Raw genomic sequence first — 144,179 nt, forward strand, 5'->3', positions numbered from 1 at the left:
GATAATATACTATTACATAATACATAATCAGTCCTGATGTAGAGGTTGCTGAAAATTTGAGTAAGAGTGTATTTTTATTATTGCAGTCTTTTCCAATCCTGTTCCTGAGGACTCATGCTCCTGTTTTTTTTCTTCCACCTGAACACTGAGTTAGATTATTGAACCCTTAATAGACCTAACAGTTGGTTTTATTTTAACATTAAAATTGTGTTCAATTGCTCAACCTGTTGAAAGCTGCTTTTTAACTATTGCATTTATTAAGTGAACATTTCCAACCCCTGTAGAAAGAAAAAAACACTTGTGACAATTAAGGGTTTAATTAAGGTTTCATTCAGCTAACATTAACTAAAGAGCTCAGCTTCAATGAAAAGCTGTGTGTGCAGGACCAGGTTTGGGAACCAGTGTACTATTACACCAATTTCTAATGTGTAAATGGAAGAACATTTTGTAGTATCTGCAAGTGTCTGCTTTGCAAAAGCACATTTTTCTTTGCAACAGCTTAGAAGGTACCTGCAAAATTAAATGCTAATTATTTAGGAGAAGAATACATCACAAGGAAGCAATCTTGAATGTGCTAAATCTGTTGAATTTAAGAAGGGTTGTTTACTTACCTTGTATTATAGTAATCAATACCATTCTAGTTTAAAGCAGATTTACTGAAATTAAGATACAGAATAAATTTAAAAAAAAAATAAAAAACAAGTGCCTTTTCTAAACTGAAATACTTATCTTTTGAAAGTTGATGAATAAGAATAAAAGGAGGAATCCTTATGTTGACAAAGGAAGCAGCAGAATGACATAGTAAGCAAGTCTTTTTCACTTTGGGAAAGCTTTCACCATAGCATTTAGAGAGGTCAAATTAATTGCAAAGCTATGATCCATTTTCAAAGTAATATTAAACTGCCCTAGTAATGTATTGTATCTGACAATTTTTAATTGGTTGGATCAACACTTTAGTGCTAGTGCACACAGATAAATGGAATTGATCAGCCAAGTTATGCTAATTAATCAACAACAGACTCAGCAGGAAAACACACATCTTCTTTGGTGAGTTTATGGTGTCTTGATTTATTACTGTAATTTGAATTTTAAAAGAGTGCTCTTCTTTTATTGCAATGAATACTTTTGCAGAACAAATTCAGAACAAACCTTGCTTTAATGCAGCACACATTTTCATATAAGCAAAACATCTATGAGAAAGAAAACGTCCAATAACAGACAGGAAAAAAATAAAAATTGAGATGTTTTTATGAGGTATTTTATGATTACATAGCCATTATATTTCTTATTCCAGTATTTCTTGTTTTGCTGAAGGCTACTGTATTCACCCAGAGGTTATAGGAAGTAATATTTTAGTGTGCATTCTGGCATTTAGAAGATACTTTACTGACAATTGAAGGCTCAATATGGAAAGTTAGCTTAGAATTAGACTGAAGTTTGGTAAAGGGCACAGCTGAGGCATAGTACTACAGAATACTTACAATGAGAAGGAAGTGAAAAGATGAGAAGAAAATAGAGGATAAAAATTTCCACATATCAATGTTTACAACAACTGTTTTGTTTACGATTTTTCAAGGAGCACAAAAATGAAGATGGGTTGTTTTTATTTAAATATCTTTGTGTTCAAATGAAACAGTTTGCTGACGGTTAGTGACTATGTTTGGTGTCCAGGAACTGCCAGTATGGTGTCAGTTAAAGGCAGACAGGCCAATTGCATTTAGGACTTATTGAGATATCTCACAATGGAATTGCTTGGAAATGTCATGTTTGGAATAATACTTTAATTCTTGAGAATTATAATCTGAAAAAAAGACGTTTATACTCAAAAATCTGTTGACCACATGCACTTGATGAGTTAAATTTCTCACTGGTAAGATGAAACTTAGTTAGATTGGTCCATGATCCAACTTGCAGCTGCCCTGTGCCCTGCCTATTATTTTGAAATAATAGGCTGTGCACAGTTTGTCTTCTTAGGGTCTGGCCATAAGGTAGAAAAAGTGAAACTTGTTTCCTACCAGCTATAGTTTTCTTTAGAATATTCCTGGATATGCTGGATGTCGGCAAAAAGTCATACTGTCTTATTTAATAACTGTGTTCATGAACACAGGATTTTTGTGTTCCTCTGGTCTGATCACAAAAAATATATGTAGAATAACTATTATGTTCAATTGTTATGTACTGATTCATTTTACATTTTTCAATGCCTTAATCATTTTACCTGAATTATTTTTACTGAGACTAAAATATTCCTTAACTGTCTCCCATTCTTTGTGTTATAGAAACTCCAGATGTAACACAGTAAGTAAAGGATATCAATGATGGTGGACACGATGGGCAATATCATTCAAATGGACAAATAAGTATTATGGTAATAATGAGTATACACAAATAATAATAATAATAAACTATTGCCATTATTATTATTTGAATATTGTTAATAAATTGTAATAATAAATAGATAATAAATCTTAATTAGAACATATTTGTACAATTCTGGTACACATTACATAAAAAGTGCTACTCAAGAATTATTACAAAGATAACCAACCAGATACATTCTTAGGTTTATTCTAGACAGACAAGTTACTGTACAAAAAATGAACCTTTTTAATCTATCCAAACAAATTGTTGAAGCTGATACCCTGGATTCTTTGAGGAAATTAGTTAATAAAACCTTTTGATCTACTAACTACTATTAAATGGACTAGATGGGCTGTATGGCTCCTATCATTTGTAATGTTCTTTTATGTCCTTATGTTCTTTTTGAACTTCAAAATAAACAGTAAAACAAGAATCAGAGGACAGAATTGGAAACTGTGGAAGTGCATTTAAAACTGATAAGACTTGTGGGAATATAGATTCAGCTATTTAATCATGTCATTGAAGGCAATATCCCAAATTTTATCATGAAATGTTGGGACGATATATTTGGAACAACTATATACTTGCAACCAGACAAGCTAGATTGGCCAAATGGCCTCTTGTCATTCGTATTTGTTCTTCTGTTCTTGTGCTTGAGATATTAGGACAGGTGATTCCAACAACTCCAATAAAATCCACTTCACTTCACTGAATCTATCCAGCTCCATCCCAGAAGGTCGGGAACATTCAATCCATCCTCCTGAAATTGGTCACATTCCACCAAAACACAATCACCGCAGAAATAATAGTTTCCTTTCTGCTGCATGAAATATTGCAGCCAATAAGGATTTCAACTAAAGTGTGTTCATGGGATATTTGGGATTTACTTCAACTTTGCTTATGCTGCATGAAGCATGAAATCAATGTTGTAGACAATAAGAATTTCAATTACAATTTGTTTATGAGGTGATTGTTGTTGTGAAGTGATTGCGTTGCAGTGCACGTTTGCTTAATAGTTTTTTTTAATGTTTAAAGCAGATAGTTTACTGGGTGAAATTTAGAAAAAAAAGAAATCAAAGAGCTTTTTGAATATAATCTGGAATTTTATATAGAAGCAGGAGAAAAGGGACAAGTTAACATGTTAATGGCTGTTGTTAACTAATAATTCACTAACAGAGAAGTTTCAATATTCAACACAATAATTATTTTTAGAATTATGAAAAGGTTTATAAAGTGTTGCAATGCCACCAATGGTGAAGGTACAGGTTATTGACAGTACTTATTTAATTTAAATCTATTTTTGTTCAAATAAACAAAGATATACAAAATTAAGGTACTATTGCAATAAAACTGCTGCATTCTGTTTTTGATAAGAAAATAGTTTTGATTTGTTAATGTAACAGTGTGGGTCTTTTGTATTGCCTTTTCACAGACTGGAGGGTCGATATCTTGAGAAGAATTGTATAGTCGCCCCAATATTTAGGTTCGTCACTCCCAGTCGCTAGGACGAGCAATGAGGCTCGAGAAACATTATAGCATAGTTTTCTAAAGGTCTTAAGAGATGTAAAAATTGCTCCATAGCTTTATAGCCAATGGCATGGTTCAAGGGCGGACCCAGAATTATCGCATGAGAATGTAATATAGGGTTTCTAATTACAGACTCTGGTAGTGCTGATAGAATATTATCACATGATTATTAGGGGATCCTTGGTGGTGTTAGGGGCCCTCTAGTGGTGAACAGGGGGAGATTACTTCCACTGTGTCACATTAAGTGTTGCTTTTAACTGTGAACATTCAAGTTTAAATATTTATTGCAAGTATTTGAAAAAAGAAAACCACATTAAATTTCTTTTAAAAAAAGTTGTGATTTTGGGAGGCAGTTTGCATATTGTATATTACAAAAAGATTTAAGGAAAATGGAAGAATGTTTTTGTTATAATTATGTTCTGTTGATGGTACAGTACATTCAAAGCAACTTATTTTACTCAAAATGACATTCAATAATTAAAAGTTTTAGTTTGAAAATGAAATAAAAAATGTAATACTAAATGTAAAACACAAAAATCAAATATAAAAACTTATGTCAAAAGCCAATAATTACATTACTTGAGCCTTAACATCCAGAACATTTGCTAGAAGAAATTGATGCATCTTAACTAAGGATAAGAAGCTGCACATTACTGTAAAAAGAACTATTCTGCTAGTGCTAGACACAATTCTTGCAATGAGCATATCGAATCACACAAAATCAGAACAGGAATGTCCACACCATTTACAGATCAATTTGGGAAAGTTATAGTATTTGTATGGCTCCCAATACAAACTGTGAGCTTTCCCCAGATATCAGACTTCAGATAACCTCAACTTATCTGGCCACATTGATGTCCAAAACACCTTTTTGTAGTCTACTACTGCCTGAAAATAATTATTTCCTTTTAGAATGTATATTTTTGTTTGGTGTATAGAGAAAATAGTCAAATGCCAAAGAGATCACCAATAATATTATATGTAGTACTCCTACATTAGCATGTTTTATGTAAAGTAGCTGATAGTTGTTGATCATAACAGATGCTGTTTCCAAGGTTATTTGGCAAATGGTAGATGATCTTATACAAAACAGATGGGAATTAACTGAATTCTATGGTGGTGGCAGGCCCTCTCAATATTCTTCAGCTTAACCAACAGTGAAGATAATAGCGATCTCTAGTTGCTTGTAGAGTGAGTTTTGTTGCAAAGAATTTGGATTGTTGTTCTTCTCGTTCTGAAATTTGTCATTCAATCATTATCAGTCCATGTGAGCTGTAATCCCTCCCACCAAGAGCTTTCCCTATCCAAGACTGTTCTGTTAAAAAGTGTTAATTGCAGAAAACTAACCAGAAAATGACACAATGTGACAAATTTTCTAATTAAAATAATGAGACATTTTCTTTACTATCCCAAATTAAATACCAATTTGAATACAGAATCTGTCTACATTTTATTACAGTACAGCAGGAAAACAAGCAAACACACAAGCTGCACGTAATAGGCTATACATACATTACAAAGCCACAAAGCCACTTTTTGTCTATTGGCACAAAACTACCTGTGTTAGTTAGCTTTTAATAAAGTGTATAACTGTCTGGTCCACTACACACTACATTGGCAGCATGCATCTATTTATTGATTTTTCCCTAACAGCACTTACTTTATCTTAAAACAATTTTAGGGATGTTGTATTTTACATTGTCCTCTGCAAAGCAGCACCATTTATTTAAAAGTGTATAAGTTATTTGAAATATGTGTAAGATTTAGCAAGCACACTGATATTTCAAGGGCTTTATATTACTGTGTAGTATATTTCATTCCAACTCTCAAAAAGACATTAACACTAATGGAAGAAATACACTGACTGTGACAGAGGAGCCTGTCACGAGGTACAGATAGCACGGGAAATACATATTCATACACCTTCTGTTCAGCGGTTGCTAGATAAGTTCCTGAGGGTGCACACTCGGAGCTTGACTAGTAACTGCTATTATTTAATTTGATATACATTCACATACTTAAACATAGGTATGAGTGAGTACTGTGGTGTGAATGGAGAGCGCTCTCAAAACGGATGATACTCACTGTTTATTTGGTGTCCGTACTTCTGGGGTGGGTCAGCCTATGGTGGCCTCAGAAGGCCAAACCTAACCCCAGTTCTCATGGCTTATTTAAGGAGATGGGAAAAACCACATGCATTGAATTGAAGAAATGGTTTGTTCCAGAGGGGGAGGGGCTTACAAGCTATTTAAGCTGGCTCCTCAGCCTAAGGAGTTGGTTGTTGGTTGTTGGTTGTTGGTTGTTGGTTGTTGGTTGTTGGTTGTTGGTTGTTGGTTGTTGGTTGTTGGTTGTTGGTTGTTGGTTGTTGGTTGTTGGTTGTTGGTTGTTGGTTGTTGGTTGTTGGTTGTTGGTTGTTGGTTGTTGGTTGTTGGTTGTTGGTTGTTGGTTGTTGGTTGTTGGTTGTTGGTTGTTGGTTGTTGGTTGTTGGTTGTTGGTTGTTGGTTGTTGGTTGTTGGTTGTTGGTTGTTGGTTGTTGGTTGTTGGTTGTTGGTTGTTGGTTGTTGGTTGTTGGTTGTTGGTTGTTGGTTGTTGGTTGTTGGTATATCAGGTAGTGTGACTGAAAACAGAGAGAAAGCCATAAGGAGGATTTAACTTCATTTGAATAATTAGTTTTGTTTCTTTTTGGGTTTTGTTTTCTGGTGTGGGGGACTGCAATGAACATTAAAAACATGTAAATAAACTGCACTTCTTTTACTTGAGTGTTTTTGCGGCAGAACCATTCTGTTATAAAATGGACCTACTTTGGCCTTCCTCGGGCCATTGTGTGATACTGACATATCAGTACTGACTGCAGTCTGCCTTAGATTATTGTTTTATTATTTTTACTGTATGCATTATCCTGCAATTTCTGGTGTTTTAATCAATACAATATTAATTGAAGTGTTTCATTTTGTTTGGTTTGCAAACTTTGAGATATATTAATACAATAGCTGTGTATTTTTTATTCATAGTATTATTTCATATGATTTCACACCTTGAAATACTAAAATGCAATGATGGCCTCAGTAAACATACTGTTTACAATCAAGTCAAGTTCATTTGAATGTAACATGATCACAAGTTCTGAAAAAAGCCAATTAAAAAAATCATTTCCAAACTATCTCAGCATATTTGTACCCAAGACAAGTACTGTATGAACAGCTAGTAGTGTAAGTTGATGCATGGTTTCAAACCAAATATATCTGAAATGAACCAATTGCAAATCCCCAAAGAGATGACACTGACTTTAACATGACAATACTCTAGCTCAAACAAAGGATCATACAAAACAGTTTGGAAAAGAAGCAAAAGTCTTTCAGTTATATTGCTATAATTCCAATGTTAGCTTAAATTATTTATAAACAAGATAAAATATTAACCTTTTAAGTTATTTATTTTACTATAAAAAGTTTAAACTTATTATGGATGTTGATGTCAAAGCCACAGTATTAGTGATCTGATTTGATCTGAACACCTAGGGGTGTTTTTCTAACATAACCTTCTCATGTAACTAGTCAAAGTCGATTTTGTGTCACCAGTGTCAAATCTTCTGAATGCCATGTTTTTAGAATACAATGTAAAAACAGTTTGAAAATGAGAGAAGGTCATTTGGCCCATTTTCCTCTATTGGGTATTTAGTAGCTACTGTAAGTGAATTAAAATGTGAATTTACATGTTTCGTGAATGAGCATGGAGAATTACCATCTGGTGGAGAAGCCTGTTCTTGAAATCTACAATTCTTTCTGTGGTGAAAGTGTTCACTAAATAGATTCCCTTACAGTTTACAATCATGGTTCGGTATCCTTGTGGAAAGATACAATTAGCAAAATTTAATTTAATTTTAACAGTTTGCAATAATCAGGCAAAGCATACGGACAGATCATGACTGTTGAAAATTTTTGTTAATTCCCTTTCTGCATTTCATTGATGCCACAGGGCATGGCCATCACTTTTGAGAGCAAAACATGCCCTCACAGTTGGTTGGGGAAACCTTTTGCTATATTTTTAATCCACTTTCCCTTCTGACGTGCACTCTCCTCTGAAAGTGTTGCTATTTTATTTTCTTACACTCCATTTGAGCTTGACTTTTCTGAACAGTTTGTGAGCCCTCATTTTTCTGACACTTTCAGTATCATCTTATCAGAATCAGAATCTCTTTTTTTCACCATTACGTGTCAAGTACAGGAATTTGCCGTGGTACTTTTGGAACATGCTAAACACAAAACCCACACAGGTCCAAAAGGAGCATTAACATTACTGACATAGTTACATTGGACAATATACAAAAGATGGGGGAGTCACAACACAGTCACTTCTGGGCTCAGTGAATCTTTTGATCTTGTTCTCACCAGAACGTCCCTTTTGGGGAGTAACAGTGGAAAACACTCAAAACAGTTGTTCCCATTTGGCTACACACACTCTACCACCTTCTTTATCTTATTCGTGAGCCAACATGGAAACAACCAAGGTTGCTGCTCATTGTGAGTCTTCCCTGCACTATGATGACTCCTACTAAGTTTAGGAACCTACCTGTTCTGAGATACTGTGCCTCATGGAGTTTAGTGCAATTCTCTCTCTGAACTCTGTCTCCTCCTCCCTCTCTCACTTGGAGCCTCTCCTGCTCCAAGTGTTACACACCTGATTCTCTCATGAACTCGTACTCCTGCAACCTTCTGATCTGCAATTTCTCTCTCCTGATGACAGCTGGCTTACTCACTCTCCACCAGTCAGTCCTTGGAATTAGTGTTCATCTCCAGCCACTGATATTTCCACCTGTGCCACCAGGCTGGATCTAATACTTTCAACATTATTCTTCCATTTCTTCAAGAGCCCTCACTGTCTCATTAATCTCTTATACAAACCTCAGTCTTTCACTCACCTACATGCATTGGTGGTGCCCTCACTTCTGTCATTCGCAAGTTCATTCAACACAAGACTTTCCAAATAACATTTACACCCATTTACGTCTTCCATAGGACTGCTACCTTCCTAGAAGTCACAACAGGTCACCAGAAATTAATAGTCAGATAGGATCCTTTTCTCTCTTCTACACTCTACTGTACTCTACCTTCTCACACTGAAACTGAAACTTTAACTAATATAACTTTCATGCATAAATAATTCTCATGTAAAAAACATTCTCTGGTTTCACTGCCATTTACTACCCCTTCTGGTGGAAGATCTATCACTCTCACAGACAGGTCTGTTCCTTCTCTACCTTAGAACAGGCTGTCTCTTTAATTAAACTGATTTAAACCAAATTTAGTCTCAATCCATTCCCAATCCCCTCCAGGACCGCTGCTGTTTAACATTCTCTTCTAGGGGGTAGAACTACAACCCGTCTCATTTGCTGCTTCTTCTTCTCCAGCTCACACACAGCCTCTAGCCTTCTGTTGTTAACTTTGTATTATAAGCGACTGCTACTCAAACACTGACTCTGCTCGCTCACAGCACACAGCTGCATGCTTTCAGCATAAATCAACTCACTCTCAATATCCAGCCTTCAGCCCACTGATGTAAAAGCAAATGTTGTATTCTGACTCACAGTTTCTCTTTTTTTAACACAGACAACTGCAGATATCATAGATTCAAATCTAAAGCCCACTGCTATCATACAGATAGACAGCACCTTCTTTCTGTCTCTCAGCTTCGGCATGGTCACTCCAACTGCCGTGCATCAGCATGAAGAAAGCAGGGTGTTACACTTGCATACCAGCAGAACATACTATCTGACTCGACTAGCTCTTCTGCCTCATCCCACAGTGTTGGGTCTAATGCTCACTACCATGCTTATACATAGTAGACTCTCAATCTTATTCTCAGTACCAAAACTAGCTCTGGGCTGACAGGCTTGTTTTATTAGTAGCGAAATATCCAACCTGCTCTTATAAAACTGCCCACAGCTGTGTTTCATTAAAACTGACCTCCCACAGCCGCCATTGCATAGTAATACAGGCTTATCTACTCGGCTTTCCCACACTTCAGACAGCATTACACTTTCTATATAACCTGCAACTTTAACTAGTGCGATTATGCAATTATGTAATTATTCAACTTAATGATTTGCATAATATTGATTGCATAATCAGAATGTCTGCCTCATCTCAACCTGTTTGGTGCTGTACGTGAATTAAGGATGGAGTAGGTCCATTTCTGTATATGTTTAGAGCTGTGGGATGGTTAAGGTTGAAAGGCGGAGATATGATTAAGTAATTTTCTCTATTCACATGCAGGTTTTGACTTCACACCTCTCTTCACCTCTCCCCATTTCACACCACCTGAGTAGCCTCTTTGCCTCTTTACACTTGTAAAACCTAGGCGTGTTTGACTTTACAACAAACTCACACCTGAAGAAGGCTCCACGGCCGAAACATTGTTTTCTTTCTTCTCTTTTCAGCATGGAATAAACCTATTACTTGTTCCAATAATATACAATAGCATGCCCACTACATGTTTCACACATACAAATAATAACAAAAACAATTAATAGTTTATGTTCATGCATGAGCTATAATTTCCCATCTATTTTAGCACTAAAATTAAGTGTTTTCTGGACTCAGAGTGGGGTTTGTACTCACATTTCAAATTCATACGGTTTTTATCTGGGTACTCCAGTTCTCTCTCGTAATCTGATTTCAAGCTGTCCAAGTTAATTGGCATGTCCAAATTATCATTTTACACCCTCATCCTACTGAAAATAAATGAACAGATTAAAAAAATATTTACTGAGATTTTTGACATGCTTCTTTACGTCATGCTCCTGGTAATTGGCATTCTTAAATATGTGCTATACATGCTGCCTGCAGATAGAATAAATTATTAAAACTTATTTTCATTTCTCTTTAACGATTCATTGTAGCAGTACAAAGTACAATTCAAAGAGTCTATGCACTGCTATTTTTCAAAGCATGTTGACAGCAGTGACCTTGAAACTGGACAGTAGCTTGCACAATGTGTCTTTCCTTCTTTAGCAGTGCTAATCGTCTCACTTTTAGAAAGAGAGTTTGCCATGTGACTGGAACAAAAGATGGATGACTCAGTTCTACATGGACTATAAATTAAGAGCACAAAATATATCTTATAATATTAGGATTGTCATTATGTAATTCAATAGGAGAAGCAATTTTGCAATGAATCAGTCCAAATAATAGTATGTAATAATTGTACAGGTTGTATGGGGCTTATTTTTAGTTCACATTTAAGCAAAGACATGAGCATGGCCTTCAATAATAAATTAATCTATTTAATGCAATAAAACAACAATGTGGCTTAGAATTAAAAGAACACAGTCTGGTTTTCATTGCTACATTTAAAAAAGTTGTATGTAAAGTAGTGTAAAAGAAGAGAGAAATCCTAATATTAGGATGCTTAATATATAAGGTTGTCTTTAGCCATTTCATTTGTATAAATATAGCATTTATAATGTTAATGAAATCATGATAACTGAAACGATGTGAAGCATATCCTTTGTCTTCACATCAGTATAAGCAGCAAACCAAGAAGCAAAGAGTACTTTATTTAAAATGACCCATAATGAGTAGAAGTTCAAGGTCAGGGTTGTGCAGCACATTCCAAAAGGGCATAAATTAAATCAAGTACATTTCAAATTACCATGAAATATGGTTAAAAATGTTATGTGAGGACAGGAGACTTGAACACATGAGCGACTTATGTATATAATCTCTAAAAGGCATGCTTACTAATGCTCTCTAATAATATTGGTTCTACAGTTATTACTTGCAAAAGGACCAAGAGATTTAAAGTGAAATGTAATGTGAAAAACCTAAATTAATTATCTTCAGTTTATATAATCTCTACATACTATACTGTATGTGTATGTGTATACAAATTGAACCACTACATGTATCCTGAAGCACTGTAGAAACACAATATTTAATACCATTCCTGAATTACATAATTATTCATATTTAATATTATATTACCCTTATTTAGTACATTGTGGGAGGAAAAGTTTTGAAGTGTTAGAGTTGTTGAGTAGTTCGGTGTAAGCCAATTTTCACGAACAGTTCTTTCCGGGCCCTATGCAGACGACTTGATCCAGAATTGTGAAGAAACACTGGGGAATAAGTCATGCAGGAGAGGGTATGGAGACAGGGGGCATATCCAAGGGGTGCAGGTGTCCAGGGAGAGGAGAGTGAATCCGGGGCGAACTATCCCTGAGTAAATCCAAACAGGTCATCCAAGACAGAAGATAGTGCCCAAAGCCAGGGGATCCATCCAGGAAATAAAACCATGAACCGGGTCGGAACTGGCAGGGCGGGGAATCAGGAACCGAAGGTTAAAAGCATAACGGAGTCAGACGCAGCTTCTCACGAAGCGGGATTCAATGAGGAACCAGGAGTAAAATCTGCGTCTGGCTTTTAAGGGGGAATGGAAATAGGGAACAGGTGCAGGTAATGGGAGAAAACACAGAAGAGCTGGAGCGCCCTTAAGAGGAGGGGTTTGCGATCATGACACCAATAAAAGAGAAAACAGTTAAACTTCACCTCTGTCCTGTGCCTCCTTAATAGTGCTGCAAAGAAAAGGATTGGCATTACACTGAAGATCAGAAGTGGGATTTTGAAATGGATGAGGAAATAGTAAATCCAAAGATGGGTGCCCTCTCACTAGACCAATAAATTCAGCACTGAAGTTGGAATATGGCTTAAGGAGCCTGAGCATGGTGGAGACCAAAAGCAGAGCCCAGCAGTGCCCAGTGGATAATGGTGAGCAAAGGAAAAGAAGCGATGAAAAACAAACCGGGAGGACACAGGAAACAGGAATTTGAGAAACTGACGAATTTGGTCCAGTTACATTACATACTGGAAATACAACAGTGTAACAGAGTGGGCAGCCATGGACAACAAGGTAGCCATGTGTTATGTTTGTGATGACGTGGATTGTGCCATAAAGATAAACAAAGAATGAGACTGTGTTCTAAAGTAAAGTAAATTGAAAAGTTTTTCTACTAAGCTTTAAAATTATGTCTTGCTTGTTGAGCCTAACTGAATGTGAAAAAGCCATGTATTTAACTAACTGATTAAGTACTTGAAAATCTTCAGATATAACAGGGATAAAGTGATAATTATGAATTGCTGATTAATCAGTGGGGTCCCAGTGAAAAAGCAGAGCAACTGATGTCAGCACATCAGAGATTGTTGTGGCTTTCTCAAGACACTGGGCTGCAACTTCTGGGGATGAGAACTTGGTGTTGGGATCGAACAGCAGCTTGGCAAATTTGATTTGATGAAAGGCTACATGTTCCTGCTGTAGATGTACTGCACCTCATACAAAGGGTACCAAGACCTGTCACCTGCTGTATGCCATCACCTGGCCAAAGGTTTCATATGTATGAAACAATTTGTGAAGAAAGCAGAATACTTAGAATATGGATTTAAGGAAATATACCATTTTAGTAAAAATGCCAAACTGTCTTAACAGCCGTAGCTAGAAATATTGTATGGAGATGATCCCTTAAATAGTTTCATTAATCCTTATTGTTCTGTCATTGCATCATTACATGTTGTATTCTGCTTTTAATTTGTTCAAGGGGACTTCCTGCTGTTGATATAAATTCTGGATTCTGATCTTGGTGGACAGATGAATTTTGACATGAATATCATGATGAATTCACATTTCAACATTCCTGTGAGCAGCACAGTCAAAATGTAATACCTCTTTTTACTGACTCATGACATCATTGCAGTGAGTTAGTATTTTTGCTCTTGAAATAGAATTGGCAAACACAGACCTTAATTACATACAGTAGATTTGTGTTGAAACCTCAATGGACGTTTCCATAGAAAAGGTTATTACGTGTAGTGTATTATGATTCCTTTAAAGAGATACTATATATTGTACATCAACCCTTTTCTTTGCAATGTTAACAAGGAGGCACAGGACAGATACAAAGTTTAACTATTTTCTCTTGATTGACTCACACTGAGCTATAGCCAGCAACCCCTATTTGCTGTCAAGCTACACTGGGCCTGGAGTTGTGTCATGGCCATCTGGAGGTTGGCCACACATCTTTGCAGGAGCGTGAAGCATGAAGCTCTCGACTTAGCATGAGTAAGGCTGGGGTTTCACGCAGTAGACTCCTGCAGCATAAACCAGCATGGCATCAACACCAGCTAATCTTGATAATGGGTGGAGGTAGTCAGAGTGAGCTGAACTGCCAGGGCACGATTAAAGCTCTCTGCAAGATCATCACTCTGGGGGTGCAGTGGTGTCATTTGTGTCTTCCAAATACCAAGCTGGGAAAACATCTCCATGAACACTTTTGACTCAAAGTTCCAACCTCCATTATGCACCGGCATTGCAATAAGCCAGCTGTAGCATCCTCTTCACCTCTTTTGTCTGGATCCATCCTATATTTCTTCTGGTCCCACTCAGTACAATGCTGGCATTCAGCATGTTCACATGGCCTCTGGGACAAAGAATCAGCATTTAAATGCTTCCCTCCAGTATAAAGCTGGGCCTTCTAATGAAATGCCTGTATCTGTTCAATCTACCATGCCACTTGTCTTTCTGGCTCTTTGAAGGACATCAGCCATTGAAGTGCAGAGTGGTTTGTCCTGATTGTAAAGTGAAGGCCATAGAGGTGATGACAAATATGGTAACAAGGTTCCATTTGTTAATTCACACGTGGAAACCTCTTGGTTGCTTATGAATTCCAGTCTTCAAGGCAAACTGAATGCAGGGACCCTGAATGGCTAGTTAAGGGTAACACCCCGGAAACAGAAACAATATGTAAATAAAAAACTAGACTGGTTTATTAAAAAATGCATTAGTTTGAAACAATTCTCATGAAATTTCCAAGTTGTTTAATTCGAAGAAGTATTGTTTATTGTAGTAGCACATTAATGTACTGAGTGAGGCATTTATATCTAATTGAAATATCCATTTATTTATTTTCTTGGAGCAAAAAGACTACAAGTCATTACATTAAACTTTTTCCTTTCTATTACAGTATAATCTTTATAATACCCCAGAGTACACTGTGCTAAATCTGTTCTATGTGATTCCCATAAACAATACCCAGGCTGTCATGTTCCTCATTAGAGAAAACACAAGTAAAAAATTAAACATCTATATTTAAATCAAAAAGTAAACTGGCTTTGACTTAATCAAAAATTACAACAGGGATGACACAAATAACACTTTAAAAGAAAGGAACTTTTATTCAACTGACAAGACCATTAAGAACCTTCACCTCCAACTCCTGGTGGTTGATTGGAGCACACAAGTCATTCCCTCCTAAGGTCCTTCCCCAGTGACCAATCAGGAAGCTATTTCCAAACTTGGGTCCCTGAACACTCCACAAGGCACATTTATTATCCAGCATAGACCACCTGCTGTTGTTTTGAAAAATTAATACCCTTAATAAACTTGCAATGCAAACTTGGTTTGTTGAAGACAGTCTTTTGTTTAAATAAAGGTTATGCATAAAAGCCAACAATGCAATCAAAGGAAAACAGAAATGAAAAAGGTGATCTCATTATTATTCTCAGCATCTTCATTAATAATCAAGCAGTCAAGACATTAAGCAGCCATGATTTTGCCTCAACTGGGGCTCTTCTTTGCAGTGTGTCCATGGCAGCCTCATACTTCTCTTTTATAGAGACTGCATTAAAGGCTTACTGCACCTAAAAGCAGAACACACTATTAATAGTCCTTTCTATTCAGATTAATGCAGTATAGTACCATTAAAACAATCATGGAATAATGTAAAGCATAGAGTTAAACAAAGATCAATGGAAATCACAGAAATTATGACATCATCTTTTTTGGTAAGTTCATGGATAAAAACTGAGTTGGGTCAAATAATGTCCTCTTTCTCATAATCTTTCTTATGTTCTTAAGTTCTCTCAGTTCTTTTTTACACATTCTTTGTAAGGCAATCCTTGGCTAGCTTTGCTTCAGTACAATAAGGGGCATTATTCTTTTTTTTCCACTAACAAGTTCCATATGGCTGTCACTCACATTATCAATATCAATTTACAAAATAGAACATTCAGAACATAAAGCTACAGTATTTTATTAAGAAATAGGTTTGTGGCAGCAGAGTGATGGACAGAAATGCAATTAAATCTCATTTTTTTGAAAGAAGTAAACTTAGAGATCAGTTATATGCTATTCTAATGTAAAATTGCAAAATGTATGATTAAGGTATAAAATGCTTAATTACTTTTCTTCTTAAAACATATAACATTTTAATTTTTTATCCCCCTCCTGGGATCATGAACTTGTCGTGGTGGAGGAGCTTGAGTGGCTCAGAGTCCCCTTAGAACTATGTTGTAAGGAACTTTGTTCTCCTGTTAGGGTTACCTTTGGCATATTGGTCTACATTAGTCCAGGTAAAGAGTCGAAAGTAGACTCCTATAATGGTTCCATTAAAAACTGTGAGAGGTCTTTCAAAATCAGGGACACTAGGACCCACCCCTCAAGTCATGCCTGAAGGTGGTGCTGGTTGGCGAGTGCCTGGCTGACAGGCAACCAAAGTTATGGCGTTGTGGAGTCGTCATGTAGGTTCACCACCCAGAAGGTGAAAGAAGGTGCAGCAAAAATAATAATAATAATTTCTTACACTTATATAGTGTTTTTTCTAGACACTCCACTCAAAGCTCTTTACAGGCTATGGGGGCTAATCTCCACCACTAATGTCCACTAATATGTAACGTTCACTTGGGTAATGCAACGGCAGCCAACGGCAGTTTGACAGTACGCTCACCACACATCAGGTATGATGAAGTTAATTAATAGTGGTGGTTGGGTGGCCATGATTGGTAAAGGCCAGGAGGGAAATCTGGCCAGGACACCAGAGCAATGCCAGTCGGGTGATGGGTGTGAGCAGGACAGATCTGAACCTTCGTAGCAGACATGGAATGTAATTTCATTGATGGGGAAGGAGCTGGAGTTTTATAAATACTGACTAGCTATAGTTGATCATTCGGAACCAGATGTCTCCATCACGGGTGGTCATTCTCCTACTCTGGAGTTCCCCTGTCCGACCTTGAGGGGGTGGGGAGACTCATGCGTTCAGTTGGAGTTTGTCCCAGTGGGTAAGAGGGTCACCTCGATGCAACTGTGAGGTATAATGAGGAAAATCCTGAGTGTTGTTTGTGTTTATGCACCTAATAGTTTAGATTATTCAGCCTCCTTAGAGAGTGCAGAACTCAATAGGGTGCCGCCTGATGAATTTATGGTCTAGCTAGCGGATTTCAATGCTAATATGGTGAATGAAAGAGAGACCTGAGGGTAATGTGATTGAGATTAACAGCCTCCCTGTACTGAACCAGGGTGGTGAGTTGTTATTGGACTTCTGTGCTTGTCATGGATTGTCTGTAACAAACACCATATTCAAACATGAGAAAGCTCTTAAGTGTACTTGGTGCCATAGCCCTCTTGGCCAAAGGTCGATCATTGACTTTATGGTTGTACCATCAGGCCTAAGGCTATATATACAGTATGTTCCGGACACTAGGTTAAGAGAGGGGCAGAACTAATTTTAACTTGGTGGTAGATTGGTTCAGATGAACGGGGTGTCAACTGGACAGACATGGGAGGTCCAAACTTGTAGTGAGTGTGTTCTGGGAATGCCTGGGAGATGCCTCCAGGAAGTTCAACTCCCACCCCCTCTATCTGGGGGAGGTCAGGGAACATTAAGTCTTATTGGACCTTTTTCCAGGCCACAGTCATTGAGGTGACTGCGAAGGAGATATGGCCAGAAGGTACTCACCAGCAGTGAGGGAACCCAGCAAGTTGAAGAAGGAGACCTTCCGTGCATTCCTGGCAAGGAGTCTCTGGATTTGACTGAAGAGTACTAAAAGGTCAAGAGGGGGTGCAACTGAAGTGAAAGCCTGGGTAGGGGAAGAGTTAAGAGGGGCCACTGAGAATGACTGTAGGATGACTTGAAAGTGTATGGAATAGATTGTATCAATGTAACATAGAGATATTGTTGTAAACTTATAGCTATATGCTACACACTTAAACCTTTTTTTCTGTTGACCTTTCTGTTGATTTTAGGGCAGCAGAAAAATAATACAAGTGGTGGATGTGCTTTATAGAAATATCACATTTTGTTTAAGTGTTTAATTTGATGCAAGGCACACAACAAACAGCAAAGAAAAAATCTATTGTAGTCATACAAGAAAGCAAAATAAGTTTTCAAGACTGATACACATCTTTACACTTTATAATGATTTAATGAATATATTTATGTGTGGCATTTTATTTGTAATTACTGGTATTGTATCCCAGTTCTTCTAATTCAAAAGCTTTGTGACCTCTGAATACAAAGTAAAAAACAAATACTTTATTCTTTTTGGTATTGGTAAGCTGTTTTCTACTAGAGGTACATTCCCTAGAGCTGCAGAGTGCTGCCTATCCCTGAACTGACATTGAATCTCTTTGCATTAACAATGGCAGTATGCCCTGGGAATAATTCCCCTGCGAGCAACAACTTTTTTTTGACAGGCTATGTTTTAATTCAGTCCTCTGCCTGCACACAGTATCTTCTGTCTCAAAAACATTACCTAACGTGGTTTTGCCAATCGTTTCCAGCTTAACAATATTTTAGCTGTTATTTCACACACATTATTTCAGCATGTGTCACAAATGGAAATCAGGCTTTACTGTGGGTTTACTCACTTTCATCATGTCTTATTGAGCTCTGCACTGCTGAGTCACTTTGATGAAGCTTTTCTGAAGGCAGGGATTTTTGATCTTATCTAAAACAGGACATTCAAAAGTAGGTCAGCACCATAGCCTCCATGATTTACCTTGCAAAATGTAGCATCACAGCTACATCAACAGAATAGAATATTTATCTCACAATTGTGTCATAAAAACAGAATATCATGTCAACACTGTCAAAGCAATCTCAAATTGCATAGAACTGTAATGGCAGAAACAGTAAACAATATGAGAATTGCCATACTAGATTCATTCTCAAAAGAGAGACATTTGTCTTACTCGTTGAAAATTATAGTAGGAATTTTATCACTTTCCCCCATCTGTTTGATGGAGTACTTCATCTGAACAAAATTATCTAGTCAATCATAACTGTTAAACATTTGTACATCTGTACAGTTTGGTGAACAGCAACTGTTTCACAGTGTTTTGTAGCACTTGAATTTATTTTGTCTGTAGCAAATTGAGACAGTTGAAAAAAAATGCAGCAACTGTACTAACCTAACAAAATGTACTATATGAATTCATACAGGACAAACATTAACAACAATAAAGTTTTTTTTCCAAAGTAGAAAAAACATTTTATAGCAATTGCCCGATTAACTTATTTCTCTGAAAGTATAACTATTGTTTGTTTTGTGTTTTTATTTTCCAAATTTCAACACAGACATGAACACATATAAAGAGTAGCACCTCAGAAAAAAATGAGGAGAAAATACAGAAACCCTTCCCTTTTGTGTGAGGTGCTACTCTTTAAATTGTATGTGTTTTTTGAAAACACATGGTATCATCAAGTTGAAGTGAGAACTCAGAACTAAAATTTTATAATTGAGTATAACAGTCAGAATTCTTCTTTAATTCTTATATAGAACCTTACTCCGAGATAGAAAGGTAGATAGTCTTTGAGGAAAGAATTTACAGGGGAAAGTACTCAATATTAATTGTATTAATTTACAGTCTGACTAATAGACTGAAGTTTCATATTTGTTAAGTGTGTTGTTACCCATTATGTGCTTTTTAAATTAAAACTCTAATTTATACATTTGAATGATTTTTAACACCTTAAACAATGTCTGACAAAACCATGTGCTGTTTCTTTAGAAACGGCTAGTTCAAGTTTCTACAGAGTGAGGTTGGATCAGACAGCTCTTTCACAATTGTACAAAAAATGTTGGTTCTGAAGGGTGTTCCTGACACTTTTGTAGTGGGTTTTAGATGACTAATGGGACAGCTGGTCTGACATATGGTAGTCACTGCCACAAGGAACACTAATGAAAGCTGACACTAAAATGGAGACCCACACACAATATGATCCCATTTGAGAGAATATAAAATAAAACTGATTCAAAATCATACTAAGTATTAATTATGTTCCATTACTTGAAATTATTTTTTAATTTATAGATGGCTTGTCAAATAAGACTAAATTAAGAGTAGAAAGTGAATTGTCTGTAGACTTGTAGGATATCTAACACACATCTGAAGAGTAATGCTCACTTACTGTATTATTGAAATACACAGTTTTCTTACACTTGGGATCTTTAGTCAAAAAGTCATAAACTTTAAGTTTTAATTTCATTTTAATTAAATCTTCCCTTATATCTAAAGAAGGCTAAACAAACTTGTGTTTTCTTCTTTTCTATGTTTTGATGTGGAATTCATCATGATGTTTCTTTGTAATATGATGATGCAGCTCCACTTGTGGACCTCTTTCATCTTAAAGGTGTTACAGTCAGTATATATTATGCATGTGAGTACCTTGTGAGTGAACTGTTCCTCAGACTGAGATTGATAACTATCCGTTTTTGCAGACTTAACATATTTTGTGAAACCACAGGGTGTGTGCAATTCTAATATGAAATGTCCTAGCTTTTAAACTATGTACCCTGTCAATCGTATCTAAATACAGACTTTAACTTTCACATATTAAATAGTCTAGTTTTTGTGAGATATATAGTATACAGTATGTATTTATTTAAGTTTCATGTAATTTGCAGCGCTATGATAACCTGATGCATTCAAAGTGGTATACAGAATATGGCAGATTTATTTTCATTGAATAGTGGACATAATTCAGATTGCAAAAACTGTATACAAAGAGGTTTCTGATGAATTAGTGTAATGAAAGTGAATTAGTTGAACTTAATAGACTCATTAGAAATGTATTAAAAATAGTTATATATATATAGTAGCAGTGTGTCAAATGGTTATTCTGAATGACATTAATGGGTTAAAATATGCTATGTTTCTATATGAATTTACATTTGTTTAGCTGAATCATGATTTGTAGAGTGGTCTGAGGATGTGTGTTGGAGATGTAAATCAGATAGGTCTTATTTAATATAATATCTATTTGTTTTTTTTATTCATAAATATGGTATACTGTATTTACAATACTGTAATCCAGACTTCACAAAATGATGGGCCAGTGCTGAGCAGAGTTAAATAAACTCTAGTGTCAGCATCACCAGCTGCACATCTTCCTCTGTCTTTCACCACACCAGAAATAAAACAATTCTGTTGCATATGTGAGGATCACAAGGGCATTTTGCTTTGTGAGACAGAGGTATGAGGAATGAACAAAACCATAAATTGCAAGAAACACTATTACCCTAGGGTTCCACTTAAAGCACCTCTGGTGTTTTTGCAAGCTAATTATGAGTAAAGTACCTTAACTATCAAATCATCATTCCCTGAAAATTACGAATTATTTTTATGCTTTTGCCAAGCATTGCCTTTAATCTTTGTTCTATTTGATCCACAAGTTGCACTTTAATAATAAAATAAAAATATTTTTTAAATGAAAGCTTTGGCTGTCATTTTGTGCCAAATTATTTTCCTTTTTAACTGAAAGTGATGTAAAGTGCAAGATGATATCTAAGCAGAAGGTTAAAGTCATTTCTTGTAACCTGAGGACAACAGCAGACACAGAGCCCTTTATTTTCCTCATTAGCCCATCTGTTAAACAGAAAAAGGAAAGAAAGGCAGTCAGGCAAGTCAATGCTTGACCTGCTATTGAGATTTTATTATATTGTTGACTTTGTATTGCCTATCCTTTGGGAGAGCCATGTTAAATCAATCCCTCTTATGGAAGCATAACTAAAATGGTGCTGTACAAGTTTGCATTGATCAGACTCATAAAGCACATTGTGAATATAAAAACGTTATAATAATAATGTGCACATATTACCAAGATACACAATATATAATCAAATAAAAAGCTCTCATAGATGTAAAAGAGGAAAAATACTTTGCATCATTAGCCATCTTTAAACAGTTTTCAATTCCTTGTAGTGACAGAAAGTGGCAATATACAGTACTATAATTGTTCTATATTCCACTTTCTAGTTGAAAAGTATACATTAAGGCATTATCCAAATCCATTTTTCTGATTGCTTTTTTATATCTAAATATAATTAAGACAATTGTCCTGTCGTGTATGTACTGGCTTTTGTAGCGTTCCCCCTGTGTTAATGATTTAAAGCCATGTAAGTCATTTGGATAATTTTATATATTTGAAATATTTTTGTCTGATATTGCCATTTTTCACTGATGGAAAGTCTCTCTGTGAGTAATGTTCCAAATGGTCCACACTTCTACTATACTATCCAGATGATGATGACAGCAACTCCTCCACCTTTTTATAATGGTGTCAGGCCTACCACAAATCTTGATAACATTGATCAGACATGCAAGACGTTCTCTGAATCTGAACAGAATAGAGTACCTTGCAAATATATTCAGGCACACATTTTTCAGATTTTGTTTAAAAGCTTGTAGTCATGGCATTAATAATAATTGCTACTTTGAAGAGGTAATATTTGTTACTGTATATACTGTACTGTACATAAGCTACTCTATATGTCCAATGTAAAAACAAAAAGAGAGAGTTAATAATTCATATAAAAGTAAACTGAAAAGTCATGATTATATAAGTATTCAAACCTTTTGCTGTGGCAAATGTAAATTAGTTTAGGTGCACAAAATTACCTTAATGAGCCACAAAACTGGTTGAGTGGCTTCTGTCTGTGTGCAAAAATAGTGGTTCACATTATTCTAGAATAAAATTATTGGTCTCTGTGAGGTTCCTTGCTCAAGCATTGAATTTCAAGACTAAACAATAAAGAATAAGGAGCTTTCGAAGCAAGTCAGTGATAAAGTCATTGAAAAGCACAGATCAGAAGAAAGGTATACAAATATCATAGTTTATGAATGCTGCTGTGAGCACAGTCTACTCAGTCGTCAATAAATTAAAGTTGCATCATACCACTCAGACATTGCTAAGATCAGACCATTGCTTCAAACTGAGCAGCTGAGTAAGCACAAAACGGGTTAGGGATTGGGAACTGTAGAATTCAATGGCTGAGAAAATAGGGGAAAATGTTCATGAATCAGCAGTATCATATGCTCTCCACAAAGAAGGCTTGTAAAGCAGAGTGGCAAACCGAAATCCTGCATGAAGTTAGCAATAAAGTATTTGAAAATACAAACATTTGGCAAAACCGGTTGCTCTAAATGAAAAGCAATATATCTGGTACAAACTCATTACACTGTCTCATCCAGTCAACGCCATTCCCTACTTGAAATTACTTGACCAAGATTTTCTCAGCTCCCAGCAACACAGCAATCACTGTGGTTTCCTGGATAATTGTAGAATTGCAGTGCTGTTGGTGAGGGATACACCTCTCCTCCAGCTGGCATTAAACCTCGCTGTGTTTGTAGTCATGAATTGAGACATTAAAAAGACAAATAATGACAATTCCAAATTGAGCAGATACATAACAAGAAAAAAACTGGCAATTCTATTTTTTTTTTAGAAAAGAAGGTGAGTCCCGATCTCATTTCAAATGTATTATCATGTAGTTTCTGCTTGTGTCTTCTGGTATGTTTTTCACTATTGAATCTGAAGAAGTCTACTGAGTTGACTAGAATCATTAGGGTTATAACATTGAAATAGCATCTTCTGATTTAAATTCAGTGTTTTCAATTATTCTATGATTTGCCTCTGCTTTCTGTCCATTAACCATTAACCATGTACACTGATTACCTTGAATGCATATAGCCTACAATCTGATAAATTAGATTTTATGAAGACAAAGTGTTCTGAAAATAAAAATATAATGATATACATATATTAGACACATAATGTAATACTGTATATTGATTTACATCTATTACACTAGTCACCTCAAAGACAGACTGACCTGCCACATTACCAAATTAAATGCTCTAATTTTGTCCATTATTATTATAGTTAATATAGATCTTTGGCCTTCAGCAGACTATTATTTATTTCTTCCTTGGTAGTTTTCTAAATCAAGTTTTAACAAATAGTGTTATTAATTTTTATAAACATAAACATACATGTTAATTTAGATTTTCTAAAGGCATTTTTTAAATAAAGAACTGATTGACATAATCTTTGGATCAGTAGTTTATATAAGTTTTGCATATTCATTCTCCTTAATTAATATTCCAAAATTTAAATTAGGTTCAGCTTTTTGAGAAATGCTGTTTAAGCTTTTTTACATAGAACATTATTAGTTTTAATTATTGAAGAATTGCATAACTGCGAAAGCACTGAGAACCATCCTGTCAGGTGTTACTATAAATATAACTATGATTCTCCCTGCTAGGAAAATTACATAACAAATGTTGTTCGAACATTATATAACACATTTTTACCACTTTGAAAGAAAAACTCTCTCAAGTTAAATAAGAATTTGAATATATCTTAATTTGATGAAGGTAGTGTTTGCCTAAATAAATGTCAGTGGTTAATGTTTGTCTTGTGTGTAGGTTAAAGTTTTAAGTGAATGTGTTTTATCTTTATCTTTCTTTGTTCAGTCAGCAGTAAACATGACATTGTGCCTGAGCAGAGTTTTCTATCACCCATGTATTTTAATTTTATGTTTTCATTAATATAAAACAAAAATAGATTCAATATTCCTGAGTAAAAGGCTTCAATGACATCTTGATGTAGTGCAGCTTTTGTCACACAACTGTTTTGTGTGTAACAATTCCACACTGATTCACATCCATCATAATGTCCAGACCCTGCAAACAATAATTAATGAAAAGGCATCACATTGTTTATGTAATACAATTTGTCATTAACACATTGTTTTTGTTTTCAAGCTAAAGCATGACTTAAAATGACTTTAATCTGATGTCTTTTTAAAAATAAATACTGTATATGTTCTCCGTTTTTAATAAAAACATAAATAACAGAGCTTTGACTGGTTGAAAATATTATAAAATATATAACTTTGATGCATGATCCCTTAAATACTGTAGGTTGTATTTTGAATTCTAAGGTCTATTTACTTTCCTGCATACAGTATATAAGCCCTTTGACACTTTTTGCTGTAAGAGGCTGAAGTCCTTTAATATCAAAGTCTATAGATAAAATCATCTCATAATTTCCCAGGTTTATATATACAAATAGGAAAACATTTGTCCCATGGGATGACTGAGATTCTATTGTTTGTAATGACTGGAAGCAAAAGACCTGAGACACTTCACCTCACCATGAGGCAACCTGACAAACTGCCAACTTAGTCACTAATAATGAGACTGACATCAGGAAGAAGCTCTAATGAGTTCCTGCTTTAACCTCCCATGGATATTACAACAGCTGTTAAGCACCCTGTACTAAGGACATGCTAGGAAGAGGTGTGTCTTAAAGCCACAGCCTTCGTGTTTTCTGAAGGGTAATTAAAGGTTTGTGTAGTCTGAAGTGCACATGTATAATCTTTCGTCTTTTCTTGATTCAGCTAGCCTAAGAACTGAAATCCTGCCTGAGCACTGAGAAGGACTTGCACAGCTGTGGGTATTTCTGACAGCTCTTGCCTCCCATCCTTGCCCTTTCCTCCAGTGGGGAACTAGCTATTTTAATTATATGTTGTGAGTTGCTTTGCCACAGTTTGGGGCTTTCTGGCAGGCATTCTTTGGTATAATAAAAACTGATAACCTATGGTTTTACAGCCAAGATTTTAAAAAAGTAATGGTAAATCATAGATCCAATATTAAAGTCAAAACCATAAAAGAACCAGTAACTTCTGTCTTACAAAAACACTGAGTGTTATTAAGCTTATAATTCTCCTACAAATCATAGCTTTACAAGTGATTTGCTGTAAACAATTTTATGGAATGATTGGACAGTCAGCTGTCGTATACTGTACAAATGACATGTATCATTTAATAAAAAGGCCAGTGGCATATGCTTTCTGGCTACACCATCACATTATGGATTCTGTAATTTGTGTATTTGCAGATATACAGAAATTGGTTTTAGATTAAACTGTAAATATATAATTGTGTAATTTCAAACTTGTTTGAGAAATAACAATGATATTATGCAGTGGCGTTATATATTAAAATTTTAAATTAAAAATAACCATAAGTGTATTTGATACATATTTTACTTTCAATTTAATTGATTTATTGGATTTTTCCAAATATTTTCTTTGGGATATAGCAATGCTCTTAGTATTTAATTAACTGTGGTGAAATTAATATTTTAAACTTTAGCTACTGTGTTAATTTCTATAGAGTTATAGAAATACCAAAGATTATGTCATACTGTATTTTGTACAATAGCTTGCCTGTGGTTGAGCAAGATTGTCTTTCCTCAACCTGAAGGTGACTGATCAGACCAGTCTGGGATGTGCACGCACTCTGGTAGTTAGAGCAGATGTTGTCTTGGGAGATATCAGGTTGTGTACTACACAATCTGGTCATGGTAAGTTCTCTTTAATGCTCTCACTTTACTTCCTTATTCTGGTACCTTTGAGTCTTCATGTGCTGGGCTCCCTCCCAAATATTCCTCCTTCATCTGGTTCGGTCAAGGGCCAGAATCTCCTAGGAACTGATCTTGATGCTGCATTTCTTCGTTTGCTTTTGCCATATATTTCAAATGTTACTTCTGTCCTCTTCTGATACTGTTGGTACTGTAAGATGAAAAAAGATAAGATTTGAAGGTGGTTGGAATCAGACATTAACATTAGAACTTACTGTATGGTGGAAGGTCATAGATTTAATGTCTCTGGTGCCCACTTGGGAAAGAACATGGATGTTTGTGCATCTGACATCCCACTTGATATATAAATTCATCAGAAGTAACACAACTCCAGCCCTTTTTACTATGTCCTACATATTGTGAATGATTCAGCCCCATACAGTGAGGTAGGAATGATGTTAAACCATCAGTATTGTTTCAGTTTTGATTGCATGATCTTCAGAAAACCATTACTTCCAGCAACCAGATAAATAATGATAACCATAGAAGACGGATAATACCCCGGGTCATCAAACTGTATTACATTCATCATATACTCCTTTTTAATTTTAAATCAAGCTTGCTCAGGCATGAGCATTTACAGATTTCTAGTGGAAAACTTTGGTCTTCTGATTTTATATTGTAAGTCCCATTTTCTCATATGCCTCAGTGATATCTTAACAATTGACTGGAGGTCTTTTTCTGCCAATGAACATACAGCAGCATTATCATCATACTGGAGTTTAATAACAGTTAGTTTTAGTTTTGGACCAGAACCTTTGTAGATAGAATGATTTATTACTCATTTACCCAAGTCAGATGCACTCCATCATGGATCCTGTCTATTTATTATCAAACAGATAAAAGATGTCTATTATTAAATGGAAAGTGGCACTCGCAAGGCTTAAAATAGAGATGAGCAAATGACATACCCCTATTTAGACTTTAAAGGGTCCAGGTTTTGTAATTGGATTGATTACAAACCCTTAATTTAATAAATAAAGCCTATATGTTTAAGTAGCCCCCTTTCCATTTTTGCTTCCTTTTTTGGACTTCTTGTGCTTTGTTGTTTCTTTTACAACAATTTTTTAAAACAAAAAATTAAAAAAATAATATTGACAAGATAATTTTGTCAGTAAACCAAGATTTTGATTGCAAAAATAACTAATAAGAATACACCAATAGTCAGCTATTAAAAATATAGGAGATTAAAAAGCTAGGCTACGCTAATGTACATAAAGTTATCTTTATCTAACTGATAATATGCAGGAGAGGCACTGACCAAATGGATTTAGCCTTTTTTATGCTGTGGAGGATGATCATCAGATATGAATTACCCTGAAATAAACAGTAAAGAAGTAAATAGCATATCAATGAGGACAAGGCTGTTACAGACCAGAATCCTCTAATGGGCATGGTTGATTTATAACCATTTTCTACTTTAATGGTCATCTGTGTTTTCAGGAAGTATAATGGGCTATTATTGTTTTAATGTCAAACAGGTTAGGGACATATGTAGGATATTGATGTTAAAAATCCTAAACTTACTGACATCATGGCATATGTTTATCTCTATATTTCTAGGGAAATAATGAGCAGATGGGCAAATGGCATTTTTTTTCATTGCTAATGAACTTCCCTACTGAGGAGTTCAAGGAATACTTATCTTTTACCTTAGAATGTCAATAGCAGTATTAATGTACTACTGGAAAATGACAGTCATTTTCCATCTAAGCAGTGACTCTGCTGATAGCTATATTGAGAAATATATAACTATGAATAACCTTTAATCCTGTAAACAATGGAATTTAGTCATAAGATATCAGTATTCTACATCATGTCCATACAGTAACAAATACAACAGAATCACCAAAGCATCTCCTGATTCTTTCAGTACAGGTTGACATTTTAAACATAAACAGAATATCACATCTTCATTATTTTTACTAAATTATATCCTACATGTGTGGTGGCTTTATTTGCACTGTAGGTATATATTTCTTAACCACATCTGTCTGTTGGTAATAATTGTTTTCTTGATATAGTAAAATTATTTTGCAGATGATTATTTTGTGATGTCCTCTTTCTTAAAACCATTCTTTTGATTAGAAGCTCTCATTTAAACACTGTCAAAATGTCTCAGTTTAATTATTTTAGTGTTTCCTATAAAATGTAGATTTTGTAAAAAATGTAAAAAATCTTTCAGATTTTTTAAAAAAATGTTTAGTCTTTTAATGTAATAAATTCTGAAAGACTGTTTTGCTTTCTTGGTGATTGAGATTTTGCTTTCTTTAATCCAGTTAAAAAACAATTTATTTTTCACCCTGAACAAGATACTGTTTTCTGATGCATAAGAAAAGGCACAGACAGACATGTTTATCCACTTGCTAAACTGATTTTCTTCTGTGGGTCCAGTTCTCTCAGTGATCTTAGACTCAAATCCAAATAGTTGAGTTAGCCCAATTATTTCCATAATGCTGTTGGTTTTTAGTATGTCTTAAGTTATCAGAGCTGGCATGATTTGTAGCATTTCTACATTAAATGGGAGTCAGTGCATAAGTCAGTCTTGCACTAGATTGCATTGTGAGTTCATTGCATCTCTTCCTGAACACCTCTTTCCCCCATGGCATAAGCCTGGTTTCTGTAATTGCCTTTCTACAGCTGAAACCCATGTAAGGAGACAGATCCAAATGATTTTTGATAAGAGTGGTAGTGCACAAATCAAAACTCTTCCACTGAGATTTTAGGAAATCCATCAATACTGTATATTGATTTTATCATTTTAGTATGTATTTTCACCTTTGAATGCCTTGACCGAGTTCTATTGTTTTACAGTATTTGAAAATACTCCAGATAAATCAATTAACCTGGTTCTGCTTAATGTTGTTCAAGGAATATGGTGACTCAGCCTTCTAATAGCTATCTTTTCTGGTGAACTGGAACAGTTTCACTTTCTTCCATGGGTTTGGTATCCTGTTTAGAACAGGTTGAATGTGTTGAACACAAGCATTCCTTGTCTTCACCTAATAATTCAACCTGTGGAACTGATAATTGTCAGCTTTATATGGGAATAAACTATATACTGTACTTCCCTTACTATCATTTATATTATATAATATGCTTACACCAAAATACAATCATTTTTTGTCCCAAAATAGACCAGATAACAAATGACAATAGCATATCCGTCTTGCAGAATTAGAAGGAAAATTAAATACTTCCAGCTCCTTTAGGAACTAGAGCTGTAGGAACAATACAGCTTCTCTTTCTGAATTGAATTAGTCCTTCAGGGAATAATACCTGATAGGCTTTTGTTCTTCAATGATTGAACAAAATCTGAGTCAAATACCTGATAATCTTCTGTTCATCAATGATTCCTTTTTCAGGAGTCAGCAACCTATGGCACACATATCAATGCTGGCACCCATAAGGGATCTTTAACAGTTCGTACAATGAAAAAGGCATGCACAATAAAAGTCTACTAAACCACAAAGAAAATAAGTTTTAAAAATATAAAAACTATGCTTGGCTGTTCTGTTCTGTAATTCTCTACAACATGCTAACCAATGAATGTTTTTTGGCTTAGAAAAAAGCACTTCACTTGGTGTTTAACAGTTACGTACTGTTTTCACAGGAAAGCTCACATTCTGTGCTGCTTTTAACATTTTTTTCAAGTGCTTCTGATTATATTTTTGTGAGGTCAAACATTTTAGACAAAATGGCAGTTGCTACGAAAGCAAAAGGCTGAGTCTATCAAACAAGCCATAGAGAGGAAATGCAAGCATACCAATTCTTTACTAATTTCTGTGTAAGTAAAAGTCAAGCCACAAAAGCAAAATCGCACAATGTTTTACAAAACATGGAAAGACATTTACACAAAGGGAATATATAAAAAATAGGCTTTTCTTAGTTGCTTGAATGTTGCATTAAACGGTTTACCCAAAAAAGACACAAGCACCTCTAGAACTCAGGACTTACTGTACCTGTATCTGCTAAATCGATGGAGTACCACATAAATGAAATAGATGAAAATGTTCACAATCAACAGGTATGGGTATTAAAAGTGTGTAGTGTTGTGTTTGAGGAGTGGTGGATATAAACAACCTACTGCAAGTAGCTATTCTTGTGAGATACTGTGATTCAGATGGAATTCTTGAAGAACCATTCTGCCTAAAACCGTGCATGGTAAACAACAAGAGAAGATATAGCTGGTATGTTTATTAATGTATTGCACAGCTACAGGGGAAGATATAGCTATGATGTTTATTAATCATTTTGAAAAAAGAGGAATTGACATCAAGAAAATGCTTTCTCTGATGACTGATGGTGCCACTGCTATGGTTGGAAAACAGAAAGAATTTGTAAAGACCATTGCAGATCACATTGGCTCCCCCATTGTAAATTTCCCTTGTATTATTGATCAGGGAAATATTGATGGAAAACTGAAGTGGAAACACCTGGGTGCTTATACAGTAAGTCACTCAAAGAAGCTGGCTCCCTTACCAGAAATGAGTAGCCGGATGAGCTAAATTTAAGGTTACAAGACTGCAAACAATAGGAGGCCATTCAGCTCATCTAGTTCATTTGGTAGTTCATAGTTAATTTTTAAAAGGTTTCTTGAAGGAAGTCAGTGTCTTGACTTCAACAACATGGCTGATAGCTTGTTCCATACTCCCATCAGGTAAAGAAGTGCCCCCTATTCTTGAGTGCCAATGACATTTAAGAGGTAATGGAGCATGGACACCCACAATGCAGTATTCACATGGGGCTGTGGATTCTCTCCCACCATGGAGGATTAGGCAATGTCAAAGGCCTTCTGCATGGCTTAACTGTCAGACTATGATTGCAACCTGGCTGGCTCTTCAAGCCCCTGGGGATGGCCATGCTACCTGGTCATGAGGAATACTAGGAAAGTCTACAGCTCACGATAGAACTCTGGTCAAGTGACTTTAAATTCTTATATTTTGGGAAGCATTGGAAAATTGTTGGACCATCCTCTCTCTCTTCTATTAGTGTTAATTCATAGTAATATTCATTCACATTCTCACACCTTTCTGGAAAAGTAATCAGCTGCACTTGTTTCTTGATGAAGTCTAGTAAAAAGATCTTTGCTTTTCAATTCTGTGTTGGCTAAATGTTGGCTATTTAAGACAATGCCATTCTTAAAATTATTTTTCTGAAAGTCTGTTTCTCACAATGATTTACATAAACTTACCAGTGACACATTCAAGACTGAATGGTCTATAGTTTTCTAGCCTCCAATTTTAAAAACCTTCTATAACATTTTTCAGTTCTCAGTCAGTGTGTACAGCTCTCATCCTTATTGAGAATTCAAATATTCTACCTAAAGTTTTGTGAATAATATACCTGATTTCTTTAAGTACAATGAGGAAAATATTATCAGGCTCTGATAATATATTAGTTTCATGCAATACTAGCCCCTGTAGAACCTTAGTGTCATTTACTTTATATTAAAATGACTACTGACAGAGTTATATGTACAGTATAACATAGTAAACATTAATGACATATTTTATAAAAACCAAGTGAAAATATATTTAACATATTTGTTTTTCCTTTTCAACTTCTATTATTAACCCAGCCCTATTCCATAAAATATTTTCTTCTGGTTTTATAGTGATTTTACTGGGATTGTACTGAAAAAGTGGTTTTCATGATATCTTGCCTCCACTGCAGTTTTTCATCAGTGTCTCTTGGCTATTTTAATGTTTTATTAGTTTTGTGACTTGTTATATGTTTTCCGTGTGTCTGTTTATGTGGTAAATTTCTCTTATCTGCATTAAACCATTTAACCTATGTTTTCCTATACCTGGGCCTTACTTTTAGGGATCAATTTATTTTAAACATTTAAGGTTACAATATGTCATTAAAACTTAGCTATCCTTCTATTATTGACTATCTGTTCCCAGTTCACCACTTGTAAACTCTACCCAGTTCTTTCCTGGTCTGTTTTTCTGTAATTATAAACCATAATTTTAGACTGAAACTTTAGAACTTTAAAGATCACATCAATATTTACCATATTATGGTCACCATTACCTAGTGGTTCTATCACATCTGTTCCCTTGATATATCCTGGTGGTTTGAAAAGACTTAATTCAATAAGATCATTTACTGTAGTAGATGCCTTACAAAGAAATCACTAACCATTTCTTGTTCCATATCCCCCATCACAGTAACCCAGTTTGTGTGTGAAACATTGAGATATCTCAGTATTACAACATCCTCTTTACTTCATACCTGGCTGATATTCTAAAATAAGCCACCTAAACTCATGTCTGCATTTAGATAGTCTGTATCTTTAAGTTGTTATTATTAAGCCTTAGAATTTCTGTTTTCCAGTTTAATCCATATAGATTCTTAGCAGCCTCTACCGTCTTGCTTCAGTTCTAGCTTTCAAGTAATTTTTATGCATTCCTGCCCTACTACCCCTTATGTTCAGACTTTTTAAAAATTATGTACAGTAACTATGAATATAATATTAATGACTCTTATCTCCTCCTATTCCTGTTTCAATTATTCTTATTATGTCATACTTATCGCTTAATGCAGTAGCCTCAGGGTTTGTTTTTTTATTGCTTCTAGGTTGCATGAGTGTAAAATAATCAAGCTAACTAACTTAGCGAAGCTGATATCATGGCTTCTTAAAGAAAGTATGGATTATGTCCTCTGATCGTTTAGCTACAGTACTAATAAACAATGCCCTCTAATGGAACTAATAAATTATTCTCTTATGTTTTCTGTTGCAGAATGATGCAATTCTTGATTCAAAGAAATTATTTCAAGTTTGAATTGAAAAAGATTGTGTTTTTTAAATTGATTCCACCTCGGGAGGGTTACGCAATGATTTTTTAAATTTCCAGCAGTATACTGTGTATTCGAGTCAATTCAAAGTAGATAGGTATGCTATAATACTATGTGACTGACTGAGAGGCTTACATTTCTACCTGTTTCACCAAGTGGAAAAAGGGCTGTTGGTGTTCTCACACAGCAGTGTTCTAGGACGATACTCCGGAAACTTCAGGAGTTGAAGAGGAAAAAACACCAAAGAAGGCTAAGGGCTTCCACTGGTGACCAGTTAAAGAAACGGACACTGATGCGAAACTAGAGATCTGAAACACACTGCGTGAAATGCTAACTGCAAAAAACAATTTGCTTTATGACCAGACATGCTATGAATGCTACGTTGAGAAAGAAAGTGTGCTTCCGGATATCTCTGAAGATGACATACTGAAGTTGCTAGTTAAGGTATGTGGATGGGTCTAATTCTCAAATTATGAAAACAGACTGATATTTTGATGTTTTGTAATTAAACCAAAAATATAAAAATCAATGGCTATATCCATAGTATTTCCACTATCCTCCAAATCCAACCATTAAAATTGTTTTCACAGCAGTGAAAGAATTTTCTAAAAAATCAAAACAAGCACCTCAAAATTATATCACAAGAAACAAGAGAACCCCTCCTTCAAAATAGTGTACTTCAAATTACAATCCAGCAACACAATATATTTTTGTAAGACAAATTTCCTGATGATGTAGCAATAAAAGATGTCCTATATTAATATAACAAAAACTGCTAATCTGCCATTTTTACAGTAAAGATATAATATTACAAAAGCAAAAACTTGCTAAATTGCAAAATACCAAAAACCCGACATCCTTACTATGAAACTGCAGATACATTTTCTACATTCCTGGAGATAAACCCAAATTCAATATACAGCAAAAATCTAAGGCTGGTGGAATGGGTCCTGATGCTGAATTCAAAAAAGTGCTGATTTTGCTATTCTGATTGGTGAAACTAGCTGTCACTCTGTGAAATCTGACCATTTAGAGATTTATTGGATATTTATAGGTGTCCAAAGCAAATACCAGTCTTATATGTTTACCTTTGTTTATCTGCCTGTTTATGGATTGAAGATCACACAGCCTGTCATCTGGGGCCCTCTACAAGCCCTGGAAAATAATGGGTGTCTACGGGTGATAAACTTGAAAAACTAACTTTTGAAAAAAAACAAAGAAGTTTGTACTGATATATAAAAAATTGTGGTTAAATTGAATTCAACCCGTCAACCCCGCCTCTACTGTCTATACTTTCAAAGATAATGCAAGATGTCCTCGAGGCAGACATAGTGTCTCGAGGCTGGAATTGGAAAATCCAACATTTTTAATTAAGAAATAATTATTTGTGTTATATTAAGTTCCTTTTAATGAAACCATCATTCCTAGAGACATACAACTGAGAAAATGCTTATGCTCCAGGGCTCCACACCATATGTATTGTTTAATGTTATATTATTACTTAATGGGCGGTGTGGTGGCTCTGTGGTTCAGGATCTGCACCTGTGGCTGGAAAATTGCCGGTTCATATCCTGCGGCTGGCAGAGACATCCTACTCTGTTGGGTCCCTGAGCAAGGCCCTTAACCCCAACTGCTCCAGTGGTGCCGTATAAATGGCTGACCCTGCGCTCTGACCCCCAGCTTCTCTCCCTGTCTGTGTGTCTCATGGAGAGCAAGTTGAGGTATGCAAAAAGACAACTTCCTAATACAAGAAATTGTATATGGCCAATAAAGTGATCTTATCTCTCTCACATACATCCATGCTTTATTTTTCTTTATTCCAGTTAAAATAGTACTACATAAGATGTGGCACAGCAGTGAAACCAATTATATTATCACAAATGATGCGGTGGTTAGCATTGCAGTGATGGGACTCTGAATTCAATTCAGGACCTGGGGTGCTATCTGTGTAGAGTTTTTATGCTCTTGTCATGTCCACATTGGTTTCCTCTGACTGCTCTAGTTTCTTCCCACAGTCAAAATACATAATGGTAGGTTAACGGGGTTCTAATAAAGCTGGCCCTGACGTGAGTGTCTGTGTGTGCCCTGTGATGGACTATCCAGTGTGAATCCTACCTTGTGCCCCTAGTTTGCTAGGATAGACTCTGGCTTCCCTGCAGCGTTGTACTGGATGAAACAAGTATGAAAATGGATGAATGGATGTTTTTGTAATATTCATCATCAACAACAACAACATAAAAAAATAAATAAAAGCACACTGAATTTTGAAAAAAAAATCGAAATTCAAAGTTTTCAGATAGTAAGTTAAATTATATTGACAGAATATCCATCTATCTCCTGCTCATGAAAATAGAAGATACTCAAATAATGTTGCAAATTCTTACAACCTGCCAAGATTAATGTGAATGATATATACTCATCTCCAGGCTAAAATGCCAGTAAAACTATGAGGTCTGACAGCTGAGAATGAACAGAGTGAGTCATCCAAAATCTGAAGATCTTTTTTTTTGCCTGTGTACTTGCTGTTTGTGTTGCTGTGAGCTTCAAGCAGGCTTTCCACTTAAAGGTCATTAAACAGAAAATAGAGATGGAAAAAGTCTGTGCTTTATCCCTGTATCCCATGGTTTTCAATTAATTCAAATGAGAGTTTTATGAGAAGTACATACTTCTCCAGACCCTGTTGTCAAATGAATGGATTTGTGTTCCTATAAAATCCACGAAAAGTAAACCTGTTTAGCTATAAATTGCAAACATACTAAATTCATAAAATAAAATCTTACAAAAAATGTAAAATTATTTGATCTGTGTTACATTGTCTTTGCATCATGTTTTTTTATGTTTTGGACAATCCATGAAGAAAGAAGCTTCATTGTACTTTGTAAAAGAATAAGTGGCAGAGAGTAAAACAAATTCAATAACTGTTTCTTTTTTCTCAAAGAAGCGTGGTTATTTTTAAGCAGAAAGAAACTGATATGGTAATTTCATTACTAGTTAGCAAATGCAGTTTTTATATGTGCCACTGTTTTAATTTTTGATGTACAGTACTCCATGTAATCAATGCATAATTGGCCCGGAGGAATAATGGTTGTTGAGGTCATCATTAATAACTAGCAATAATTACAATACTTTCTCATAAAAAGACTGTTCACCCATTTAATATACTTTTTTACATCTGTAAAGAAAGAGCTATAAGCTAACACAATGGATATCTTCACAGCACTAACTTGGCTTTACAGTATGTTTCAACTTATTAATGTAATTAATAATTAATGTAGTTCCATTTTGCCTAATTATCCTACTGTAGCTCTCCGGTCCTCATACTTCTACATGTTCATCGATATGTATCAAACTACTGATTCTTATGGTGATACTACCATTACATTTCAATTTTCTTCTTAGTTTAACTTCAAACAATGCCCTGGGAGGTAAAGGGCTCAAAGGCAAGTGAAGCACTGTAACACAATACCTTATTGTTCTTTTCATCTTTGAACAGAAAATAGATCCTGAACGACTCACTTGAATTTGAGACATCTGCTGGGCTTGATATTTCCCAAACATCGCTGTTTCTTGGTTCCAAGGTTCTGAGGATTAGGGCTATGATGATTACATATTAGTTTGAAACTCAAAACAAGATAGGTAAATTGAAAAATGTGATTATACAGCTTACTTTTGTGAACAGTAGCAGCAGCCTGGTTTATTAGTCAAAACTCTGGACCAGAATGTTTGATGCTGCTCCTGTACTTTTTAGAGAGGTGTTTTTCTCATTGTTTCAATAAATGGCTTCCTGTATAAAGGGTCTCCATTCTTAAGAAAAGTATGGGAATTTGCACACAGCTAGAAGAAAAAAACTAACTATAAATGCAAAATGTGAAACACTGAGATAGTCTGCTTGTGAAAAACAAGAAACTAACAGTAGATTAAGGCTCCACAGCCAAAACATTGTTTTTCTTTTCCTCTCTTTTCAGCATGGAATAAACTTTTACTTAATTCTTTATGTTTACTATGACAGGGCAGCAGTAATTAGGCTTGTAGTTTCAGCTGACCTGCCAATGTGGGGTGGTCAGGTTTCTAATACATGTAAATAGGTTTACATGTGATGAAGTACAGTAGGTGATCAATTATGGTATTTACAGCAATAGTTTATTTTGGATCAGTACAGTAGGTGTTTCTTTTGTGTATTTTAAAGAAGTTTGTTAAATTAAATCTCCTTGTGTCTTGTGCAGTATTTTTCTGTCCATCATGAGTTTTTGTGCTCAGGCCTCAAAAGCCACCTCAGAGGTAGGTAGTATTGACTCATGATTGTACATCTTCTAGACAATGTGGGGAACCAAGAAATCCAAGATGGTCGTATGGATATACAGTCATTTTATACAAAACAGATGATATTCCATTTTTTTAAATCAATGGATGTTATGTTAAAATTGTGTGAAAATGGATGTTATGTTAAAATTATGGCCTCATGTAGAAAAATGTGTATAATTGGTCACCATGCTATAGAAAACACATTGCTGCTCTAGAAACACCCCAGCGTAAAACAACCCAATTTATCATACGACTTAAAGGAATATCCAATATTAACATACTGAAAAAAACTTAACATTTTCTAGTCCTGAACAGAAAAGACTATGAGGGACCTGATAAAAGTATTTGAAATACCGCAATACACTGAGTAAGTCAACCCAGTGGTTCTCAAATCAAACACGAACCACAGGACACAAGTGGAAACCATGTGGAAGTGCATTTAAGATGGAGAACAGGAGGCACTTGTTTACCCAAAGGGTTGTGGGAATAAGAAGCAAGCATCCCTGTCATGCTGTTGATACCACGGCTTCTTTCGAGAAACAGCTGGCTAAAATCTTTGAATCAATAAGCCACTGACTCTTAAGAGGCCAAGATGCACCAAATGGCCTTCTCTGGTTTGTAACCATTTTTATGCTCTTATAAATTTATTAAAAAAATAAGTGTCCTGGAAAAGACATACAGTCCTGTTTCAAGAGAACAATGGGTTTAAATTTAATACCTTTGGAAATCACAGCAGTGAAGAATGAGATGCTGTACAAAAGGATTAATAGGGGGCTAGAAGAATAACCTTGAGATCACAATGTCAGGAAACACTACAGCTTAAGCATCTCTTGTCTAAAAACAGAAGAAGATACTATTACAAAAGATGTATTTTCTACATGCCCCTGCCAGTCAGAAGGAATGCTCAGGCCTGCAAACACAAATTAAACCTCCAACGTTACATCAATAGGACAGTCAAAAGATTTTTGTTTTCAATAGCTACCAACATATCCCCTCTCATAATGTTATAATCGTAAATTTAATATGTGCTGCACAGCATTTATTGTTAATACACTGCAAACCACAAAGGAGTACAGAAGAGCTGTGAAAGGGAATAAAGTAAAATAAATCCCTGATTTAAGGAAAATATTTTGTAACTGTCCAAATAAAACGACACAAAAAATCAGAAAGAGATTTCCATTCTTCTATATTTCATAATCCCCTTAATAGAAATTCCCATTACTCTTTCAAAACTGCAGTGACAAAAGAATTCAGATTAACATTTTATTGACGATGATCTTCACTTCTTTCAGGACTTGCGATCACAATAGAATCTTCCTGGCTTCTTTCTGTACTTATGAGTCGTTGTGTGTGCTTGTGGCATCTCCTGAGGGCAAAGCTGTGTACACAACCAGTGCATAATTGGTGTGTATTCACTGGAAAACAGCAGGACAAAGAGATTGGTTGCCTTTGTTTACATTTTTGTATTGCAGGCATCATACAAACATTTAGCAACAATTACATTTTGGAATGGGGACTTGAATTTTGCAGATGAGGCCATCTCTTGGGACTATGCAAATTTTGGCTCCAAAATAATTCACTTAAAATTCCTTCACTGTCTGTATCTAACTCCTTGTAGACAGTATCATACACATTTAGTTCCTAGTCTCCTGTCGAGGGGTGCTGGGGGCACATTCTTACACATTCTGTGTGAGTCCAAAGGTGTTTAATTTCTGGAGATATTCATGTGTGAGGGTGTGAGGTGGGACAACTATATTGTTGTTTTGTTGCAGTTTGTCAGAATGAAATTAAAAAAATGTTCATAATAAATTAATATTCAGAGTGGTGAAATTGTTGGGTAATTCAAACACAATCAATTGTTTTTGTACTACCCAGATGATTTAAGAAAGAAAAAATGTGTCGGCAACATATTTTCCACTGCCTACAACTTACTGGGGAAACTCCTAATTATATTTATATAGTATTTATTTACTTCAACAACCAACATTGCAAAAGGAAATTAATTGGAAATTCTATATAAAGTAGGAATAGGAACAAAAATATCATAAAACAGAATGAGTATTGGATTGGGTAATGTGTCTCATTAAACATTTAAATAATATTAACTACAATAGCATTCTGCAGAGTCTTATTTACTTAAATGATTAATCAAATTCCAGAAAACAAGGCAGTCAAAATTTTTCACACCTCCAAGTATTTGACAAAAACATACCTTCAGTTACAATTGAGCCCTCCAGAGCTATATAAATACCTCTAAAGGTTTTGTTTCCCTGGGAGGAAATACAGTAAATGGAAAACGTTCAGTGATAGCATGCATCTTCGTGTTTAAGCTGAATCTACTACTGTAGATATGGTGTTCTATTATCAAGACATTTGAGGATAGTGGTATAGTAAGCCACTCTGACAAGAAGAGGATGAAAGTTGTAGCCACACCACCACTTGTCACAGGCTTGGTTACCATAACAACAGTGTTTTTCACCATGCCCGGCCGGGAACTAACAGCTTTGTAGCTACCTAACTTTCCTGTATTCAGCTCCAGCTAACGTCAGCTGTTTTTTTTTCAACTGTCAAGCTGTTATGCTACTCTTCAGAAGACTGCATTCAGATATCATTACCCATCTTCCCCAGAGCTCACTCTAGAACTCGACACCCAGCCTTCGGTAAGACCTTGAGCTTCATTGGGTCACACTGCGAGTATGTTTTGTATCTAACCATGCATACAACATTGACAGAGAACCTAGTAGAAGTCCCCTTCAGGAATACTTTTTTATTTTCCTCTTACAAGAAAAACTCCTAGGAACTTACTGAAGTCTGTTTCCCCAGGCAACCTATATATGGAGTGCTCCAGTTCTACCACCTCATGCAACCGTAGGACTTATCAACTCCAGAAATCTTGACACCGATGTCTGTGAAACAAAAGTTTTACGAAGCAACTGTAAATCCAAAGGCTACTGTTGAAAATGTTCAATGCACACTTGTATCATCAGTATACAAAGTGTTCAAACTACTATTCTAAGTCATGAATGTGTTATTTATAGCAAGGTTGCAAGGAAGGATCCTGCTCTGAGAGTGAATCATAAAGACAGAAGACTTAAACTTGGCAAAAATTAATTGAAAGACAATGTCATTTTTAGAAAATGTCTTATGATCAGATGAAATCCAAACTGAAAAACATTTTGGGCATGGTCACCATCATTGTATATGACGTAAAAGATGAAGTTCCTACTAGAAAACACTCATATTAATACCATTAAAAATTTTAGGGGGTTCTTATTAGGTTTAGGGGTTGTTTTGCATCCTCTATCCTGGAGCCCTTGGAAATGCAAAATCATGACCTATAAATTGGCATAGAAGATTTTGCTCAAATGCCTGGTTCACCCTGTCAAAAAGCTGAAACTTTTCCAGAAATAGTTTGAAGAACAATTCTATGTGGAGGAGTGTTAAAAAAATTTGCCAGCTGAAAAGCCATAACCACACACTTAAAGAGGCATCTAGTGAGTATGTTTCTATCCAGAGAAAGATTTACAAAATCCTGACTATAGATGTGTTAATAAATGTGACCTTCATGTTTTCTGTACATACACTATGACAAAAGTGACTGCTCTGGGGTGGTGCAGTGGTTAGCACTACTGCCTTAGAGTACTTGGGCCCTGGGTTCAATTCCTGGGGAGTTAACATTGTGGAGTTTGTACAGTATGTTCTCCCCAGTTTATGTGGGTTTTGTCCAGATGCTCCAATTTCCTCCAACAGTTCAAAAACATACTGGTATGTTTACTGGCTTCTGAGAAAATTAGAAAATCAGTGTGTCCTGCCTTGCCTTGCCTTGCTTGAAGGGATAGGCTCTGGCTCATTCACGATCCTGAATTGGATAAAACAGTTAGAAAATGGATGGATGGATGACCGCTCTGTTCAATGCTGTCAGGGTTACTGTATAAGCTGGGTGAGGGTGGGGTTCTGAAAGCATTTTTGACTGCAACCTTATGGATAGGTTGTTGTTCTATTCAGTTAGATAAGTTACCCCAAGAAAGCTCACTTTTCAAATCACACATCTGTCTCCCTTAATTTCGGATTGACTATTGAATTATTATTTGGTCACCTACTGCTCCCAACTTTCATTTTTTGACATTTGAAGAGTGTTCAAAACGTTAGTAAATCAGAAACAGAAACAAGATTCCCTACCTCTATTTCTCAGTTTAAATACTAGAGGAGTGCCAGGAAAACAATATCTGTACACTATATTCATAAATGGCATCTGTGTCCGTATTTGTTATAAAACCGGCTATGGCTTTTTATTAAATTTTCTTGAAAATAATTAAAGTATGTCTTTGATAAAGGTTGAGTTTTTTTTTCTGGAAAGTATGGAAATACTGAGAATGACAATCTTCTGGTTTAACATTCCAAAAAACTACATTTTATCATTCTGGGATGCATAATAGGTTTTTGACACCCTGGCATTATATTGTAACAATGGTAAGTAAGTTTATTTAGCGTTTTTCACAAAACTTGAGCAATGTAGAAATTACAATCGTAAGCCCCTCCTCTTAAGGGCACTCCAGCCCTTTCTTGTTTGTATTGATTTTCCTGCTCCTGGTCCTGTTCCAGCCCTTCCCTTTAAAAGCCAGACACTCCCACCATTCCAGGCTCAGCTTTGGAAGATGAATGCCCGGAAGCCCACCTCCCAGTGAGTCCAGGAGAGGCTCGACGGCATAGGCTTCACAACGGCGACCTGACCATCTGGATCGGGGGCTTGGAATGCCTGGCCCCATTACCCCTTTTTATTTCCACTACCCTTCACCAGATTCCATTCCAATTTTAACTCCTGTTTTGTTTGTCATGGATGGATTACCCGGCTCTGGACTTTTGCTCACCCATGGATTTTCTTATGGACTCCCTTCAGACTTATTTGCCTTCCCCCCCCCCCGAGCACCAGTGCACCTTCGACATGCCCCCCTGGTCTTCTTTCACCCCTGATCCTAGTCTTCTCTCCCTGTGTTTGCTTCACTCCCTTCTGGATTCTGCTGTCTGCATAGGGTCCTGAAAAACGCTTCATGACACTTAATGTATATGTAGGATTGGATTAAGTTTTAAGGGTTACTTATTAGACTGGAGTTATGCTATACATTGGGTCATGGTCTAGTTTAGTAACCAGTACAGATACAATTAGAGAATAAAGATATATTACATTGTGAAAGAGCAGTCTTTTAGCAAGGTGAAAATAGATGTAAATTACTATATTCTAATCCCATCATTTATAAATAGTGATGCATGAGATCACACACACATGTTTACTGAGGAATAAATCTGACAAATGCAGCAATGTAGTCTGCAGGCTCAGCAGTGCTTGCTCATCAACATTACTGCTGCCTCTTCAGAAATGTACTCTGACTTTCACACAAACCTACTATATGATGTGAAATCACTGCTGAATTCCCAGAGGTGAGATGGAGATCAATTTCTGATATAATTATTTTAAAGTTCTGATATCATTAGACTGCATGTTTTGGGATAAAGAAAATAAATAGAATTGTTTTCATTACAAATTAAATAACTCCATCCTTATAGAATAAGAAAGCAAAATGAAAAAGAGTAACAAATTAATGAATGATTTGGACTAAAAAATTGAAAATAATATCTCACATTTCATAAATGAGAAAAATGGTTGGTAATCTTTGGGGAATTTGGTGGTAAAAAATTTACCAATTAGGAAAACAAGCATTTCAGTTAAGTAAATAGATAGCAGAAGATACAAGAACTGCAATGTTCAAACTCTTGGGTATCAGAAATTGCCAAACAGAATTAAATATAAATAAATTTGACAGTATATGTCAGTAATCCCTTGAAAATGTCTCTAGGTGTCTGATAAATATGGTAGTTCTAATTAAGAAGGAGACATTTCCACTTTGAAAAGACTAGGAAGGTAGTGAAATATACTGTAACTGATTTAACCAGTATGTTGTATTATGCACAAGTAGTATACTGTTATTAATGCTGAAAAGAGAAGAAAGAAAACACAACGTTTCAGCCGTGAAGCCTTCTTCAGGTGTGAGTTGTGAGTTGTGAGTTGTGAGCTCAATTAATGCTTTATATATCACATCTGAATTTTAATCACACTAAATGTTCTCGCTTTCTTAATATTTCTGTTTTTCTCTTAATTTTCCTAAAGTCCACTAAGAGTTAAACTAATCATTGTGAAACCACTGACATTATAACAATGAAAACTGTTAAATTATTTTATTTTAGCTTGAGAAGTTTTGAGACATGGCCTTAATTAAATTGGATTATACTGTAACTCATCTAACCTATTTTTCATAACCAGGGCAGTAAAAGTCAAACATTAAAACCTACAGCTAATGAATATTCTATGCATCAATTTCCAGTTGAACATTACTGCACTTAAATAATGGTTACTGCAGCAGTAAATACCAAGAATAAAATAATTTGCTTCTGCATCCATAGTCATCTCAACTGAAAAAATGTTGTTCATTTGTTACTGTGCTGGTTTTGTATGTGGCACAGTGTCTTCACCTCTTTCTTATTCTCATGTTTATCAAGAGCACTTCTTGCCTGCTCTGTCCCAGATACAGATTTGAACTATCTGTTTTACTAGACTGTGCTGTTCTACATGCTTTTTAAATCTCATTTTCATTCAGCCTCTTTTCTCAACTCATCTCCTGTGAAAAATGTCATGGCAGAAAATGTCCAACATCAATAACTAGTGCTACAGTTTCAGGCACTGACCTGCATTTGCAGCTCTTTTTCTGTACAGTTTGAGCTCAGACAAATTCTAAATAGGGTAGAAAAGTAGCTTTTCAGAAATCAGTTGAAAAACAGCACCTCCACGCATATGTTGATCACATTAGAACAAAAACCTAGTTTATTTTCATCACGATGATTTCAAGAGATAATTGGAAGTTTTTAGACACATTCACGTTTGTTCAATTTATGTGTAAGAGTCAGTATTTTGTTTCATGTTCCTCTGAGATGATAACTAAATTAGGTTGGCAACTCATTGAGCTCACCAGATTCTTTGTGTAATCATTTGAGATGCTTAGGTGCAGTCACATTGAATTCTTATCTATTGTTGGGGTATTATGACTAGGATTTATTCTTCAATTCATAATACACTTACTTGATTAGATTAAATACGGAGTCTGATTTTCTAGTGTTTTTTCTTGATGAATTCCTTGATTGAAAAATCAAGAAGTGATATTAGCAGCAGCCTGCAACTCACAACTGGCAACCCACTGAAGCTAAGCAGGTGTGAGCCTGGTCAGTACCTGGATGGGAGACCTCCTGGGGAAAACTAAGGTTGCTGCTGGAAGAGGTGTTAGTGGGGCCAGCAGGGGGCGCTCACCCCGTGGTCCATGTGGGTCCTAATGCCCCAGTATAGCGACGGGGACGCTATAGTGTAAACAGGCGCCGTCCTTTGGATGAGACGTAAAACCGAGGTCCTGACTCTCTGTGGTCATTAAAAATCCCAGGGGGTTTGTCAAAAAGAGTAGGGGTGTAACTGGCCAAATTTCCCATTGGCCCTTACCAATCATGGCCTCCTAATAATCCCCCTCTATGAATTGGCTACATTACTCTGCTCTCCTCCCCACTGATACCTGATGTGTGGTGAGCGTTCTGGTGCACTATGGAACGCCGTTGCATCATCTAGGTGGATGCTGCACATTGGTGGTGGTGGAGGGGAGTTCCCACTACCTGTAAAGTGCTTTGAGTGGAGTGTCCAGAAAAGCGCTATATAAGTGTAAGCAATTATTATTATTATTATAATATGTCATGTTTCGAATCTTTGTTATGCCCAATGCATATGGGAAAAATTTCTTCCACATAAACAGCAAAATATTTCTGGAAAATTCAGAATTAATTCTGCTGCTGCCATTATCAGTTATATTGTGAACAAAGATGTGCATCAGTTTCAGAGACAGACATGCATGCCCAGACCATAAAATTACCTCTGTGCTTCAGAATGTTCTGGGTTGTACAAAGATAAGCTAATTTGGAACAAAGTTTTATGGATAGTTGATACCAAGTTTAACCTTTATCAATGTGTTGGAAGGGTTAAAATGTGGAGAAAGAAAGGAACTGTAGACATTCCAAAGAACACCAGCTTATCATGAAGCATGGGCTTGTTTTGAGTAGACAGTTCAGAAAAGAATACCACATTGGTCTGATAATGTGCTAAAGTGAAGAACTACCAATGAGAAAGCCAAAAAAATGATCATTCTCTTTCATATTATAGAGTATGTAGAGTGGCTTGACTGTGCTATTTCTTATGTTTTCAAGGCTTTATTTTGCATCCATTGTTTGGTTGCTTCCAAATCTTGCATCTACTTGAAGAAAGTTAAGATCAATAGAATCTCAGTTACCAATGCCTGCATCAGCAGAGAAATTGCGAACAGATACCAAACTTACAACCTAAACACGAACAAAGAAGAGAGGACAACACAAACAAAATAATTTGTTTCCAAGCTGAAGTCTGTGTAGGGATGACAAATTTGAATCAAGAATCCAGTGAAAATTCCATTCTCTCTGGTAAACATTATTTCATAGTGAACTTCCAGCTCAACCAACACACATTCCAGACCTTCAGCATTGGTGTTTTAGTATTTGGTGGCTATTTTTGTTCTCATTGTTCATCCAAGACAAAGTTCAGTTGTAACATTATTACTGAATAATTGATATCCTTGTCTGTTACAGCATTCTGAGGGCTCACCACCTTCATTTCAGTTTATACACGTATGAGCTGCATTTTCTTTTCCTTTGGGTGATTCAGTAGAGTGACTATCTGATCCCATTCAGGAGATTTAAAGTCTAATTTGATGAATAAGTGGAACAAGTCACTAAAACATCAGAACCATAAATTACATAAAAACAGATTCTAGGATAACAAAACTAATTAAGAGGGGCGAATTCAGCCCTGCATACCTGTCACATGACTTTTTCCATAGTACAGTGAATTTCTAATTAATGCAACATAGGGAAGAGAAGAACATAATAAATTTAACTTGGCATAGTTGGCCTGGCTGAAGGAATGGCAGTGTTCTGGTGAGGACTAGACTGACAGTCTCTTCATGAGGAATGAGCCAGGAAGCTGCTGCAAGGGTGAAGATTAGTTGAAGGGGGGAGTTTGAGGAAGAAGGATATGTATCTATATGCCATTTATTTATATTGAGGAGAGAGGACGATGGCAAGATTAGAATTTGTCCTCCTCCTGTTTACAAACACCAGTAATCACTTTCATTTTCTGCAAACGTACAATCCTTGATGAACTACAGCATGTGAATATAATTTAATTGTTCAGCTAATGATGGCATCTTTTAACAAATTTGTTTAAAAAAATTACTTGCTCTCTTTTCTCCATTTTGCTCTACACCTCTGTACACTCTTTAATTTTAATTAAATTGTTTTAATTTATATTTTGAAATTCTAAAAAGAATTCTTCTTAACAAATTTAACATAGTTTCTAAAGATTCTAAACTGCATTTTTCCCCACAAGCAAAACACAACAAATACACTCCACAGACATTAATGAAAGAAGCCAAAGCAAAGTATTGTAATATGTAGAAGAAAAAAAATATTTTTTGTAAACTGTTGCCAGAGCAATTTTAAATGGGAAAACACAGTGTATAATTTAAGCCAAGGGCACTTATCTATCTGACAAATGGCCTTGCTAGAAAATAGGTCTAGATTTCTCAACCACTTAGAAATGGTAGAAGCTTATCAGATGTCACAGAGAAAAATGAAGCCCATTTTCGAGAATATGTGGTCTATATTAGGGTTGAAAAATGAAAACACCAATCCTTATTTTATACGCAGGCTTCGTTCTCTTACTTCTTTTGAACAGAAACACCTGCAGCTGCTCTTTTGTTTTGGGCATAGAATACAGTTGCACTGAATGCTAAAGAATATTTAAAATACAGTACAGAAAGAAAAATGATTGCTATCTTGTTGGATTATGTAAAATTATAAATAATCATTTCAAAATAGATACCCTTTCTATACCACCTGCTTGCTTTTTTTTACAATATAGTGAGCCATTAAAATAAGGGCCAAACAAACGCCATGCAATTTTATCAACCCATTGCTCTATCATGAGTAGCAGTATCCAAAATATCTGTTGTTAAATGTTGGCAAAAGTAGTAGGAACAATATAAATATGGCATTTATTTTTGTTACAAAAGTAATAATTTAAATGCACTGTACTCTACTTCTGTATGTGAATGAATCTTCAGTGTATATTGTGCTTTAGAACTAGGAATAAATTAAACAAACTGCATATTGTCTATATATAATATATACGTTTTATATATAAACCTAACATTAAAATAACATATATAAATATCTGCAACTTTTTGCTTTTTACATTCAGTTTAGTTAGTTGGTGTTTCATAAAGGTTTTAGATTTGCTAGTTTTCAAACCGCAAAATGTAGGCTACATGTTAAGCTTCAATTTTTATCATATTAACAGCTTTCAACTTTTTTTCTACAGATAAGTGTTTTTGTCCTGATTGTCTGGCACTACTGTTCTCGCAGCACACTATGCACATTTTGAAGCTCTAAGTGGATTAATTGCCTGTAGAATGTGTAAAAGTTTTTTTCTTATCATAGACATAAAATTTAAGCTCCCTTACTTCGAAAACTCAAGAGCATGACGTGGCTGAGGAAGTGACAGCCAATTTCCTCAAAAACATGAATAAAATACTCCCAGCAAAGACAAAAAAGAATCAATAACAAACTGGTAGTGAGGTATGTTTGGGAAGATCATTCGATGAGATAATAGAAACTGGTTACTGTTATCATGCTGGTCCTGATAATGCCATTACCTTGCTGCAGAATCTTATCAAATATTCCAAAGTAGACTGCAGTAATTTGCAACCTATCATTCTCAAACGTGTAAGAAACTGGTCACAGAGCCTTTACATTGGATATATACAGAAAGATGTTTACAAGAAAATCATTTAAATCTTTGTACAGTAACTGTGTATTATATTGTTACAAGTGGGGGATTACAGAAATGGTTAAAATTAGGAATTGACCAAGCAGTTTAGTCAAATAAATCAAATAAATATTCATAACCCCTAACTTGTAAGTGATTTCTCCAGAATATACTTGAGCAATTGGTATTATTAGAGTTGGTATAATTTTTTATTCTCTGGCACAACGTTGGTGAAAAGAGTAATCACCCAGGCACACTTGGTTAAAGGCCACATAAGAGATACACTGCCTTGTAAATAAATACAATACAACCTGCAGTTAAATCTCTCTCTGCAAACCCAGATGCCACAAAATGAATGGGAGCCTAACTTCCAGGAAATTTCTTGCCTTCTTAAAGCTGTAAATGTCTGTGCGACTTTCTTAAGTTACTTAAGAAATCAACTCCAGAAAAGAAAAAAACACTAAAATCATCTTTGGAAACATGTTGAAATAGTCTTTATACTATGCTAGAATTACTATATTCCCCCCAAATCAATACCGCAAAGCTAGAGAGGGGAAGTGAAAACCAGCTCAATAATTTTATAATTTTGGTATCTTTTAATCTTTTAATTTTTGAGGGGGCTTTTCTGAACCTTAAACTTACAGCCAAGGCTGTCATTTTCTCAGCCAGGCAAATGGATGTCAAACATTAAAATATTGAAAATTGGCTGAAGTACTGAAATTAGGTCAAGAGAAGGTGAAATAGTAATCTTGCGCTTCTGCTCTTTTTTACATAAATGTTACCACCTGAGCATCTTTTTTCAAACGAACGCTCCTTCCATTCCATGTTCACCTGTGCAGCAGCATCCCTAGCTCATTCTTTGCAACTGGGGGAGGTTTTGTCGTTCTAGTCAAGGTTGTCATTCCTCTCCTAGGCATGTTAACGTCAATCATCAAAATATTAAGCACACTATGTCTTTATTCATCAGGTCATTGAATTAATTAGCATTTCACCAAACTAATGAAATACCAAATATGTATTCAATTCTGTTAGCTAGATTGTTAATAATCTTACTCATTGTATTACACTATGATAGTTCTCCAGAAGTACAAAGTACTGCCAAACTTAATACTTTAGAGCCAGAGTTGATATTATTTAAGAAACTGGGAACATTCTGAAAATATTTTAAGAACATTGTTAAATTAATGTTTATTTTACAATCAATCTAATATATTTTACAATAAAATCCAATAAACTTGAAATATTTACACATTTAGCATAATAAAAATATTATTTTAAAATATTAAAATAAATATTTATCCCAGGTTGTTATGGATAGTTTAACTGAAATGAGAATGTAGGGCAAAGTGATGAATGCTTTTGCTGCTGTGGTAAGACTTGCTCTTTAATTATGTGTGTTCTAACATTCTTCTAATCCAAACGTATACATCTACTGGTGGCCATATTGCAAGCAATTGCATGGTATTCCCTTTTTAACTGGCATAACGTGTACATACACGTTATGAGATGTATGTACAGGAATGTACAAATTTCACTTATATGCAGTGATTTACTTTAATTTACTTTCACTTTGATTTAACTTTACTTTAACTTATTAGAGAATATAAAAAGTATTGCTTTTTCCAACATGAAGCATTAAGGCAGATTTTTTCAAGTGCTAGTGCTATCTGTTCAGCCTTAAACATGTAATAAAAAACAGCAATATTTTAAAAGGATTTTATTCCAGTACATTTTATTTAATTTATCTGTATTAGAAAAAAAACAATATTCACAGCTCTGTGCCTTTGAACAGTCAAGCTATGTCTGGTTAATTGTATACAATATTTACTGAAACGTGTTTCCTTGTATTTGGAATGATGAGACGCAAAATGATTTTGATCGAGTCCGTGACATCTTCAAATATGAAGTGTGCCAATAAAGACACCTGCTTCAGAGTTCTGTTATTGTTACCATGGTGCCACCTTCCATCACCTATTTTTAATGGTTTAAACAACAAGATCAAGGCTGTCCCAGCTGTTACTGTCACTGTTGCTAGGCAACCTGAGAATCAGAGTTCAAGGAGACAAAGAATAAAGCTTGAAAAATTTCCTCAGCCTCAGCCTTTTCAAAATCTGTGCTACTTTTTCTTAGGTCATAACAAGGGAAGAAAAAAAACATTTTTTTTAAAGTGTGACAATTTAAAATTAACTTCTTCTGTATTGTAATGCTTAATATAACAGTGTAGTTTGTGATACTGTGTAATAAAGGGGCATGCAAAGTGTGGTTAAGGTCTTCCACACACAATCCTAAATAGAGGGTGAGGAGATCATTTCCTATGGACAGAAATAGCACAGAAGACTCAAACTGCATATTAAAGTTTCTTTAGCCTCAGTCATCACAGCACTTTTCCCATATGGGACACCGTTTAGAAAACAGAGGCTGGATTAATTAGATTACCGCTGAAGGATACCCATCAATACGCATACACACTTATTGGTCAATCAAAGAGGTGAGAGTATAAAAATAAATAAATAGGTATGCTTCAAAGCATAGCTCATTGAAGTCAAATGGGAGCAGATGTGTTTCCTAAGAATACTGTTTACTTTTAAATATCAATTTTTACAGATCCACATTTTAAAAAGATGAAATTGAATAGATAACTGTGTCCTTAAAGGCATCCCTCCACTTTCTATATATATATACTATATAAAGGGTTTGGTTACACACTCAAGGACTAATTTTATTACTGTGTAAAGTGTGCCCCCTAGCAGGAAAAACATAAATGTTGTGTTTCTAATATTGTTTTGTGTTCGTTATTTCTATCATTTTTTTGTCTTTAAAAACTATTATGTTACTAAACATATGACTTATAATTGCTATATGTTACATATTTACATATTAAAATTTTATATAAAATATTAAAATATTGAATATTTAATTCAGTTTAAGAAGATGATTATGTATTTATAATTAGGCAATACAGTATAATACAAATTTATCCACAGGTACATTTTCCTGTTATTTATTCTTTACTTGTATATACTAGGACATGAGTATAATATCACAGTAATTTATTAAATTCAAATTAACTCATATTTTCTTTTTGTTACAGTTATTAATTTGAATTATAATTACTTTACATTGAGAAACTATTAACCAAATGCTGTATCTAATTCTGTACAATGAATCATCAGGACTCACAAGTGTTCTTAGAGTAACTGGAGCAGAAACTGGAACAGAAAGCTTCCTCATTTCTGGATAACAACAGTATGGATTGCATAACTTTATTGTTATATAGACGTCTTGTAGCTGAAGGAATGTCTGACAATTATCAGCCACTGGTCTTGTTACACAGGAATGTGAGTCAAAAATTGCTTTTGTCTGACTAGTACCAAAAAAAGGCTTTTTTCAATAACAGATTTAAAGGGATTAATGTATTATTCTGGTACCTGGTGTAAACCTCTTATTCAGTTCCTCAGGAATTTTAAGTCAAGCAAGGAGCTGACAAAGAATTGTAGCCGCTGGTCCCCAATGCTAATTTACTTCACACTTTTTTCTTGCAGCTATTTAATCGAGGATCCAACTGAGCAGTTTTTTTTTTTCGTTTTTCTCTGGGCATGTCCTGATTTTATTTTAGCATAATCATTAACTAATCACAAATCCCCTAGTTAAAACCCCAATTATAATAGCATATTTTACTTTGATAAGGATATGAAGATGAATGAGAAACCAGCCAACCCTCAAAACATTGCGACCCTTATACACATGAAGAGATTATAATTAATAAAATTAAACAGAATATATTTCTATACCATTTTCATCAAAATGTAACTGGAAATAGCATAGTACACTTTCTTCATCTAACTTTCATCTTAGAGTTTGGAGTGGGGAGCTGCGTCAGTGGTGAGAGGAGCAAGTATAGCTGATTCTATGAAGAAAAATTTTAAAGAACAACTGGTTTTAAAAGAAAAGTGTTACTGATCCAGCCATTCAAAATGCACAGGGATACTGCAGTAGTTTGCAGTTCAGGGTTTTTTTTTAATGGGTTGCACTACTTATTAAAACCACCAGGTGGAGCAGTGAAAGCTTAATGTGGCATTTGGAGCATTTGGGCTGTTGCCAGAAAACCCCTGGTTTTCGAATCCTAATCAATGCTAAGGGACAATCTTTATCCAATTACAGAATTTAAGTTGTATACTGTTTAGATTTTATTAATTTTAAACTGTGTATTACAGGATGTTAAACTAATTAAAAACTAAGTATTTTATAAAAGCAAGATTGCTCAGTTGGATATATAAAAAAATAGTTTATTATTATATGTGATGTGGCTCTTTCAGGTTTACATCCACATACAGAAAATCTAAAGGGAAAATTTGGTAACTGAAAAACAGTAGTGTAACGTAATACATACCTAATGTACACACAGTAGATGGTAGTAGTAGCTAAATAAAGTACACAACAGTGTTTCACTTTCTTCATAAATATTTTATGCATCAAAGTCTTTAACTTGGTGACTTACAGTGAGTTATATTTTTAATGTGCTTGTTCCAACATTATAAAGTTCATATACTGTACTTCATCAAAAGTTATAATGTTTTATCCTTTTCTAAAGATATATAGTAAAAACACCACTTGCTGTTATTGTAAAAAAAATGTACTGATTTAATACCACTTGATAGTAATATTAATATGGAATCATGTAACGTAGAAGATAAAATATCACAAGTGGATGTTTTGGAAACATTTTGAGATTCGTTTTTTTTTTATTTATTGTCCTTATAGTGGTAAGGGGCAATGGACTCTAATGTAGCGCATTGCACTCAGGCGTTTCAAAGCCCGATCAGATAATTACTTTTGGTTTGTTTCTTACAGACCTGAATATATGAAAATTGTCCACTATTAATAGCTTGTTGTGAACGTGGTGTGTCTCTTTCAGGTTTACATAAGAATTATGAACATCTATATTTTGTCTTAATACAAATTTCATTAACCAGAAATTTAACTTTAAGTTTGGATTGGATTGTAGTGGCTTTGAAACCATAGGGCCTCATGCTGCTTGTACAGAATATTTAAACAGTATACAAACTCACTGCTGTTCATTGCAGTGTGTGCTACTGTTTCGGTATATCTGAGGATCTGACTTCATGGGATTTGCGTGTGTGGAAAAGCCGGAGGTGAATCCCGGAGGGGTTATTTTGAATATGCTACGAATGAGTCCCTAAGACATATCGTCCATGTTTTGGAATTATAAAAAATAAACCTTTGATGAGTTTGCACAACATAAAAGGGTACCTTTTCAGAAGTCATGTAATGTGCAAAGTACAGTAGGTGAACTTCACAAATGGCTAATGTTGCTTAAAGAATATTAAAATCTATCTGACCATACTGTAGCCTTCACATAATTGAACAGAAAGCCACCTTCCTCTCACAAGTGACTCTGTTAGAGTTTTTGTTAACACACTGCACCCTTCAGAATGGATTTTTCACCTTTGTCTGCCTGGGGCATAGGGGTGTATCCCTTCCACAGTTTAACATCTGATATGTCCCGAGTAATCCAAGAGACTAAAACCCACTTTCGATAAAACATCTGCCTTTTCTTAAACTGCTCCAAATGTGGGCACAGAGTAAAAAGCTCTAAACTGAAAGCCATGATGGACACCACAATTAACCATAATACAAATATTATCTAACAAAAATAATAAGTAATATTAATAACAACCCCAAGTACAGCATATGTGAACCCAGGAAAAAATATTGGCTCTACAAAACAAATCAAAGATCCTCCAAATATGCTTTATCCCCACTATAGTTATAGCAAGGTGAAAGTAGGAAGCCAGACCCAGGTTTTGTCATCTCATCTACTGTATAAAGGACAATGATGTGAAGAGGTTGCCATGTGTGTGTGTCCCTGACCTAATCCAGTCTCTGGAAGGAGGTTATAGGGTCCAAGTGTATGGCTCCACAGGATACAGATAGCCAGTGGATGAGGCAAGATTACTCTAGAGTTTGAATCCATAACTGATGGGTTTCCCTTTGATGAACCTTTTGAATCCATGACGACCATAGTAAGGGATCATACTTTTATCAACAGAAAGCCATTCACTGAATGGCCAGATCTTGTAGGAATTAAGATCTTTGAAAATTTGATATAATGGGTCATCAGTGGCTTTGGTGTTGTCAACTCAATGAATGGAAGACAAAATCTCATCAAAGCAATTCTTGCGTATGGCATTACATACAGTATGCTTACCACAGCATGTGTCTTTGTGGTAATATGTTGTAACCAGGGGTAAGAAGAACTCCATAAAAGGTAATCAATCAAGGTTTATTTATCAAATGCAAAACAATACAACATACAGCGGTGGCAATGATAAAGCTCATTTATATCCAAATTGAGTGGCTTTCCCTTTTTTGGGACTGAGTACAGGTTTCACATTTCAATAGTACTTTCTCTCAAGGATCAAGGGTAGAGCTTTAGGAAAATATCAACAGGGTCTGGTTTGTCTGTTTCAGACTGTGCAGCTGTCAGCTCATACTGGACATAACTAGGGAGGTTATTGTTCACTGTTCACTGGCATTTTGGATTTCAGAATTCTTCACATTCTGAAGAGCACCTTCCTGTTCTTTGGTTTGCAATGCATCCTTACTACTGCCATTCATAAGAGTAGCTTTTTTTCTTGAGCCTTTGGTCAGTGGGGGCATTGGCTCTTTTTGCTGTGATATTGCTGAATCATCTGTTAGGGCCTCATCATCCTCCACGCCAAACATTACTGCATTTGAATTCAGAATTCTGACTGGCAGGTGAGCTGTGTCACCAGTGCAGCCCATATCAGATGCACCGCTATCGCAGTCACTTTCTAGAGCAGATGTTTCAGACTGGGGAATAACTGCAATATGACAAACAGCTGACTGGGGTTCACTGAGGACAAGAATGTCAAGTACTTGACTCAAGGTCAATCTGACAAAGAGGGGAAAAAAATATTAAAATACTCAATAAGACTACTTTCCCTATATAATACTAGTGATCACAATTGTTTGACCAAATAGCAAAAAACATAAACAATATACAAGCTAAATAATGCTATATTTTATTAAAGAACCCTTTAAAAGTTTAATGGAAATAACAATTGTGAAGAGATTATCAAATAATAAGCACTTACCCTTTTTGTGCAGCTCTGATGCTGACATCTTCTCTTGATTGCGCAGATGTACTACTAACTGAAGGAATGTTGTGGCTTTCACTTACAGCATTGCAATCTCATAAAATGCTGAGCAAGTCAAGTTTCATGCTGTATAGAATAAATTGAGAATTTATTGGCTGGTGTAAACCCACCCAATCCTAGGTTACAATCTTGGTTACAGCTGGCAGATATCATAGCCCAGACTGAAAACATGTATTCATACTGTATGCACTCATATGAGAACCCTTACTAGTTAATCTGCATAGCATAACTTTCTTTTTGCCTTTTTATTGTTTCATCAGGTTGTCTAGAAGATGTTTTTAGAATAAAATTTTGTTTTGTTCTTTTTTAGCATTTCCCATTTTATAGTTATTGTTTATATGTTTGCTGGCAGTATATACAGTAAGTGCATTTACCTGCATGAAATGTCATGGGCCAAATTTGCCCATTCTCGAATTCTATTAGCTCAATTTGAGAATTCACCACTTACCTTCTATCTTCTCAGTAATGTGCAGAGGAAATAAAAAACAAATTGTTCCGACATACTATGTAATTACACGCATAGAACATAAAGCAAATGATGTTGTGCTCAATTTGTGTAACATAGATCTCATTTAGTTTACTGTGTATAATATTGATCAAATATATTTGTGTTCTGGATTCAGTCCAGAAAAGAGTAACATGATACTTTCCTAGGCTTAAAGGAATGTCCTCCTCTCAGGAACTAAACCTTTTTTAGTCTAGTGAAGAAGTAATGAAGAAGGATGATGAGGGCATCTAATTTGAATATTAAAATCCACAAAGGCGATATCAAAGTCCACCGTGTAGGTTTCTTTGGAATCAACACTGAAACATGAAATAGGGGACAGAAGTGGAAACAACAGGGAAGAACATAATTTTGCAACATACAGTAATAACATCTTTATTATGCAACAAGCTACCCAGTCATGTTGTTGATGTTGATACCCTGGAATCTTTAAAGAAAAAGGTGGATGAGATTAATGGATAACTTCTACTGGATAACTACCAAACCAGTGAAATGACTTAATGTTTGTAAATTGTTCTTATTATTTTTAGGCTCCATCACAATATTTATTACTATTTCCTTACTGGTTCCTCTAGAATCTTCTTAAATTTCTATTCTATTTGCTTAAAGTTCAGTAAACTCCATTTCCTGTTCATTTTGAGATTTTTATGCAGCTTTCTTCCTCCTTATATTTTTCCTCTTTGCCCCCTTTCAGCTTTTTTAACTTTTGATATGCTATTTGATTAAATACATTCTGTGAGTCATGGAGGGTATTTTTCATCAGTCACAATCCATTTCTACTGTCTCCTTAGCTATTGTGTTGACCCATATAGATTTTGAGCCCCTTGATTCTTCTAGGCTTCCACTTCCATCTTTTTTTTGTATTCAGTAATGTTGGATAAATCATCATCACTCATTTAACTTAATTGTAGTGATTTTAATTATATCATAATCATGTGCTAATGCAGTAGCAGAGTTTTATTGTATCTTATTCCTAATTTTCCAAGCATTTACATATGGGGAACCTTATTATTTGATCTTCTTGCCTGACCTTATCTTGCTGATCACTGACACACTGTTGCTCTTGGGGTTTAAGATCTGGAGATGGGTTTGTTAACTCTGGATACTTGGCCTCCTGCTATTCAGCATTTACATGTTCCCACTTGGTTGGATATTAGAATTACATCTTCTAATTTATCATTTCTATACCCAAATGATGTCCTGCAATCTCTAAAAACATCCCTGATATAAAAACCTGCCAATTGTAATTCAAAATCTCCTTCACCTAATCTACAACAAAACTGAGGTCATGCTACGCAGCACCTCCCATCACCTAAAGCCAGTGCAGTATCTCTATCTGTGTAAAGCACTGTGCTTGAATTTAGAATTTAAGAAATTAGGGGTGATATTTGATTCTGGATTGACTTTTAACCCTTTTGCAGAATATTGCTTCCTATCAGGTTTCAAGTCGACTTCAAAATCCTCATGCTCACCTATAAGGCTCTACATGGCTTGGCACCTCAGTACCTATCTGACGTATTATCTGTCTACTCCCCACCTTGCAACTTAGTTTGTCTGACTCTGGTCTTCTATATTTGCCCCAAGATCATTTACATTCTGGGCGACTTCTCTCTGGAATTCTATCCCCAAGGATATCAGAGAGTAATCTACCCTGAGTGTATTTAAATCTAGACTTAAAACCATTGTTTTCAATTTTTGTTTAAATTAGTGTTGGTGTCTACCCAACTTTCTAATGACCATAAATCTTTGGCTGCATTTCTAATCGCTTATCTTGTAATTTGTGTAGGCATCCTCTCACAAGGCACCAGTAAATGTAGGGGTTTGTGCATTTACTGGGACAATTATTAATTGTAGCACTAAGTCACAAAATGATTCTTTTGATGGAATTAGAATCAACCTTGCGGGATAACTCAAACAACACACACACACGGGTACTAATACACGATAATACATTTATTAATACATAAAAGGTGCATATAAACATAACAGATCCTATCGTGAGGGTTAGCAGAATACAAAAGGTATATATTCAATCACGAAGAGTTACAAATACCAAGAGGACATACATTCAGTATATCATTCATTTAGACTGTTTCATAAATGAACCTGGATTACAACTTCTACACTAGATACTCAAAAGCAAGTACATCACTCATAGGAATTAAATTGATATCAACTGGGGTGGAGGTAACAATTGAATTCTCGAGCGGTAATGCAGAATGTTGAATACTCATCCAATCTGTGGGGATTCAGATCTCCCGCAGGCACAAAGAAGCAGTGGCAGGCTTGTTGCTGTCCAATCGGCGCTCTCTGGCTTGGTACCAGGCAGTGGTGTTGCGGCTTGCGAGGTGGTGGGAGAGATTCCTGCTGCGATGCTCTAGCAGTGGGCTCTCTGAAGACCGGCTAGTTAGTGTTGGCTGAATCTAGCAAAGTTTGTGCACAGGAGAAAAGTGAATGCAGGTCCCAGAAGGTCAGGAAGAAGACAAGTTCGTTCCTGATGAAGCACTAGTTCTGAATACTTATTCAGCTGTCCACAGTTTCGACTGTAGTTCACTTTGTTGATCAGGTGAGCTTTCGCGGTGGGTTCACGAGGGCTAACCTCGGGTGGATCCTTTGGTTATGTGCTGGCAACTTCAGTTCTCAACTCTTAGTCCTGCACACACTGGCCGTTACGTGGTAGTCCGGGCTGAGTCTGAGGATGTTCAGGAGGAGCTCTGAGTCAGAAATGTCCATCAGGCACGCTGCGAGAATGTCCTGTCCTGCCTGTTTTACCTGGAGGAACTGCAGGTCGCTCATTGGCTGAAAGTTTGTGGGCGTTCAAGACCCATGTGGGGTTAACCTGCCCTACCAGTTCCTGATTGGCTGATGATGAGTAACCATGCCCTCTGACCTTAGAGTTGTAAACGAACTTTGAATTAGACTCTCCCAGAATCTTCCAGACTTTGAGGCGCCAGAGATGACCATTTATTAGGGTGGTTGATGTGTCTCAGCTTTGGGAGTTGTTCCTTATCAGGACACTCTATCAGCTAGAAAAACACCTTAATTGTGAACCAAATGGAATGGCCTCTCCGTATCAAGCACCACTGAGATGAAGGAGAGAGGGACTGGCAAGGGAGCAGAAAACTTAATTGCTGTACTTTAATAAGCCTCACAGCTACATTTGCTTAAAACTATTTTGTTTTATTTTAACAGTATCTTACAACTACTGTAAATCACTTTGAGATGCTACTTTAAAAGGCCCTATATAAATAAAGCTTATTTTTTATTATTGTTGTTTTGTTTTGTTTTTATGTACATTATATTCACTTACGTGCTTGAAGAAAACCTGATGTCTTACCTTTGGTGAGACCTTGATCAAGTCCTGGGGTCTCATTTGATGCCATTCCTGTTGACTTATCTCAATGTGATAACATGCCAGCAAAATAACACGAAACATAATGCCGCTTGTGTAGAAACAGCTTTCTTGTGAGACAAGCAGGTGAAAGTTACACCACGGATGCCAGACCTGAGCACTATGGAACATTTATAGGATGTGCTACGATAGGGTACTCCATCTAGGGCTCTGAGATCAGTGAGCATGCACAAGCTCATCCAGGCACTATTACAGGAATGAAACAGAATTCCACAAGACAGCATCTGCTCAGTTTGAATTGATTCCAAAGGTGGCAACACACATTACTATCCTGTGACTATCATTCAATAGTAAAAGCCAATAGTAATTTAACTGTAGTTGTAGAGACTATTTGATATTAAGATAGATAATTTAGTCTGTAATATTTTGCAATCATTTTTCTACAGTATACAGAAAGGATTTGTATCCCAGAAAAATATTTTGGGAAGTATTAGTTTTATAAGCGAAACTTATAAGATGACTCCTATAACTGAAATAAATTAGAGATTAAAAGGAGTTTTCGTAAATTTTGTTAAATAAACAATAAGCATGAGTCAGTGAATTGTCTGGTATGCAAAGAAGGCACGTGTATTGTAGTTTAGAGGTCAGTTATGACCATATAAGAAGAACCTGCATAAACTTTTTGTAGGAAGAAATAATGCATCAAGACTCCCAAAAACTGTTGAAAGGGTCATTATGTAGACAACTTCTCCAACATTTGCAGTAGAAATTGCAGATATCTAAAGTAGTGTATATTCAAAGGAATGTCTAAAAATACTGCAGTTTATTGCATTCAGAACTCTACACAAATACATTACTAAGACATTAAACCTCTTCCTCTAAGTAACTGTATGTGTATGTTACCTTTTTGCACTCAAAATTTTGTTATGAGTAAAGACTGTCAATAATGTGACATATAGAAGTAGTACAGAAAGAACGTTTAAGTTTACAGCTAGGTTTAGCTTTAGGGTTATATTTTTGCCTGTTGGCTGAAATACAACTCTTAATTTAAGATACACAACATTTCATAAGGATAAAATGTGAATACTGCACCTTAGCCACAGTATCCTTCAAAAACAAATTGAGACAGAATCACCAGCAGATGTCACTGAAACCTTACAACATTCAGATTTGTTGACCTTACTGAAAAGTCTACCTCTTGCTGCAACAACAAATGCATATATTTTATGGTTCTCTCCTTAAAGCAGATCTGCATCACATACTGTATGTAGACTTTTCTCATAAATGAAATGTCACGATGTACAAAAGTCATCATTACCTTCCTTTTGGTTAAGCTGATAAATGCTATGAAGCACGGGGCAAGAAAATCTTTTACATTATATGTCATTTCTGCAGGCCTTGTATGATCTACACACTGAAAGTTTCACCTTTCTGTATGTAATTTATTTCTGTTTTATTATCTTATGGAACTCATAATAGACAATTTCCACGGAAATGACAGCAATCTCAGTCTGGGCTCTGAGGTTGTGACCCTAAGCTGATTGTATGATAGCAAAAAGCATCAGTCCAACACTGAAAATGTAGAATACCTTATTTGTCTTATGTCTTCATACCACTAATAGTCATTCAAACATGTAAATAATATTAAACTAATGTTACATATAGTTCCACATTAATTTTACAAGAAACATAATTTAATTCAGTATGATGTTATCACACATATCATGCTTGTTGTTTTAAGTACTTAAAAGAATAAAATCGGAAAACATTTCAGCAGCAGTAGCATGTACAGTGTATGCTCTTTTTGGACTGTAGCTCTTTCCATGGCATATACTGTATTTAATATTTCATTAACCTTACTTAAAAACTCCTCAAAGGTTGAATGGAAAGTGATTAAGTATGATTTTTTTCTCATTTGAGAACCCATATTGTTCTTAAACAGGAAATTGAAATACAGTATAATTAGTTTTAGAAAACATAAGGTGTGTTTTATCAGGTTTCTGGGCATCAGATTTGCAGTACTTATCTCTAAGTGCAGCCAGCAGCCATATCACCCTGCAACTCACAACTAGCAGCCCACTGAAGCTAAGCAGGTGTGAGCCTGGTCAGTACCTGGATGGGAGACCTCCTGGGAAAAACTAAGGTTGCTGCTGGAAGAAGTGTTAGTGGCGCCAGCAGGGGGCGCTCAACCTGCGGTCCATGTGGGTCTTAATGCCCCAGTATAGTGACGGGGACACTATAGTGTAAACAGGCGCTGTCCTTCGGATGAGACGTAAAACCGAGGTCCTGACTCTCTGTGGTCATTAAAAATCCCAGGATGTTTCTTGTAATGAGAAGGGGTGTAACCCATTGGCCCTTACCAATCACGGCAAGGGCCAATGGGACAATTATTTGTCTTTGTTATTGTTAAGGACTGATTAATGAAATTAGATACGTTTTGTTTTTCAACCTACGGGGTATATAAGAGTGTGATTTTCTTTCTGCATGAGCTTTTTAAATTGGTTTAAGAACTACTACTGTTCCACTGCCAGAAAGGAATCTGCATTGTTCCTCCTGTATATGAGACTCAACTATCAGTCAGGTTTTCACGGGAAGACTTTCTCTGTAGTTGGAACACAACCTCTTGTCCTCCTTTTTAAAAAATGGGGACCACTACCCCAGTTTTTAATCCATAGACATTAGCCCCACCTTCCACACAACATTGATGTTGCTGTCCCATTTAAGGTAATGCTGAATGATAGTTCCTAGAAATTTGTAAGACTCTGCTCTGCTAACCATGAAGCCATGTATTTCGAAGGAAAGGAAAGGAGTGGGTTTCTTCCTGAAATCAATGATCCACAGTTTTTTGTGTATTCAACTCTAGGTTGTTAACTTCATACCATGACACCAGGTGGCTTACTTCCTCCTGGTATATAGATTCGTCATCGTTTGTGATACGACCATCCAGTGGTGTCATTTACAAACTTGAGATGTTTGACAGATTTGCTGTTAGATGTACAGTCACTGGTGTAAAGTGAGCAGAGAATGGGAGAAAGCACACAGCCCTGTGGAGCGCCAGTATTGAGGACGGGGTCCGAAATGTGGTCACCGACCCTGACATACTGTTTCCTGTTGGTTAAGAAATCATGGATCCAGTGGCAGACAGAATAGGGGAACAAAAAAAATACGGACATACAGTAAGTGTGAGAGCTATCCAGGTGCTGCAGGATGTGAAATAATTTAATTAAAACATACTAAAACTTATTGGTTTCAGTGTGATAGGGATACTTTTTGCAAACATTTCTGAAAACTAGCACCTATCCCACTACCCCAGAACAATACCATAGTAGTGAGGTGATTAACACTACTAACCTTTCACTATCCAGCTCCATGTCCAGGATTAAATTCTGTCCAGTCTGTGTGGTATTTCCATGTTTCTTATGTGTATGTGTGTTTTTTTTTATCAAGTGCTCACTCCCAAAAAACATGCAAGTTAGCAGGTTAGAACTCAAGAGGAATTCATTAGTAGGGTCTCTATTCTCTGTTTCACCGTACAATAAGATATGGATGTGAGACTATAGAGAAACAGAACCAGATAACCTTGACGAAATGAATGGATATCCTCTCACATGTGACCTTTTGATGATCTGTTTCTGACACATGTAATGTTTTTGTGAGATTTATTTGCATCATAAATGTGATTTAAAGTATCTCATTATATCTTTGGAACAGTGAACACTTTCTATACCTTCCAGTGAATGATATGTATTTATGAAAGTTGACAAAAGTGTAAAGAGAGAACAGAATCAGTCTTGACAGGGCAGACTAATGAGTCAAAGTGCCCATTTCCCTTCCTCTTGAAACAAGGGATTGAATCCTGTGGCAGACAATTTCAAATCTTTCATGAGTTTGAAAAGTGAGAGATAACCAATGTAGGGGTTTTGTGAATTTACTGAGACAATTTATTAATTGTAGCAGTAAACCACGAGGTGATTCTTTTATGGCTATTAGAAAATCAACTGTCAGGAATAATCAGCGACATGTACACACAGATTCAAGTACACAAGATACTTTTATTAATACATAAATTGTGCATATAAAATATATAACACTCTGCCTGGATACAGAAAGTAGATCCTATTGTGAGGGTTACCAAGATATAGAATATATGTGATCACGAAGAGATACAAAACAAGGAATATGCTTCAGTATACCGTTTAGATATACTGTTTCGTTAATCAGTCTCATGAATATGAATTCTACATTAGCTACTCATAAGTAAATGTGTTACTTATATGAATTCAATTGATATAAATTTTTTAGATACAATTGAATTATCTATCTGCAATGTAGAATATTGGGTTACTTATCTAGATTTGGATTTGTATTTCCCCGGGCACAGACACAAAAGACCAGGTGACAGGCTCTGTTGCAGAGACATCCAATTGGTGTGATGCTGGCACAGTGCCGAACTCAGTCCTGGTTTAGTTCCAAGTTGCAGAAAGGAGGAAGTGGAGAGCGAGTCTGTCTGCGATGCACGGGACAGTCATTGCTCTCCCAGGGACCTTCTAGTAGTCCAGTTGACTAGTAAAAAGTCTCTATACACAGAGGGTGACTGTGGGTCTGAGCAAATCCCTCTTCGGGATGGAAGAAAAGTGGTTTGCTTCCAGAACAGTGCTACTGTTGAATTAAAACTTATTCAAATTGTTGAAAGGGTCCAAACGTATACTTCGATGATCAAGTGAAGCGTCCATGTTGGCTGCTAACATTGGGTAAGAATTCATACGTACGGGCATTTTGCTGAAAAAAGGTTCCAGTCCCTATGCAGACAACACTGGCAGTCACGTGATTGTATCTAAGGGTGTGCGAGGATGGCCAGAGAAGTAAAGTTCTGAGCTCTGCAGTGTCTTTTTATGTATAACAAAAACAAGGGATGATTGTTTGAGAGTTTGGTGGGCATTTGAGATGCACTTGGGGTTACCACACCCTACAGGTTCCTGATTGGTTGGTCACTGCTAGGGGTGATTACCAATGAACTCTAACCCTAGGACTGCAATCCAGATGTTCTTAAGTATCTCATAGACAGATAGGTGCCAGGAATTGCATTGATCATGATCCCCATTCGGGAGCTGCTCCTTATCGGAAAGAAAACACTTTAATCAGAAACTACCTAAATAGCTTCTCTGTGGTGCAGAAGAAGAAAGATGGGGCCTCTTTAGGAAGCACAGCAACACTTAATTCTGTCTTATTAATAAGCATTGCCCCTACACCAGAGTACTCAAAGAAAATCCAGGCAAGCAGTGGGAGAGCGGACAAAGTCCACACTCATAGACACCCAAGGCTGGAATCAAGTTCAGGTTACTGAAGCCGTGAAGAAATATCGCAAACCATACTGCTCTATAAAAATTTGATATTACTAATGCATTTGCAGAAACTGTTTTTTTTTCTGAAGCTGTTTTTTTTTCTTCTACTTCACAGGTTTATAATGTACAGTATATAACATATATATTAAAATTCTACATAATAATATGTCCTATTATGGGACTAATATATATTGATGGAAAAAAGAAATGCAACACCTCCTCTCCCACACTCTGGCTATCCTGTCTGCGTGGAACAGGCTAAAGAGTGACTCATCTGTGAAGAGGACCTGATGCCACTGCTGACGAGTCCATCACAGCCTCTGTCTGGCCCAAACCAGTCGGGTTTGAAGTCTAGAAGGTGTGAGCAGAGGGCCTTTGACAGGTCGCCTTGCCCTAAGGCCAGCAGCATGAAGCCTCACTGTCCTGTCACTGATGTGGATATTGTGTCTGCCGGCAGTTTCAGCAGCAGTATGGGTGGCAGATCAGATCAGTAAAGGTGACCTGATCAGATATTGTTCCACCTGGACCTCGTTTGGTAAAAGTGAACCTAATGAGCTTTCATGTAATTGGCAAGTCACAATTCCTCACTGCACAAGCTGTATTGCTGGTCAGAGGGCTTAAAACAAATTGACAGCTTTTTGTGAAAGTACATAAGCTATAACTATAGTATTATCATTCCAGAAAATGTTCTGTTTAGTTTAGTTGAGCATGTGTTGCAACAGTGGCATGGTTGATACAGTTTAGTTATTAAGGATAATTCTCTTTTGGTTAAATGAGTCCGGGGTTTCCTTTCTCTGTTCTGAAATGGTGGCATACTATATGTGTCAATAAAGGTTATAGCACTAGATGAAGTACAATTCTACCTATTATGATTAGCAGCATCTTTAAGCAAATTTATTTTGTTATTAGGTGTAATTACATTTTTTATTTGGGTAATGAACACTGACTATTCTGAGATATTCTGCACATGCTGTATAGGTGTGTTATTTTAGTGAATTTCTCAAGCTACGTTCCAGCTTTACACTATAGCATTTGAATTTTAGAAATGAACACTTTGTGTTGACTGATCTTAAAGTTAATTTGATGTGTCAACCCAGTCCTTCTTTAATGCTTATATCTTTTTGGTCTTCATGTGCTGCTGAAAAATTGTTCGTTACAACACATCTTTGTGCCATTGCAAAATTGCTAAGCTTGATTATCATATCTGGTCATTTGACAGCTGCCTCAGGCGGAAACAAGGTAAAATTATATAATAAATAATATTATTGTAAATCATATTCTGAAGCAGTGGATTGAATTGCTTAATAAATCAATTAGGAAAAAGTCAGAGAAGAATAGAAGATAAAAAGTAGTTTATAAACTGATAAAGATAGAAACAGGATCCAGTAAAGAATTGAAGAGCTTGCACAAGGATAGAAGCCAAAGGAGTCTAAAGTAAATAAAAATTTAATTCTGCATTATTACAGTATAAGAAATTATGAATATTAGAGGAGGTCATTCAGTCCATGGTATCTGTTTTGCAGTTCAGTAGCTAAGTGAAATTTAAATTTAATCCAGCAGTGCCACATGTTTGGACATTAACCACCTTCTAGGAAGATGTTACAGATACCAAGAACTATGCGTAAAAAGGTGTTTCCTGTCCTCCATACTAAATTAATTCCCCCTTGTGTATCCAACCTCATGTCATTGTTTTGGTACTGAATGTGAACAGTCCCCTGGGTAAACTGTATCTGTATCCCTTAGGATACTGAATCAAATATTCACTCAGTCTTTCTTGTTTTAGACAGAAGGGGTTTATCTTCTTTTACCTGTCTGTATATGACAATCCCATGAGACCAGGAATTATTCTTTCCTTTCTTTCAACTCTTCTAAGTATATAAGTTGTTTTTTTTGGATGGTGACAAATTCTGAACATAATATTCTAAGTGAGGTGCTACTAATGCATTGCAGAACTTCCCTGGACTAAAACACCCAGGATACAGCTTTAAAATTAGCTTCCCTAGTTTTAAATCTCTTGAATTTAAATTTGTTTCAATTGAGCGATTGCATATACTGTATGATGTGCTGAGTTGTATTCTAATATCTTTCACATTTATTCAGATTTTACTGGCATTTAAGTTACTAAGCATTCTGTTTACTTTTTTACTGCTTTTCGACTTTGTTTTGATACAATAGGTAGAATACTTTTGCATAAACCCTCCGAACCCTTTTGTGTATCTTCTTACAGCTCCAGATCATCCACAAAATATGTATAACGTATGTTCCTGCTACCAATGCAAATAATTTTGTTCTTATTAATATTAACTTTAATATCAATTAAATTTGTTTCTTGTTTTCAAAGTCCATGATTTTGAACAAGTCTCTTTGGAATACCTTTTTTGCCACTGTTTCTGTGTTTGTCATGCCCTCTATTTTTGTATCGGATTTTGTAACAGGTTTGCTAACTATGCAGGAATCTAAGTTGTTGATATAGATCAGGAAGAACACTGGGATGCAGATCACTGTGACACACTACTCCTTATATATAATATTTATAGGTTATTAGAATAAGAAGCTCATCTGTGTTCCTTGGCTGCAAAAGAACAAGTAAAAGTTAATTTCACATTAAAAAATTTCAGTTGTTTATCCTTCTGCAGGTGTGAGGAATCAGAACTTATGCCTCTTACGATAACAAACTCTTTCCAGTTTATTAAGCAGATGTCCATTCATGTGCATACATTACCTAGGAGTCCTGTGGCTGTTTATTTGTGAATCATTTCTTTTTTTATGAGAGATGTCATTAAAAGCTTTCTGTCTAAATATAATATATTGTATGTTTCAGTTTTATTTCATATCCTTGTTGCTTTATCAAATTAAACAAGATCTTCCCTTTCCTAAATCCATGATGACTGTCTCTTAAAAAGGTTTTGTTCACTAAATATTTTTTTCTTATTAAGCCCTGTCATTTTGAAAACTTTACTTTTGCAAGAATTAAAATTGATTATTCTAAAATGTTCTGGTTCAGTTAAATCCCCAATTATATAAATTAGTGTTATATCTGTTACAACCATTAGTTACTGCTCCAATTCTAAATGAGAGCTGAAATATCCCAGATACAATCCAGTTTTTATGACTGATAATTTTGGGATTGGAAGGATGTAAGAAATTTGTTTATTTGATTATGCTAAAATCATCTCCTGCATAGAATAAATTAGTACCCAAAGTAAAACTATTATGTGTTACTGTTTTGGTTAGATATTTGGTTAAGTATGATCTTGGTTATGATGTAAGTATTTTGACTAATGAAAACAATTTAGAGAATTTTACAGGTCTGGAAATAGTGTTTTTTTTAAATTACTCAGTTCTTAATGCACCAAATAAAGTCACAACATGTATAATAAAAGAGTGTTCAAAATGATCAGCTTTCATACAAAATGCATATGAAGAATGTGGAACACTAAGGGAAAACACAAAGCATGTATTTTTTATAAGATATGTGTCTTTTAGTTCTCTTCTTTGTATTTGTCTTTTTCTATACAGTACCTGTTATTTTGAGTGCACCACAAAAATTCCTAACAACTTGACTTTTGACTTTGATGTCAAGTGTGAATGCCTAAGGAACATAGCAACCAAGTCTCTCATTAAAGGTCACGAATATTTGGTCATTAAAGATAATTTTCATAGGAGTGTTGACCACAGTATCTTAGTTAAATTTACTTGGTTAAGTTTACTGTATGCAATCTGACTCTCATAATGCCCCGACCTAGGTGCTTTGGGTGGTGTGTGGAAACCACAGCATCTGGTCAAAAGCTCAAACAAATACCTGGAAAACATGCATGCACTTTGAACCCTCAGGCTGTACTCAGTCCCTGGACCCTAGAGCCCTGAAGAAGATGTAGCAATAACCACCAATCCACTGTACCACCCAGGACTTGGATACTGTTTCTAAACACTCCATTTTAATTTTTTAGCTTAAATTAATCAATACCTCAAGTGACAACTATCCTTATCTGGTCTAATAGGGGTAGTTTGATTGTTAGAAGTGTTGACATCTCAGGTTTGATTCTCAAGTCTATTGGAATTTTGCTCCCGGAATATTATTTTATAATGCACACAAGACTTCCCTGCAAAACCTTTACAGTCGTGTCAAAACTGACAAAAGTTGTTGCAATCCTTTGATTGACAATGTCAACCCAGATTCATGCCTGGGAGAACAATTGGATAGTATGAATTGAAGCCTGTAGTGCACATTAATAGTCAAGTACGTCACACTTAGAGTCTAACCGGCTCTTGCACCACTTTGAACCACTCAGCCACCTTGTCACTTCAGTCAGTCAGGTATGGAGGAAAACATGCTTTAGCAGCACATGTTCACTAAAACCGAAACAATTCAGGTGAGACTCACCTCTGTAGACCAACAACAGTTGTACTGTATGTTGGTGAAACCAAGGACAATAAAAAGGTAAGGCAATGGAAAAACACTTTGTGGACACACTTTTGGAGCCTGAAAGTACCCAGTAAAAATGATAAACTGTATACAAGGTACAGTCTTTTAAGGATTTATGGTGTTTTTTTTTTAAGGTCAAGCAGTCACTATGAGTTACGAGTATGAATATAAATTAACTCCAATAACATAATTAACTCTTGCACAACACATTTCTATTTCCAGTGCAGTGTAAGAAAATAAGGAAATAGTTAATTAATATTCAAAACCATAATACTTAAAGTAGATATCCCTGATATTCAGCAATACTAACTTGCTGCTCAGTGAACTGCATTACTGGAAAAAGTGGACTCATGGGATAGACTGTTCAATCGTTTTTAATTCTGTCTCTGGCTTTGCTCACTTATGAGGCTGCTGACTGTGTTCAAGACATGCATTGTAATTTTTACAAGTAAATGTAATGCAGAAGTTCTGATTACAATCTTTTTTACAGATTCTGATACTAGGATCCTTCAGAAACAAAAACACCCAATTTGAGTTCCACGTGCAAGCAGCCCTGAATGTACTCCCATTCTATTTTTATACATTTTAAAACCATGTGTTTTTTCAACTGCATATTTGTGTTACTTTGCCTTCAACATTCTTTAAAGACATTTATAAGAAGAAAATGAATATTAGTTAAGTTGCATTAGTTAAGTACTAGGCGTTCCTTGACTCTAAGAACCTCAAACCTTTGCAGAAATACTGGAGGTAAGCATATACATTTTTTAATGAATTGCAAGTTTTTCCTTCCTATAAAATATGCTGAAATTTTAATAAACTACAATCTCAATGAATACATAGGTCCCCATGTTAGAGTACACAGTTTTCTTATGATTACACAAACAAATAAATAATTATATACTTCATAACATTACTATCTTTTAAATAATTCTAAATCACATTACTTTTGCATACGGTCGTGGTGACAGTGTAAAATTTGGTGATGTGAAAACTGACCGCAAAATGTCCGTAAACCTTAACTATCATGCTGCTTATGACCAGCTTGACTGAAAACATGTGATACAAGTGCAGCAGGTGTTACATGCTTAAGCACTGGCACTGAGAGGATTAACACAACATTTCTATGAGGCATCAATTTACTCAGAAACCTTCACTAAGAGGGTAATCATACCAACTCAAAACAGCCAGTAATTTAAACATTGCTATGTTAAGTGATTATACCAAAAACAACTGGCAATTAAAAAGTAATATTCTGAACTCCCAAGGAACAAGGGAAAAAAATAAGAAGAACACAAGGGGCAGCTTCACTCACATCTCCCTTTTAGTAAAAAAAAAACATTTAGAAGAATCTTAATAACACCTTTGAAACTGCTGTGACTTAAATTGGATATACTCAGCACACTACAATCTACCTCCACATTCAACCATATTTAACCTTTAAAGTCCATGTTGTTATTATTCTAATGAAGTTTTTGTAAGAATTTAAATGATGCACAGCAATTGTATATGCACACTTGATGGAATTCAGGCTATCACTGAATCACTGCTCCTATTTGTTTTTGTAGTTGAAGGTTCATAAGATAAATTGATTTCTTGAATTTAACCATTGTCTGATGCTGTTTCAATGTGTCTGATGCTGCTTTTATTTATATCTGCACCTCCTTCAGCGGACATAACACTTCATTATTTTAAGCATAAAGAAAAGCTTTGTATGTTTTGTTTTGTTGCTTCTTCATTAAAACTAAATATATTAAAATGCATTAACATTATGTATTATAAATGTCAGAAAGATTGCTCTGTTTGCCAGTTTTGTTATTACATTTCAGGGAAACAAACTGACTCACTATTTCTCTTCATGTTGCACGTCATTAAATTTAGGATGGGGTTTTAGATCAAAGCAGATGGGCACAGAACTGCACCCATCAGTTTTCAGCCTTGCAATATTTACAATTTAGTTTATGTAAAATATTAATGAGTACTACTGTATATTTAATTAATTTACATACTGTTCACAGAATAGTTTTTTCTGTATTCTTTACTAAAGAACATATCCAGCCCACATCAATATAACATTTTCCTCTATCTAGTGCAATCTATATTATTAAACACATTAATACAATTATAATATATTGTTGTATGAGCTGTTATAAGCCCAAAATGGCATGGAATCCTGTGGAAACGTCTCCATTGGATATCAGTAGAGATTTCTTCTATAGCATTTTGCAGAAAACCTTTACTGAGCTCCAGACCAGGTCACATTGTTTTTGTTTTTGTCTGGTTTTTAATATCCCACACCATGTGAAAACTCTAGACCTTCAAGGGCAGGTGTTACCAGCCAAATAACATCAGGTATCATCTTTAAGAATGCTCGGGGTAATGTTATCATTAAAATGTAACCAAACACTGGTGCTAGATGGCATGTGCCTTGGGCAAATACATGTTTTTCAGAGACTCCTACAGATTTATTTTTAATTCTTATTTTTCTTTCATCCCAATCCAATAACACATCTGTTACTTAGCCCCTTAGGTTTATTTGACTTGCCAGTGTAACTGCAGAGTTGAAAGTACCCTGATGTACAGTATAGAGAAACAGGGGAAACTTTGTACAGTGTAAGCCAACTTGAACACCAATCCAAATGCCTAACTAAAATTGCCTGTGAAGCTCAATCAATACAACACCTGGGTTGTTAAATACTTGTATAGTTAACAGAGAAAAGAATAGTTAAAATGAAAGATCTTGATGGCAATAAGGGACTTCTAACACTAAACTGCAATATGTACATGTACTGTAGCATGTCAGAAATCTCTAGCATGGAAATAAAGCCTTGATTGAGCCAATGAGGAACATTACAGGCACTGATTAGTGACAAATATTGCAGATGGCTGGGAAAATAGTGAAGACATTTTGTCCATCTAAAATTTTCAACTGTGTCTTTTGGGTGGGTGAGGCTGCAACCACTGACAACAAGCAATCGCATGGTAATGTTATTTTAAAAAAAGTAACAACATATCACATCCAGGTGGACGCTGAACATTGGTGGTGGTGGAGGGGAGTCCCCATTACCTGTAAAGCGCTTTGAGTGGAGTGTCCAGAAAAGCACTATATAAGTGTAAGCAATTATTATTATTATTATTATTATTATACTGTATGAAAGACATGAACCAAACTGGCATGCATATTCTGCTGAAGTGACCCCTTGGATAAGCGTTCCCAGATCTCCTCCTGGGGGTTCCAGTCCTGCAGTGTTTCATCCTAGCACAACTCCTCAAGATTTAATCAAACTAATTGTTGGCTTGAATTTACCAGTTCTTTAGGTGTGACTCTTTAAAGTTTACCTTAATTCATTAAGTTCTGGGTAAATTATTAAGTGTCAATCAACAGTCCAGAAAGACACCATAAATCAGGCAGGTACAGAAGAAGGTAGGAATAGATATTAAAAACAAGGAAAGAGGAAACAAAGAATTAAGAGAAAGAGAAGGAGAGAGCTCCTTGATCAGATCACCTGGCAAGACCAGATTGGAGATAAATATTTGAACCTTTATGCTATTATTGGGTTTTTAACAACTCTAATACCCTGTGGAGAGAATCCACCAGTTAAAATTGGCCTCTCCTGGTTGTGGGTGCATTTTTAGAACAGGTAAATACGTTTTTTGTCATCCAGATTTTCAGATAGAGAGATTTAACTGCAGATCATAGTCTATTTGGTTTAGCAAGGCTGTCGGGCTTAGACATGAGTCTGCACAGCCCTTTGTCACCTGGAATCTTAAGTTTCACGTCTGGAGGAGAGATATAGTTTAGTGTCATAAATAAGTTTCTCTCCCTATCTGTTAGGATTTTAATACTCATTGCTCAAATCCATTTGTGACTCTGTGACTGTCGACATTTTAAATCTGCCTCAAGTCATTTTTTCACTAAAGCTTTTAATGCGTAATTTAGTTTTGCTCTTGGTTATATTGAGTCAATTTTTTGTGCTTCTTTCCCTTTTTTTGGCTAGTTGCATATTATATGAGTGCTATTATATAGTGCTCTGGGTTTGTTGTTTAAAAGTGATCATTAAGTATTTATATTATAATAAAGCAAGTGTAGAATGTGCAGCAAAGCAAAAATAAAATGAGTCACATAGAGGTGAGTAACATGGTGCTGGCACCTTCAAAGTGTATGAATAGAAATAACTATCTACTTAAATCCATTTGTTAAGAGCTATCCATTTAAGTACCTGAGAGATGTTTTGAGCATATCCCACATAAAGTCAGAAACAATGTCTAAAGTATATCACCATGTGGGACCTGTCAGTTCAGGCTGATTGTCTAGATAATAGGTTCCCCTCTTCTAAAAAACCTAGGGAACCAGATTATCCATGTATTTATCTACAGTATACCCTTGACTGGTATCAGAAATGTGGAAACCAGGTATATGACTGAGACATTATGTGCTCAATTTAGATTAAAGCTAATCTCTACTTGTCAAGCTAGACATGTCTCACGGATGTCGGAAGGGACGAACCGTGGAATGGCAGGACAGCGGAAAAAGACCCTATGGCAGCGGCGGGACAGGGGTTAACCCGGGCTCAGCAGTTCAGGAGTCATATAGAAACGAATGCCCTCAGGCAGCGGACGTGGGGCGACCTGGTGCTAGGCGGGTCTCAGGACATCCGAACGTCAATGCTGAGCGAAGGGGAATGAGTGACCCGGACATATATAGCCCCAGAGAGAGAGACACCAGAAGGACAGCAAAGCACAGGAAACTAGGGACAGGACAGAGTCGGAGCGCACTCTGGCTGCAGAGGGCGTGACAACATGAATATGGACACACTGAATTGAATATACAATAATAGTCATTTATTTTGTGAAATTAATCAGAAAATTAGTACTTTTGAAATCACAGAAATCACAATTTTTATAACAATGATGTACTGTAATTGTCTTGATTTTATTTGTGAAGTCATTACAAAATGACGTAATTATAATATAAAATATGATATTTCATAGGGATCTATCTCCATGACATGTGCCTCCATCTGCTTTATCTGTTTCTGCAGAGTTTTAATTTGCTCACAGTTTTAATTGATTTTTTTCTGGATAAACATATTGTTCTGATTATGTGAGTTGTGATTTATTTCTTCTTTGGTATAAATAACACTGACAAATGTTATTACATTTTAATTTACATATTTTAGTAGATGTCCTTCATTAATTTCTCTGTCCAATAAATAATCTTATTATGTATGTTCTTAATCAAGGTGACATGTTGACTTCAGGAAGTATAATCAAGATGTGTGTATGAATGATAATGTTAAAGGCTTTTCCATAGTCACTCTAAACAATTCAAGTTTCATTAGTGATTTTTTTATGTAAGTTTTTAAGATAATGCTTATGGTTTTGTTACATCTGCTAGGGGAAAATCTCACACATTGAAGGGATGATTTTTAAACTTGTTGGACCAGAGCAGAATTTGTATCCCTTACAGTTTTAAGGTACAATTCAAGCATAAAGCAACCTAGGTATGGAAAAAAAGTTAATATATAATTTCAATGTATTTTGCTGTTTTTTTATGGTGATCTTTTATCTGAAGATTGAATAACGTAATTTGCATATTAGCTTTCAGTGTTACCTGTTCCCTGTCCTGTTATCAAAATACAATAATATCTTATATATATACAGTATATCTTTTAGGGAACAAGTAATAGGTTTTTTCCATGCTGAAAAAAAGAAGAGAGAAAAAACACAACGTTTCAGCCGTGGAGCCTTCTTCAGGTGTGAGAGAGACAAGGCAGTAGGCAAAGGTAATGTAGTGGGAGAACAAAGGCTGGGAGGGAGGAGGGGTTAGAGGCGGGAGCAGGGGACAGAAAGAGAGGCCAATCAAGAGGTGTGAAGTCAGGATAGGTGTAGAAAGGTGTGAAATTAAACTTCCAAAGAATGGAGAAAATTTAGTAGAATAGTAGTCTGTCGTTAAGAGAAGGGGGAAGGTGTGATCCTAGCTGCAGGATAAGTTTGGTTTCGGTAGTCTTTCTGATGTATGAGTTCGGAAAACCATCTTTGAGAACACAGACGGAGAGATTAGAGTGGTCGTGGTTGTCAGAGGTGAAATGAGAAACAATGGGCTTGGAGAAATCTTTAATCTTCACAGCCCTGATGTGTTCTCTGAAGTGGTCTCCAAGTCTCCTTCCTGTTTCTCCAATGTAGAGAATATCAAAATATATATTTTAGGGGTCCTTACAATAGTTAAAAAAGAAAGTTTTTAAAATAATACAATTGATGTTTTATCATGGCATTTTTCAAGCACCTAATTTTGAAAGTGTCAAGTCTATTTGATAAACTTTAATATATCATTTAATATACAGTAGTCTAATGGCCATACTGTATCTTTCCTTAAAAAATCAAACTTTTACTTACTTGTATTTCTTGATTACTCAGAAGAGCTTTAGTATTTTTTAAATTACTCCAGTATAGGGATTGTTTTCTGAAAAGCATTTTATAGTAATCTTGTTCATTAGGATACAAAATACCATCAACTGGTTTTTCATTTTGTCTTCCTTAGCCATTGTTTCTACGCATGTGGGAAACAAATGTGGAAATCCTGTTTATAGATAAAAAAAACAACAGGACAGTATACTGTATGTGAAATTTATGCCATATATTTTCACTGAAAAACATTACAAATTCACAAATAATTCCCTCTACAAACCAGCACTGTAAACATAAGAAAAAACACAAATGAGATAAGGCTGTTTTATCCACCGAGTTTGCTTGGTTACAAAGAGCTAATTGATCACAGATTTTTCTCATTCATCCTTTTCCTGAACTGTTTGACAGAATCAGCTTCAACAGCAGGGCTATGCTACTGAATCCAAACACACACAAATATCAATAGAGTCATATGCTATCTGCATAGTTTTAAAATCAATTTTTATTTTATTGCTGACCCTACAGTAATTCTGAAGATTCATTTTGTCATTAGCTTTCAAGATTTTGAATACTTCTACTAAGTCTTGTCTAAAATCCCCTTTATTCAATACTGTAGATATGGATGTTATTTTGTGGTTTAAGAAAAGGAATTCAATTCATGTAGTCTGATCTGTTTGTATGGCCACAATATTGTTTTTGTATAATGATGGATGCACTTGTTGAGATCTGACAAGTACATTGTATAGTTTTGGTATACCTTTTCTTGATTTAAACTCCTTTTACTATATACAGTATCTGTTTGCCTTTCCATTTCACTATCTATACATTATATAGCAGGGGACAATGATGAGTTAACATTGACATTCAAATTATTTCATACATTAACAAGCACTCAAAGCATTTCATATCCTGCTTCTTCAAATTAAATGCCAGTCAGGTTGTATTTATAAAGGTGAAAAATGAAAGATTGTGTGCCTTTTTTATAAATGTTGATTAAAATGTAAAGACCTCAGTCACTCTATGACAACATGACCACAGCCACATCCAGATTACAAATCTGCATATATTTTGTGTAGTGCACAATACAAGACAGGTATGTAATGGCTAAATATTGGTGCTCAATGATGAAAATGTCCATTTTGGAATTTCGAATTTGTGCTTCCTAAGCACCCAACTTTAGTACTTTTATATTGTTCAGGGTCTTAAAAATGTACCCAGTTTTCAATCTCCTGGTCAATACTGGGATGAGAAACAAAATTGGCTTCTTTATGAGTTTTTGGTGGACCAGTACATGCCTTTAAATCCCTTTAGATTTGGACAACTAATAAAATTATTCAATCTATCTACTGTATGATTAAAATAGGATTCAGATGGTACTTTGGTCACTGTGTTAATTCCTTTTTTTGGACCTGGGTCTGAACTATACGTTAGTATAAACACTAGCAATAGCCAGAACCACAAATCAAGTGCGTAATACAGTATACTACAGTTTGAAGCTAAGGCTTAGCTGCACTCTCTTGTGTTTTGCATGTAAAACATAATGGTAACAATAACTGACCTCAAAGTTTAATAGTATTTTTAAATCTAAACCTAGATGACATATCCATAATCTTAATCTGAATATATCACCACTAATTTTAAATTAGGCAAAAACATATCGTAACATCTAAATTAATATTAATATTTCATCTAAATGTCCTTGTTACCAGTGCCAACCTTCACCTGCATTTATGTAGTGTGTAAGGTCTTGACTATCAGCTTTTCAAGTGTCCAACCTATCTAAGCCTTGGAAATTTGGAACTAAACTCAATCTTATTGAAAATACATTAACATATTCAGATTAGTTTAAATAAACTTCCAATTTAAATCAAATTCCAAATATTAACTTCTAATTAATCTGATGATATATTTAGTCCGTTCATTGCTAATTTTTATATAAATTCTGCAGATCTGCAGAATTAGAAAACCTCATTTGGAACTGCTTGACTAAAGTCCTTTCTTCTCATTGTTGTATGTTTTATCTGATATAAAACAGGCTGCATACAATCAATTTTTCACTATAGAATTTTTTAGCTTCATATCTTTTGATTCAGCCCATTGCAATATTATTTCCTCTGTCTTATTGCTAAGGTGCTCAAAGTACATATGATTAAATTGTTGCTGTACCATCTGAACACATGAGCTGCTTGAGAAACACAGTGATGGACAATTTCTTAATTTCCTGTAATAACAACTAATCTTTGCTGGTAATCTGGCTGTGATATTTTTAAATTAAGGGTAAAAAACTATTTTTTCTTTTTCAACTATTCTCACTAGAGAACTTTAAAAAAAATGTTCAACTTATCTAATAAAAAACAGAGCCAACTGATTAAAAATTCACCATATGTATCTGTTATTACTTTTAAATACAAACACCATTTATTACAAATGTAAAAGTAAAGTAAATGGTAGTATGTATAGTGTTGAAAATACCCCATGCAGGGAAATTATCTCCATTAAATACTGTATATATTAGGTTCTTTTAAATCCTGTTGACAGGCAATGGAGATGGCATTTTGGTGTGGAGGATAGCATTGCTCCCTCACAGTGCTGGGGCCCTAGGTTCAATTCCTGGGGTGCTAGAGTATCTGCATCGAGTTTACATTTCTCTGGTTTCCTCCCACAGCCCAAAACATGTTGTCTTTGTGCCTAATCCTTCTAATACTGGGCCAGCACAACCCTGAATTGGATAAATGGACTTTTAACAAAAGTCGGGGAGGGACAAAGCAGTCAAAATAATTAAACTAACCTGGCGCAGCTTGCACCTAATCCTGACATAATCAAACAGTTCACATATATACCACGTCGCCCTCTCCTCTTCCTAGCTCATTTTCACGAAATTGACCAAAACAATTGATCGCATTTGCATCGCACTTTACGTGTTGTGCTTCGATTTCCCATGGATATCTAGATTTAGTGCTCCGACGACAAACTCTTTGGTAGCATCCAGGAATCTCCCACAAACCAGGATCAGCCCATTGTTTCTACTTCTCTTTGCCTTTTCCAAGCTCATCTCCCTGTTAGACCTCCCAGGTTTCTTTATATTGCCAAAGATTACGATCTGCTGACATTGTTTCTCCTTCTTCAAAACTCCAGTACTCACATTCATCCCCGGCTAATTCTCCAAGAATTTATGATTGTATGCACACCATTCTTGACTTATCAGTTCGCTTCGAGGGCTCTCTTTTCTACGAATATCACAAATAGTTCTCAGCTCAGGCTGCTGCCCTCCTGCTCCAGTGGAATCAGCGTACTGTACCTACTTGACATTGACCTTTACTGCCGTGTATTCGCAGGTGTCAGGTCTCTATCCTGTAGCATTTGCTCCTCCATCCCACTCTTCAAATCTCTGCCCAGCAACCCTCAGCAACCTTGATTCCAACCCTGCTTCATCTCCTCCTCAGCCTTAATTTGCACAGGTGTTTTTTTAACCAACCCAAATACATCCACCGTCACCCTGTCGGATGGTTGGAGGCCAACATGTTTCCAATAACTAATTCTTCAACTGTTCTTCTTGTCAATTCCTACATATTTGTAGCTTCTGCGGCAAAGCTCATGCTTGCTCCATGTGCCCCCCGCAGGCATTTCCCAGCCCTCTCAGCTTCCTGTGCTCCCAAATGACTATTGGTTTAACTAGCATTCCTACTCTGGCATCTGAATTACTCCACCACCCTTATTCCAAATTCTTTCACATTTTGCTCAATGGCTTTTCTTTTGAATTTTCATGAGGCTTATGTTAACTTCCTTCTTCTCTCGTTGTTTGCAAGAATCTACAATCAGCTACTGTAATCCCAAGTCTGTGGACTCTTTGCTTGCAGCTGAAGTTGAAAAAGGTTTCATGATTGGCATTTTTAATTCTCCACCTTTTCCCAATTACTGTATTAAATTCCATCGGCATAGCAGTTCACAAATACTCAAGGAAAAATGTCTAACAGTCAACCCCATAACTCCCCCATCCCTAGTATCAATAGCCCCTCATTCTCAGCTCCGACTTTTCCCTACATTATGCCATGATTAACACAATTTCCGTCATCAAGACACCAGCCCCAGGAGCTTGGCTTTCTAAAACCAATATCTCCAGTGTTGCCTCTCAATCTAGACTTCTGGCTTCTCTTTGGAGTTTATTGGTGGAATAAATTCTACTTTGCCGTCTGTCTAACCTTTGTTGCAAGAGTAGTCCAAACATTTCTGACACCTTTGCTGAACAACAACCAGCTCCCCTTTCTCCTCCATCCTCTCAATGATTTTGTCATGCACAATCGATTTTCCTCATGCACCTCCAGCACAAGCCTCAACAACCCTTTTTCCTTTTTTTAAAAAAATGATGGTGCCTTTGCCCTGGAAAAACATTTGGTCCTTTCCAAATTATCAAGTTCGTCAGGATTGTTCTCAATTCTAATGGTTTTTCTGCCTCTCTGCCTTGTGCCAAGCCCAACTACAGTACATCCAGCTGTACATTAAAATGTATTATTCTTGAGTTTTTCAGGAAAGAGGTAGAATTGATTTCATACACTGCATCTTTTTTGCTAATGCTAATATAGGATATTGACCTTACGCTGCTTGAGGAAGGCAGAACTGTTCAACTGAACACCTAAGTAATATTAATTTAGTATTTGAACAATTTCTATTATTTTATTTTGACAGTTTGATGTTGTAGTATTGAATCATATTATTTATTTTAACATTCTTTGTTTTAACTGTGCTTGTGAATTGTATTTATTTTCTTTATCTGGATGCTGTTTTTTGTAAAACACTTTCTTTTTTTTAGCTTTTATACTCACTTTTGAAAAACAAAATATACAGTGTGTATATGTTTTTAATTTACTCACTTTTGGGGAAAAAGGTAAAATTTGTTAACACTATTGCCATCTATTTTCCACTGACTTCATATCTGTCTTATCTAATTTTACTTCTCTTAGTGTGTGCTTAATTATTTTAAATTCTGTTTACTGCGAACTATAAACATTTGCTTCAGCCTAAACCTTTACAGTTTCAACATATATAAAAATCAACATACTGTATTACAGTTCTCTAGTGATTCACTTACCTCTATTTATCCTATTTATCTTATTATGCCTTGATTTTTTTATAAAGACAAAATCTATACAAAAATTGCCTCTTGTTGGTGCTCTAACGAACTAGGTAAGAAAGCAATCGTTAAACACGTGTCATGATCGTCATCCTTCCTCTTAAGGACCCATTTGTATTTTAGTTTTTACTGCCCTGTTTTGCCTGTTATTATTTAATCCTGGCGTTCCTGCTATTACTGGCTCAGCACTGGAAGATGGACGCCCCCAAGCCCATCTACCAGTGGGTCCAGGAGAGACCTGACGGCATAGGCTTCAGAATGGCGTCCTGACCGTCTGGGCTCGGAATGCCTGGCCTTGTTATCCTGTTTTTAAATCCCTCTTTCTGTTCTGGATCCAGATTTTAACCTTGTCTGTCTTGGATGGTTCTCCAGGCACCTGGACCCTGGACTGCGCCCCGGTTTCCCTTTTTGGACTGTTTGGACTTGTTCGCCTGCACTATTCCCTTCGGGCACTAGAAGACCTATCTGTCATCCCCTCCTGATCATCATTGTGTTTTACCTGTTGTCCTTCTCCATTTACTTCTGGATTATACCATCTGCACAGGGTCCTAAACTACGCACTTCACGGGAGCCTGGACAACACATCTACTATTTTGGTTTTGGCTGCTGATATACTAAAAGGTCTTTCCCAGGTTATGTTGGGACAGTTGAAGTTTCAGTTAAAAACATTTTCTTTTTTTTTGTACAAACACTTAGTTACATTATACAGTAAAGAATTGCAGAGTTTGACTGTAATTCTGCATCTGCTGTCCTATAGTATGCTCTTAACGTTATACACCTTTGTGTAATCTTGAGTCAGACCCATATAGATTCAGAGACTTTTGATTCCTCTAGCTCCTCTAGTTCCTGAACCAGAATACTCTTTTTGATATATTGTGCTACACCTTTTCCTCTTCTGCTCAATCTTTCCTGTCTCTCCAAAACAGAGTACAGTATATTCATTAATTACATTTTCCAGTCCTTCATTTTCAATGTAATGCCATATGTCTTAGATTCCAGTAACATCATAATGTCCTGCTAATGTGGTAACTTTTATCTCATCTATTTTTTTTCTGAGACTTTCAGCAGTGGATAGGTAAAGGTTAATGATGATACATGTGGAATATATTACAATAGTATCTGTTAAGAAGATAAACACATAGGTTGTAACAAATAATATGGAGTTACTGTACATTCAAGGTTAGTATAACACAAAGATACTTCCAGATCATAACATCCATCAATGTCAGATCGATCATTGAAATATGACATTTTCACAGCTATTATAACAGGTCCCCAAAACTGTTTTTCATTTTTTATTTTTTGATGTTTTAGATAGGTCACTCAAAACTCTTTCTCTCTCTTATAAATGACAATGCAACTATTTAATGAAGATTTCAATAATCAGCATAACCTTGCTGGTCAAGAATCTGCTGTGTATAACATCTCTGTCACAAGGCAGGAGGCTGCAGTAGGAAGGACCCTGTGTATGGCTAACTCCTGTAGAGTCAGGTCGGGAGGTAGATTAGGTTCCAAAACAGTATGGTACCAAATGAGAGACGAAGTTGTGGTCTTAAACGAAAGCGAGGAGTCAAAGCCAGTAGGGTTCCAAATCAAAGAAGTACCAAAAACGAGATTGGTACAAAAGGATAGCGCTGAGTTGGTAGCCAAAAAGTAATATTAGACGATAGGAGAGACTAGAAACTAGTTTCGGAGCTCAGGGAGGAGACCTCAATAGTGAGCGAGGTAGAAGAGGAGAGTGAGGGTTTAAATAGCGTGCGGTGTTAATTGGTGCATGGACATTTAGAGTGAATAGAGCTCGTGGGAATGTCGGAGCACTTGCATGCTTGTATGTGGTTCGTGACAGTCTATCTGTATGATCATTCACACACTGAAAAAAAAAGGTACTTGTCTACTAGTCAAGAAGGTTGGACTGAGTTATCCAAGAAAATTGTCCAGTAAGGATGGATAGATATAACCTTTTCAGTCTTGAAAAAATAAGATTACGAGGGGACCTGATACAAGTATTCAAAATCCTCAAATACACTGAAGAAGTCAACCCTGGGGACTTCTTCAGAATGAACAGTGAAACACTAATCAGAGGACACAAGTGAAAGCTATATTGTATGTGCATTTTAAACTGTCATGTGCTCTAGGAATACCAAACACTCCACCTACCTTTTGGATGATGGGATACAGCAAGAGCACTCAGCAAAAACCCACATAGCCCCCATGAACAAAGGTGATGCTGCTCCAAATAAACAGGCAGCCCAAAATTGAACCTTAGAACTGTAATGTTGCAGCACTCATTGCCATAATACCATACTACTAATGCATTTTGTTACGTTTGTCCCTTTTTAATCCTATTCACAGTTTAAAAGGTCTTATTCTTAAAGTATAGAATCATATTGAAATACTATATTCTAAAAATCAATTTCACAACCTGTTTTATACAAAAATCTATTGTTTTATAATTCATATATTGTAATTCTTATAAAAATAATTCAGCTAACCTGTGCTGGGAAAATGTGATTTTTTTTTGCAAGAGGGGTTAAGCTTGAAGCTGTTCAGATGAATGATATCTTAAGTACATGTCTAAAGAGTAATAAGATTTAAACTAGAATCTACCATCTCCTCTTTGAAAGGGTATTGCAAATACCATCTGGAGCACCTTTTTTTCTAGTAGCATTAAACAACTGGAAATCATTTTAATAAAGGCTGATAAAAGACTCCATGCCCTCTCAAGTCTTCATATTTTGCAATTAAACAGATTTTTACAACAAATAAAAATGTAATGGTTCAGAGTAGATTATGTTTATAGAATTGCAGGAAACATATTTACTAATTTCAACACATATGGAAATGACACATCATATTCACTGTCAGATTGCAAAGACAGATATCTGTCATTTACACTCATCTATTATTTACAGCATGCGCTTCTCACAGCCTGTAGCCTGAGAAAAAAGATAAAAAAACTTTCCCTTTGAAGACCACTAGCTTGTCAATCATAAGCACTGTTTGAGCAATGCACAGCAAGTGAAGTTAACCTGCTTGACCTCTATTCTGCAGTGTAGTATGCAATTCAGCACAAGTTTCCAGGATGAAATAACACATGATCTGCATTAGGACAAAACCTTTGATAGCTTTGAACAGTAATATGGTTTTGGAAGGTAAGCCTTTCTCTGAAGTTATTATATATGTATGCATAAGACTTCCGGTTCCGGTCGAGAGGGAACGCTGGCGCATTTGGCTGCCGCTCCTCTCACCAGTTTTTCATTTCTATCTACTTATTTATGTTTTTTTTCCCTTTTTCTCCTCGATTGCACTGATTTCTAGTTTATCTATTTTCATCCGCTTCACGTTACAAGTTCACGGGTGCGACTTCCACTGCATTGTGAACTTACTCAACTGAAGACTTTCACCTCTTGCTACCGCCTTCTCTGGATTTCCTTCCCGTCTCGTTTCATCAATCATGTCTCTGAGGTACACTGCACTGCAACTTCTTCAACTAAAACAAAGCTACTTCCTGGTCAAAGACACATTCGATTACTGCCGTTTTACTGGGATTTTACGACCGACTCGCTACATCCATCGCAGCACAGGACACCGTTCTCTACGTTCGTCTGCCTGCGGAGTCTCTATCCCTGCCTTTCGCCGCACGTCTGTAAGTCCATCACGTACCGGCGCCGATCTAAAAAATCTCCTCTCACTACCGCACCTGGACCGCACTCCGCTTCCCCCTGCATCCCCGAGACTGGCCAGATCAGCGCTACTCAACACCCGCTCCGTTAACAGCAAGGCTCTTCTTTTATGTGACATTATCAAAGAAAAACAACTGGACCTTCTGTGCTTAACCGAAACATGGCACAAACAAAACGATGGACTCCTGTTCAACCAACTAGTTCCTCCTGGATATGGTTTCTTTGACCTTCCGCGTCTTTCAGGCAGAGGCGGGGGCATCATTGTTATTTACAACCTTTTTTACAGTCTAAGTCCTATAGCTATACCTCCTCCCTCTTCTTTTGAGTGTCTTGTTTTAAATGTTTCTATCCCCCAATCTACTATTATTGCCACAGTTTACAGACCACCCAAACCCAGTGGAGTCTTCTTAGGTGAGTTTGCTGATTTTCTCTCATTCTTATCCCTTACATTTAAAAGGATCCTTATTCTAGGGGACTTTAATATACACATTGATTCAACTTCCTCCAGTCTGGCTAAAGACTTCCTTTCTCTTTTGGGATGCTTTGACCTTGCTCAGTTTGTTTGTACCCCTACACATAACAAAGGACACACCTTAGATCTAATTATTGCAAATGACTCCTTTGTCTCCCACTGCTCCCCCCTTGATCTAGGCCTCTCTGACCACTTAGCCATTCTCTTCAATCTGGAATTACCTGTTTCTAACACTTCCCCCTCACGCTCTGTAAATTTCCGCAACTGGCGATCAATTGATCACCCAAGGTTTGCAAATTCTGTTCTGTCCTCCTTATCCTGTTTCTCTTCCTCTGACCCTCTAGAGGACAAAATACAGTTACTTGACAATGCTCTTTTATCTACCCTCGACACCTTTGCTCCTTTAAAAACTCGAACCATCTCCTTCTCTCGCCCTGCCCCCTGGTACAATGACCATCTGCGTTTCATGAAGGCAGCCTCTCGCAAACTTGAGCGTAGGTGGCGTCTTTCCGGCCTAAATGTACATTATCAGGCCTGGAGAGATTACTTATCTGATTATAAGGTTACTATAGAGTCTGCTAGATCCACCTACTTCTCTCACATCATTGAAAATCACCAAAACAATCCCAGACATCTTTTCTCCACCATCAACAGACTGCTCAAGCCAAACTGCCCCACCACATTACCTGCCTCATCACAACTTTGCAACACATTCTTAGATTTCTTTAGTTCTAAGATTGACAACATCCGGCATCACATTCTCTCCACTACGTATATAATTTCCACACCTCCTCCCTCCTCATCCAACTTCTCTGGTTCCCGTCTCTCCAGCTTCTCTCTTCTTGACTCAGCATCCCTAAACAAACTAGTTACGCGCATGAAACCCACCACATCTATTTTAGATCCCATTCCCACCACTTTATTCCAGTCCTGTTTCTCTTCTCTCTGTCCCATTGTCCTCAATATAATACATGAATCCTTGAGCACCGGCATTGTACCAACGGTCCTCAAAACTGCTGCTATTACCCCAGTGCCAAAGAAGCCTAACATGGCTCTCGACAATCTTAACAACTTTCGCCCCATCTCCAACTTACCCTTTCTCTCTAAAATTCTAGAACGTGCTGTCACACTTCAGTTACATAACCACCTCATGACAAACAACCTTTTCGAACCCCTCCAATCTGGCTTCCGTCAACTTCACAGCACAGAAACCGCCCTAGTCAAAGTCACCAACGATCTCCTAATAGCTTCTGATTCTGGTTCTCTTTCCATACTCATCCTTCTTGATCTCAGTGCTGCCTTTGACACTGTTGACCATAACATCTTGCTTTCTCGTCTCGAGACTGTGTTTGGAGTCTCTGACACTGCCCTCAAATGGTTTAAGTCTTACCTCACTGATCGCTGTCACTTTGTCTCTCTCAATGGGTACAGGTCTGAAATTGGTCTTGTCAAGTCTGGTGTCCCTCAGGGCTCAATACTGGGCCCCTTGCTCTTCAGCATTTACATGTTCCCACTTGGTCAGCTTTTAAGATCACATGGCCTCAGCTTTCATTTTTACGCTGACGATACTCAAATATACATCCATACCAAACCCGACACTGATGTGGCTGTCTCTATTCTATCTAATTGCATCTCTGACATAAAAATTTGGATGACTCAAAACTTCCTTCATCTTAACTGTGACAAGACTGAAGTCATGCTTATTGGTACCCCCCATCAACTTCGCAAAGCCAGTCCTGTAACCCTTTCTGTAGATGGCTCTGTACTTGAGCTCCAATCAAAATTGAAAAACCTTGGGGTTATATTCGATTCTGGCTTAACATTCGACCCACATGTACAGCATACTGTCAAAACATCTTTTTTTCACCTTAGAAATATCGCAAGACTACGCCCTATGCTATCATTAACTGTGGCTGAAAAGCTGATCAACATATTTGTATTCTCTCGAATTGACTACTGCAATGCTCTGCTCCCTGGGGTATCTAAATCTACTCTGAACAAGCTGCAGTATGTCCAAAATTCAGCAGCCAGAATCCTGACCAGATCTAGTGCAAGTGTTCACATTACTCCTATCCTGGAGTCCTTGCACTGGCTTCCGGTCAAATTCCGCGTAGACTTTAAAATCCTCATGCTCACCTACAAGGCTTTACATGGCTTGGCACCTCAATACCTGTCTGAACTTTTATCGCCCTACTCCCCACCTCGCAACCTCCGCTCTTCAAATTCTGCCCTCCTTACTGTCCCCCAAGCCCGTCTACATTGTATGGGCGACAGGGCCTTCTCCTGCTATGCCCCCAAGCTCTGGAACTCCTTGCCCAAGGATATTAGAGAGTCACCTTCTCTAAACTCCTTCAAATCCAGACTCAAAACCCTCCTTTTCAGAAAAGCCTTTACTTAACTGGTTCCATTCTTCACCCCTCTGCTCTTCTTAATACCATCTTCCACGGTCTCCTCTATTGTTATTGTTGTATTGCTGTAATTATAATTGTGTCCTGTCTTGTGAAATTTTTCTTATTTATTGTTGTAGTCTTCTTATTTATTGTTATTGTCATCCTGTAAAGCGCTTTGAGAAGCCACCTTTAAAGGCGCTATATAAAATAAAGTTTATTATTATTATTATTATTATAAGTATCTGAGGATGCACATTTCTTCTGTCCATCTTAGTTTACACTAAATAAACAAAGTGCAACAGACAGAACATCAAAAATATTCTACGGCAGGATCAAAATTAAATGAAAGCTGAGTTCAAATTCAAAAGACACAAAAGAATAACATGCACATACCCAACAGAAAATATTAATTGAATTATATAATTTGTCTATTTCATAAAATATTGGTATTGCATTGTTATATTTCACAATGTAAAATTTACTTGACAAAATTGAAAGCTAAAGGTTTCACTTTTCCCCTTTATTTTAGTTATTTATTTATTATTTAAAATTGCTTGATACAAATTCTTCATTTAACTAGACTTCTACAGTATATGCTATTTACATGTGGAAATCTTCTCCAGCAGCTTCCTACCAGTTGGCTTAATGGATTGGAATTTAATCTCTGAATAATTTGCCTACCTTGCTTACATAGTGTTGAGAGGAGATAACAAAGGCCCTATACAGTATACAGTATATAACACAAGCATATTGATTACATAACCCTTAATAGATTAAAGACAATGATTGATTATCAGGCTATAACTTCATTACTCATTTCCATTTGTTTCCTAAAGACTATAAACATTTTCTATCACAGAAAAAAACATCTAGAAGTAATTACAATTCAGACTGTTTTGCAGACCACTTCTGATAAGGTGGAAATAATAAAATGTATTCTAAGTTTATATTGCTTACTCAATGACCGAAAACTACAAAATACATATTCTGCTTGTAGTGAAGTTCTTAATCAACTTTCCTATGGAAAGACAAATAGCTATAACTATAAATCTAATGAAATAAATATAAATCTTGAAATTACTCTGGTTCCACTTATATCAATACCTAGTGCAACAGTGACGTTTTTTTGTGGTATGGTGACTAAAATAATATATGTTTGATTTGGTTGTAGAAATGCATTATGAAATGTTAATATTACCTTCATAAATTAAATTCACACAACTAATTTTGTTTACATCATTTATTTAAAATTAAAATGTAATTGAGTTCACCTACATGAATTATACTAGGTTGAAGTAGTTCAGGTGGGTAGCTGCATCAGCATGAGTAGGCTGCAAAGGAACAAGTAATAGGTTTATTCCATGCTGTAAAGAGAAGAAAGAAACAGTTTACGGCTGTGAAGCCTTCTTCTGGTGTAAGAAAGATAGGGCAGTCAGCAAAGATAATATACTGTAGCACGGGGAAACAAAGGCCAGGAGAGAGGAGAGGAGGCAGGAGCAGGGGAGAGGCAGGGTGGCCAATCAAGCGGTGCGAGGTTGAGAGTGGTGGGGAGAGGTGTGAAGCAAAACCTACAAACGAATAGAGAGAATGAGAAAAAAACAAGTCTGTCATTGAGAGAAGGGGGAAGGTATGAACCAAGTTTCAGGATAATTTTAGTTTCTGATGTCTTCTGCTATAGGAGTTAAGAAACCCTACTTTGATAATGCAGATGGAGAGATCAGTGTGATCAGGGCCGTCAGAGGTGAAATCTTGGAGAAATCTTTCATCTTCACAGTCCTAACATGTTCTCTGAAGCAGTCTCCGAGTCTCCTTCCCGTTTCTCCAATGTAGATGGCTGGGCATTTACTGCAAGAGATACAGTATATAAGGTTGTTGGAGGTACAAGATACCATCTAGGTGATCCGGAATTGTCTTGAGGGGCCTTGAATGAGTGTAGTGTTAGATGTGTACTTGCAGGTGATACAGTGAGCTCTGTTGCAAGGGAATGTGCCTGGTGTGGATGGTTGCTGAGGGTAGTCAAGGGAGCCGTGAACAAGAAGGTTATGCAGATTAGGTGGTCGACGATACGAGATGATAGGGAGGTCAGAAAAGAGCACCAAAGGCTGTTGCTGATCCGAGGGCTGTTTTTGGCTCAGGTGAGGGCCCTGTTAATAATATGGGTTGGGTATCCTCTGTTGATGAAAAAGAGTGCATTTTGAATGCATGGTTCTGGAAATCAATGTAATCACTGCAAAGTCGTCGTAGCAAAAGGAACTGTGAAAAAAGGAGAGAGTTTTTAGTGTGTTTAGAGTGAAATGAGCTGTAAAGAAGATAGCTGTGTGAATCTGTGGGTTTGTAATAGACCGAAGTAGAGAGCCAGGGAAGGTTAATGTAGTAGCGGAGGACATGTTAACTGTATACTGTATTTGAGGGATGGGTGGAAGTCAGTGAAGTGATTCAGAAAGTGCTCTATCTGGTCATTAGAGCATGTGGCAGCACCAACACTGACATCAATGTATCACTTGTAGAGGTCCGGGACAAAGCTGGTGTAGGAAACGAAGAAGAGTTCTTCTACCCAGGCGACAAAAATATTGGAATAGCTGGGTCCCATTCTGGTGTCCATGGCGACTCCACTAACTTGCTGGTAAAAAAGGTTATCGAAAGAAATGCATTAAGTGTGAGTACCAATTCTGCAAGGCCTCTGTGAGGCTTCTTGTTCCATTAGCAAATTTCATGAAAAAATCAACCATGAGCAGCTTTCAATGCAAGTCAGGGGTAGTCACTGAAAAGCACAGATCAGTAGAAGTGTCCAAAAAAGTCTCTGAATATCTTTGTGTGCACAATCAAGTCAATCATCAAAAATAAAGGTGCATCATACCAAGTTTTACGTTTGGCATAGGCCCAACACAGCACGTTTCCTAGTCAACACCATCCAAATATGCAAGCATTTTTGTGGCAGCTTCAGACAATGGGAATCCTTATCCTCAACACGTGCTTGAAAATCTGTCAGGATTGAAGAAAAAACAGATAGCAAAAACTACAGACAAATACTAAAAAGTTGATGGTAGGACAATGAGCCAGAGCACAAAGTCCTGGCCTGAAGAATCTGTGGAAAGACTTGAAAACTGCTGTTCATAAGCAACCTGAGAGAACTTGAGCAAATCTTCTAAGAACAATAGGCCAAAATTGCACCACATTGGTGTGTAAAGTCAGTAGAGACTTAAAGAGATTTTGTGTCTGAAATCTCAGCCAAAGGTGCTTTAACCTAATATGTTCAAGGGTCTGAATACTTATGACATCAATATATTTATTTTTTTCTCTTTTGTTTTCTTTGATATTTAGCATTCAGATTTTAAATAAAATATTAAATTTTAAAAAAAATACAAGCATCAGTTCTGTAATTTCGCTGAAGTTGGACAGCATAAGAATGTTTTTTTTGCAAAGCACTGCATGATCTGCTAATTTAAAGTTTGCTGGCTATGCTGGAGTCTGGAACATTGAATTTAGAAACAGGTTCATTATTATTTGCTCTACTTTCACATTTATGCTTTTGTCAGAGTTCTATATTTTCTATTCATTAAGCACTTTTTATCAATTCTTTCAGCTTTCTATCTTAATGTTTGCACAGGCTTATTAAATCAGTGGTATTTTTTCTTTAAAACCTGAAAACTTTTTCTAGTGGCAAAAATTTCTAATTCTCTACTTTCCTTTAAAAAAAGTACAGTTTTCCTTTTTTAAGTGAAAGCTGACATTTTGAATGAATTGATCATTTCTGACAGAAAATGGGTAAAACACAGCGGTGTCTCCATTAGCAATGCCAGACAAAGGAAAAAGATTCACACAATGTAAAAACCATCATAGTCCCCTAACAGTCACTTCACTTGTCTAGGCTGAATTTATTTGTAGTTTTGTAGCAAAAGTTCTACTCTATTCACAGTTATATTTCAACTGCATTTAGTGAAATGTGTACTTTTTCCAATTCCTGCAATTTTTTTAAGCTGATAATTTTGTCATTGGCATGATCTGTATTTTTCAGCATTTTTGTCAAACCCTAATTAAGGAGAAGAAGAGGTGTAGTTCATACAGTATAATAAGTTTTAATGAGGTAACTTACCCGGCTGAGGAGAACAATAACCTACCCGAAGATCGGGTGGAGAGAGGGATGAGAAAACAAAACATAAGAACGAATGTGTAAGAAGAATGATATTTATAGAAAGGAATGGTTGAGCTTAAGGTTTGACCTTCTTCCAATCTTTCATTTTTAAATTTCATTAGACTGCCTTACACCAAAGAATGAACATCTTCTGTATAATTGTGCTGTGACAGCCTACCATGGAAGTGGAACACGTTAGGGAGCAAACTCAGTTGTAACTAATTATTAGATTTTTGCACTGGGGGGAGAGCAAACCACATCACATATCCACCTACCGTAGATTTTATTTTCTTCCTGCTTATTGTTAGAGTAAAAATGGAGAATGTGTATGAGCAACTTGTTGTGTGTTATAATGGTAGCTGGAAATCTGTCAGTAATTTGGATGGTGCAAGACATGTCTGCATGCATTTTTTCCATAACTTATCCTAAACCAAGCTGTATATTGTCTCAAGAACATACAGTACAATCTTAAATAATGAGATAGCTTCTAAATTAGTAACATTTTTAGTTTCTTAGAGAAATCCACAAGTATGACTTTAATAACACACATCAGTGTAGTTTTACGGAAAATTAAAACAACCATTGTTTTACAAAAAGTTTTTGTTGTTTTCTTTTTACTTTAATAGAGAAAAGGGTAAAGGGCATTTTCAAATATTTTCTTTCTCACACAGAATTAATATATTATGACTTACTAGTTCACGATAAGTTAACATCATAACTGGAGCCAAAGAAGAATTTACAGTCAAAATGTGTTTTTCTTCTTCTGTTTACTTTTAAGTATGCAAGTAACCTCTGCTTGATCCTTTGCAGTTTGTATGCTGACACAACATCTCACTCTAAGCTCTTGCACAGAAAAACATACAAAATGTTGTCCCCATCATAATTAATTTATACAATTGTTTCAGGAATTGTTATTCAGGCAGATATTTATTTTTGTCAGACAAAAATCATGATTTCATTAATATTCCTGGCTGACATTTCAGATTACCCTGTAATTTTCTCAGTTAAAGGGGAACTGCAATACTATTTTTATATTTCTGGGTTAGGAAGAATTGGAATTGATAAGTGCATTTCAAACCCTATTGAAAGTAAAATGTACGCAATAACATGTAAAACCTCAAATTTACGTCACAAAATAGATTACATTTCTAGGTGTGTGCAGCGCCATATTGCTATCATTGTCTGCGATTCAGAGGCAACAAAACTTCTGCTGACATGAAGCCGCCCTGTTATATTGTAAACAAGCAGTCTTGTGAATACAGTACATCTCTCAATCCAACAGAAATGTTGCTCTTGATCTTGTGATGTTTTTTCTGACAAATACTACTTGTTAACTCTGCATGCAAATCACGTAGAAACATATCTGAGGAAAAATGTGTGCTGTAGAACCTGTACTTACATTAGTCATTACAGTGACTAGTGAGCAGGAAGGTCTGCTTCATATCACAATTCTCGCGAACTCTTGCTCTCAGCTATGGCGATACTAGCAGTTTGTGACAACATGGTGACCATTCAGTACTTTTACAAAGTTCACAATTTTTTGATTAATTCAGAATTTGTATAATTTTGTGATACTGTTAAATTAATTTATTTTGTTACCAAGATTTAATAACTGGACGTTTAATAACTTTAGTTCCCCTTAAATACTGCCTAATAACATAAGGAATCCATAGTTTTGGTTTAAACAGCATGGATTACAAATACTTGCAATTGATTTATAGTGCTTTTGAAATATCTTTGTACAAAACACTATATTGTGCAAATAAGAATTGTCTAATTGCAACATTCACCATTCAATAAAACATTGAAAGCAAAAAAAGTAATGACAGCTACAGACTGGGCCAGATTTTGAAAACGCACACTTCCAAGATGAAGACCCGACACTGTGAGCAGTTCTGTCTGAACCTGGGAGAAATGCAGTCGAGCGTGGTTTTTTTTTTTTATAAAACTGAACACCAGGGGATCAAGACATAACAAGACAGGAGACAAAAGGGCTGGGTTGGACAGAAACACGAATAAGACAGGGATGCAAAACGTGGGACAACTGCTGACTGGGCCAGAGGTAGGACACCAGACAGGCCCGGGGCCAAGGAGGTGGCCACAGTAGCAGCAGAAACGGGAACATGGGGCTGGATTGAATGCCGGGAATTTTCAAGCGTTGCAGTGAGTGCATGTGCCGAGAGCAGACCATTTTGTTTTAATGGGAGAACTATCTGGATGTTTGGATGCTAGGTGTTTCGAATGGATGGGTTGGAAACGGTGGGTCCTGGTCTTGGGAAAGGCATGTCCGTTTATGCAGAGACTGCGAGGCGTGCGGGGGCCTGCAAGGGCCTGCAGGGGCTTGCGAGGACGGTGAGGACAGCGGGGAAGGCGGGAACGCGGCGCGGTGGTGCTGCAGCACAGAGTTTAGAGAGGAGGCTGGGTAAAGAGCAGGGTGCAGGCCCAATCAGCACTCTCCCAGTGTTCAACCTGGGAGAGACACGATGGTGGCTGTCGTGAGTAATGAGCAGGGCTCCCTGGAGAAGCTGTGTAAGATGGAGGTCAAGAGCGGCAGCAAGGCAAGAGACAATGAGCTGGAGAGCCTCTCCCTGGATCCGTATGCTTCCGATGACGGATCCAAAGATGATGGCTACCCAAGGGTGGGCTTGGATTTGGACCCCGTTGACAGCGGGTTTGCAGGATCGGGCTGCCGTTGCCCGGTGGAGGTCAGTTGGTTGAAGGAGAGACGCTGGCGAATGTATAGCGGGACGAGACAATGGAAGACAAGGGGCAGAGGCATGGGCAGTCTAGCTTCTTTATCTCTATCTTCTTGCATATTCACGTTTCGTTCTTTCTTCTCTTCCCCCCCTTTTTTTTAAATACAAAAAGCGATTTAAATGAACACATCAAAAATTATTTTCCCATTTCAAACACAGAGTGGTCATTTTAATTGGCTGCGAACCCTTTAGTTGAGGAAGCCATGTAAAACTGGGAAAGAGGCACCCAAACATGCAAAAGTCGCACGCGAGGGAGAGAGATGTCGTGTTGGTATTTATAGCGTTTGGTGGAGGAAGGATGAAGGGAGTGATTGCTAATTACTGACGGATGGAAATTATTGAACATGGCTGTTGTCATTTCTCCCGAACTTTCGTTATATAAACTCCATAAGTTAGAAGCTACAGGTAACGCACAAATTATTTAACTGTGACTATATTCATGATATAGCACAGGCCTCAAGTGCCTTATTGCTTTTATTAAAATGGTCCCCAAATAAACGATTACTGTATAGAATGAACTTTATTTAAAAAATATATTTAACACAAAAATTAAGCTGTTTGCATTCCTCCACCTGAGAATATAGTCCCTTGTTGCTATGCAATGCAGAAACACAGCCATACGTAACATTAACTAGCAAAGAGAGGACATTAGCTAGCCAATATGATAAAGGAATAAATTACTTGATTTTTGTTTATTTCTTTAGTACATTTATTTGAACATTTCCATTGATCGTACAAGCATTGAAAAACTTTCCAGTCCCTAGTTCGTCAGGCATTTTTTTTTCGCTGCAGGAGTGATCCTACTGGTGCTGGTCTCAGTGCTTGTCAGGATATCACTCCAGCGCTTTGTCATTAAAATTGGATTTCCAATAACGCCACAGCGAACTCTCACTAAAACTATAAAAGACATAATCTCCCTTGCTTTTAACTGAGCGTTTGATCATTTCTGAGAATGAAAATGATTTAAACTATGTGACACTATCATTCAAAGAGAGCACAACAAATCACAAGATCCTCAACAACGCAACAAAGACAGCAGAAGAAGATGCATGTATCAAATTCTTAGCTTTCTTATCTACGCTAAGAAGTAGTCTTTAAAGTCTATGCGATTGATTTGATTTACCGTTATTTATCGGTCATTGCATTGATATTTCTTTATCACACAGTAAAAAGTCAAAATTCCTTTCAGGGTGTGCATGTATCAGAGACTATAGCACGGCTTCAAAAGCGTGTCAGTCAATCAGATTTCAGGACCGGAACTATCCATTTTATAATTCATTTTAGATCATAATTATAAAAATATATAATACAAATAATTTATTAAAAATAATAAAAAATAATAAAGTGCCTTTTAAGGATTTAAAAGCAAATAAACATGTAAAAAAGACAATTAAGAAGGCAGATTAAAATAAATTTTTAGTAGTGATTTGAACACTGTGAATTGCATTGTAGCTGATACTTTGGTGAAGTCTGCACTATATTTAGATCAATATATTTAAGGAACAAGTAATTGGTTTATTCCATGCTGAAAAGAGAAGAAAGAAAGCACAACGTTTCGGCTGTGGATCCTTATTCGGATGTCCCAGCTACCCACCTGAACTACTTCAATATATTTAAATTGTTAATATAATTTGCCATTATATTGTTGAGGTATACATTGCACAAAGGATTTTCATATGATTTTATTAAATGTTTGCAGTACAGTGGTGTAAGTAATCTAGATCATCTGGACTGCATCTAGCTAAAGGCAGTCAGCAAGAACTGTGGTAATAGATTATGTACCTGTATCTGTGGATATTACTTCACAGAATTCTTTAATGTGTGTGAGACATTGGAAAATGTATTGTATTTTTGTCAATTTATTAGGCTCATGTGCCAAATTAAAAATTACATAATGTGCTTGATGCAGTATACACTTCCAGTTCAATTTTACATTAAACCTTTAAAAATAACAAAACATTCCAAAGTATCATAAATATTTGTTTTTTGTCTGTCCTTTTTGTCCCCTTACAGATGCAACTATTCAAAAGAATGTCAAAACTTGTTACCGTGGTATGCTCGGTGCTCAGTACTACATTATGATTTGGCATGCTGAATCATACTGCCCAAAGAATCTTTTCTGCCAAGAAAAGATCGAAAGGTGGCTCCTGTGGTGTTTTAGATATTATTAAAGCTTAATTTAATCTTTTGTGCTGCTACTTTAAATCTTCTTCATATGGAACATTAATATGGAATCATGTAACTAAAGGTAAATTTTAGAAGCTGAAAGAAAAAATAACCAAAGTATAAAACATTTTCTGAATATCATTAACAACATTAATTTATACATAATTTATAAATATAAATATAATTTTTATAATTGGCAGTAAACAACAGCTTTCCACCTTCTTCTTAAACATTTTCAACATCAAATTCTTCATCTCGCACATTTGCTGTGGTTATTATAGGAAAAACTCTAACATTCTTTTTAACTATATCTCCCATTAACACTTGCTGTCATCAGTGTTGTAATGGAAAATGAAACACTCTTAGTTTTTAATTTAGCTCTTCCAATCAGAGTGATTGTTGCGTGAGTAATAGAATTCAAAGTTCTTGCCATGTGGGAAGCCCAGGTTTGATTCGCAGGGAATGCACTAGTTGCACTTTTATCAAATTGTCCCTTGGGCATAATAAAGACTCTTTCTCTAATAATAAAATTTAATAATTATATGCATAATATTTTTACAATCAAAATCTTAAATAACATTGTTTTTAAATTACTATTTATATAAAGCTACTAACAATTGTATATACTGTATGTAATTAAAAAATGAAAAATTGTTAGTGTACAGTACAATCATTGCATAGTATTATTAGTGCAGGAAAGCACTAATGTGTTAACTGACATTTAATTTTTATTTTTAAAATTAAGATTTGTGTGACAGCCACACACATTAAGGATTTCCTGTGCTACCTGACTGTTTTACAGAGTAGTGTAGTTCTGCATCAATTTATTTGAAAAAATAAATGCAACATTACACATTGCAGTTTGAATACTGTGATAATTGTTGTCTGACACATTGCTGCACCTGTAAAGAATCTACACAATGTAAGAAGTCTTATTTTTACTTTTTTTTACCAGAATCAAAACAAATAAATACACAGATAGAAAGTAAAAGAGTCTCCTTATGGAGGTGTCATTGTTTATCTCACTAATAGAATTTTTTGAAAATTGAACCGATATTTGTCTTTATTCTTTCAAACCAATCCTTGATTTGCACTTTTATTTCAATATTGAGTGCAACCTTTGTAAAGCAACCTTTCTGATAACAGACTCTCACTGGAGCTACTTAAAAGGTCAAGAATAAGTTACATTCCTACAGCAACCTGGGTTACTGTGCAGCTCCTTGACATTCCCTTTTTGTTCAATAACACTGTGTGTTTCTTTCTTATATATTTTGTTTATCTTATAACAAAGCAGTGATTGTAGCTTTGAATTATCATCTTAAGAAACAGAAGAAGTAGAAGAAAAGTATGATGCCTTTTTACAATGACTTAACCTTTAGGATTTTTTTTACTTTCCCCTTTTGACTATTTGTTTCTTAGAGTGAAGATAGTGGCTTTTTCTCTTGACATCATTTTTTAAATGCTAAGGAATATATTTTGTCACTGACATTCCTCCAGGCAGACCCTCAACATTTTGAACTCTCAAAAAACCTAACTGTGTTCAAGTCATCTTGACACTGAGAGAGCTGACTGTGATCCTGCCTCATGTTCACTGACCTCTCCCATTCTGCAGCCTTAAAAAGTATTCATTTAAAAAACATAATAAAAATATTATTGTTTTACTATATAAATATAAGTTCTCCCCTGCACAACCAGCAAAACCTGTTAATTCCAAATAGTGCTGTGAAAAGAAAGGTGACAAGCAAGAAGCCCTTTGGCACTTCTAGTCCATTTGGTAAGTTGATGTTATCTAAGACTCAGTTCTGGACATTTCTGGAATCCAGGGTATCAGCTTCAACATGACTGGTTAACTTGTTCCTTACTCCCATACCATTATTTAAACAATTAACAAAACTGTTTTCTTAGACTGTTTTCTTAAACATACCGTATATTTCGTAGACGGCTTATGGACTTATGTACAGTTTCTTATTTTTTAAGGGATCAGATACCATTAGAACATTGGGGTATTAATTATGAAACAATTAAAGCAACTATGTAACTGAAAGCTCCGTTGAAGCAAAAACTAGAAACCACTAGGTCCTCCATGAACTGAGTCTGATATCCTTCCTAACTAACAAACCATAAAGACAAGATAAAGTATTAATTGTTGGGATTCTAAATTAAAAATCTTTCATTACCTAGGTATTGAACTGTACCTAGGCATTGGAACTGTAGATATGTTGTAAAGATTGTTTAAATATTAAGCTCCAAAACTAACCAAGAGACAAAAATAGATCCTCAGATCAATTTCTTACTAGCTACAAAATAAGCTAGATGGGCCAAATATTCTTATGAGCTGGGGCAGCGCTAGCCTGGGTAGCCAGAGGTAAAACTGGTAACTGAGTACCAGACTCCAAAAGGCTTCAAAAGGCTTTTAATTACTTCTCATCCACTTAATAAGTTCAATAAAACCATTCAGTTCTGAGAAAGAATATAAAGGGGGTTGCCTACATCTGAGCTGGAAAAAGACGACTTTGGAAATATGAATATGAATGTGGCAAAACAGTGGATCCAGTGTGTATGGGGACATTCAGTGTGTAAATGGCCACTATGGAATTAGGATTGCCAGCCTCACCAACAAGCAGATAAGGAAGATCAATAGGCTATCTGTTTGTGATGGTTTGGGACATAAATGTGGGCAGGAGCTGCTGTTAGAGAGTGTAAAAATACTACTATGGAAGAAGGGGCTATTGTGTGGACATTGCTTTATGGTAGAGAACACTACCAAACAAACACTGTCATTTTTTAAAAAAACTTAATAAAGCTTGCAGAATAATGCTATGTACACCATCAGGACAAATGTCTTGTTTGTGTCTCAGAATATTTACAATACACTGCTAATGTTACTTACCATTTCCTGAGCTAAAATTTAGAAAACAAATTGATTAAAACCTGTTAAGCTTTTTTTTAATTTCTTTACAGATTTCTAGTGCTGTGTATTTATTCACAGCTGTCCCTGGAGTAAAATAAAATCATTTTTTAAATTAAATCATGCCTCAGCAAAAGAAAGACTTCTATGTTTTGAAAAGAACTGCTCAATAGTATCACAGGCTGGTTTGGTAACTTGGTGCTCTGCCATTACTGTAACAAGACCTACCCAGATACAAAAATCTAGGCCATAATAACTGTATTTCAGTTGACATCTGTTCCAACATTATTATTGGCACTTTACAGATACTTATCTTTTTTCAAATTGTTAGGTTCATGGAATATTAGAACTATATAAGCATTTAATTCCTGCAAGCTAGCATTGTTTTCATGCCACATTAAATGAATACATTGAGATATCGAAACTGTAGCTTATACTTTTGGTTTTAGCCATATAATGAACATTTCTGTGGGTCCTGCCTGCAAAGTCCAAATGAGATTCATGAACACTGTCCACCAAGCTTGACTCCAGTACATTCCCAGTATGTGAATTTGCTTCTAAATTCAAAGTTTCTATAAAGTGTAAAAAACAAACTTACTCATAAATGTATAACTTCCATAAAATGTAAAATGGTCTCCAAATGAAAACTAAAATGATACTTCCTGCTAAATATCAAATCTTCAGTCACTAAATGTAAAACTGATCTTTGCATATACATTATCTCCTTCTTAACAAAGAGCAGCTTCTCCTATGTCTACAATATCTTGATTATATTATTATTGATTATAAAAATAAATGCAAAGGAATAAGTAAAGGTTTGTTCCATGCTGAAAAGAGAAGAAAAGAAAACACAATGTTCAGTGTGTGGAGGCAGCTGGTGTCAAGGGCAGTAATGATATTAAGTTACATTGATGAGCCAGTGTCGGCCTAATGTTGATGCAGTTTTGCGCCTTGTTTTTTGTGCTTCCTGACTTGATCAAAAGCCCTCTTAGCACAGATGCCAAGCAATTACCATACCATTCAGAGGTGCCATGTGGGGTTGCGAAACAGGCCTGTGATGTAGACGGGGGCCCTAAAAACAGAGACCAAATGAACAATGCATTTTTACACCAGGGCATCTGTATACAGCCCTTTCCTGAATGAGTCCTGTGCAGTTAGATCTGCTCATACCTGAAACATCTTGTGGTCACTTCACCCCCCAAGAGATAGGTCATGGGCCCTTATTGGGGGCTTCATAACACCCTAGACAGGAGAGAACTTGGCAATTTGGAGAAGAATGGAATGTGAGAGAGATTGCAGCAGTTAAATCCAGAAGAGTACTTAACACAGAGATCAGAGACTACGAAAAATGGAGGATGGGCTCAACATTGTCTTCCTTCCCACCTCTACCCAAAACTGGACTTGGAAACAAATAGGGTAGCAAGGCCAACACCAGGGACACCTTATTTCAGCATGCCCAGAATTGGGGAGGATACCTCAAACTTTTCTGTTTTTTGGTGTCATATTGAGGTACTGTATGGCAGATTGCCAATCAGAACTGGATCTGGACAACGCAGTTCCAGACTGTTCATAGGGAACATTTGTTACTTTTAACTGGAGTTCTTGGACTGCTCTAGGAATAAGTCACATTATGTGATCTGTGTGTTAAGTGAGAAATAAAAGGAATACTGTGTTACAGGAATATCTCTATGAAAGAGAAGATAAATTATTGTAATTATTAATGGGGTATTTTATACTGTATGACATCTGTCTTGTCTGGTCCTTGGATGCTCTGGTGGTTCTGGGACATGAAAATAATTTGTGGTAGGAGGAAAAAGGTCCTAGCTCTCTTCATATTTGCTAGGTGGCATAGTCATGCCCAAAGTAAAATAGTTCCTGTATTTTGGGGTCACTCTATTCCATGACATGTGATCTTCTTAACCATGTCCTCTTTTTATGGAAGAGTTTGTGCACTACTGTTATTCTTGCCTTTTGATTTTGTTTGCACAAAACTCTATGAAAAACCCACCAACAATATCACCACAGCACCACTTGCAAAAACAGGCATAGCATAACCAAAAACAAAAGCCTATTCCTTTTGGAGTAATAATTTTTCTGCAATCCTAACTAACTACATAAGTGACTTCTCCATCCTCCCAACTACTAACTAAGCCCCAAATTTAAAAAACTCAGCAATTTCATTTCTTTTCAATGTTCAAGTGAAAATGTTTTTTTTCTTTTTCCTTCATGCTAGCACAGCTCAAATCAAGTGCATATCCACTTGGTTTCAGTAACAGACAGTCTACTTTGCTTTGCCACATCCTTCTATACACAGAGCTCTGGCCTTTATTGGCACAACAATAGCATATTAAATTAACATTTAATTCAGATTAAATACATTTTTTAGATGAAAACTAGAAGACACAGCAGCTCTACCTTGATATGAGTAAATATCAATAATATAGAAGCATAAGTTATGAAATACTGTAGGTGACAGTAGGGAGCAGCATCTGCATGTAAGCTGCTAAGGAACAAATAAATTCCGTCCTTAAAAAAGAGGAAATGTCTTTGCGTGTGAATTTTTAACATGGAATTAACCATTATTTCTTCATTATCTTTTTACTTTTTTTGTCATGGTATTTACCACTACTTGTAGGATGTAACACTTGATCTTGGCTTTTTCTTCTACAATATTTTCAATCCTTCTTTAAAAACAGGCTTTATCATTCAAGGATGCTCAGATGCTCAGATGTAACTGTGTTTGGAATTTTTTGTCACTTGAAATATCAATTAAGTTCTCTTTAAATGTATTAGAATCAACTTGTCTATATGACATAAACTCAAATGAGTTAAGTTTAACTGTCCTTAACGTCTCAGAAATAACTTTCTGTCCTGAACATACTGTATGAAATAAATTCTTCATTACCTGTGGAGATTCACTATTAAGACAGTGAGTCCAATTGCCCTGTAGACTTTCATTTTACTTGAGTCTAACAACCCCACACACACATTGCATATGAAGCTCAGGCAATTCATTTATGAAGATCGATTAACTCAGAATGGACTGTTTCAGTTTTGTGTTTTGCTTACTAGAATACATTACTCTCCCTATTATATCCCCTGCACTCTGCTGCTCTGATTCTGCCCCTGCCTATGTTCAACCTGGATTTATTTACTGGCTTCACACTCATCAGCTCAGTTTTTTTATTTCTCTTGGAATGTATTGCAAACTGCATTCTTGCATCTATACTCATGAATGTACACGCTATTGCAAGTTACTGTAAATCTGATCACAGTTGCATCTGAAAATGTTGCCCTACATAAACTGAAATAGTTTAACCCAAAATTCTATGCAACTTCAGATGACTGAAAAGCTAATTATTTCATATGCTGCATATTAAGTTTGACTGAGTTGTTTGTAATCTATGCAGAGGTCTGTATCCCAATGATTTGCAAGCTTTCTAGTGCATCCATTGATGCATGGTTTCTTTTGATGGAGAGTATATTTCTAAAGGTCAGTGTCAAAAAATATTTTCCAGAAACTGCAAACAAAAGTTCGAACTTTTAAAATGAGTTCTATTAAACTATAATATTAATAATCATATTCTAAAATATAATTTCCATTCAACTAAGTGAAAAAGGTATCATGGTTCAACAGCTTAACATGCTCACTTAAATTAGACATTAGTCATTGAATGGAACATAAATGGAGAGTACTCAGGTAGATGTTTTTCAGATTACCTAGAATGACAGTATCAGGAAATAAAACCAGAGTCCCATCTTTCATGTGGTCAGTTTACTATGCAATCATGACAGACAAAATTAACTAAACTATGCTACTTTTTCAGTATTCTAACAAACCTTTACAAAAAGTCAGATTTGTCCATGACTCTACTATAACCAAAAAATCAATCAAAGTTTATCAAATTCACAACAATACAGCATGCAGCAGTAATTGCTGGCAATGAAATACCTTTTTTTTTGCAAGCTCACCAGGGGGAGATAAAATTAAAAATCATAAAATTAAAAGTTACAGAATAAAGTTACATAATAACAGTGCAATAAAAAATGAATAAAAAAAACTCAATATAAATAGAACTGCTACATATCCTGGGAGTATGCAATACATTATGTCCAAATTGTGCAATATGCAGTGTGCCAAATACAATGGAAAAATGTATGTCCATGTAACCTGAATGTTTAGGACCATTAGGGTGGTTGCTGAAGGTGACTGCATCTTGGCTGTTTAGCAGTTTTATTGCCTGGAGGTAGAAGCTGTTCCGTAATCTGTTGGTCTTTGACTGAATGCTTCGATACCATTTACTGGACGATACGAGAAAAAAAACTGTTTGTGACTGGGATGACTGGGGTCTTTGAGAATAGACCTGACCTTCTTAAGACATCTAGCTGATTTTAATTAATTTAATTAATTGTTTTAATTATTATTATTTCAGTTAGAATTAATTGATATTAGGTACAGTATTTCTAAAAATCTCTGTGTGTCTGGAAAAAACAGCCTGTGCCTATCACAAGAATGTAATGAAAGAGGCTTCTCTATGGGTCAGCCACAGGATGATCTAGTGGTTTTTGCATGTGAGAAAGTGAGGGAGATAAGCTTATCTTTTGGATAAGGATCTTTCCAGAGACAGTCCAGATCCTTAATCAATACTCCCTAAAGATGAATGTCCACTGCTTGTGCCTGGATGTCTGTCAGAGAAGATAATGGAGATATAGTTCAAGTAGGTTTCCGTGTCAGCATGCATATACTGCAAAGGAACAAGTAATGGTTTATTTAATGCTGAAAAGAGAAGAAAGGAAACACAGCATTTTGGCTGTGAAGCCTTCTTTGGGTGTGAGCATTAGTTTCCTCTAAAATTGCTGTAGAAGTCTCCAAGTGTTACTCTAGGTGGTGTCAGACTCAAAGGAAAAAGTGTTAAATTTCAGGTGAAATCCTTTAGGAAATTAAAAACACAACAATGACATCTGTGAAGGAATAGGAGGTGGTTAGAAAGCCTGGTCTTGGAACAGATCGATGTGAAGAGACGGAATGCTGGTTTAGTAAGAGAAGGGGGCAGGTAGCTCAGGGAGGAGGAGAAGGAATTGTGAAGAGATCTAGAAAAAGATTTAGAGGAAGGCATAGTGGTTCGCAGGAGAAGTAGGCTGAAGTAGTTAAGGTAGGTGGCTGCGTCACCATGCGTAGGCTGCAAAGGAACAAGTAAAGGTTTATTCCATGTTGAAAAGAGAAGAAAGAAAACACACCGTTTGGGCTGTAGAGCCTTCTTCTGGAGATACACTATGGAGATAATCCTAAAAGTCACAGGGTGTGGGTACTCCACCTGGTAGCTTCCTGACCAATCACCAACTGTATTTTCCACAGTTAAAAAGCAGTGCATCACCTCTAATTCCTCCCTTTTCTCTCTGCTGAACCAGCTTGTCTGACAACAGAACCACGTGCCTCCTACACTTGTTGTCTGAACTTTGAAACTTAAACTTTTTCTTTTTTTTCATGGGGTGAGCCTATGCCTAAAGACAGAATTCTGCACGAAGTTTAGCCTGCAGCAGGAACTTGACATCAGCTAGCTACCACTGTGCACCCGCTTGATCAATGGAGCAATACAGTTGGGCTTTTTGCCAACACTCCTAAATAGAGTATTATTCAGCAGTTGCCGCTACGCTGGGAGCAAACCAAGTTTCTCCCCTTTTTGTGTGACTCACTTCGAATAAGCCGTCACTACCCTGTGTACAGACATTATTCTAGTTCAGTTCAATACTGACCGGACAATCCATTTTAGTGAATTGAGGCTACAGAAGGCTCCTTCTCTCTCTCTCCCTTACACCTCAAGATGCCTCAGGACTGGAGGAGCTGCAAGGCCAGTCAAGGTAAAGTGTTGAACAGAAATGTACTTTCCTTATTTAGTTAGATGCCAGAGTTCCAAGTACTTGGTTATACTTATATATTAAGGTAATACTTCTGTAGACTTTTCTGCCTCATTCAAAAAGATATGGCAGAAAGTAATGTGTCAGTACTGTCATCCACCCAAAGAAGGTAGTGTCTGTCTGAGATAAATTATGTCTGGAAAGCAAATATAGGAACTTGGTTTCAAGAGAAATGAGAAGCCTTAGCTCCAAATTTACATTTTGCTGAACCAACACCAGTGATTGTTTTTTAAAAAAGGAATAGCAATGAATGTTTGAAGTAACATACTGTTAACCAATACAGTGTATACTAAGCTATATACTACATTTAAATTTAGATCAATTAAAAATTCTGCTGTTTTCTGCAAGGAATGTTCCAATAGCCCTCAAAAATGTTATCACATTGATATTCTGGTATTCTGATATGGTAAAAGAATTGATCTACAAGGTTTTCTAAACAGCATATACTGTTTAGATCAAAACCTGAATGTAAATGCATATCTATTGCCAAGTTTTTTAGTTTACAAAATAAGCATGATGAGAAAATTGGTTAATACAGGTGGTCAGAAATGAAATTGTACTTAATTACACACTGGCTACTTCAAAGTCACATAATAAGTAATGAAGTAATGTTGCATTGCTTTTTTACAATAGTCAGCTATTGTACATGAATTGTACAATTTTCAATGAAAAAGTCTGAGGCGTTGAGAAGGAATGGATGGAGAAATATCTTGACAACATTCACTAATAAGCCTGTGTGTAAATAAAAAATAAAGTATGATAATTCATTTTGAATCTACTTTAAATGTTTAAAAAACATTTCTTTTCATCCAGATGGCTAACTAAATAACACTCTCAGTAGGGTCACCAGTTATAAACATACTAATATACAGTATTCCATGGTCAATTTACTATACAGCAACAGGTGGATCTTGTAATAAAAAAGTAATTACTGATGGAAAAACATGAAAGTAGGGTTATCTAAAAGATGCTTTTTTATAAGAAAACTAATGCTATTATATTGTGCAATGTGAAGCAAATACTTTCTTTCAGAAAGAATCACAACATGTGATGTAACAATTTTAATCCAGAGACTTGCAGTGGTTGAGATGTAGAATACTGTATTGTTTTTATACAGGATGAACTAAATAACATTTCCCCCTGAATCTGCATGCACATTACATAATGTAAAGGCTAATATTCAAAGAAGAGATTTTGATTTGTACCACTTGAAAACTGGACTATCATTCCTAAATATTCTCTCTCATTTTTACCAGTATCTGCCCTGTCTTGGCTAAAAGAGAAAAGAACTGAGAGTGATTTTTAAAAATCTCAGTACTGTATTGTTCATGAAAGTGGGCCATGTTCTTACCTACTGTACATGGAGTATGAGAATAATTAATGCTTTTAATTTCATTTATCCAATCAAGCTTGCAACTCCTTCTATTTTCAGTGCTGCTGCAGAATCATCAGTGAGGAGAAAGGCAAACATTTTTTTTTTCTGTGAACTTGATTATTGGATAGATAAGGGTTCCTTGTGACAATATTATGCTCTTGATGCACCATTGGTACAATTTAACTAAGGATAGTGCTGTAGTATTCATGTAGTCTTGTGAGGAACAGCATAGACTGCACACACACCCTTACACACAAACACTCGTGCATACATTTTTATACACACCTGTGATTCCATTGCCATGACATTCCAGATTATCACAGCTGTATATTTCCTTAAATGGTTTTGAAATATGTATCACCAACTGTATCAGTATAATTATTTAGTCTCCCTTCTGATGTACTGCTCTATACAGTCTTGTTCTTCTTACTTGTCCTTTTTCATTCATCTTGTGGGGGATTACAGACTCTGCCTGGGATAAAATGATGTCTTGCCCTCCCCATTAGGGGAGCCAAAGGTGAGGTTTATAGTTTATATCCTATTACTCAAGGTCATGTAACAGCTTTTGACTTCAGGCTGAACTGGTGGTCATACCCAGACATTCACTAAGCAGTGTTTTTCTGTGTAGTGGAGTTTTGTTGGTGTTGTATACTAGATACATTCTTGTTTATGGGAATTTCTTTTTTAAAGACATTCCCAATAAAATTTGCCCTAATAAATTTGCTCTACTGCATTGCAGAACTATTAGCTAAATAACTATAGCTAATAACTATAATACATTTCATGACAAAAACAGAAGAAAAATGTCAATAGTGTTTGCCTGTATATTCAAACACCATTAGTTACAGGTAAAAAAGTGGCATAGATATTACTAAACTGTGTTAAGAATGTTAAATGGTTCATATTGGTGATAGCAAAACCAAGGGTGGTTAGCTGTTCTGAATGATCAAAAGGATCAGATGGAATTTTGCAGTTACAGTACATACAGTATATTACAGTATATCCATCTATTTTCTAACCACTTCTTCCAGTTCAGGGTTGGGGGGAGCTGGGGCCTATCCCAAAAAGCAACAGGCACAAGCTAGGGTACACACTGGAGGGGACTCCAGTTGATTGTACAGCACACACCAACACACTCACATCAGGGATAGTTTTTTCTATCCTAAAGATCTAAAGCCTTTTAACCTACCAGTATGTATTTGGACTGTGGAAGGAAAGTGGAGCACCAGAGAGAACTCACATGAACAAGGGGAGAACATACAAACTCCAAGTAAAAAGCTTGGCAGGTCCGGAATTGAACCCAGAGTGCCAGTGCCGTGAGGCAGCAATGCTAACTACTGTGCCATCATGCCACCATTTATCATATATTTTATATATACTGTACTGTGTAAATCTTAAACTACAGACCCCTCTCTAAAAAAACAGGTCTCAGCTTAATGTCTCCCAATTACCCTACTGAAACATCATCACCTACAATCTACAAGCTGAAACTTGGTTTTCTTTGGATGTCTCCCATCTCAGTTCTGACAAGGCATAGCCTTGCTAAGCATTTAATACCTGATGAGATCTGAAGGCAATACTATGGCAGTAAATTTAATTTTAGAACTGCAATACTGTAAATGTATAAATATAAGTAGTTCAATAGGAAGCTGTGTCAGCATGCGTAGGCTGCAAAGGAACAGGTAATGGGTTTATTCCATGATGAAAAGAAAGGAAAGGAAACACAGTGTTTAGACTGTAGAGCCTTCTTCGGGTGTGAGATGCTCAGAATGTGCAAGATGTCATTGGGCAACAACTGCAAAAGGTACTGCCCAACACCTTTTAATGTTTTCAAATAATATGATGCAGGACTACACTGCCAGGTTGCATGTGACTGTCCCATGAATCGTATTTAAAAAATAAAAAATAAATGTTTATTAACCCTTTAGTGCTTTTCTGTGCTAATTATTCTATACCATAACACTAAAAACTATACTGTACAGTATACAAAATTATTAGTAATTGTATATAAATATTAATTAGAGAACAAATGTATTTAAATTTTATTTTTGCTTTTTTACACAATATTGTACATAGTAGCTTTAAAAACATATCATATTTAAAAGCAAATAAGCTTCCAAAAAAAGAGGCTTGTAGTGATTTGAATGATTGTGATTGTGGTTGAATGACTTGTGTAATGAACTGTAAGTTGTAAGTAATGGATAGGTTTATGTCAAGAAATGGAAGACTAGTGGAAGATATGTTAATTGTATACTTGAGGGATGGGTGGAAGTTGGCGAACTGATGCAGGAAATGTTGCAGCTGGTCATTAGAGCATGTGGCGGCACCAATGCAGACATTGATGCATTGCCTGTAGTAGTCAGGGACAAAGTCAGTGTAGGAAGCAAAGAAGCATTCCTCTACCCAGCCAACAAAAATATTAGCTTAACTGTGTCCCATCCTGGTGCCCATGGCAACTCCACTAACCTCCTGATAAAAAAGGTTATTGAATGAGAAAGCATTCTGTGAGAGAACCAATTCCACAAGACCTACAAGAGCATTATGCATTTGTCAAGCGTATGCTTGAGAGCTGTAACACTATCATTGTAGTGATTGACGGTGTATTAGGATGTGATGTCAATGGTAAAAATTTAATATTCTGGGCCCTGAACTGGAAATTGTTAAAAAGTTGGAGAGCATGGTTGGTGTCCTTAATATATGGAAAAAGCCCTTCAACCAGTGGTCTCATAAGGCTGTTGAAAAAGACTGAGATTTGAGTTGTGGGAAAGGTGCATGCTGAGATGATGGAGTGTCCAGGGGTTTGTGGTTTGTGGATTTTTGGGCAGAGGTAAAATTGGGATGCTTGTATGTATCTGAGTCACCAATGTGTCACTCTAATCTGATCTGTGTCACTTTCCATTATATCAGATGTAGCACATAAAAATCTTTCTAAAATAACCACAAGTGAATTCAGAATTGCAGAAAACATTTCTGAAGACTAGAATGTGTAGGATTTACAAGTTAACTTTGGTTCCTGTATGTAAACCTGTGGTTTAGTCATACGTTTGAATGCGTTCACTATGCTTTAGATAGATAGATACTTTATTGATCCCGTGAGGGAAATTGCAGTGCAACAGCAGCTTAACACACACAACACAGCACACACTTTACTACAATGGTAATGCCCATTAAAATATTCATTCGAATCTTAAATCATGTGATATATAAAAAAGACCTCAAAACTTCATAAAACGTGAGATAAAACAGGACAAATGTAATTTAACAATTCTATTCATAATTGTAATGCATACTGCAAGCAGAATTATTATTGTTTTACAAACCAGGGAACAATGCTATTTTCTGATCTCTAAAGATCAATAAAAATAATACTAAACTTTATTTGTTGCCGAGATTTACAGTGGAGCCAGATGTTGTTCAACACTAAAGTAATATCTGATATGCATTAAAGTTGCTTTGAGCAATGTGTTGTGTTTTCAGAATACAAAAAAGTAATGTTTCCATTCCTAAACATGTGTTGCATATTTTGAATTGTTCATAAAAGAGTTATGTTAATTTTGCCCCTCTATTAATCTCAGCATGTATTTAACAACAGAATTATTGTTGTTTTACAAACCAGGGAACAATGCTATTTTCTGATCTCTAAAGATCAATAAAAAGAATATTAAAATTTATTTATGACCAAGATTTACAGTGGAGCCAGATGTTGTTCTACACAAAAGTAATATCTGATATGCATTAAACTTGTTGTGAGCAATGTATTGTGTTTTCAGAATACAAAAAAAATAATGTTTCCATTCCTAAATGTGTGTTGCATATTTTGAATTATTCATAAAAGAGTCATGTTACTTTGGCCCTCTATCAATCTCAGAATGTACAGATGCAGGCATTCAAAGTGCGCGGCACAAACACGTACCACGGGCACTTGGCTACGTCATAACGCGTCATACCGCGGTACGTAATTGGTTGGCCAAAATGACTGACAGGGGCACTCATGGTGCATTGGTCGGTCGTGGAAAGATTTAAATGTCTTTACTGTGCACATTTTAGTACTGAATATTTATATGGAATTTTACCACTGAAGGGAAAATTTAGTAGCTGAGCAAAAAAAGAATAGGAGCATAACGTGTGTGAAGGCCATAAACAATATTAATTTTGGAACATAAACATACAGTATTATGTAAACTGTATATGGCTGGTCTCGGTACTTTAAAGAAAAAATACACACCAGTATTCCATTTCTCCCTAAACATTTTTAGCATCAAAGTCTTTAACTAACATGTGAAATAACGTGTATAAAAAGTGGCAGTTTTAAGCTTTTCTGCGAATACGCTCGATACCGGAGTAAACAAGCATACTTTTAGAATTTGATTAATAGGGAATATAATATGGAATCGCGTATCTAAAGAAATTAATAATGATGCAATTATATTCATGTACTGCAACACAAGCTTGATACTGCCATGCCTCCAGACTAACGAGGGCTCTGAGAATGCCTGTGGGCTTTTCACTGATAAACTTGAGTTAACAAAAACACGTTTGCTTAAGCCGGCTGTCAAGTGGTATTAAATGCAACTTTTTTGTATAGATGACTTTTCTAAAATTTATTTTAAAATAAAAAGGATTACAATTGGTATGCCTGTAGCTTTTTCACGAAAATAATTCTCTTTTTTTTAAATCTCCGGTTTTTCATTGATGCGTAATCACGCACTTACTGGAACCCGGGGGGGCGCCGTGTGTTAAGAAAGTTAGGTGTTAGCATAAACTATTAGTGAGTGGCTCTGGTGAAATTTCGCTGTGAACTGAAGAGTTAAAGTGTAAAGTGTTTCCTCTTTTTAATGGGAAGAGATGTGGTGCTTGAAACACGAGAGTGTGTATTTTTGTTAAATCCCTGGCGGAACCGGGCTTCCCTAAGAATCAAGTAATAGGTTTATTCCATGCTGGAAAAAAGAAGAAAGAAAACACATTCCATAAGAATCAACGCCTTTATATATCACCTTTAAAGGTGGCTTCTCAAAGTGCTTTACAGGATAAAAACAACAATAACAACAACAACAATATTGTATTTCATTGCACTTTGACAGATCGTCTTTAAATCAATTGTTGGTTTAAAGTTTGACAGTAAATGTTTATATTGTAAAGCATACAGCCTCCATTTCTTTAAAAAAAATTAAAAAATAGTTTGCGCAGAATAAGGGGGGGGTGTGCTTTCATTGACAGCTGACACTCCTCCATACACTCAATTGAAAAATTAATAACGCCAATGTAAACGTCATATTTACAATTTGTTGATAATAAAAATGTTAAGTTCTCTTAAGCTTTCTCAGTCAAGTATGATCGTTTACCCAGGGAATTGTGTAAACTGGGAAGATGCGACACCGAAGATATTATTAATAAGCTTTTGAATCTGAAGGGAGATCTAAAGGGATATTTACAATTTGTTGATAATAAAAATGTTAAGTTCTCTAAAGCTTTCTCAGTCAAGTATGATCGTTTACCCAGGGAATTGTGTAAACTGGGAAGATGCGACACCGAAGATATTATTAATAAGCTTTTGAATCTGAAGGGAGATCTAAAGGGATCCCCACACGATACTGGTTCCTGCTTCTGGAGCGATTCAGAGGGAAAGACGAAGATAATTATTCATTGTTTTTTAAAAATGACTTAGATTCGAACATGTTGTGATATTTAGAAATATAAAAAGTCAATTAATTGTCAATAATATTGCTATTTTTATTTTAGTTTTTCAAAGAAATGTTTGTTAAAAGAAAATTAGTGGCACTAGCTGGATTTGAACAGCCAACCTCTCACTTTGAAGTCAGGCACTTAGAATATCACACCACTCACATGGACACATGATGAGATGTGAAACAGCCCTACACATACAGTATCAAGTTTGTGTTGTAAACTTGAATATAATTATATCGTTATTAATTTCTTTAGATATGCGATTCCATATTATATTCCCTATTAATCAAATTCTATTATTAATCAAGTATGCTTGTTTACGCTGGTATCGAGCGTATTCGCAGAAAACTACCACTTTTTATACACGTTATTTCACGTTAGTTAAAGTCGTGTGATGACATAGCCAATTGCAACGCATTTTGAATGGCTGCATCTGTAGCTAGGGTTTCAAACTGTACATTCCTGCAGAGTGTCTCAAAAGCCCTCCAATCATGAGATTTGAATTTTCTCCTCAAACCAAAAAATATGAGTCTCAAACAACCCACATGGTTTTCAAAACCTCTTGGAAATGTATCTTCTTTAGTAATTTATCTTCTTTAGGCAAATTTTCATTGAGGTCAAAAATGCTGTCAAATGGTACATACAGATGCAGCCATTCAAAATGGGTGGGGTATTTCGCGGCATACCCTGGTGGGCGTGTCGCGGTATCACACAGTATCACACGGTTAATCGTGTCATTTGACGTTATGCCAGAAAGTATCCGGCATCACCTTGTAAAACCGCCAGGGGGAGCTTAACCTCTCATGTACAGCATTTGAGCTTTTAAATTTGAACTGTGTATTACAGCATGTTAATCATCAGTCATTAAAATGTTGGTATATATTATGAAAGCAAGATTGCTCAGTTGGACAAAAGTACACAACCTACCTTTATCAGAAATAATTATGCATCAAAGCCTTTACCGAAGATATTACTAATAGTATTAATAATGAATGACTTTGGACAAGCTGTATACTCAAAGTATAATTTCTTTAGCACATTTGTACAAGCACTTGGAATCTGTCCAAGCCATACTTTGTCAGGCATTTTGTTTTACTTCAACAGTCATAAAAACTCCCTTGCTTTTAACAGGGCGTTTCATAATTTCTAACTACGAAAATGATTTAAAATGCGACACATATCATTCAACTAGAGCTCAAAATATCACAAGGATCCTCAAGAGCACAGCAAAGACTGTATTAAAAGATACTTGTATGAGATACATGAGAATCCAGGCTTTTTTATCAACGCTTTCTTTTCCATATACCAGATTTTATGGAACCACTTCAGAAGGGTGTCAGCCAGTCAGATTCCAGGAATCGGTACTTTAAAGGAAAAATACACACCGGTATTCCATTTCTCCCTAACGATTTTTAGCATCGAAGTATTTAACTAACATGTGAAATAGCGTGTGAAAAAGTGGTAGTTTTAAGCTTTTCTGCTAATATAATATGGAATCGCGTATCTAAAGAATTTAATAACGATATGATTATATTCGTGTACTGCGACAGGGCTGTGTAGGGCTGTTTCGCCTCTCTCTTCACGTGGCTTCCCTTGTAGCCCACTGGTCTACGTGCCCGATTACCAACTCATGGGTTGTGTGTTCAAATCCAGCTGGTGCTGGACTTTTCTTTTAACAAACATTTCTTCGAAAAAATAGAATAGCAATATTATGGACAATCAATTGACTTTTATATTTCAAAATATCACAACATGATCGATGAATGACTTTGGGCAAGCTGTATACTCAAAGTATAATTTCTTTAGCACATTTGTACAAGCACTTGGAATCTGTCCAAGCCATACTTTGTCAGGCATTTTGTTTTACTTCAACAGTCATAAAAACTCCCTTGCTTTTAACAGGGCGTTTCATAATTTCTAACTACGAAAATGATTTAAAATGCGACACATATCATTCAACTAGAGCTCAAAATATCACAAGGATCCTCAAGAGCACAGCAAAGACTGTATTAAAAGATACTTGTATGAGATACATGAGAATCCAGGCTTTTTTATCAACGCTTTCTTTTCCATATACCAGATTTTATGGAACCACTTCAGAAGGGTGTCAGCCAGTCAGATTCCAGGAATCGGTACTTTAAAGGAAAAATACACACCGGTATTCCATTTCTCCCTAACGATTTTTAGCATCGAAGTATTTAACTAACATGTGAAATAGCGTGTGAAAAAGTGGTAGTTTTAAGCTTTTCTGCTAATATAATATGGAATCGCGTATCTAAAGAATTTAATAACGATATGATTATATTCGTGTACTGCGACAGGGCTGTGTAGGGCTGTTTCGCCTCTCTCTTCACGTGGCTTCCCTTGTAGCCCACTGGTCTACGTGCCCGATTACCAACTCATGGGTTGTGTGTTCAAATCCAGCTGGTGCTGGACTTTTCTTTTAACAAACATTTCTTCGAAAAAATAGAATAGCAATATTATGGACAATCAATTGACTTTTATATTTCAAAATATCACAACATGATCGATTCTAAGTCATTTTTGATAACAATGAATAGTCACCTTCTTCCCTTCTGACAACGGTCCCAACTTCTGCTTCCTGCTTCTATTGTGTGTGTGTGTAATAGAGTACATTTTTATAGAGAAATGGAGGCTGGACAGTATGCGTTACAATATAAACATTTATATTGATTTAAATTGTGTTTTGATTTAAATCGCAAACGCGTGTTTAATTATATGTGTTTTTTTAATCATAATCAGTGTAGTGTTTCATAGCCATTCAGGGACGCCAAATATGTAAGAAAACCGGCTCAGGGATGCCAAATATGTAACGTTGCCATAGCCAAAATGTAATGTAGCGGCTCCCTGAAGGCACCAGTTCTGTAGGGTTTGGGCATTTACTGAGACAATTATTAATTGTAGCAGTAAATCACAAAGTTGATTCTTTTGATGGCTTTAGAATCCAACCATGCGACATAACTCAAACAACGCACACACACAGGTACTAATACACGAGGATACATTTATTAATACATAGAATATGCCTTAAACCTAACAGATCTTATCGAGAGGGTTATCAGAATACAAAAGGTATATATTCAGTCAGTTACAAAGTGTTACACATATCAAGAGGACATACGTTCAGTATATCATTCATTTATACCGTTTCGTAAATGAACTTGGTTATAACTTCTACATTAGATACTCAAAACAAGTACATAACTCTTAGGAATTAAATTGATATCAACTGGTTGGGATAACAATTGAATTCTCGAGCTGTAATGCATTGAAGTTGAATACTCATCCAATTTCTGGGGATTCAGATCGCCTGCGTGCACAAAGAAACAGTTGCAGGCTGTTGCTGTCCAATCCGCGCTCTCTGGCTGCGTGCCAGGCTGTGCTGTGCGGCTTGCGACGGTGCGCTGCTGATGCTCACTGTTGGCTTTAACTAGCAAAGTATGTGCACAGGAGAAAAGATGACTGTGGGTCCCAGCAAGTCAGGAAGAGGACCGGTTTGTTCCTGATGAAGAGCTAGTTCTGAATAGTGATTCATCTGTCCACAGTTCCGACCTGTTCACGAGGCCTGCTGCTGGTTACTCTCTGGCAACCTCCACTCTAGACTCTTAGAACAAAGGAAAGTTCTGGCACTCGGACACACTGACCGTTCCGTGGTTGTCCGGGCTGAGTCTCAGGATGGTCAGGAGGCGCGCTCCGAGAATGTCCTGCCCTTTGGAGCCTTCTGCTCCTGGGCCGTCCTGCCCTGGAATTCTCCTTTGAATTCCCTTTTGAATTGTCCACTGAATCTCACTGAATCTTCCCTTCTGAATCTCTCAGGCTCTCTGTGTTGCCTGTTTTTACCTGGAGGAACTTCAGCTCGTTGATTGGCTGAAAGTTCCATGGGCATCAGAGTCCCACGTGGGTTACTCGGCCCTACCAGTCCCTGATTGGTTGATCAAGGTGAGATATGAGTCACTTACTCCTGACACTTAGGAATGCAGTCCAGATGTCCATCTGGCACTCCCTAGACAGATAGGCGCCAATGGATGACCATTGATCATGATAGCCAGGCTTAGCTAAGTGCATCCCCCTTTGGGAGCTGTCCTAGGACCTTAAATCACCCTGCATGAATAGTCTCTCTGTGGCTGCACCACAGAGATGAACAGAGAAATGGGGCCTAATTTGGGAAAGCTCAGAAACACTTAATTCTGCCTTATTAATAAGCCTCGCCGCTACATCAGGCTAATGCAACATAAATTGATACAGTATCTTTGTCTTCTAAGTATCTTAATAAACTTTCAGCATAGCTTTCTACCCGTTTAGATTTATTTTTCTTGGGATTTTGGGATCAAACGTGGAAGGATTAGATTGTAATCATTTTTATTTTTCAAATACGTTTTAGAAAAGTGTAATCTATACCTGCCCAGACTGTACGTCTTCCTAAACCCCGCCTTTCACTCCTGTCCTGCTCTTCCCCACGCACCCCAGCCGGGCTCTCTTCGGCCTCTGCCCGGGACGAATGTATATTTTGATATTTAAACCCGGCGCTGCACCGAGGGAGAGTCTGCATTTATAACTTAGTTTTTAAAAGTTAGTCAAGCAATATGAAGCATCTCCTTTTACTTTTAAGTCCCTTAAATACATTGAGCACAGCTTTCTCACCACTTAAGATTACTTTTTGATACCATCCTTACACAAAGCAGAAACTTAGGATTTTTAGGAACGTTTCATCTAAACAAACACCACAAAACTATTCTCGATTGTATTTCTGAATGTTATGTTACACCTACAGTAGTTCACTGCTTTAAATACATCGAATTAAGAAAGTTAGGTGTAGCACTTTAGATCTTTTTTTCTGAACCAGGGAAAATCTGATCATGTTTCTCTATAACAATAATAAAAAACTTTATTTTACATATCACCTTTAAAAGTGGCATCTCAAAGCAATACAGTAGATCGAAAAACAGTTAAAAGGGACCAAAGTAAATACCAGACAAACGCAAACGCGTTTTTAATAAAATGCTTTTATTCATTCAGCAGAGAGTGAGAGGGACATCCAGCAGAGAGAGACACACACACCGGTTTCCATTGACAAAAGTAATTGTTTTTTTTTCAATTCCTCTTGTCGAACAGGAATGTTTTGTTTGTGGACAGACTGTTAGACTAGAGGAAAAGAGCGCCTCCTTCTACGAAGCATTTCGTTGATCAGATCACAAATTATTTTCCAGTCGCACGAAGTAAGGGTTGAGAATCTCCGATTCACCATGCTACTAATGGTTTCCCGGAGATTGCAAGGCAAGGCACTTTTGCCTCTGGACCCATCGAAATTTACAGACGTGGTCCACCCCCAGTAAATTTCAAAAGTCACAAGATTTCGAAACACGAGGGCGGCATAGCGGTCGGCTCTTGCTTTCCTGTCTATGCCGATGCACTGCAAGTACAACCCCCCTTCCATCTCTTGAGTGATGGGTAACAGTTGGATATCTGGGAGAATTATTCGTCCCACTTGCGTCTGTGAATTCCACTCTGTAAACAGTGCTTCCTGGGGGGAGATAGACGGCGGGGACAGCATCAACAAATTTCTGCACAGTGGTGAGCGGAGAGGCCGGGATGGAGTGTCCTGAGACGGTGTGTGCTCTGCGGGGGGCAGAGCTTCCGCCAGGCATTGCAACCTGCGCGGTGGGGAGAGGCACTTTTCGGGAGACAGCTGCTCAACTGTTTGACTGCTGGAACATACTGTCTCCTTCCTCTGCATTTTCAGGAGTGTCTCTAGCCTCCCAATCCTCCCCAGTAATGCGTCGTACTGCTCCCGCTACTGCCGAAAAGTCTCCACACAGGTGCTGCTTCTACAGGTTGGCACCCTGGCCAATGGCCGAGAACAGAGACCCACGGCCTGTGGCAAAATAACATAATTCATGTAAGAAATAAAGTCACACAGTAGTATTCATCAGTCGTGGAACAGACATCAAAATAAACTTTTCTTTTTTTCCATCTTACCGCTTTCTTTTTTACAGTCCTGGTGGTAGATTTCGAAGATCGTTTCGCCCTTGCGGTGTTTTCTTGAAGAACAGGCTACAAAGAAATAATTATAATTGAATTTAAAATTCAAAACGGCAATAATACCTTGTAATATGTGCTGTAATCACGTATTTCAGATGAAGTCTGCTGTATTTGCTTACCCTTTGCTCTTTGGAAGCTGGGGCGGCAGAAGCACCCCGTCTCTTCCCGTAAAAGGTCTTGGTCTCCATACTGTACTGTGGTCGCTGTAGTGCAGGTTCGCAGTTTTTTTTGTGATGGGAGCTCACCCAATCCCTTGGTGTATTTATGCTATATTCACATGTATGGCTAGAATGTTCATTTTCTTCCAATGAAAGGCGGGTGCCTTTTGCCGAAGTTGGGAGACATTAGAGGCTTGCCACACCCGGACTGTTAAACCAACGCATTAGCACGTCAAAGCCCATTGAGGACCCGGGCGCAATAGTTGTTTTGTCCCTTGATTTACTGATCTGCATTAATTATGGAAATCGAGTTCCTGCTCTTTGCAGACGACCTGGTCCCGCTGTCGCCCACAGAACAGAGGCTGCGCCAGAACCTGGCACTGCTGGAGCAGCACTGTCAGACCTGGGCGCCGACAGTCAATCTGGACAAGACCAGAGTTATGGTTTTCCAGAAAAAAAGCCAGACCTCAGGGAAACAGGTACAAATTCACACTTAACAACACATTAACACCTAACAACGGGAGCAGGGACGAATTAGGCCAGTACCCACTATTGTTAAACATACAGAAAAGAATATTAAAGTATTGAATATTAGTATTGGCTTTAGTATTAGCCACACAGAACATTAAAGTGCCCCTTTTCCATTCAGCGGGTGCCTGAGCCGCTGTGTCCTATCTTCTGACAGTCGCCGTTGTGAATGTCTGTAGAGTGTATCTTATTTTTAGTACTATATTTTTGTATTATATTCCCTATTAATCAAACTCTAAGAGTATGTATTGGCTTGTCCCCTCCTCCCGCCCCTCTCTGTGTACAGTAGAGCCTCCTGTCCAGCCAGCACATGTCCACAGACATTCACAACAGCGACATATCATAAAACGTTTGCACATATAGTTAAATTATTAGTTGTTTTTCAGGAAGTTAAAAAAAATACTTGAATTACTTATCCAGTCTCTCGAAATAAAGTTATTTTTCAAGCAATGCAACAAACGTCGGGCAATGTGTTTTTTTAATCCAACATTGACAGCCACATCTTAAATCTTGTCAGTCAGCTCTTTTTTCTCTATTTGAATTGTGGCTTACACATCACACGACTTTAAAAGCTAGAAAGACAGGTTTCGATTCACATTAGCTGGCGAGCCTTGTTAACAAAAAAACAGACAATACACAGGGAGGGAGAGGTCAAGCCAGAGAGAGAGTTTTTTACCCTCTGTCTAAAAACCCAAATAACCCGGGGCAGAGACTCTGGGGGGATCATTGCGTGGTACAGAGCGGAGCTCAGTCAATTCTTATGGAATGTGTTTTCTTTCTTCTTTTTTTCAGCATGGAATAAACCTGTTACTTGATTCATATGGATGCCCGGTTACGTTATACGTTTTAGGAACGTTTCATCTAAACAAACACCACAAAACTATTCTCGATTGTATTTCTGAATGTTATGTTACACCTATAGTAGTTCACTGCTTTAAATACATGGAATTAAGACACCCAAATTAATAATTTAACATGCCACTGTTTGTGCATGAACAAAGTTATACTGAGATTTCCTTAGATACGCGATTAAAAAATAAAATAAAAAAAATGTGAATCCCCGGCGGAACACATTCCATAAGAATCAGCGCTTTTACAGCATATATCGCCTTTAAAGGTGGCTTCTCAAAACGCTTTACAGGATAAAAACAACAAGAACAGCAACAACAACAATATTGTATTTCATTGCACTTTGAAAACCAAGTAATAACTTAACTATATGTGCAAACGTTTCATATGTCGCTGTTGTGAATGCCTGTGGAGTGTATCTTATTTGCCTTACGCCCTGGTTATCTCGCTCGCCCTCCCCCCCTCTCTCCCTCAATTCAATTCAATTCAAGGTGTTTTATTAGCATGACAGATGGGAACAATCAGTGTTGGGTATTTACTTTGCTTTGAGATTCCACTTTTAAAGGTGATATATACAATTTTGACTAAAATAAATTGATATCTTTGTCTTCCAAGTATCTTAATAAACTTTCAGGATAGCTTTCTCCCCATTTAGATTTATTTTTCTTAACTAGTATACTTTAGATCTTTTTTTCTGAACCGGGGAAAATCTGATCATGTTTCTCTATAACAATAATAAAAAAACATTATTTTACATATCACCTTTATGTGATATCACCTTAAGGATGCGCAAAGAAATTTAAAATAGTCTTCTTTAGGTGTGAGGGTAGGAGTGGATTGCAGCAGGCATAATCGGCAAATTAGGAAAACAAAGAACTGGACAGGCGAGACGTTTATCCAGAGAGCAAGTGATAAGAAAAAGGAACAGCTGTTACACCCAGGTTTTACGCTCTCTCTCTGTTGAATGAATGAAAGCATTTTATTAAAAACGCGTTTGCGTTTGTCTGGGTATTTACTTTGTAATCTGTGGTTTACATCTACTGTATTGTTTTGAGATGCCACTTTTAAAGGTGATATGTAGAATAAAGTTTTTATTTTTGTTATAGAGAAACATGATCAGATTTTACCTGGTTCAGAAAAAAGACTATTAAAATCTGTAATCTTTGCACTTGTATGTCATCTGAAAATACAATCAGTTTCTGCTTTGTGTAAGGATGGTGTCAAAAAGTAATCTAAGTGGTGAGAAAGCTGTGCTCCTCAAAGCGCTTTACAGGATAAAAACAATAACAACAATAGTGGCTGGGCAAACGATTTTTTTTTATAGAAATACAAAATGAGATACTGTATAATGATGTGCATGAACACAGTTATACTGCAATTTTCCTTAGATACGCGATAACAAAAAAAAATTTTTTGAATCCCCGGCGGAACACATTCCATAAGAATCAGCGCTTTTATACAGTATATCGCCTTTAAACACATATATTTAAACACGCGTTTACGATTTAAATCAAAACGCGATTCAAATCAATATAAATGTTTATTTTGTAACGCATAGATGACTATTCATTGTTATTAAAAAGACTTAAATTCGATCATGTTGTGATATTTAGAAATATAAATTTGTTTGGTGTGAGTGAGGTTTTATTTAATCTCTGACCAAGGGAAACGTTTCATTTTTCAAAGAAATGTTTGTTAAAAAATAAAGTCATAGTTCCATGGGATTCAATCACAGACCATGTGACATGGGAGTCAGGAACCTAACCCACAGCACCACCAGCACGGTCACATGCTGAGGGCTGAAAATGCACTACAGAAACATTATCGACAGACAATGTACAGATTTGATAAAGCTATAAAATAATGTAATTAGGCACAGAACAAGTTTTCAGCACAGTGCAATAATAAATGCTGACCATGACTTTAGAAGCATAAATTACCTTACACTCAATTTAAACACAAGCTGTCTTTAGCCCTCTAAGCTGGTTCATACAGAAATGTAGAGAACCAGGCTCAGAACACACAGCTTCATTAGCGAATACATATGCAGGACAAGTGGAGAAGACATTTTACAGTGGATGGATTTTTAGAAACATCCCATCAGTGACATCACTGAAGTCAACTCCTAGGTAACTGTCGTGTGGATAGTTTCACAAGAATCAGACAAAGGTTTAAGCATCGCTTGTTCTAGATAAAACTACAAAAAAAACAACAACCCATAATGTACTTCTTTGTGGCTCTGTTTGCCCAAATCATATATTCACAATGTGAAATTAGAAAATAATAATACGCAACCAAAATCCGCAATGTGGAAACAGAACCTGTGTAATTGTTGACAGATGATGTACTCGTAACATTTTTACAAGACGAACTACAACATTTAAAAAATGACTTGTATGTACTTGATATCTCTAATCAATCCACTGCACTGCATTAAAACAAAACGAAAACTAAAACGCCCTGGGCATACCATTTCGCGCTTCTTATCAGTTGCTCAAAAGTAATTTGACCGTATGAAATGCATAATATAAACCTAGAAACATATACGTGAGCAGTATTTACGTAGTATCAGTGTCAAGACATACCTCTCAAATACTGTAAATCAAGTTAAAAATATCTCAAGACCGATACTGGTCATAATGAAACCATGTCGTGTATGTTTTCTTTAAAGTACCGAGACCAGCCATATACTGTATGTTTATGTTCCAAAATTAATATTGCTTATGGCCTTCACACGCGTTGCAGTATGCTCCTATTCTTTTTATGCTCAGCTAATAAGATTTCCCTTCAGATGTAAAATTCCATATGAATATTCAATACTACAACGGACACAGTAAAGACGTTTAATGTAAATCTTTCTATGACAGACCAACGGACCACGAGTGCCCTTGTCGGTCAACCAATCACATACCGCGGTACCCCGCGTCATCTTGCGTTACGATGCGCGACGCCGTAGCCAATTACCTCCGGTACGTGTCTGTACCGCGCACTTTGAATGGCTGCATCTGTACATCGGCATGCTTTTAATGCCTGGCTAGGGTTAGGGTTAAAAGAACCATAGAATTTTGCCCAAAGTTACATTTCTCGCTGAACGTTAAACGACAAAATGAAGAGAGTTTACCCCTTAGAACAGGTATTCTTCACACTTTTCATCTGGCTCACTTTTGGGATGAAATCAACGAATGGGGCAACATACTGAAAGGTGGCCAAAAGTGTCCGAAAACTAAAAGTGCAGATAGGAGCAAATTATCACTCATCCTAAAGATAACTGGGGGCCCGGAATGCAGCACTGACAGTAAAAAACATCTACGTAGTGTGGGATCGCTAACCCTAACCCTAACTAGGGTTGAAAAGTGTACATTCCTGCATGGTGTCTCAGATGCCCTCCAATCATGAGATTTGATTTTTTTCCTCAAACCAAAAAATCTGAGTCTCAAACAACCCAAACGGTTTCCAAAACCTCTTGGAAATGTATCTTCTTTAACAATCTGTCTTCTTTAGGCAAATTTTCATTGAGGTGAAAAATGCTGTCAAATGGTACATACTGTACATTCCTGCATGGTGTCTCAGATGCCCTCCAATCATGAGATTTGATTTTTTTCCTCAAACCAAAAAATCTGAGTCTCAAACAACCCAAACGGTTTCCAAAACCTCTTGGAAATGTATCTTCTTTAACAATCTGTCTTCTTTAGGCAAATTTTCATTGAGGTGAAAAATGCTGTCAAATGGTACATACTGTACATCGGCATGCTTTTAATGCCTGGCTAGGGTTAGGGTTAAAAGAACCATAGAATTTTGCCCAAAGTTACATTTCTCACTGCACTTTAAATGACAAAATGAAGAGAGTTTACCACTTAGAACAGGTATTCTTCACACTTTTCATCTGGCTCACATTTGGGATGAAATCAACGAATGGGGCAACATACTGAAAGGTGGCCAAAAGTGTCCGAAAACTAAAAGTGCAGATAGGAGCAAATTATCACTCATCCTAAAGATAACTGGGGGCCCGGAATGCAGCACTGACAGTAAAAAACATCTACGTAGTGTGGGATCGCTAACCCTAACCCTAGCTAGGGTTGAAAAGTGTACATTCCTGCATGGTGTCTCAGATGCCCTCCAATCATGAGATTTGATTTTTTTCCTCAAACCAAAAAATCTGAGTCTCAAACAACCCAAACGGTTTCCAAAACCTCTTGGAAATGTATCTTCTTTAACAATCTGTCTTCTTTAGGCAAATTTTCATTGAGGTGAAAAATGCTGTCAAATGGTACATACTGTACATCGGCATGCTTTTAATGCCTGGCTAGGGTTAGGGTTAAAAGAACCATAGAATTTTGCCCAAAGTTACATTTCTCGCTGAACTTTAAATGACAAAATGAACAGAGTTTACCCCTTTAAACAGGTATACTTCACACTTTTCATCTAGCTCACTTTTGGGATGAAATCAACGAATGGAGCAACATACTGAAAGGTGGCCAAAAGTGTCCGAAAACTAAAAGTGCAGATAGGAGCAAATTATCACTCATCCTAAAGATAACTGGGGGCCCGGAATGCAGCACTGACAGTAAAAAACATCTACGTAGTGTGGGATCGCTAACCCTAACCCTAGCTAGGGTTGAAAAGTGTACATTCCTGCATGGTGTCTCAGATGCCCTCCAATCATGAGATTTGATTTTTTTCCTCAAACCAAAAAATCTGAGTCTCAAACAACCCAAACGGTTTCCAAAACCTCTTGGAAATGTATCTTCTTTAACAATCTGTCTTCTTTAGGCAAATTTTCATTGAGGTGAAAAATGCTGTCAAATGGTACATACATCGGAATGCTTTTAAGGCCTGGCTAGGGTTAGGGTTAAAAGAACCATAGAATTTTGCCCAAAGTTACATTTCTCGCTGAACTTTAAATGACAAAATGAAGAGAGTTTACCCCTTAGAACAGGTATTCTTCACACTTTTCATCTGGCTCACTTTTGGGATGAAATCAACGAATGGGGCAACATACTGAAAGGTGGCCAAAAGTGTCCGAAAACTAAAAGTGCAGATAAGAGCAAATTATCACTCATCCTAAAGATAACTGGGGGCCCGGAATGCAGCACTGACAGTAAAAAACATCTACGTAGTGTGGGATCGCTAACCCTAACCCTAGCTAGGGTTGAAAAGTGTACATTCCTGCATGGTGTCTCAGATGCCCTCCAATCATGAGATTTGATTTTTTTCCTCAAACCAAAAAATCTGAGTCTCAAACAACCCAAACGGTTTCCAAAACCTCTTGGAAATGTATCTTCTTTAACAATCTGTCTTCTTTAGGCAAATTTTCATTGAGGTGAAAAATGCTGTCAAATGGTACATACTGTACATCGGCATGCTTTTAATGCCTGGCTAGGGTTAGGGTTAAAAGAACCATAGAATTTTGCCCAAAGTTACATTTCTCGCTGAACTTTAAATGACAAAATGAAGAGAGTTTACCCCTTTAAACAGGTATACTTCACACTTTTCATCTAGCTCACTTTTGGGATGAAATCAACGAATGGGGCAACATACTGAAAGGTGGCCAAAAGTGTCCGAAAACTAAAAGTGCAGATAGGAGCAAATTATCACTCATCCTAAAGATAACTGGGGGCCCGGAATGCAGCACTGACAGTAAAAAACATCTACGTAGTGTGGGATCGCTAACCCTAACCCTAGCTAGGGTTGAAAAGTGTACATTCCTGCATGGTGTCTCAGATGCCCTCCAATCATGAGATTTGATTTTTTTCCTCAAACCAAAAAATCTGAGTCTCAAACAACCCAAACGGTTTCCAAAACCTCTTGGAAATGTATCTTCTTTAACAATCTGTCTTCTTTAGGCAAATTTTCATTGAGGTGAAAAATGCTGTCAAATGGTACATACATCGGCATGCTTTTAATGCCTGGCTATTGTTAGGGTTAAAAGAACCATAGAATTTTGCCCAAAGTTACATTTCTCGCTGAACTTTAAATGACAAAATGAACAGAGTTTACCCCTTAGAACAGGTATTCTTCACACGTTTCATCTGGCTCACTTTTGGGATGAAATCAACGAATGGGGCAACATACTGAAAGGTGGCCAAAAGTGTCCGAAAACTAAAAGTGCAGATAGGAGCAAATTATCACTCATCCTAAAGATAACTGGGGGCCCGGAATACAGTACTGACAGTAAAAAACATCTACGTAGTGTGGGATCGCTAACCCTAACCCTAGCTAGGGTTGAAAAGTGTACATTCCTGCATGGTTTCTCAGATGCTCTCCAATCATAAGATTTGATTTTTTTCCTCAAACCAAAAAATCTGAGTCTCAAACAACCCAAACGGTTTCCAAAACCTCTTGGAAATGTATCTTCTTTAACAATCTGTCTTCTTTAGGCAAATTTTCATTGAGGTGAAAAATGCTGTCAAATTGTACATACATCGGAATGCTTTTAATGCCTGGCTAGGGTTAGGGTTAAAAGAACCATAGAATTTTGCCCAAAGTTACATTTCTCGCTGAACTTTAAATGACAAAATGAAGAGAGTTTACCCCTTTAAACAGGTATACTTCACACTTTTCATCTAGCTCACTTTTGGGATGAAATCAACGAATGGGGCAACATACTGAAAGGTGGCCAAAAGTGTCCGAAAACTAAAAGTGCAGATAGGAGCAAATTATCACTCATCCTAAAGATAACTGGGGGCCCGGAATGCAGCACTGACAGTAAAAAACATCTACGTAGTGTGGGATCGCTAACCCTAACCCTAGCTAGGGTTGAAAAGAATACATTCCTGCAGGGTGTCTCAGATGCCCTCCAATCATGAGATTTGAATTTTCTCCTCAACCAAAAAATATGAGTCTCAAACCCAAACGGTTTCCAAAACCTCTTGGAAATGTATCTTCTTTAACAATCTGTCTTCTTTAGGCAAATTTTCATTGAGGTGAAAAATGCTGTCAAATGGTACATACATCGGCATGCTTTTAATGCCTTGCTAGGGATAGGGTTAAAATAACCATAGAATTCTGCCCAAAGTTACACTTCTCACTGCACTTTAAATGACAAAATGAAGAGAGTTTACCCCTTTAAACAGGTATACTTCACACTTTTTATCTAGCTCACTTTTGGGATGAAATCAACGAATGGGTTAACATACTGAAAAGTGGCCAAAAGTGTCTGAAAACTAAAAGTGCAGATAGGAGCAAATTATCACTCATCCTAAAGATAACTGGGGGCCCGGAATACAGTACTGACAATAAAAAACATCTACGTAGTGTGGGATCGCTAACCCTAACCCTAGCTAGGGTTGAAAAGTATACATTCCTGCAGGGTGTCTCAGAAGCCCTCAAATCATGAGATTTGAATTTTCTCCTCAAACCAAAAAATCTGAGTCTCAAACAACCCAAACGGTTTCCAAAACCTCTTGGAAATGTATTTTCTTTAACAATCTGTCTTCTTTAGGCAAATTTTCATTGAGGTGAAAAATGCTGTCAAATGGTACATACATCGGCATGCTTTTAATGCGTGGCTAGGGTTAGGGTTAAAAGAACCATAGAATTTTGCCCAAAGTTACATTTCTCGCTGAACTTTAAATGACAAAATGAACAGAGTTTACCCCTTAGAACAGGTATTCTTCACACTTTTCATCTGGCTCACTTTTGGGATGAAATCAACGAATGGGGCAACATACTGAAAGGTGGCCAAAAGTGTCCGAAAACTAAAAGTGCAGATAGGAGCAAATTATCACTCATCCTAAAGATAACTGGGGGCCCAGAATGCAGCACTGACAGTAAAAAACATCTACGTAGTGTGGGATCGCTAACCCTAACCCTAGCTAGGGTTCAAAAGTGTACTGTACATTCCTGCATGGTGTCTCAGATGCCCTCCAATCATGAGATTTGATTTTTTTCCTCAAACCAAAAAATCTGAGTCTCAAACAACCCAAACGGTTTCCAAAACCTCTTGGAAATGTATCTTCTTTAACAATCTGTCTTCTTTAGGCAAATTTTCATTGAGGTGAAAAATGCTGTCAAATGGTACATACTGTACATCGGCATGCTTTTAATGCCTGGCTAGGGTTAGGGTTAAAAGAACCATAGAATTTTGCCCAAAGTTACATTTCTCACTGCACTTTAAATGACAAAATGAAGAGAGTTTACCACTTAGAACAGGTATTCTTCACACTTTTCATCTGGCTCACATTTGGGATGAAATCAACGAATGGGGCAACATACTGAAAGGTGGCCAAAAGTGTCCGAAAACTAAAAGTGCAGATAGGAGCAAATTATCACTCATCCTAAAGATAACTGGGGGCCCGGAATGCAGCACTGACAGTAAAAAACATCTACGTAGTGTGGGATCGCTAACCCTAACCCTAGCTAGGGTTGAAAAGTGTACATTCCTGCATGGTGTCTCAGATGCCCTCCAATCATGAGATTTGATTTTTTTCCTCAAACCAAAAAATCTGAGTCTCAAACAACCCAAACGGTTTCCAAAACCTCTTGGAAATGTATCTTCTTTAACAATCTGTCTTCTTTAGGCAAATTTTCATTGAGGTGAAAAATGCTGTCAAATGGTACATACTGTACATCGGCATGCTTTTAATGCCTGGCTAGGGTTAGGGTTAAAAGAACCATAGAATTTTGCCCAAAGTTACATTTCTCACTGCACTTTAAATGACAAAATGAAGAGAGTTTACCACTTAGAACAGGTATTCTTCACACTTTTCATCTGGCTCACATTTGGGATGAAATCAACGAATGGGGCAACATACTGAAAGGTGGCCAAAAGTGTCCGAAAACTAAAAGTGCAGATAGGAGCAAATTATCACTCATCCTAAAGATAACTGGGGGCCCGGAATGCAGCACTGACAGTAAAAAACATCTACGTAGTGTGGGATCGCTAACCCTAACCCTAGCTAGGGTTGAAAAGTGTACATTCCTGCATGGTGTCTCAGATGCCCTCCAATCATGAGATTTGATTTTTTTCCTCAAACCAAAAAATCTGAGTCTCAAACAACCCAAACGGTTTCCAAAACCTCTTGGAAATGTATCTTCTTTAACAATCTGTCTTCTTTAGGCAAATTTTCATTGAGGTGAAAAATGCTGTCAAATGGTACATACTGTACATCGGCATGCTTTTAATGCCTGGCTAGGGTTAGGGTTAAAAGAACCATAGAATTTTGCCCAAAGTTACATTTCTCGCTGAACTTTAAATGACAAAATGAACAGAGTTTACCCCTTTAAACAGGTATACTTCACACTTTTCATCTAGCTCACTTTTGGGATGAAATCAACGAATGGAGCAACATACTGAAAGGTGGCCAAAAGTGTCCGAAAACTAAAAGTGCAGATAGGAGCAAATTATCACTCATCCTAAAGATAACTGGGGGCCCGGAATGCAGCACTGACAGTAAAAAACATCTACGTAGTGTGGGATCGCTAACCCTAACCCTAGCTAGGGTTGAAAAGTGTACATTCCTGCATGGTGTCTCAGATGCCCTCCAATCATGAGATTTGATTTTTTTCCTCAAACCAAAAAATCTGAGTCTCAAACAACCCAAACGGTTTCCAAAACCTCTTGGAAATGTATCTTCTTTAACAATCTGTATTCTTTAGGCAAATTTTCATTGAGGTGAAAAATGCTGTCAAATGGTACATACATCGGAATGCTTTTAAGGCCTGGCTAGGGTTAGGGTTAAAAGAACCATAGAATTTTGCCCAAAGTTACATTTCTCGCTGAACTTTAAATGACAAAATGAAGAGAGTTTACCCCTTAGAACAGGTATTCTTCACACTTTTCATCTGGCTCACTTTTGGGATGAAATCAACGAATGGGGCAACATACTGAAAGGTGGCCAAAAGTGTCCGAAAACTAAAAGTGCAGATAGGAGCAAATTATCACTCATCCTAAAGATAACTGGGGGCCCGGAATGCAGCACTGACAGTAAAAAACATCTACGTAGTGTGGGATCGCTAACCCTAACCCTAGCTAGGGTTGAAAAGTGTACATTCCTGCATGGTGTCTCAGATGCCCTCCAATCATGAGATTTGATTTTTTTCCTCAAACCAAAAAATCTGAGTCTCAAACAACCCAAATGGTTTCCAAAACCTCTTGGAAATGTATCTTCTTTAACAATCTGTCTTCTTTAGGCAAATTTTCATTGTGGTGAAAAATGCTGTCAAATGGTACATACTGTACATCGGCATGCTTTTAATCCCTGGCTAGGGTTAGGGTTAAAAGAACCATAGAATTCTGCCCAAAGTTACACTTCTCACTGAACTTTAAATGACAAAATGAACAGAGGTTACCACTTAGAACAGGTATTCTTCACACTTTTCATCTGGCTCACTTTTGGGATGAAATCAACGAATGGGGCAACATACTGAAAGGTGGCCAAAAGTGTCCGAAAACTAAAAGTGCAGATAGGAGCAAATTATCACTCATCCTAAAGATAACTGGGGGCCCGGAATACAGTACTGACAGAAAAAACTTCTACGTAGTGTGGGATCGCTAACCCTAACCCTAGCTAGGGTTGAAAAGTATACATTCCTGCAGGGTGTCTCAGATGCCCTCCAATCACGAGATTTGAATTTTCTCCTCAAACCAAAAAATCTGAGTCTCAAACAACCCAAACGGTTTCCAAAACCTCTTGGAAATGTATCTTCTTTAACAATTTGTCTTCTTTAGGCAAATTTTCATTGAGGTGAAAAATGCTGTCAAATGGTACATACATCGGCATGCTTTTAATGCCTTGCTAGGGATAGGGTTAAAATAACCATAGAATTCTGCCCAAAGTTACACTTCTCACTGCACTTTAAATGACAAAATGAAGAGAGTTTACCACTTAGAACAGGTATTCTTCACACTTTTCATCTGGCTCACTTTTGGGATGAAATCAACGAATGGGGCAACATATTGAAAGGTGGCCAAAAGTGTCCGAAAACTAAAAGTGCAGATAGGAGCAAATTATCACTCATCCTAAAAATAACTGGGGGCCAGGAATACAGTACTGACAGTAAAAAACATCTACGTAGTGTGGGATCGCTAACCGTAACCCTCGCTAGGGTTGAAAAGTATACATTCCTGGAGGGTGTCTCAGAAGCCCTCCAATCATGAGATTTGAATTTTCTTCTCAACCTAAAAATCTGAGTCTCAAACAACCCAAACGGTTTCCAAAACCTCTTGGAAATGTATCTTCTTTAACAATCTGTCTTCTTTAGGCAAATTTTCATTGAGGTGAAAAATGCTGTCAAATGGTACATACATCGGCATGCTTTTAATGCCTGGCTAGGGTTAGGGTTAAAAGAACCATAGAATTCTGCCCAAAGTTACACTTCTCACTGCACTTTAAATGACAATATGAAGAGAGTTTACCACTTAGAACAGGTATTCTTCACACTTTTCACCTGGCTCACATTTGGGATGAAATCAACGAATGGGGCAACATACTGAAAGGTGGCCAAAAGTGTCCGAAAACTAAAAGTGCAGATAGGAGCAAATTATCACTCATCCTAAAGATAACTGGGGGCCCGGAATGCAGCACTGACAGTAAAAAACATCTACGTAGTGTGGGATCGCTAACCCTAACCCTAGCTAGGGTTGAAAAGTGTACATTCCTGCATGGTGTCTCAGATGCCCTCCAATCATGAGATTTGATTTTTTTCCTCAAACCAAAAAATCTGAGTCTCAAACAACCCAAACGGTTTCCAAAACCTCTTGGAAATGTATCTTCTTTAACAATCTGTCTTCTTTAGGCAAATTTTCATTGAGGTGAAAAATGCTGTCAAATGGTACATACTGTACATCGGCATGCTTTTAATGCCTGGCTAGGGTTAGGGTTAAAAGAACCATAGAATTTTGCCCAAAGTTACATTTCTCGCTGAACTTTAAATGACAAAATGAACAGAGTTTACCCCTTTAAACAGGTATACTTCACACTTTTCATCTAGCTCACTTTTGGGATGAAATCAACGAATGGAGCAACATACTGAAAGGTGGCCAAAAGTGTCCGAAAACTAAAAGTGCAGATAGGAGCAAATTATCACTCATCCTAAAGATAACTGGGGGCCCGGAATGCAGCACTGACAGTAAAAAACATCTACGTAGTGTGGGATCGCTAACCCTAACCCTAGCTAGGGTTGAAAAGTGTACATTCCTGCATGGTGTCTCAGATGCCCTCCAATCATGAGATTTGATTTTTTTCCTCAAACCAAAAAATCTGAGTCTCAAACAACCCAAATGGTTTCCAAAACCTCTTGGAAATGTATCTTCTTTAACAATCTGTCTTCTTTAGGCAAATTTTCATTGTGGTGAAAAATGCTGTCAAATGGTACATACTGTACATCGGCATGCTTTTAATCCCTGGCTAGGGTTAGGGTTAAAAGAACCATAGAATTCTGCCCAAAGTTACACTTCTCACTGAACTTTAAATGACAAAATGAACAGAGGTTACCACTTAGAACAGGTATTCTTCACACTTTTCATCTGGCTCACTTTTGGGATGAAATCAACGAATGGGGCAACATACTGAAAGGTGGCCAAAAGTGTCCGAAAACTAAAAGTGCAGATAGGAGCAAATTATCACTCATCCTAAAGATAACTGGGGGCCCGGAATACAGTACTGACAGAAAAAACTTCTACGTAGTGTGGGATCGCTAACCCTAACCCTAGCTAGGGTTGAAAAGTATACATTCCTGCAGGGTGTCTCAGATGCCCTCCAATCACGAGATTTGAATTTTCTCCTCAAACCAAAAAATCTGAGTCTCAAACAACCCAAACGGTTTCCAAAACCTCTTGGAAATGTATCTTCTTTAACAATTTGTCTTCTTTAGGCAAATTTTCATTGAGGTGAAAAATGCTGTCAAATGGTACATACATCGGCATGCTTTTAATGCCTTGCTAGGGATAGGGTTAAAATAACCATAGAATTCTGCCCAAAGTTACACTTCTCACTGCACTTTAAATGACAAAATGAAGAGAGTTTACCACTTAGAACAGGTATTCTTCACACTTTTCATCTGGCTCACTTTTGGGATGAAATCAACGAATGGGGCAACATATTGAAAGGTGGCCAAAAGTGTCCGAAAACTAAAAGTGCAGATAGGAGCAAATTATCACTCATCCTAAAAATAACTGGGGGCCAGGAATACAGTACTGACAGTAAAAAACATCTACGTAGTGTGGGATCGCTAACCGTAACCCTCGCTAGGGTTGAAAAGTATACATTCCTGGAGGGTGTCTCAGAAGCCCTCCAATCATGAGATTTGAATTTTCTTCTCAACCTAAAAATCTGAGTCTCAAACAACCCAAACGGTTTCCAAAACCTCTTGGAAATGTATCTTCTTTAACAATCTGTCTTCTTTAGGCAAATTTTCATTGAGGTGAAAAATGCTGTCAAATGGTACATACATCGGCATGCTTTTAATGCCTGGCTAGGGTTAGGGTTAAAAGAACCATAGAATTCTGCCCAAAGTTACACTTCTCACTGCACTTTAAATGACAATATGAAGAGAGTTTACCACTTAGAACAGGTATTCTTCACACTTTTCACCTGGCTCACATTTGGGATGAAATCAACGAATGGGGCAACATACTGAAAGGTGGCCAAAAGTGTCCGAAAACTAAAAGTGCAGATAGGAGCAAATTATCACTCATCCTAAAGATAACTGGGGGCCCGGAATGCAGCACTGACAGTAAAAAACATCTACGTAGTGTGGGATCGCTAACCCTAACCCTAGCTAGGGTTGAAAAGTGTACATTCCTGCATGGTGTCTCAGATGCCCTCCAATCATGAGATTTGATTTTTTTCCTCAAACCAAAAAATCTGAGTCTCAAACAACCCAAACGGTTTCCAAAACCTCTTGGAAATGTATCTTCTTTAACAATCTGTCTTCTTTAGGCAAATTTTCATTGAGGTGAAAAATGCTGTCAAATGGTACATACTGTACATCGGCATGCTTTTAATGCCTGGCTAGGGTTAGGGTTAAAAGAACCATAGAATTTTGCCCAAAGTTACATTTCTCGCTGAACTTTAAATGACAAAATGAACAGAGTTTACCCCTTTAAACAGGTATACTTCACACTTTTCATCTAGCTCACTTTTGGGATGAAATCAACGAATGGAGCAACATACTGAAAGGTGGCCAAAAGTGTCCGAAAACTAAAAGTGCAGATAGGAGCAAATTATCACTCATCCTAAAGATAACTGGGGGCCCGGAATGCAGCACTGACAGTAAAAAACATCTACGTAGTGTGGGATCGCTAACCCTAACCCTAGCTAGGGTTGAAAAGTGTACATTCCTGCATGGTGTCTCAGATGCCCTCCAATCATGAGATTTGATTTTTTTCCTCAAACCAAAAAATCTGAGTCTCAAACAACCCAAACGGTTTCCAAAACCTCTTGGAAATGTATCTTCTTTAACAATCTGTATTCTTTAGGCAAATTTTCATTGAGGTGAAAAATGCTGTCAAATGGTACATACATCGGAATGCTTTTAAGGCCTGGCTAGGGTTAGGGTTAAAAGAACCATAGAATTTTGCCCAAAGTTACATTTCTCGCTGAACTTTAAATGACAAAATGAAGAGAGTTTACCCCTTAGAACAGGTATTCTTCACACTTTTCATCTGGCTCACTTTTGGGATGAAATCAACGAATGGGGCAACATACTGAAAGGTGGCCAAAAGTGTCCGAAAACTAAAAGTGCAGATAGGAGCAAATTATCACTCATCCTAAAGATAACTGGGGGCCCGGAATACAGTACTGACAATAAAAAACATCTACGTAGTGTGGGATCGCTAACCCTAACCCTAGCTAGGGTTGAAAAGTGTACATTCCTGCATGGTGTCTCAGATGCCCTCCAATCATGAGATTTGATTTTTTTCCTCAAACCAAAAAATCTGAGTCTCAAACAACCCAAATGGTTTCCAAAACCTCTTGGAAATGTATCTTCTTTAACAATCTGTCTTCTTTAGGCAAATTTTCATTGTGGTGAAAAATGCTGTCAAATGGTACATACTGTACATCGGCATGCTTTTAATCCCTGGCTAGGGTTAGGGTTAAAAGAACCATAGAATTCTGCCCAAAGTTACACTTCTCACTGAACTTTAAATGACAAAATGAACAGAGGTTACCACTTAGAACAGGTATTCTTCACACTTTTCATCTGGCTCACTTTTGGGATGAAATCAACGAATGGGGCAACATACTGAAAGGTGGCCAAAAGTGTCCGAAAACTAAAAGTGCAGATAGGAGCAAATTATCACTCATCCTAAAGATAACTGGGGGCCCGGAATACAGTACTGACAGAAAAAACTTCTACGTAGTGTGGGATCGCTAACCCTAACCCTAGCTAGGGTTGAAAAGTATACATTCCTGCAGGGTGTCTCAGATGCCCTCCAATCACGAGATTTGAATTTTCTCCTCAAACCAAAAAATCTGAGTCTCAAACAACCCAAACGGTTTCCAAAACCTCTTGGAAATGTATCTTCTTTAACAATTTGTCTTCTTTAGGCAAATTTTCATTGAGGTGAAAAATGCTGTCAAATGGTACATACATCGGCATGCTTTTAATGCCTTGCTAGGGATAGGGTTAAAATAACCATAGAATTCTGCCCAAAGTTACACTTCTCACTGCACTTTAAATGACAAAATGAAGAGAGTTTACCACTTAGAACAGGTATTCTTCACACTTTTCATCTGGCTCACTTTTGGGATGAAATCAACGAATGGGGCAACATATTGAAAGGTGGCCAAAAGTGTCCGAAAACTAAAAGTGCAGATAGGAGCAAATTATCACTCATCCTAAAAATAACTGGGGGCCAGGAATACAGTACTGACAGTAAAAAACATCTACGTAGTGTGGGATCGCTAACCGTAACCCTCGCTAGGGTTGAAAAGTATACATTCCTGGAGGGTGTCTCAGAAGCCCTCCAATCATGAGATTTGAATTTTCTTCTCAACCTAAAAATCTGAGTCTCAAACAACCCAAACGGTTTCCAAAACCTCTTGGAAATGTATCTTCTTTAACAATCTGTCTTCTTTAGGCAAATTTTCATTGAGGTGAAAAATGCTGTCAAATGGTACATACATCGGCATGCTTTTAATGCCTGGCTAGGGTTAGGGTTAAAAGAACCATAGAATTCTGCCCAAAGTTACACTTCTCACTGCACTTTAAATGACAATATGAAGAGAGTTTACCACTTAGAACAGGTATTCTTCACACTTTTCACCTGGCTCACATTTGGGATGAAATCAACGAATGGGGCAACATACTGAAAGGTGGCCAAAAGTGTCCGAAAACTAAATGTGCAGATAGGAGCAAATTATCACTCATCCTAAAGATAACTGGGGGCCCGGAATGCAGCACTGACAGTAAAAAACATCTACGTAGTGTGGGATCGCTAACCCTAACCCTAGCTAGGGTTGAAAAGTGTACATTCCTGCATGGTGTCTCAGATGCCCTCCAATCATGAGATTTGATTTTTTTCCTCAAACCAAAAAATCTGAGTCTCAAACAACCCAAACGGTTTCCAAAACCTCTTGGAAATGTATCTTCTTTAACAATCTGTCTTCTTTAGGCAAATTTTCATTGAGGTGAAAAATGCTGTCAAATGGTACATACTGTACATCGGCATGCTTTTAATGCCTGGCTAGGGTTAGGGTTAAAAGAACCATAGAATTTTGCCCAAAGTTACATTTCTCGCTGAACTTTAAATGACAAAATGAAGAGAGTTTACCCCCTTAAACAGGTATACTTCACACTTTTCATCTAGCTCACTTTTGGGATGAAATCAACGAATGGGGCAACATACTGAAAAGTGGCCAAAAGTGTCTGAAAACTAAAAGTGCAGATAGGAGCAAATTATCACTCATCCTAAAGATAACTGGGGGCCCGGAATACAGTACTGACAATAAAAAACATCTACGTAGTGTGGGATCGCTAACCCTAACCCTAGCTAGGGTTGAAAAGTATACATTCCTGCAGGGTGTCTCAGAAGCCCTCAAATCATGAGATTTGAATTTTCTCCTCAAACTAAAAATATGAGTCTCATAAAACCCACACGGTTTCCAAAACCTCTTGGAAATGTATCTTCTTTAACAATCTGTCTTCTTTAGGCAACTTTTCATTGAGGTGAAAAATGCTGTCAAATGGTACATACATCGGAATGCTTTTAATGCCTGGCTAGGGTTAGGGTTAAAAGAACCATAGAATTTTGCCCAAAGTTACATTTCTCGCTGAACTTTAAATGACAAAATGAAGAGAGTTTACCCCTTTAAACAGGTATACTTCACACTTTTCATCTAGCTCACTTTTGGGATGAAATCAACGAATGGGGCAACATACTGAAAGGTGGCCAAAAGTGTCCGAAAACTAAAAGTGCAGATAGGAGCAAATTATCACTCATCCTAAAGATAACTGGGGGCACGGAATGCAGCACTGACAGTAAAAAACATCTACGTAGTGTGGGATCGCTAACCCTAACCCTAGCTAGGGTTGAAAAGTGTACATTCCTGCATGGTGTCTCAGATGCCCTCCAATCATGAGATTTGATTTTTTTCCTCAAACCAAAAAATCTGAGTCTCAAAAAACCCAAACGGTTTCCAAAACCTTTTGGAAATGTATCTTCTTTAACAATCTGTCTTCTTTAGGCAAATTTTCATTGAGGTGAAAAATGCTGTCAAATGGTACATACTGTACATCGGCATGCTTTTAATGCCTGGCTAGGGTTAGGGTTAAAAGAACCATAGAATTTTGCCCAAAGTTACACTTCTCGTTGCACTTTAAATGACAAAATGAAGAGAGTTTACCCCTTAGAACAGGTATTCTTCACACTTTTCATCTAGCTCACTTTTGGGATGAAATCAACGAATGGGGCAACATACTGAAAGGTGGCCAAAAGTGTCCAAAAAATAAAAGTGCAGATAGGAGCAAATTATCACTCACCCTAAAGATAACTGGGGGCCCGGAATGCAGCACTGACAGTAAAAAACATCTACGTAGTGTGGGATCGCTAACCCTAACCCTAGCTAGGGTTGAAAAGTGTACATTCCTGCATGGTGTCTCAGATGCCCTCCAATCATGAGATTTGATTTTTTTCCTCAAACCAAAAAATCTGAGTCTCAAACAACCCAAACGGTTTCCAAAACCTCTTGGAAATGTATCTTCTTTAACAATCTGTCTTCTTTAGGCAAATTTTCATTGAGGTGAAAAATGCTGTCAAATGGTACATACTGTACATCGGCATGCTTTTAATGCCTGGCTAGGGTTAGGGTTAAAAGAACCATAGTATTTTGCCCAAAGTTACACTTCTCGTTGCACTTTAAATGACAAAATGAAGAGAGTTTACCCCTTAGAACAGGTATTCTTCACACTTTTCATCTAGCTCACTTTTGGGATGAAATCAACGAATGGGGCAACATACTGAAAGGTGGCCAAAAGTGTCCGAAAACTAAAAGTGCAGATAGGAGCAAATTATCACTCATCCTAAAGATAACTGGGGGCCCGGAATGCAGCACTGACAGTAAAAAGCATCTACGTAGTGTGGGATCGCTAACCCTAACCCTAGCTAGGGTTGAAAAGTATACATTCCTGCATGGTGTCTCAGATGCCCTCCAATCATGAGATTTGATTTTTTTCCTCAAACCAAAAAATCTGAGTCTCAAACAACCCAAACGGTTTCCAAAACCTCTTGGAAATGTATCTTCTTTAACAATCTGTCTTCTTTAGGCAAATTTTCATTGAGGTGAAAAATGCTGTCAAATGGTACATACTGTACATCGGCATGCTTTTAATGCCTGGCTAGAGTTAGGGTTAAAAGAACCATAGAATTTTGCCCAAAGTTACATTTCTCGCTGAACTTTAAATGACAAAATGAAGAGAGTTTACCCCCTTAAACAGGTATACTTCACACTTTTCATCTAGCTCACTTTTGGGATGAAATCAACGAATGGGGCAACATACTGAAAAGTGGCCAAAAGTGTCTGAAAACTAAAAGTGCAGATAGGAGCAAATTATCACTCATCCTAAAGATAACTGGGGGCCCGGAATACAGTACTGACAATAAAAAACATCTACGTAGTGTGGGATCGCTAACCCTAACCCTAGCTAGGGTTGAAAAGTATACATTCCTGCAGGGTGTCCCAGAAGCCCTCAAATCATGAGATTTGAATTTTCTCCTCAAACTAAAAATATGAATCTCAAACAACCCACACGGTTTCCAAAACCTCTTGGAAATGTATCTTCTTTAACAATCTGTCTTCTTTAGGCAAATTTTCATTGAGGTGAAAAATGCTGTCAAATGGTACATACTGTCCATCGGCATGCTTTTAATGCCTGGCTAGGGTTAGGGTTAAAAGAGCCATAGAATTTTGCCCAAAGATACACTTCTCGCTGCACTTTAAATGACAAAATGAAGAGAGTTTACCACTTAGAACAGGTATTCTTCACACTTTTCATCTGGCTCACTTTTGGGATGAAATCAACGAATGGGGCAACATACTGAAAGGTGGCCAAAAGTGTCCGAAAACTAAAAGTGCAGATAGGAGCAAATTATCACTCATCCTAAAGATAACTGGGGGCCCGGAATACAGTACTGACAGTAAAAAACATCTACGTAGTGTGGCATCGCTAACCCTAACCCTAGCTAGGGTTGAAAAGTATACATTCCTGCATGGTGTCTCAGATGCTCTCCAATCATAAGATTTGATTTTTTTCCTCAAACCAAAAAATCTGAGTCTCAAACAACCCAAACGGTTTAAAAACCTCTTGGAAATGTATCTTCTTTAACAATCTCTCTTCTTTAGGCAAATTTTCATTGAGGTGAAAAATGCTGTCAAATGGTACATACATCGGAATGCTTTAAATGCCTGGCTAGGGTTAGGGTTAAAAGAACCATAGAATTTTGCCCAAAGTTACATTTCTCGCTGAACTTTAAATGACAAAATGAAGAGAGTTTACCCCTTTAAACAGGTATACTTCACACTTTTCATCTAGCTCACTTTTGGGATGAAATCAACGAATGGGGCAACATACTGAAAGGTGGCCAAAAGTGTCCGAAAACTAAAAGTGCAGATAGGAGCAAATTATCACTCATCCTAAAGATAACTGGGGGCCCGGAATGCAGCACTGACAGTAAAAAACATCTACGTAGTGTGGGATCGCTAACCCTAACCCTAGCTAGGGTTCAAAAGTGTACATTCCTGCATGGTGTCTCAGATGCCCTCCAATCATGAGATTTGATTTTTTTTCTCAAACCCAAAAATCTGAGTCTCAAACAACCCAAACGGTTTCCAAAACCTCTTGGAAATGTATCTTCTTTAACAATCTGTCTTCTTTAGGCAAATTTTCATTGAGGTGAAAAATGCTGTCAAATGGTACATACATCGGCATGCTTTTAATGCCTGGCTAGGCTTAGGGTTAAAAGAACCATAGAATTTTGCCCAAAGTTACACTTCTCGCTGCACTTTAAATGACAAAATGAAGAGAGTTTACCCCTTAGAACAGGTATTCTTCACACTTTTCATCTGGCTCACTTTTGGGATGAAATCAACGAATGGGGGAACATACTGAAAGGTGGCCAAAAGTGTCCGAAAACTAAAAGTGCAGATAGGAGCAAATTATCACTCATCCTAAAGATAACTGGGGGCCCGGAATGCAGCACGGACAGTAAAAAACATCTACGTAGTGTGGGATCGCTAACCCTAACCCTAGCTAGGGTTGAAAAGTGTACATTCCTGCATGGTGTCTCAGATGCCCTCCAATCATGAGATTTGATTTTTTTCCTCAAACCAAAAAATCTGAGTCTCAAACAACCCAAACGGTTTCCAAAACCTCTTGGAAATGTATCTTCTTTAACAATCTGTCTTCTTTAGGCAAATTTTCATTGAGGTGAAAAATGCTGTCAAATGGTACATACTGTACATCGGCATGCTTTTAATGCCTGGCTAGGGTTAGGGTTAAAAGAACCATAGAATTTTGCCCAAAGTTACACTTCTCGCTGCACTTTAAATGACAAAATGAAGAGAGTTTACCCCTTAGAACAGGTATTCTTCACACTTTTCATCTGGCTCACTTTTGGGATGAAATCAACGAATGGGGCAACATACTGAAAGGTGGCCAAAAGTGTCAGAAAACTAAAAGTGCAGATAGGAGCAAATTATCACTCATCCTAAAGATAACTGGGGGCCCGGAATACAGTACTGACAGTAAAAAACTTCTACGTAGTGTGGAATCGCTAACCCTAACCCTAGCTAGGGTTGAAAAGTGTACATTCCTGCAGGGTGTCTCAGATGCCCTCCAATCATGAGATTTGAATTTTCTACTCAAACCAAAAAATCTGAGTCTCAATCAACCCAAACGGTTTCCAAAACCTCTTGGAAATGTATCTTCTTTAACAATCTGTCTTCTTTAGGCAAATTTTCATTGAGGTGAAAAATGCTGTCAAATGGTATATACATCGGCATGCTTTTAATGCCTGGCTAGGGTTAGGGTTAAAAGAACCATAGAATTCTGCCCAAAGTTACACTTCTCACTGCACTTTAAATGACAAAATGAAGAGAGTTTACCACTTAGAACAGGTATTCTTCACACTTTTCATCTGGCTCACTTTTGGGATGAAATCAACGAATGGGGCAACATATTGAAAGGTGGCCAAAAGTGTCCGAAAACTAAAAGTGCAGATAGGAGCAAATTATCACTCATCCTAAAAATAACTGGGGGCCAGGAATACAGTACTGACAGTAAAAAACATCTACGTAGTGTGGGATCGCTAACCGTAACCCTCGCTAGGGTTGAAAAGTGTACATTCCTGCATGGTGTCTCAGATGCCCTCCAATCATGAGATTTGATTTTTTTCCTCAAACCAAAAAATCTGAGTCTCAAAAAACCCAAACGGTTTCCAAAACCTTTTGGAAATGTATCTTCTTTAACAATCTGTCTTCTTTAGGCAAATTTTCATTGAGGTGAAAAATGCTGTCAAATGGTACATACTGTACATCGGCATGCTTTTAATGCCTGGCTAGGGTTAGGGTTAAAAGAACCATAGAATTTTGCCCAAAGTTACACTTCTCGTTGCACTTTAAATGACAAAATGAAGAGAGTTTACCCCTTAGAACAGGTATTCTTCACACTTTTCATCTAGCTCACTTTTGGGATGAAATCAACGAATGGGGCAACATACTGAAAGGTGGCCAAAAGTGTCCAAAAAATAAAAGTGCAGATAGGAGCAAATTATCACTCACCCTAAAGATAACTGGGGGCCCGGAATGCAGCACTGACAGTAAAAAACATCTACGTAGTGTGGGATCGCTAACCCTAACCCTAGCTAGGGTTGAAAAGTGTACATTCCTGCATGGTGTCTCAGATGCCCTCCAATCATGAGATTTGATTTTTTTCCTCAAACCAAAAAATCTGAGTCTCAAACAACCCAAACGGTTTCCAAAACCTCTTGGAAATGTATCTTCTTTAACAATCTGTCTTCTTTAGGCAAATTTTCATTGAGGTGAAAAATGCTGTCAAATGGTACATACTGTACATCGGCATGCTTTTAATGCCTGGCTAGGGTTAGGGTTAAAAGAACCATAGTATTTTGCCCAAAGTTACACTTCTCGTTGCACTTTAAATGACAAAATGAAGAGAGTTTACCCCTTAGAACAGGTATTCTTCACACTTTTCATCTAGCTCACTTTTGGGATGAAATCAACGAATGGGGCAACATACTGAAAGGTGGCCAAAAGTGTCCGAAAACTAAAAGTGCAGATAGGAGCAAATTATCACTCATCCTAAAGATAACTGGGGGCCCGGAATGCAGCACTGACAGTAAAAAGCATCTACGTAGTGTGGGATCGCTAACCCTAACCCTAGCTAGGGTTGAAAAGTATACATTCCTGCATGGTGTCTCAGATGCCCTCCAATCATGAGATTTGATTTTTTTCCTCAAACCAAAAAATCTGAGTCTCAAACAACCCAAACGGTTTCCAAAACCTCTTGGAAATGTATCTTCTTTAACAATCTGTCTTCTTTAGGCAAATTTTCATTGAGGTGAAAAATGCTGTCAAATGGTACATACTGTACATCGGCATGCTTTTAATGCCTGGCTAGAGTTAGGGTTAAAAGAACCATAGAATTTTGCCCAAAGTTACATTTCTCGCTGAACTTTAAATGACAAAATGAAGAGAGTTTACCCCCTTAAACAGGTATACTTCACACTTTTCATCTAGCTCACTTTTGGGATGAAATCAACGAATGGGGCAACATACTGAAAAGTGGCCAAAAGTGTCTGAAAACTAAAAGTGCAGATAGGAGCAAATTATCACTCATCCTAAAGATAACTGGGGGCCCGGAATACAGTACTGACAATAAAAAACATCTACGTAGTGTGGGATCGCTAACCCTAACCCTAGCTAGGGTTGAAAAGTATACATTCCTGCAGGGTGTCCCAGAAGCCCTCAAATCATGAGATTTGAATTTTCTCCTCAAACTAAAAATATGAATCTCAAACAACCCACACGGTTTCCAAAACCTCTTGGAAATGTATCTTCTTTAACAATCTGTCTTCTTTAGGCAAATTTTCATTGAGGTGAAAAATGCTGTCAAATGGTACATACTGTCCATCGGCATGCTTTTAATGCCTGGCTAGGGTTAGGGTTAAAAGAGCCATAGAATTTTGCCCAAAGATACACTTCTCGCTGCACTTTAAATGACAAAATGAAGAGAGTTTACCACTTAGAACAGGTATTCTTCACACTTTTCATCTGGCTCACTTTTGGGATGAAATCAACGAATGGGGCAACATACTGAAAGGTGGCCAAAAGTGTCCGAAAACTAAAAGTGCAGATAGGAGCAAATTATCACTCATCCTAAAGATAACTGGGGGCCCGGAATACAGTACTGACAGTAAAAAACATCTACGTAGTGTGGCATCGCTAACCCTAACCCTAGCTAGGGTTGAAAAGTATACATTCCTGCATGGTGTCTCAGATGCTCTCCAATCATAAGATTTGATTTTTTTCCTCAAACCAAAAAATCTGAGTCTCAAACAACCCAAACGGTTTAAAAACCTCTTGGAAATGTATCTTCTTTAACAATCTCTCTTCTTTAGGCAAATTTTCATTGAGGTGAAAAATGCTGTCAAATGGTACATACATCGGAATGCTTTAAATGCCTGGCTAGGGTTAGGGTTAAAAGAACCATAGAATTTTGCCCAAAGTTACATTTCTCGCTGAACTTTAAATGACAAAATGAAGAGAGTTTACCCCTTTAAACAGGTATACTTCACACTTTTCATCTAGCT

The sequence above is a fragment of the Lepisosteus platostomus genome, chromosome 3 (assembly GCF_059453375.1).
Source record: "Lepisosteus platostomus isolate fLepPlt1 chromosome 3, fLepPlt1.hap1, whole genome shotgun sequence".
NCBI classification, from domain to species: Eukaryota; Metazoa; Chordata; class Actinopteri; order Semionotiformes; family Lepisosteidae; genus Lepisosteus; species Lepisosteus platostomus.